The 144,179-nt window shown below is 37.7% G+C and overlaps 1 protein-coding gene across 1 annotated transcript; it reads right to left on the bottom strand.

The window, feature by feature from the left end:
- Positions 1 to 15,923: 15,923 nt before the first annotated feature.
- Positions 15,924 to 88,856, bottom strand: PLPP4 (phospholipid phosphatase 4). The gene is made up of 7 exons (XM_062579984.1): positions 88,801 to 88,856; positions 66,918 to 67,026; positions 60,676 to 60,766; positions 57,243 to 57,306; positions 55,598 to 55,722; positions 29,826 to 29,996; positions 15,924 to 18,962 (listed from the first exon to the last, which is right to left on the bottom strand). Exons 1-7 carry the CDS (start codon positions 88,854 to 88,856, stop codon positions 18,763 to 18,765), a joined length of 816 nt encoding a protein of 271 aa, XP_062435968.1. The 3' UTR covers positions 15,924 to 18,762.
- Positions 88,857 to 144,179: the final 55,323 nt, after the last annotated feature.

A 144,179-nucleotide genomic window follows, 5' to 3' on the forward strand; every position in this document is an offset into this window, starting at 1 on the left:
TTCTCTTTAATGTATGCTGTTCTAATGGGAAGAATGATATGCCAAGTATTATTATTACTAAATTGGAAAGCTAACTGGAGAAGTGGAACATGCTGCATTCTGTCAAATTTAATACACAAGCTAAAAGTAAGTTAGAGAACATAGTGTTTTCTGCCATGCAAAAGTAAGGATCAACATAATTTTTAATCGAGGAGTTCTTATCCCTTTGTGGTAAGGTCAGGATTACAGATAACTTTATTACATAAAGGTCAGAGTGACAGATAGCTTTCCAGAACACCAGTGAACTGGAAGGCTCCCTGAGGATGACAAACTCACTGCCGAATAGGGATGGACTCCTTTGCCTTTACGAAGATGTGCAAGGGCAAAGGCAAGTGCCTTGAACATTGTTTTGGGCCCTGCATACCGGACTGAAGAGAACTGTGATTTTTCTTGGTTGTAATGAGGCATAAACAACCAGCTCAGACTCTTGCAAAACTCCTGGTTCTTGGTTATTTGAGAGCTTGCACTAACTTGAAGCAAAGCTTTGGATTTGAAGCCTGCTACTGCTTGAAGCCATGTCCTTACAAGTGCTTTGTATCTGCAGAGTATAGATCACTCAAAAGCACACCTCTCTGTTAGCACAAATGGCAGGTTGTTTGAAAACCTACTCCAGAGCTGCTTGCAGTTTGGCTAAACTGAAACTGAATTTTGATCTTATAATGGAAGTTTAAGCCAAACATCACCATTACTCTCCATGCTGCACTCCAAGAAAGAACATTACATGCTCTAGGTGACCCTGCTTGAGCAGGGTTTTGGACTAGATGATCTCCAGAAGTTCCTTATAACCTTAGCAATTCTGTGATTCAGGAAGGTGTGCAATTTCACTGACACCCACGAATGGGTCAGAGTCCCCAGGAGTGAGGAAAGCAATACTGTAGACAAATATTAGGGGAAAATATTTGCTGGTATAGGTCATCAAAAGGCCATGTGATAGTGAGGAATTTGACTTACTGTTTCAAAGTAAACTATTCTACAAGGATTCTCCATGATGCTATAAGATTCAACTAATGTATATATAACTATGTAACTAATCTCGTGTTCATCTTCATTCTGCTGAAAGTTAAAAAAGCTGTCTTTAATAAGTCCCTGAAATACTTTCTTTAACAGCATGCATGATAAAACTCAAAGTATTTTTCATTGTTTATTTTTCATATATGTGGAGGTTTTGTTACTTTTACTTGATGATATCATGTAATTTTAGGTGATTTCTATAAAAATAGACACTGACATTTCAAACGAAACCAACATTTTACTGGAACAGATATACTCTGAAAAGTCGTCCATAGACTTCCTGGGGTCTGATTTCTGTTTCTTGTTTTGGGGTTATTTTTTTCTGCCTGTGTCAGGCTTTGGCAAACAGTCTGAATGGTCCAAGATCTGATTTCTTCCTGCAGTCACATTTTATAACTCTGTTTTACTTTACACATTGCTCTGATTTTAATTTTGCCCAACAGCTAGTGATATACAAAAAGAAGTCAGCTTAACTGTTTCCTAAATGGCCTGCAGCTAGGTGCAAGGGAATCATTATAGTACATCTTTCTAAGGATAGACAAATTAATCTGCATATAATGAGTGACCTAAATTCAGATTATATAGTTTGAAGGTTTTAAAAGTTTGGAGAATAAGTTTTTGTTAGTGTCAGTGTCTGCACTTTTCCACATGTTCCTGTCCTGGAACATACATGATGGAGAAGATCCCAAATATACTAATAAAATGGTTTTGAGACATTTTTGCACCACAAGGCACAAAGCTATAAAAATTAAACATGTGCTCCCAAAGCCACCTAAACTAATGAGTCACATTTAATGTAGTCTCACATTGAAAACATAGCTTATGGAATTGCCAGACCCAGCCAGGCAGCCTTTGGAGTTCATTGCAGCTTTCTGGTAGGTCAGTCTTCTCCTTCATTCAGATTCAGAAACAATGAACTATCTGATTTACTAACTTGTAAAACAATTCACTATCATTAATTTTGACTTCCAAAAAATACATTAGCTCATTGCTGCCTGCTTACACTGTAGAAGAAGTGGAGATTTTTTGCTTACTTCTAATATAATATGTACGCTGAAGGACAAGTTCCTTATCTTTGCTCCTTTTTCTCCTGAAAAAGGTCATCTTTTTTGTAGGCCAGATTCTAGGTTTATAGTGCAAAGCACACAATTCTCTTCCACACTTCATGATTTTCCTCAAAAACAGAAAAGCCTGAAAATTGCAAAAATGAGGAACCATAAACCGTCTGTGACAAATAATTACATAGCAAGTGAAGTAAGACCACTAAGATTTCAAAGAAAGGGACAGTCCTCCTTCCACATTAGTGTCTTGTGTCACAACAGCTAGAAGGAACAAAGAAGTTGAAGCAAAGCTTTTCTGCTGTGTTTGGAATAAAATTTGTCTGAGGCCTGAGAGGTCAATGGTATTGATTTCTGTTCCCATCAGGCAGGCTGTTGGAAAAGACTCTTTCTAAGGAATAAAATAGCTCCCCTTGTCGACGAATTTACTGGTGCTCATCCCCACTCTACAGCCTGATAACAACCCACAGGTGACAGTGCACGTGCACATCCTGCATGCTCCCCAGCTGTTCTTCACCTTAACACATTGAGAGACGCACTTGGCGCATCGTGCAAATGATTATTTGTCCATACCAAGAAACTCTAAGCATCGTCACAGCTCACCTGTGGTCCTGGGGGAAAGGATGCTTTGGCTTTACATACATTGAGTAATTGTACTGTCCTACACAAGCAGCTCAAGCAAGATTTAAACGTTTTCATCCAATCTTTAAATTTTAAAGGAGACAAAAGTCTTTTTCTTGAAAGATTGTGTGAATCTCCCTGTGTGCTTGACAATGTAAGTGAGGCAGTTAAAACAAAAGCAATAATTTAAGCAGTCACTACTCTGTCTGCAGACAAGCAAAACTCAGCTGTGAAAGCTCTCAGTCATCTGGGGAATATATTCCTCTAGCGCAGGCCTTTGTTATGGTCCCATTTTGATAAGCTGGGGGAGGTGACTCTGAAGTCAGGTACAATCAAGTAACCAAAGGTCGTGGTTCACAAAGTGACCCTCAGTTGTTCAAAAAGATAATAGCAAACGGTGTGTGTGTGGGGGGAGGGGGGGGAAGCCCAACCAGCCAATCAATAAAGCAATCCCCCAAACAATATGGGCAGTAATCCTATGTTTCATCTCTAGATGTTACATTTCCAGTTAGGATTTTCATATAGCACAAAAACATAAAAAAATACATAGAGAGGAAGAAAACATATTTATGATTAATAATTAACCTAGTTAGTTTTAAGTACCTGAAATAAAAGTTCTTTTTAATACCTAACACTTAATTAAAAAATACTTAAATAATTTTAAGTACAATAAGGCTTTAATACTTAATGAAATGCAATGTTCCAAATTTATAACCCATATGTGAATACAGGGCTCATACAAGCTTCATAGATTTTAATGCTACATCAAAATTATATAATCAGCTCTGCTGATGTTAAAATGTACTTGCATTTACTCTTAAAGTTCACTTGCTCTGTTCAAGCAGTCACTAGCTCAGCTACCAACAAAGATGCATTGAAATCCATCTCTGAGAAGTTGTGGAAAAGATACTTTTAAGCACATTCCTCCCACAGCAGAAGGAAGTTTGATACTGGACAGTGGCTACAATCTTGAAAACTAGGCAAATTTTTTTGATTTAACAGCTTTCAGTACTTGCAGGATCTGTGAGACTGCAAGGTGGGTAAGAGAGAGTCAGATACCAGAGGAAAGAGACACTCAAGCTTCATGCGAGGTTAAACAGGACAGGTTTAATAAAGGACTTATACTCCAAGCTGCACGAGAAGCCCCGGGAACCGTGTCGGGGGGTTACCGACGGGAGGCTGCTGGAGGCGTGGGTCAGACGCTCAGGTGGGACTCAACTTATTGTATCCTAAGGGCCCCTTAAATCTAGTAGAACTGTTTCCTCATCTACGCTGTGCTAATCTTGAGCAGCTACCATCTGGGAAGCAGCTAGATATTGTGGGCAAAATGGAATATGCGTGCCTGGCCCTGATGGCCCTGGCCCCTTTGGTCAGTGTGTAGTCTCACATGCTGGGCCTGCTACCGTGTACTCTGCCAGTCCCTGATTCCCGTCAGTCTGCAACCAAGATGAAGTTTCAGAAAAGAGGCAACAGAGCTGCGTCCTCATAGAAAAGATAATGACACAGAAATGGTGGAAAGGAGGATGTGTATGAGACAACATACTGAATGAGGCTGTAGAAAGAAATGCCAGACATCAAAATAGTGCATCCAGAAGAGTCAGAGTAATGCTTTTTCAGAGTTTCCTGCAGAATAATAGTTACCCTATACATGCTATTACCATCAGTGTAAATAAAGTCCGTGGCATTTCTTTCCATTGATGGTATTGATGCAGCTCTAAATATTGTCTGAATTACTGCCATGCAACTAGTACGACATTTATATTTTCCTTGGAAACATCATGTGAATGAGGAAAGCATTTTCATTGGACTCATTTAATGATAAAGGAAAGGGAAAAATTTCATTGATTTACTTCCTCCTAAGACACTTAAAAAATATCTCTGAGGGCTTGAATGGGTATTTTCCGAAAGGCAACAGCCCTGAACATTAGAAATTATTTTAGTCAGAGACTTAAGCAGTGAATACACTATTGCCACTGATACATGTGGCTTCTAAAAAGAATATTTTAGAAGAACAAACTCTCTCTTGATTAAACTGGGTTTACACTTCATTGAAGAAAATCTGCAAGTCAAAAATAACATAACATAACATACTATATTTCTAATTAATGTTCTGGCAACTGGTTACTGTGACACAGTAAAGGATTAACTGGTGCAATTCATTCTCTTCGGTGATAATGCTACTACAGATGAGAAGTTGAGGCTCCGATATTACAGAGCCATGGGGAGCCTTAGAATTTCAAGAAGGTAACTCCATTTTGTAGCATCAAAGGTCTTTATTCTAACAAACACCGAACAAAAAAAGAGGGAGAAGCTCCTGCCTAGTAGAATTTACAGGCAAGGTACTAAAAGGAAAGATGAGAGCTACTTTTATCCCTGAAGCCCTTTTCTGTCTTTCATTGAATGTTATCAGAAAAAAAAAACAAAATAACCTTTATAGGTGATTAGAAGTGATTCATCCAGTCTACACCTCTGACAACTATCCATCCCTCTATCTGCATTTGGTGTGTAGAAGAGTGAGATATTGTAGCAGAGATTGAGTATCAGTGTGAATAATTGATATTAAGATCTGTTGAAATGAAGCCATCTTGACTGACCCACATTTAGGCTTCAGGGAAATTTTTATTGTGTAAGAAACTAATCTGAATGTTTCACTACTTGTGTAAGCATACCTAACAGCTCACATTATCACAGACAGAGTTTTATAGAAAAATAACACATAGATCCTCCAAGAATAATGCTATTCTTTCTTAACTATGTTTGGCCTCCATTGATTTCAGCAATGATCAATGGAAGTTCTATTTCTTAATGATTAATAATGACCTACAGCATAGTAAAATCTCTTCTCTGTACCAAGTCCATAGGCAGATGTCTGTATTTGTCCAAAACAGAGTCAAGGATTCACTTGTAATAGGTGATTTAAAACCTCCTCTGGAGTAGTCTGAGAACGGAATGATCTGTTTAGAAAGCCTAGAGCCACTTAGGCCATTTAAATGCCTAAATTAGGTGGAATCTGGCTCAGAGTACGTTTATATGAACCAGTTCCAGCTTCTCTGAATAAGATCTGAACTGCTCAGCTGCATGCTTAATAGCACTGAGAGCAAAAAAGAAACTCTCATTTATTTGAAGAAGTAAGAGCCAGTGCTTTGCAAAAGAAGGAGCTCAGTTTCTTAAATAATGGGCTTTGGGAACTGCTGTTTAATAATAGTGAATAATCACTGCAAAGAAAAAATACTGAAAGCCCATTTAAAAAAGAGAGAAAGAAAGAAAGAAAAAAGAAAAAAAGCTGTTAGCTGTTTTTGCTCTATAGTAACATTAGCTCACAAAAATTGCTGAGAGTACTAATGTAAACATTTAGAAATGACCCAAAACATAAACACACAATTTAGCCTGAGGAAAAATGCATTTTGTTTTTACAAAAGCGCATTGCTGGACCATAAAATACCAGTTGTGATGATACACTGAGGGCAGGAGGAAAAAGTATCCATGAATTTTCCTTTACTTACCTGAACACAGCATGATTAGCTTTTCCCTTTGAACCTAACCTTTATTCCTTAACAAGTTTGAAAGAGTAAATTATAGTTCTTGCTCTCCTTTGAAATGAAGTGAAAATTCTGCTTGATGGGGAAGTGACAGAAAAGCTTTTAGCTGAGTTCAGTTGACAACAAGATGCGTTTTTGTCCTGGTCTCTCTGAGCAAGCGCATTGAAATTCAGGTCACAGGATTGTTTTCAGATTGTATTATACCTGTTAGTTCTGGTGTTTAAACAAATTCTTCACAATCTTGATGTACCTAGATAGATGTCAGCAATTATAGCAGCAAAAATTTAACAGAGGTAAAGCAAGCTTCTAGTCCTTAATGTACAATATACTTCACAAGGTTGTGAGGGTATTACATGTCATGTATACTTCTGAACATTATTATTAATTACAGCAGTGAATCTAGTTATTTAGTGGATTATCACATCATAATGAGGCGGTCTTTCTGTGATTTAATCTCTAAGTAGTTTTCATAGCTGCATTTACTAAGCTGTAAATGCTGCATATTCTACTGCCTTTACAAGTGCCATTAAACTGTAACTCAATAAACTGTCCTGTCGGACTGTAATTTTACAAGATGGTGTTAACTAATGCAAGTTTTTTCTTATCCTTTCAGTGAGGACAACATAACACTAATACTTCTAGGAAATATGCTTTACGCATCTAACTGCTTTGTATAACTCCTTAGAAATGGCAAGAAGCATTAAAAATACAAGTTTAGAAAATCTATTGACTTTTTCAGAAAAATCTGTCCAAAAAGTAAAGTTATAGGACATATTAATGCCTTGACTGGTTATAAACAAATGGACTTCAATTTAGAAACCAGACTTTAATGAGTGATAGGAACATGCTTATGAATAAAAACCTTGACGCTTCACAATATATTGAGAATCAGGAAAAAATATAAACCTGAAAAAGTTCACCAGCTGATCAGTTCTGGTTTTCTCCATTGCAGAAACTTTCAAAAAATCAATTCAGGACCATTGTGAAAACAATTAGATTCTTTTGCCCAATTATCCATATAAACTTTCGTACAACTTCACTGCATTGCTGCTTCAACCTTGCAAATTCCCAGCCAAAATGCACTCAGAGTTAACTTTGAGAATTCTCAAAGAGAAAAAAGAGAACAGAGCCTCTCACAAGAAGAGCCTCTCTACTTGTTAATCAAAAGTTCCTCTAACACCTGTTTTTGCACCATAGCTCAGCCCTTTATCCTTTCCCTTAGCTTGTGACTCTTGCTATAATGTTAATGCAGCAGGCTGCTTCTGTCTGTGATTGTCTCTGCTTGTTCTCAGCTGGCCTGAACTGAATGCACAAATCAGCTGTGCTTAGCTCTCTGGGGCTTAGTAGTACGGAAGTTTTCTTTTAATATTAAAAAAAAAGAGGGGATTTTAGGCGGTCCTAAAAATAAAGTGGTCAAAAAATAAAAATGGAACCATTTCCCATCAGAACAATTCATAGGAAAAAAAAATGCTAAACTGTCACTTTGGGGGAGGTTTCTCAGCCCAGGATAGAATTTTTAGTCAAATTAAGAAGGTACAAATCTCGCACTTGAGAATAACTCTATTATGGGCACTTGAATGAATGAATGAAGCAGAAGTCTCAAAATAGCAAGGAATTTTTGTCTCCGTAACCTACTTTAGGGCTCTATCTGTTATTTGGAGATATCATATTCTTTTTCCATTAATATGTTTAAAAAAAAACAAGTTTTATTAACAGGTGGAATTAAAACTATTTTCTAAACAGTAGAATGTTTGTGAAATGGAATTGCTGTTCTTTAAACAAGCCTACTTAAAAACATGATTTTGTATCAGGAAAGGGGAGCTTTCAAAAGAAAGCTGCAATCTGTCATTATCTGTTCTGACCCATTCTGCAAGTCATGTTATCCTCCAGCTTTACAAGATTTGTAACAGATGATCTTTGGATGGTTGGGCAAGGCAGATGTCATCTCCATTTCTTTATGCCTTAACACCTACGTGCATTCAGAGTTCTCCAGATTTACAGCCTTGTGACTGCAATGTTTTCTGTTTCCTCTAAGCCTCACTCCAAGGGGGCTGTGGGGGTAGGTAGCTGACACACTCCTGAGAGCTTCAGGAACCAAATACAGCCCAGGGCTGACCAGGTGCAACTGAGGCTGCAGTGACAGGCATCCTATCATACTCCTAAGAGCACTAACTAAACTTGTTAAAAGGCCATCAAGGGCTCAATGATTTTGTACCCTTTTTAATGAAATTATTTTGAAATTTATTTAAAGAACCAAGGTCTGGCCTTTTTTGCCTTCACTGATATAAAGGCTTTACTTTTGTTTGTTTGGACAATGCTGCAGATATCAATTTCACGATATTCACTGTATAGATTCACTTGCAGTAAGAGCTCCTTGGGTTGAAGAACAACATTGTGGCATCACTGTAATGTTCTTTTTCCCCTCTTTTTTTTTTTTCAGTGTTACACTAGTTTTGTTAAAGACTGGAATCTGAATCTTCTATTGTGGCTCTGATCCATTGGACTGGAAACGAAGATAAAAAGCAGTTGCATGTACACAAATGTTGTGTAATGCTGATAAACTATGATGTGCACAGAATTCAGACTATTACAATAGTACCATTTATTCAGTCTGTAACTATGTAGCCCTGTAATACGGAATTGCCATTGCTAGCAGCAGGCCATAGGCTATGTACTGAATTTGCAAGGCTACAGGACTGAGGCTTATTGAGCCTGCTCTATCTGAAATTTTTTATCCTATCTGTAATTTTGGTTTATCTGGTTTAGGTGTGACAGCAATTTCTCTAACTGACAAGGTGTCTACATCCAATTTGTTTTACTTTTGTGTGGTACAACCATAATTTTATATAAATAGCTGTAACAAGTAGGTGTTATAGGTAGAATGAGATGTTTATGACTCCAATAAAATGACACAGTGTAGAAAAATGCAGGCCTGGTATGATAGAGGCCTTGAGAAGTGGAAACGTAGAATTTGGTGTAGAGGAGCACAGGCTTTGGATGTTAACTGATTGGGCACAGGCTTGGCATAGGACACACCACAACTACAAACAGCTCACTAACGGTCTGTTAAAGAAATGCAGACCTGCACAAGACTGGCTTTAGGAGGTAAAAAAGAACAAAGAAATAGTATCTAATATACAGAAAGGGTACCACAAAATAGTACCTAACATACATAAAAGGTAACATATATAGTAAATTCAGATGTAACCTGGAGCTGCAGACAAGTGAGGAAAGAGGAAGGTGTAAATGTATGTTATTAAACATATAAAAATGACCCACGTGGATCTTGGGGGCAGGAAAAAAAACAACAACAAGAACATCGTATTTTTCCCAATGAAGGACTCAGCAGATGCTGACGTGTCTTTGCAACACGACATTCAGAGAGACCAGGACAGGCTGGAGAGCTGGGCAGAGAGAATCATCATGAGGTTCAACAAGGGCATATGCAGAGTCCTGCACCTAGGGAGAAATAACAACAGGCACCAGTACAAGCTGGGGGCTGACCTGCTGGAGAGCAGCTAGGCAGAGAAGGACCTGGGAGTGCTGGTTCGACAAGTTGACCATGAGCCAGCAATGTGCCCTTGTGGCCAAGAAGGCCAATGGTATCCTGGGGTGCATCAGGAAGAGTGTTGCCAGCAGGTGGAGGGAGGTGATCCTGCCCCTCTACTCAGCCCTGGGGAGGCCTCATCTCAAGTACTGTGTCCAGTTCTGGACACCCCAGGACAAGAGAGACATGGAGCTACTGGAGAGAGTCCAGCGTAGGGCTACGAGGATGATCAGAGGACTGGAGCACCTGCCCTATGAGGAACGCCTGCGAGAGCTGGGCCTCTTCAGCCTGGGGAAGAGAAGGCTGAGGGGGGATCATATCAATGTGTACAAGTACCTGAAGGGAGGGTGTCAAGGGGACGGGGACAAACTCTTTTCAGTTGTCCCATGTGACAGGACAAGAGGCAGTGGGCAGAAACTGAAGCACAGGAAGTTCCGCCTGACCGTGAGAGGGAATTTCTTCCCTGTGAGAGTGATGGAGCACTGGACCAGGTTGCCCAGAGAGGTTGTGGAGTCTCCTTCTCTGGAGATCTTCAAGACCTGCTTGGATGCAGCCCTGTCTAACATGCTCTAGGTGACCCAGCTGAGCAGGGTCACCTAGATGATCTCAAGAGGTCTCTTCCAACCTCAACCATTCTGCAATTCTGTGATTCATCCCAACACCAGAACGGCATCACAAGCCTTAAGACCCAGAGGAGCAGGGGAAGGGTAAGAATAACACCAGAAAGGGGGTTGAAACTAGGATTAACAGCACAATTTTTTACAATTTTAACTGTAGTATTACCATTATTGTGACTTTTTATGTGTAAATTCTCTAACTGCATTGTTATTCTTTCTTTCTCTGTAATAAAAGCCTGTCTCACGTAAAGGAGATAGATAACTGTTTAATATTCTGCTGAATATTAATAAATGATTTGTAAACATTGCCTTAAATAAAGTGGGTACTCCTTTCTTCTACTGGCCCAGTTATTAACAAGGAATTGAACACAAAACTCAAGGGGAAATCTGACAATAATGTGACTCCAAGGGGACTTCATTTGTATCAGTGAGCTTCACATTCTCTGTCCAGCAAGGGACAATGGGCAAAGCTGTTGTTTGGAAAATTACATCAAGCATTGCCTTGTTTAGATCTCTCCCAAGAATTCTGTGATGGGCCTGGACCTTAATGAGCATCTCTTCGTTGTTCATCTTTCTTATGTTGTCAGAAAGTCACTTTCAGAGAGAGAGAGAGATGCTAACTAGAATGGTGGCAAAAATTGGCCTTAGCAGTTGTTCTCATACCAATTTTTCCCATGACAGCAGATTAGTTTCTTTATTTCTCAAATTGTTTCTATTCTGCTACAGTGACCACAAGCAAAAAGCTGGAGGATTTAGAAACAGGCTTTTAACCGCAATAATGCCACATTGTTGGAAAGGCAGACCAAGTGGAATTGGAACAAATTATTTTAGTAAGCTTCTATATTTCTCTGAATAATGTTCATAATGTAATTTCTTTAGACAGATGGCCTGAAGAAGAGCTGTTTTCTTGGGTATAGTCTGTCACCTCTTGAAGTAGCCACACTGGGATTCATGCTAGCTTAAGTGGATAATAAGGCAGTACCTGTGTTGTACTGAGAATGTTTGATGACAGTATAGCCTAAGAGGCGCTTTGTATTTAAGGAGGTTCTTAAAGTGAAATGTCAACCTGCTGGGAGTATAACTTTGTTGATTGACTCACATCTGAAAACATCATGGAAGAATTGAGGACTTTTCTAAATCATTGTCTATGAACTACATTCTTAAGGTGCACTTATCAGTCACTCATAACATAGAGCAGACTGAATGCATGTTTGCTCAAATTAAAATGTCACAAATGTGAAGAATAGGAATCTGGTTCTGCTCCAGCTGCAGTTCAGATAAAATTTCCCCTTAACCTAATAGTGAAAGTTCATTTGAACTCTCTCTTTGCTTATTACTGGTTTTCACTGCAATACTGAGAACTATACAAGCCACTTTTAAAAATGCCCTATGGCTGAAGAGCAAGAGGCACTGTATATCAGTCAGTGGTATCCTAAATTCTCCTTCTGTTTTGACTCTACTGGGCAATTCTGTACTGACACCTGGTCTCTTGAGAGACGAATTATGTGTTGTGGATAAATGTTGTTTAGAACAGACTTTGCAAGGAGTTAAGATGGGGGGGAGGAGGAGGACTAACACATATATATTTAATTTTTAATATTCCAAGCTATTTTCTTTTGGTGGGAATCCATTATTTATTTATGCTTATCTCCAGTACAATTAGTGCTACTTAGAGGTCTCAGTTCCTCCATTTGTTATTCATATGAAGTATATGCACCCCAGCTTTTTCCATTTCTGAGATTTTCAAATGTGCAGATGTAACTATACTGTTTCTTCATATGGGCTTGCTAAGATCTGAATGGTGATTTCTTGGCTTTCTCTGCAGTTTTACTCAAAAGTCCTGGAGCACTCAGCCAATGGCTGGATGTACTAGGCATTTCATGCAGTGTATCAGTTCAGCTTTGTCATTTTAATTGTGTACATGTTCAGTTTGTGTCCTCTATTGAGATTTAATGATGTCCCAGGTTGCCGCACTGGAGCCAACAGAAAAATAGAATGCAAAACACTGTGCTTCCTGTGCCTACATTCTTCAAATTCTAGTTGAGCTTTTAGGACAACATCTTCTGCCTTAAACTGAGCAAAATTTAACTGTATGTTGAAATGATGTTTTTCCCTCTGTTCTGAGCATGTTCTTGAGTACAGAATGTTTTGAACACTTGTAGGAAAGCGCCTACAGGTTATACCTGTGGGTATTAACTATAACTGTCCAAAAATTTAGTCGTGGTTAGCAATTGGGAGATAAATCTTAAATTGGGAGGGGGTGGGAGGAGAAATAAAATAACTGTTCGATTAATCATGCATTTAAAATATAGTCCATTTAATTAAATAATGTGGAATTATTCCCTGATGAATAAGAAGAAGTTCCCTTCTATTAGAAGAATTATTCCCTTCTATGAAAAGATGATCTTTACCTTGTGTCTAATCCATTATCTGTTCTGCTGTCCATACAGTTTTGTTCCTATTGGATGTAAACATAGTAGTGTGGCCTTGAATTTTATTTTATTAGAGATTACCAACAAAATCAAATGCAGATTTACAAATACCTTTTGATCAACATGAGATTATTTTAGTTTTTTTTCCTGCCAAGAACCATCTTCATGAATTCTGATTTAAAAGGTAAGCTATTTTTTTTCTCTTTCATTTATAGAGATTATATTTTCAAAGTGTCTTTAATAAAGGAAGATGCTCAAATGTATGACTGCCTAAAAGAGAATTGTGAAAAAAAAGCGAGAGAAAAAACACTAGAACACCCATAAAGGATGCTTAGACTCTTTGGTCAATTAAATTTCTGGAGAAAAACAACCAGTTTAGCGTTTTCTCTTCCAAGAGAGAGATTCTCAGATAGGAAGATGTAGAGGATTAAGAATAGATGTTCATGCAGCTTTTAAACTTCCCACTTCTGCATTACATAGCTAGACCCTGAAGGTAAGGTCAAACGTTACTAAAATGCAGGTGTTCATTTCATTAACATTAATTTATGGATTTGAGAAATAAATCTTACTTATTGCTGGTAATGTCATGTAGACACTGGAAAGTCTACGGCTTCCCAAATAGATGAGCTGTTACAAATTTTGCCCATGGCACTACTGGAAAAATCTACTTCATTGGTGCCAGTTGTCAGGGAGCAGATGCAGTACAACTTTCCCTGCAGGTACCTTCATACCTAGTCCCTGTATCTCTGCTAGCCAAGTTCATCCTGAGAGTGTGGCTAGTCTTAAATTTCCATCCACGTTTTTGAGCAGTGTGGCAATTCTTTAAAATAAACAGGAGGACTTGAAAAAATCAATTGTATTTCTTATAGACCTCCTCAATCCCTTGAGTTTAACCAAACTGTTGCCATCATGGCCCAGCTAAATCTTTCCCACTTCCTCACACTTTCATGTTGTTTTATTTCTATGTGTGCATACAGGTCCAGTTCTATATGCTATCTTAGAATTGAAAAAAAAAATCAATCACAGGGCCTTTTATAGTTTTCCTTTTGTTTATTTAATATTTTTCTGTGTTGGCTACTACCTCTAGCAGTGGATTCATTGACATTAAGATATTCTCACATCGGTTGCCAATGCTCCCTTTGCCTCTGACTCTCCTCTTCCTCTTTATTCTTTGCCTTACAGGGAGCGTCTTTCTTTTTACTGCCTTCTCAAATCCATTTCATCTTCTTTCATTCCTCGTTTTTTTCCTTGCTCCCTTCCAAACAGCTGGCAATGTTGGCAGCAGCAAGATTATATTCAGATTCTCTTAAAAAATGCATTTTATGTTAGATGATACAATGAGATGCATTGTAATGTTAATCCTCCTGACCCTGCTCCCTAATAAGTTCTCTAATTTACACACTTTTTAAGCATAGATGAACCAAATTTTGCACCTTATATAACTCACTGATTTCAATAAGTTATGTTGGTGGTAAATCACCAAGCAAGAATGGATTGCAAAAGCAGATTTTTTTAACTCTTGTGAAACCAAATTTCAGTGGTCACAACGGTCACTAAATTTCAATAGGACACTGTGGTTTTATTTTGTGTCAGGTCCTCTTTGTTTGCAAAAACATAGATAAACTTTTAGACATGCAAGCCCTGAAGCTTTACCTTGTTTAGACCGCACCCACAACAGCAGGACTGCTGAACAGACACCTATTTCTGAAAGGAAGTCTAGGTCCTCCTTTTTCCATTTACGTTGAGGAGGTTTACTGGAAGTAAGATCCAGCCTACAAAGACAGAAGATCACAATCTTTTTTTTGTTGTTGTGAAGAACAGTATTACTGTGGAGTAACTCTAGTCAACGCAACAGTGTTTAACCTGGTGTCATTAAGAGCAGAATTTCTGTTTTGTTTCTATGAATTAATGTAAGTAAAGAATAACTCTTCAATTCAAGGTTCATACTGTATTTGTCCCAGCAGGCACAGCACTACTGTAAAGTAATAACACTGGTAGGCTTGGTAATATGTAAATGATAGTAATTGTTATCTATTGCTTACAGACCTTTACAGACATTCTGAACACTGAAAGAAGCACATCTAGTCTTTTAATTCCCATTATCGTGATACCACTGTATTCAAGACTGTTCCTCTTGCATTAGGTCAGAGCAACCCAAAGGTTTTCTAACTCATATCAGATATAAGTCAACACAAGGAAAAAAAGAACCTCAGCCAAATTATTTACAATATTTTGCTAACTATATAGCTAAAAATTTTAAAAAATGAGCAGAACCTGGATGCAATCCTAAGGCTTTATTCCACTTACTGTATGTGATGCAATTAGTGATCCAGGCCAGTTCTACTGAAGTTAATGAAATTATACTACCAAAACAAAAGAAAGGTACCTAGTTATTTTATTTTGTTTTATTTTATTTTATTTTATCCATAGTACAACATTCTCTAGCCAGGAAAAGAAAGCACATTTAGGTTCTCTTTCTCCATTAAACAGAAATAACTTGCTGTATGCATGGGGTAAGAATAGAGGGCCAAAGCAGACTAAATTGCACATGAGGAAAGCTGGGAATGAAACAGCATAAACATTTCAGCTTTATTCCTAACATGTTGTCTGAGATTGGTATTCAGGACAGGGACATTTTACTGACTTGTTCACAATCTCATGCTTCTCTTGGTTTAAAAAGTTTTTCACTGTGTTCTATTAGATCTTGTTATCCTGTCCCAGCCAAATTAAATGTTCTACAAAGTATGGCATTCCTAGCATTTTATGATACAGAACTTGATAAGCAAAGAGACTTGTTGCAGTTTATTTGGTTGAATATTTCATAATTTCAGCCTTAAGGACTTAGACTGCACATTTTCCTGGATGAAAGTTGGATAGTGTACTTTGTTTAAATGAGGAAAGCTGTTCCATCCTTCAGTAACAGTAATGACTTTTGGAACTGCCTTTGTTCATAAATGATACAAGTTACTCTAGGCTTGTTTTTGCAACACTCCATGTGATTTACTAATGAAACTATCTTGATAACTTTTATTCTTATCAAAAAAATGATAACACACAGATGTACAAACCCACATTCATGTGTTGTTTTATTGGTGCATTACAATATTACATTTCCTTCACACTGAGAGAGCATGAGATTAAAATACATTGATCCACAAAAATGCCTTCCCCACAGTGACTTTGCACTGGTAATTACAGTGTCTGCAGATGCCACTAAAAGTTTCACTTCATTATGACTTTCACAATTTTAATTACATTTTAATCAAAGCTTTTACATGGTCTACTTTATGACTTTTAATTTAATTATTCCCATTAAAATACATCTTTCTTTACTTTTTTGCAAAGTTCAATTCATCTTGCAGTATAACTGTTTATGCTGCATTACATTTCATATTTCAATCTTTTAAGAGCCAATGCTCAATTAAGGGCTGCACAAGCATTCCCCATCCCAATGAAGATAGCTTATTTGTATCAAAAGCCATTAAAATACAGGAAATGTATACAGCACAGTTAGGAGGCCCTGCTCAATTTTGAGAATAATCCAGATCTATATAAAAACATGCAAAATGCACTATGCATCAGTAATAAACTTCTAATTTTGATTTAAGATTTTTTGACATTTGCATATAACCCGGAAGACTAGGGTTCCTGCTGAAACAAAAAGCTAATGAAAAGGCCTACACAATGTAAAGACATGATACCCTTAGTCTAGGGCTTTTTTAAGCCTCCCATATGAAGTAATAGAAAATGATATCCCTGTTACAGAATTCTGTAGGATGGTTTAAAAACTTTATAGAAAGATTAAACCTCCACTAAAGTGTGTGGATTTCTAGAATAAGACCTCAGTTTCACTAGTAAATGTTCTGTCAAATCCAATGCAAATGCAATGCCTGCATAACTTTGCTTTGCTTATGCTAGTTTCATAAACTAACATGTGCATACCAGCAAAAACACATTTAGGTTTGGGAAACTGACTTTGCTTTAGAGCTCAGAATACTTTAACTATGTCAGCAAAAAATCCTACCTCTGGTATGAATTTCACAAGTAGATCACGCCTAATTTCTGTAGAACCCTACTGGGTTCATGCTTACTGCATTTCGTTCCTTAAAGTCATTTCCTATTTATATTTATTTCCAAATATCATATAGGTTTACACATAGTATGACTGCACTCTCTTATACACAATTATTTCAGTTTATTTTTAAAGGGATCCTAATTTACTTACTCGCTATAAAAATTCAAATTTTGCCAATCAGGAAATAGCTCTTCTCAAAAAAAATCTACAGAGCTTACCTCTGGCGTAAGTAAATGACAAGCATTACTTAAAGACACTGAGCTGTTTGAATCACAAGATGTCTACGAGGCCGATACATACTCCAATAGGAACACATAAATTATAACTATGGCAGCAGTCTCCGCCAGTCTAAAGCACCATATAATGGTTGTTGATCAACACTGTCTTGATCATTTTAATCAGCAGCTCCACCCAAAAATTATTCAACTATCAAGATGTGGTCTAGACCACTTACCTGAACTTTCATAAGATACCTAAGAAAAGAAATTATGGAAACTGACATTCTGCCATCCAAAAGTACATCATTTCACAGGAATGTGATGTATACTGCACAGCGCATATATAACAGAATCCTAACAACAATAAATTCACTAAAGTAGATTGCTCATACACTTAGTAATCTTCTCCATACCAACAGTGTTTTGATTCAGGCAAGTTTTGATACAGGTCCCAGGATAACCTTTGCAAAAGCCACGCTCAAGAAGATGATGAATTGAAAATGTGGGATGGGTCTAACAGAACACTGTTTCCAGCATTCCTCTGGAAATGTTACAGTGCTGTAAAATACCATAAGCATTCATGGTTGTGCGCTCAAAGTCACAAATGAAAATCTTTTGCATTTTGTAAGATCACCAATGCTGCAGTGAGTCACAACACAAGAATGAATGTGGCACACTGAGATTCACAGAAAACATTATGTTTCTTCATGTTCATATTTTTAGGATTTGTTTTTTAATTGTTTTAAAGAATTCGGCTTGTTGAATGTCATGGGTGTTGTCTACTTTCATTTTGTTTTGATGGGAATTACTGCAAGAGCTCTCAAAAAATTACTAACGTTCTAATGCCAGGTTTCTAACCCATCCTAGGAACATACATTATTGCAAACTGATAATTTTAATAGTTTTGAATTTCTTGAATGTCAGCATTATACTGTGGAATTACTAATGTGACTAGCTGTTACAAACTCTTAACCCTAGTATCTTTCAGCTGCTTGACTGTTAGTAGCTCAGAATGATCCTGCCAAAACTTGATGATTAACACAAAGTTCTCATAGTATGTGCAGATTTATTATGTTAGAAGACAACAAAATAAACACAAGGATGCTACCCTTACTTACCAAATTACATAAAGAAATGGCTAGCTATAACAAACGCTGAACATCTGATGAAAAGTGCTGTGGGTACTCACCATGCATCAAAATCAATGAGTGCTGAAGATAACCAGAACTTTCTAGGAGATACTCTATACTTCATAAAATCTGTTTCCAGATCTACTATATCTTCAAACCATAGCCTCCTAAAAATTCTTTTAACCAATTCCAAGTGGAATTTTTTTCTTAATGGTCTTTCCTCTCTCCCAGATAATCCATCTTTTTGCAGCAGATGGAAAACAGACAATTCGGTAAGTCAATATGAACTGAAAATTTAACTTCAAAAGCATGAGGATGTTACAGCATTAAAAATAAAATATTTCATTTTTGTTTGTAAAGGAAAGAAACCAAAGAAAAAGCACAGACCAAATTTATAGTAGGAAACATCATGTTAAAAGATTGGTTTGGAGGAAATGTGAGAAGGCTAAAAGTTCATTCTGCACATTTCTGAAAGTCATACTGGTCCTTCAGTTATTCCCTCTAGAGGCAGGCCAGTAGCATTATCTGCTGTAGGTCTCTCTTCTTTCTTCATTGAATTCTGATCTAGCAGGCTGACATAAGATTTATGACAAGCTGTATTACCCAAAGGAGGGTAGTGTTGTCTGTAGCAAATATAAGCGAAAATGAGACCAATGATCCCTCCAGCGAAAGCATCTAGGTAAGAAAAGCAACAAAATCAGATGCATGTTACCATAGAAAGGACAGCCAGTAGTGAAAACTGTAAGTTAAAGACATATGCTCTACATGGATGTGTTTAACTCAGAAAATATGAACTACAAAGTTTCATAAACAATTTGGATCCATACACTACAATCACTCAGGATACGTAAAATCAGCATTTTAGTTTGGGCCCTCTCCAACATTTTGAATATCCAAAGGTAGATAGTTGTCTATGTTTCAGAAGGAGACGGTGCAGGGAAATCAAGAGGCTTCCAATGGGTGTTGAATATTCATTCATCAAAAAAAAAAAAAAACATATAGCCATGATTGGCTATGGTCACCACTAGATCTTCTATTTATGAACAATATAGCGGAACGGTACTGTTCAGGGGGTCCTGCATTCTCCAGCTGACCACAAACAGTTCAAACTGCTGTACTGACTGCAGTCTGTTCCTTGTATCTGCCCGAGAACCCCCCAGGAATGACGGCAGGTAGGATGCCACCACATGGTAGTTGACGCATTCTACTGTTGGCAGCTCTGTAATCTGGATAGCATTCCCCAAAGCAGACAAGATTGCACACTTCCTTCAGGAAGTGGCCTGTTATAGCTAAATGATTTAACATCTTTTGAATAACTTCGATGCTGTTTACTATCCCATACTATAGATTAGATCAGACTAGTAATAGGAATAGAGCAGGAAAAGGAATAGAACAGAAGCAATTGTATGAGATAGAGTTTCCTAAGCTTTCCTGGTTGCAGAACATCATCAACATTAGAGAGAGACATCATGTATGGCTGCCCTCTATTTTCTACCTCTGCAAGCTTTGGTATAGGAAGAATTACAGAAATTTGGTAGACATTGACAGAAAGGTGGAACAGGGGAATCTTGACAATACTGGTAACGATGAAGAGTCTAATTACACTTGCCAGCTTTCTCTTGTATTTTAAATGACACTATTCAGTGTCTGAGTTAAAGCTCCTGTGCTTTTCTACAGAAAGAACATATTCTTATGCAGCTGTAAGGCTGAAAGTTATGTCTGAAACTCAGTATTGAAGAATGCAGTCCTCAGCAGAGCAACATTACTGAGGATTCCCTATAAACTGAGCACATTCGTTAAAAATGCAGAGAAGGAGATTCTGAACAGCCTTTTAACAGAAAAAGCTACTGCAAGAAGACCTGAGAAATTTAAAATTGAGATGGATATCTTTAAGAATTATGATTCTATGTCACAGTTGTCTGCCAGGGAAGAGGACTAGCCTGAACGACCTAGGAGATCCCTTCCAAACCTATGCTCTCTTCCTATACGCAAAAAGGACATAATAAATTTATGACAAGCAGGAGTTAATAGAAAGAGATACAAGCAAGATTTTAAAAGCTGCCTGTGTGTACACAGTAATGTCAAGCAGAAAGAAACTTATCCTACCTGTACTGAGAGCTGACTAGACATGGGCCAGCTACAGTTCAAAAGCTAGAGTCTACTGCTTACTCTCCTTTGCTACTACATGTTCTTCTCCTGTCAGTTTGAAGCTGACCCACAACTCTCCTCTCTGAGAGGAGAATGAAAGAGTTTGCAGCTGTCAGTAGGTACATACTGAACAGTCTTAGGAGTATAAATTCCATTGCAATTTTCAACAGAGGTGCTTTCTAAAACACAGTGTTTGAGGTCATCAATTTCCTGCTTGCAGTTCCTTGGCAGAAGGGGGATGTTACTGCCAACTCCATACATCTAGAACAGATTTCTGAATTATTGTCCAGAAGAATTCCTTACCCTGTTGACCTCTGTGGGCATGCATTCTGAGTAAAGCACCTGAATCACCAAGGTTTGATAGATTAGACGCTTGAAAAACTTGCAAAATCATAAAAGTTTACTGTGAAAATAGTCACACGGTCCCTGTTAGCCAAATTTTAAAATTGGCTTTCATTGTTAAATTAAAAAGGATCATTTAAAATAAAATTAAATGCAGTACATTAATGTGAAACAAGCTTTTTTCTTTCAAATAGAGATGAATTCAGTTCTCCTTGAAGTTAGTAAGAGCTAGAGATGCCCACTGGATCACGAGAAATAATTTCCATGAACGGAGGCACTGGACAGAGGCTTGGCAATTACTCTTCCCCATGTTCTAACCCACACCATCAGACTAGAACCCCAGGAAATGTGCCTCAATAAAATGGAAGCTCTCTCTCCAAAAGAAATGCATCATACTTTGATTCAAAGCATACAGAGTTAGTAAGAGGCATTTATTAAAATGTAAAGACATTTTAATGTCTGACAAAATTACATTTAATGTAATGACAAAAACACTTCCTCTTCTTAACTGGAACAAACTAGATTTATTTCAGGTCAAAGATATTGCACTTTGCAGTTTTATGTTAGTCTGTCAACAATTTTACGTTTATGTCTCCTACAGTTGTGAGGCATTTGAAGCTCATTGCTTGTGTGCCTTACACACCATACTGGCTCAGAGGAGCACCAGAAGCAGGAGGTGACAAATGAGAGGCGGATGTATGTTTTACGAATCATTAGCAAATTCTATGCAGTGCTGACTCTTATACTCCTATGTCACAAATATTATCAGCCAACTCTACAGTATAGAACAAGTACATGGGACAACATAAATGACATCATGCAATTCCAAACAATGTCATGAACTAATGAGGAAGTCATCATTTGCATATGTTTAATCTTCTCCCCTGAAAATATTCCTAGAGTATTTCAAGACATTTTTGTCTCCAAATTTTTTTCTTACTGTATTATACTAGTATTACCCACACCTAAACATTGTAATCGCTTCCTATATTAGTTGCTACCTGAATGCAGCAACACATTTTTAGGTTAGTGTTCCTCAATGAAACTGGGATCAAATATTTGTTATATAGCTATTTTTGAAGGTCTGCTATAAGGGGGTTTAGGCTTCACTATCGTTTTAAATTATAGTACAATTATTTAGAATAATGATTCTGTAATATTTGTCAGTTTCTAAATATAAGTAGGGATACAATTCAAGTTAATTAACAGGTAAGACTTATACAATTAAAACTATTTAATTTGAAATAAATTCTGGCATCTTGAACTCAAGAGGTTTACCAAGAAAATAAGATGATTTGTATTTACATACTTATAAATGTATATACATCTATATAAATGACTTCTAAATGTCTGTATTAGTTTTAAAAACAGTCTTTTATTTATTGAAGATAATTTGCTGGATTTTTTTTTTTTGGGGGGGGGGGACCTTTTCCAATCTGACAATACAAAACAGCACTAAATATAGGATATCCAACTCTCCTGATTTTATGACTAAAGTAAGAAAACACCGATATTGCTTAGAGCCTAAATGACTTAACACAAAGACTGGAGAGCTGAAAGAAAAAAAAAAAAAAAGCTTACATGAAATAAGTGTTCAGTGGAGTGGGGTTCAAAGACAATCTACTGCTGTTGGCTTTAGCAACCCTGTGTGGTTTCTTCCTTCCACAGCCAAGGACAGAGATTATACCATCAATCCCTATACCACTCCCAGTCCCTAAAAAGTCCCAGACAGGTATGCAAGCTGTGTTTGAACTATGAAGAGCAACATATATTTGCAAATCCACCACTTAGCTACTAGAATAGTCTGGTATGTTGAGTAGCTCCATTGACTTTACTAGAGCTACTCTAACAAACATCCACTGAAGATCTAGCCAGAGGTAAGATTATATTTTATTCTCCTTCTTTTGTATATAAGTGCTTGTGCTGACAGCAAAAACAAAGGTACTGATCTGAGGGCATGAACAAGTTTGATGTTGCATGCTGTACTGTCTCTCTAAATTTAGTTCCCCCTAACATAACAACTCCCAGAGAAACCAGTTCTGAAAACGTACTGTGAATCATGTCAGGTCCCTTCCACTCTATTCAATACACATAGCTTCAATATAGTTAACATCTTGACTCACATGTCTCTTGCTATTCTTTGGAACTGACTTACAGGTCATGCACCCATATTTATGCTTTGTTCCAGGCTGTGCAGATATGAGCCCTTGGGAAGCTCATGATCATTTCTATATAGCTAGAATATGATGGATAAATCAGAGCATCCTTCTTCTAGTACAACTAGGTTACTAGCACCCTATGAGATGAAATTTGTTCTACCTGAAATCCTTATCAGATACACAATTTAAGAAAACAAGTCAATACAGGTCTGAATTCACTTTGTTGAAATATTGGGCTGAGTAAAATATTCTCCATGCCAAACCTAAATAATACATCCAATACTTGAGGTCAGAGTCATATCACTTTTTTTCCAGCTTGATGTGTGGGCAGAATGGTCTATTTAGTTCCTGCCAAAATGCAGAAATCTACACAGACCAATTCTGGACCCAAGTTAATGTTTCCATTAATAATATTTAATTCACTGGGCAATGAAATAGGAGCTGCACTGTAAAATCTACAGATGAAGGAAAGGAAAGTAAAAAAAAAAAAAAAAAAAAAAGTTACAAACAGAAAGTCAAGACACAAATCAGAGTTAAAAATATAGGTACAATATTGATACAATGGTAATAGTGCTAACGAGCCAGTCAACAAAATTTAAACTAGGTAGGAGGGGGAAGAGGGGGTGTCATACAGACAGGGTAGACAATGAACACAAGTTGGGTTGGGGGACCTCCAACAGGTGTATGCAGCTGGGGAAGTGCGTTTGGGACATGGCTATGGGGGACCCCAGTACAGCCTTCCTGGGAAACCTGTAGGCCTGACCACCTTTTGAAATGCCTGTACACCAATGCACACAGCATGGGGAAGAAACAGGAGGAGCTGGAGATATGTGTGCGGTCGCAAGGCCATGATCTCATTGCAATCACAGAGACATGGTGGGATAGCTCACGTGACTGCAACGCTGCCATGGGTGGATATGGGCTTTTTAGGAGAGACAGGCCAGGAAGGTGAGGTGGTGGAGTCGCTCTTTATGTGAGAGAGCAACTGCAATGCATCAAGCTCTGCCTAGGTGGGGGGGAGGAGGAGGCTGTTGAGAGCTTATCAAAGCGCAGGCCAACATGGGGGATACTGTTGTGGGTGTCTACTACAGGCCACCTGACCAGGAAGAGAAAGTTGATGAGGCCTTCTATAGACAGCTGGAGGTAGCCTCATGATCACAGGCCCTGGTTCTCATGGGGGACTTCAACCACCCCAACATCTGCTGGAGGGACTACACAGCAAGGCACAAGCAGTCCAGGAGGCTCCTGCAACGCATTGATGGTAACTGCTTGTCACAAATGGTGGAGGAGCCTACGAGGAAGGGTGTCCTGCTGCACCTTGTCCTTACCAACACAGAGGGACTGGTTAGAGATGTGAAGGTTGGGGGCAGCCTTGGCTGCAGTGACCACGAGGTGGTGGAGTTCAGGATCCTGCAGGAAAGATCTAGGGCAACAAGCAGGATTGCAACCCTGGGCTTCAGGAGAGCAGACTTTGGGCACTTCAGAGACCTGCTTGGAGGAATCTCGTGGGTTAGGGCCCTAGAGGGAAGGGGGGTCCAGGAGAGCTGGCTAGTATTCAAACATCACTTCCTCCAAGCTCAAGAGCGGTGCATCCCCATGAGTGAGAAGTGCAGCAAAAGGGGCAGGAGGCCTGCATGGGTGAGCAAGGAGCTCTTGGCCAAATTCAGACGAAAGAAGAAAGTACACAGACTGTGGAAGAGGGGACAGGCTACTTGGGAGAATTATAGGAATGCAGTCAGAGTACATAGACATGCGGCAAGGAAGGCTAAAGCCCAGCTGGAATTGAGTCTGGCAAGGGATGTCAAGGACAACAGGAAGGGCTTCTTCAAATACATCAGCAGCAAGAGGAGGACTAGGGAAAATGTGGGCCCCTGAATGGGGCGGGGACCCTGGTGACAAGGGATACAGGGAAGGCAGAATTATTGAGTGTCGCCTTTGCTTCAGTCTTCACTGCTAAGGGCAGCCCTTGTGAATCCTGCAGCCTGGACGTGAGGGAGAAAGTCTGGAGAAGGGAAGACTTCCCTTTGGTTGAGGAGGATAGGACTAGAGACCTTCTGGGCAGGCTAGACATCCACAAATCCATGGGCCCGGATGGGATGCACCCACGGGTACTGAGGGAGCTGGCGGATGTTGTTGCCAGGCCGCTCTCCATCATCTTTGAAAGATCCTGGAGAACTGGAGAGGTGCCTGAGGACAGTGAGCCAGTGTCACTACAGTCTTCAAAAAGGGCAAGGAGGACCCAGGCCACTATAGGCTGGTCAGCCTCACCTCCATCCCTGGAAAGGGGATGGAACAGCTCATTCTGCATGTCATCTCCAGGCATATGGAGGAGGAGAAGGTGGTGATCAGGAGCAGCCAGCATGGATTCACCAAGGGGAAATCCTGCTTAACCAATCTGATCGCCTTCTAGGATGGAATGACTGGCTAGGTAGATGAGGGCAGAGCAGTGGACATTGTGTACCTTAACTTCAGCAAGGCTTTGGACACTGTCTCCCATAACATCCTCCTAGAGAAGCTCAGCAAGTGTGGGTTAGACAAGTGGACAATGAGGTGGATTGAGAACTGGCTGAAAGGCAGAGCTCAGAGGGTTGTAATCAGTGGTGTGGAGTCTAGCTGGAGGCCTGTGGCTAGTGGCATCCCCCAGGGCTCAGTACTGGGCCCCATCCTGTTCAACTTCTTCATCAATGACCTGGATGAGGGGACAGAGTGCCTCCTCAGCAAGTTTGCTGATGATACCAAGCTGGAGGAGTGGCTGACACACCTGAGGGCTGTGCTGCCATTCAGAGAGACCTGGACAGGCTGGAGAGCTGGGCAGAGAAGAACCTGCTGAGGTTCAACAAGGGCAAGTGCAGGGTCCTGCACCTAGGGAAAAATAACAACAGGCACCAGTACAAGCTGGGGGCTGACCTGCTGGAGAGCAGCTCTGCAGAGAAGGACCTGGGAGTGCTGGTGGGTGACAGACTGACCGTGAGCCAGCAATGTGCCCTTGTGGCCAAGAAAGCCAATGGTCTCCTGGGGTGCATTAGGAAGACTGCTGCCAGCAGGTGGAGGGAGGTAATCCTGCCCCTCTACTCAGCCCAGGGGAGGCCTCATCTCGAGTCCTGTGTCCAGTCCTGGGCTCCCCAGTACAAGAAAGACCTGGAACTAATGGAAAGAGTCCAGCGTAGGGCTACAAGGATGATCAGAGGGCTGGAGCATCTGCTCTACGAGGAACAGCTGTGAGAGCTGGGCCTCTTCAGCCTGGGGAAGAGATCTTATCAATATGTACAAGTACCTGAGGGGAGGGTGTCAAGGGGACAGGGACAAACTCTTTTCAGTTGTCCCATGTGACAGGACAAGAGGCAATGGGCAGAAACTGAAGCACAGGAAGTTCCACCTGACCGTGAGGGGGAATTTCTTCCCTGTGAGAGTGACGGAGCCCTGGACCAGGTTGCCCAGAGAGGTTGTGGAGTCTCCTTCTCTGGAGATCTTCAAGACCCGCCTGGATGCAGCCCTGTCTAACATGCTCTAGGTGACCCAGCTGAGCAGGGGAGTTGGACTAGATGATCTCCAGAGGTCCCTTGCAACCTCACTGATTCTATGATTCTATCAAAATGAAATTTGATAAAGAGATGTGCAAGGTATTGCACTTATGGGGAACAAATACACACACACGAAATGTAGAATAATTGTTTAGACAGAAATACTGTAGGATTTATGTTTGAGTTATGGTGGCTCATTAACTATAATGTTTGGCTACCACAGAAATGAAAAATTCTATTCTGCAATGTTTTAACAGGGGTGAAGTACGCATGAGATGGTAGGTAACTATTCCTTTCTACCTGGCTACAGTAAAGCCTCAGCTGAAGAACTTGGTTCAATTTTGGACATACCTTAAGAGAAATCCAGATGAACTGGAAAGAGCATAAAGAAGAGAAGCAATAATACACAAAATTTTTAGAGATCATAACCAGTAAGAAATGTTTTAAGGAATACACAGAACTTGAGGGGATGATGCCAGGATATAGTATGATGTTATGAAGAGAATGGTGTTCAATTATTCAATGTTCCCTTTGGTAAGGACATACATAAAATCAACTTCGCTGTCAGTAAAGAAAATTTAGGTTAGATACGAATTAAAAAATTTATAATTATGAATGCAGTTAAATAATGGACCGGATTTTCTTGGGAGACTCCAAAATCTTCTTCACTTTTTTTTTTTTTCTTTTTAAGGATAGACTAGAAAAACATTGATGCTCTTTCAGACTTGCTATTTGAATTTAATTTTCTACTTACTTAGAAAACTAATACTTTCAGAACTAGAAACCTATATGGAGGACTAGAAACTTAGAAACAGTCAATGTTTTCAGGATCCATAATATAATGCAGTAAAATTCACTAATATCAACACTAAGACTTTGAATACTACATCTTCCAACCAAACCAAAGGGAGCTCATAAAATACCCATAATATTAATGCACTGAGTCCATTCTATGGCTTTTTAATGTAAGGTCACTCCACTTCATCTCTCACTCCCCGTACACTAAATCCTGTACGTTATATTGATGATCCTCGTTCATTCCCAACAGCGTAGTTAAGACTGTATCACAAAGGCACCATAAGTAATTTAAAACAATTGGCTGACTCTGCTGAGCATAAAAGACAAGGCCTGAGCATCTGTGCTGTATTTTACAGGATGAACTAGTCTTTCCCTTGAGAATGGAGTTCTTTCAGGCAAAAGCTAAGGTCACCTGCAAGATAATGTCTGCCAGCACCGTGCTTAGCTTGGGAAGAACTATCTGAGTTCTCAGCTCCATCTCCTTAAACTTTAAAGACAAAAATATGAGCAGCTGTAATGGATGCAACCAAACCCCTTGGGTGTAGTTTGCCTCTATCATATATAAAATACACTGTAATTATCTGCCTCATAGCACATGTTTCAGTCCATAAATAATTCATACTCTTGGCAAGATATACTACACACTACAAATATGCATTCAGAAAACCAGAGAGTAAACTCTTACATTCTCTCACATTCACATTCATTCATTCTTCTCTGTTGCACACACACATGTGCACACTCACACACACAGACTTCAGACAAGCCTAGGCTTACATACTGAGTGTGAGATTCGTAACACTGCCTTCTGTTCTGCCTACCAGCTTGACAAGGCAAGCGTCTCACGTTCAGTAACTTTGTGCTGGATGCTCTCTCCAACTCAGTGTGTCTGTGAGCAAGAGCAGCACCGAGCCCAGTAACAACACAAGGACTCTGTAAGAAGCCAGGAAACTGTTTAAAGAACATGTCAAGGCTAATGGTTTGTGAATAAGTAGCTATGGGAGAACAGGATGCTGTCTGAGCACAAAAAAGAAAAACCATGTCACAGGGTGAGCCTTGCTCTGGTATATGGACTGCCTGTGTATAAGATCAGAAAGTGCTCAGTGGGACAGAGGTACAGTGTACTTAGCTGAAAATAGATAGAGGAACCAAGACTAGTGTAGAATAACACATCTTAGAAAATATGTCAAGTAAGCAATATATAATGCTGCCTCATTTACATGAGAGTGTTCATGTAATATGGAAGATCCAAAACTTCCAACAGAAGCACCAAGAAGTAACTCAAGAAGAGGTAAGGACTAAACATTCTTCAATCTAACTACGCTTCACTTCAGAATATCTCCTTTTTGCATTATAGATAGACATTTGAGGATGCAGGGTCATCCAAGGACATATTTTATACAACTCAACTATGCATAAAATGCTGCTGTCACAGTTTTACAAACCATCTTCCATTCTGTCAATAATTGTCATTTGCCTCACAAACATAAGTTTTAAAATTGTGTAATATGTTTCTTTAGCTCTGTGATGTGCTTTGGGATCAAGAAGCACTGCACGGTGCTTCAGTAAACTACTAATCAATATTGAATACATTCAGCATTTATTCATTTGCAGTTACAAATTATACATTGATACCACATGTATGGTACATACCGAATCAAACTAATATCTAGTTAGTATTTCCCAAATACCAGCCTCAAAACATTTGCAGCCCAAAACTATGGAAAATCATTTTAGGATGTAACAAGAACATGAAATATATCTCTTCCTTAAGTAGAAGCTGTTTTCAAAAACTGGGGGATTGACTCCTTGAGAGCAATTATAATGTTGGCCAAAAGAAAAGAAAAGAATAGAAAACCTCAAACTTTGCAGCAAGGTTTTCATTGTGGGCAGAATCTGTCAAAATATATACTATGTAGTTGTAATGTCTGATGCTTCAGCAGTTCCCAAAGAGAGGGCCTGCACCCATCTCATAGTCAGTATAGTTCTACCTGTGCTTTGATCTGAATGACACATAGCCTATCATGTGCATCAAATAACCAGAATATAGATATACAACTGAATGCATCTTTGCAATGACTAGCTATGCACAGATGCTCCAGCCTAGCCTAATGCACATATAACCACATATTACTCAATCAAGCACATATATTAACATGTAATTTACAGGTAACTTGAAAAAAAGAAGGTAAAGAGTAGGTTACAGACCAGACTTACTCTGATGGGCTAGATCCAGCTCACAAAAGATAGCTGTGGCACTTCAATTCAATGCATTGTAGCATACATACTAAACTTGAACAAACTAAGTGGTGTCTTCCCTGAAATGCTCCAAAAGACTTTGATGTACACTGATATATAAAAATACAGAGCTGTACAGGACCACTGCTTTATCTGCAAACACTGAAACCCTCAGCATCAACCCAACAGCAAGGAAAATCTGCTCTAACATGACGTAATGTTGTAATTCACAAGAATTCAGTGAAAAAAGTTAACCAAAGAAATACAAGGCTAATTTAAAAAGACAACCGAGAAACAAAGCAAAACAGTAAAAAGGTATTTTCGTGGCTCACCTTGCCAGTGATGTTTGTAATCACACATACGTGACAGGGCAATCATCATGGCACAATAGAGAGGCAGAATTGCTGCACAAAGCCGCCAGCTCTTCCCCCGGCCATTTTCAGTGAAGCAGTGCAACTTTCCAGCTAAGTAGAAGGTGGTAAATCCAAGGCCTGAAAATGCAACTGATAAAGAAAAACTTAGAATTACTGTGCTTTGTCATTAATGCCCTGTATGGTACTATCCCTTTAGTCTGGACAACAGGATCCCTCTACTGCAGAAAAGTCCTGATCTTTACAGAGTGATTTTGGGAGCTAGGTTAAACTGGTAAGTCCTATGCACAAAATTTGATGGAGTTTCATAACTTGAATGATGATTCCCATTTAACCAGATAAATCATGCTGTTATAACTTACTACTTTAAAGGGATATAATATACTTCCTAGACAGAGAGAGGTTTCCCCCCCCCCCTTTTTTTTAAGCAATCACGTTCTTACAAACCTTAAAAATACCCACAATATTCTGGAGTCTGATTGAGAAAAGGTAATCTCCCACCAGAGCCATGGTGTGTATATGTTCTCCTCATCAGTGGCATTAACTGTGTAACAATACAAGTAATCCAGGCAAGTAAAGCAAAGCATATCTATTTCCTTCTCGCAGATACTCAGCTTTCATCTACCATATCTGCAAATACAGTGGTATCCCTAGATGTTCTGTCTTTTCAATAGGAATTGAATTTTCTCTTTTGCCTTTAACAATTGACTTTTTTCCTCTTAGGTGGGGGGGGGGGGGAGTGGAAGTGGCTGCAGAAAGAATGCCTGATATTCTTTTCACATTTTCACATCAAAATAAACAGAAAAAATTTTACCTTGAGGCACATAAGCCTTTTCATGCTTAACCTTCAGCATGTCTTTCCTGCTTTGAGATCTATTCTAAAACCTTCAACATGGAAAAAGATTCAGTCCATATTACTACTGCATTACATTTAAATGATATTTTTAGGTTCCATTAACCTGTTTAGACTGCACTTGCTGAACTGGCAGTGATGACAGAACCCAGACACTAAATTTTTGTACTGAATCTTTTTTCACTTGCAGCTGTTCACATTTCAGACAAATTTTTTTAAACATGAATTTTTTCAACATTTAAACACTTCTTTTCCTGTAAGAAAATTAGTGCTGATGCTATCGCTCTGTGAAAGACATCTTCCATTTTCTCCACAAAATTCTCATATTCAGTTCTGCTGTGGACTGTCGAGACCAAAATGGAACATAAATCACAGACAGCAAAATCGCAAATACTTATCCCAATATTTGAAATCCTTTACCTGACTACCTTTATACTTTTAACCTTTGTAATAAATAGGCACTTCTATGAAAGGTAATAGGTCACATTCATAAAACCAAAATTCTCTAGTCCTGCTATCAGTGCATCTAATGGTAAAATTGCCATCAGTGCAGGGCCAGACACGCAACTTTTTTCTAATCTCATGCCAAGGCCTTCAAATGCCCTTCTCCTCATACTCCAAAACACTAAATGTGATAAAGTAATTACTTTGTGTTCTGCAGAAGAATCTGTGGGATGGTCTATTTTAGCTGACAGCACAGTAGAGTAGTTTTTTAAGTTTATACTATACCGCTATTTGAAGGCAATTGCTGAAGATCTGCATTTCACCTTTAAACGTACAAATAAATTACTTCTTTTGATTGGATGCGGCACAGCAAGATAGACGGCATCAAACTGGTATAGCAGGTATTTTCTTTCCTAGTAGCTTTTCAAGCAGTGTTGATTCTCTATTTTTTTTTATTGTCAGAAGACAGTGGGAGGCAGATGTTAAAACATAGGTGGCTCAAACAATCCTAAGTAAAGATTTCTTGCAGACTGAGTTACTTCTCTTGTGTACAGATCTTTGAGAGTCATATAAAATTGCTTTGCCTTTCAGACAGTCTATCGGACAAAAAAAAAATATTTTCTTCTGCATTTCTATGTCATGATATTCTGGAAATGAGTATACTTTCCTAAAAGTAGCATCTCTAATATAGAGACAGGCTGTGAGATGTACCTTCAGAGCACTAAGCTATAATCACCATGGAAAAGATTCCTGATATGTCAGGATACAATCCTGACAACATACCTCAGAAACTTGGAATACCTCCCCTCACCCCCTTTCAAATATTCTTTACAATTCTTATGACCTAGCATAGACTGATAAACTTAAAACAACAAACGAATATCTCTTCCACCTTCTAGTGGAGATTTTCTCTTATGCATCTTGTGTTTGTTAGTTTAGCCGCTGGAATATAATAAAAGATGACACTGTTCTCTTTTGCACTTTTCATGTTGCGCTGGGTAATTTTTGTGCTCATCTTTTGTATCAGAGAGAGGCAAGTCATTAAACAGCTAATTTGTGGCTCACAACACACACTCACTTCTGTGTGAGCCGATGTACAGTTGACATTCTGCAGGCCTTTGGAACTAGAAACACATATAAAGTTATCTGAGATTGCAGGAGCAGGACTCGTACCATGCCATCTTCCAGCCGTGAAACTGGAGTGAGCAAAACCAAGTTTGTCATGGATACCCAATATCAAGCCCAATCCTAAACTGAATCCTTTCAATACATCCCCTCAAAATATTAGTTCTCTTTTCACACTTCCATCTTCTCTCCTAGGTACCTTTTTTTTTAATCTTTACAAAAAGATAAACTGAAATCTGACCATAATATTTCCAAACAGAAGCACAAAGCACTTTGTGACTTCATTCTCACAAGACTTACAATGTCTAGCCAGAAACATTTAAATCTGATACTGACTTTCCTAAATCAACTATCTGAACTGTCCAGTGTTATCCTCCTATATTAACACACTTTCATGTTGCTGATATACAATGTGCCTAGACCGTAGTGAAGTCTTCAGCTCACATATGCCCTTATTTAGAATTATTACCAATTCCAATGCAGAACTTTCACACTCTTTCCCCTTCCTCCTCTCCCACCAACCCCCCCCCCCAGAAAAACAGAAAACATAATTTGCATATCATTCTGAATAGTAACATGTTTTATCTGAGCAAAAACATGCAAGAGAAATTCATGAGCTTCTTACAGGATGAGGTCCTAAAAACAATAATTGAAATACATTCCTATGTTAATGTTCATAGCTTTATATTTTATATATGCTATGGGAATATAAAACTCCTCTGATATACAGAAAAACAGAATTTTTTGTTAATATATCAATATTTGCATGTTACATGAAATGCAAGAAAATCTTTTCTTCATGCATCTGTACAAGTGCTTGTTCCTTAAATTCTTTAATCTTCAAAACTGAGCTTTCATATTCACAGTTCAAGTACAGCAAAGCTGAACTGCAAAAGCAGTGAAACGTATATAACAACAGTACCCAGTGAAATAAAAACATACTGCATTGCATTGCAATGCCATAATTTAGCTCCTAATTAACAAAAGACAAACTTTTTTTTTTTTAAGATAACATCATCACTTTTTTTTGAGGTGGGGCTTTGGGCTGAGCTCTTCCTCGATATTTATCACTTACAAAAGATTCTGTTGTCACTGGAGGATTCTCTGACTAGATAGATCAGCAATTAAAAAATTTGCTTTAATGTAGCTTTCTTAAAAAGGCCTCTCATTGGTAAGAGACATTTTAAATTTTTAAATGTAAACAGACCTTCAAGTTGAACTGAAATAACTTATTCTGGATTTGAACAGGCAAAGTGCACAAATTATATGAAACAATTGCTGCATATTCAAATTGCTGACTGGTAACTTTTTTTTCCTCCACACTGATCTACACTATAAACACAGTCTGTCAAAACAGATACTTTAAAGATATAAAACAGCCTACAAGGATACTATTAGCCAAGGTAGCTATGCTGAACTGGTAAAAATCTTTAGATTTTCATGATTTCTGGACTTGTTGCTAAGTGTCTATGGAGGTTTTTAAAAACTTTATTTTTAATTATAAAAATCCTCTTTGTGGACCTGGATTTTTTAGAAGACTTACCTGCATGGTAATCAATTGGTAAAACAGTTAGAGATGTAACTGGACCGATTCCATAAATTGACAGAGTTAAAAATTACTGGCTCTGGCATGCTAAAAGCGAGATGGGGGATAAAAGTATAGAGTAAAACCAATTTACATCACTGGACAAAGTTCAAGATGTATCTAACTTAAATAACATAAGCAAGTCCACATTCCAGTTCAGGAACTTTGCCTTCTATCTTCAATTCTGTTCTATCCCATTAAGGCAAAACCTCCAGAACCACATCTGTATTGTCCTGGAGATAGATGGCAGAAGCCTACAGATAAAGGATCACTTATTCAAATGTATGGTGGGCAATGGCAGCAGATCTAGCTAACTGGGTCTAATATGTAAACCTTACATATTTTAAAAAAATTACTTCTCCATAATTTTGTTTTTTTCAGAATCTGCAACTTTTCCAGGAAAAGGTGCTCATGAAAGAATACAGAGAGTTCAGCAGGATCTATATTTGCAGAAGACACAAAGGCAGCTTTTGTCTTAGATGGTTGGTGTGTACCTGGAAACTGAAGGTGAGGAAGAAAAGATTTACTCGTAAGCACCATTCCAGCGGGAATTACACCTCATGCACAATGGAAAAGTAATATAATGATGCTCTAGCTTTCGGCTATGAAACTAATATTCTGCAGAGTGGCTTTCATTGCAATATTGCAAGACTGATTTTCCTCAGCCTGGATTGTGCACATCCAGAACAGAGCTCTTTGCCCCACAGTCCCAGTGTGCGCACAACCAGCAGCAGAGAAGAACATGAAATTAAGAGCTGAATGCTCTGGGTTGTGGTAATACACATTACAAACGTAACTATGTATTCTGAAACAACTCAACTGCTGTGCACTCCATGTAGGCTACTTCTTTGCTTGATGACTATACGTTGAAGATACAGTCAGTAAGTAACATTAAGAAAATCATTTCACTCTGCAAGAAAGCCTGGGCCTATAGGTGATACTTACATTCAAGAATTAGCCAGTCAGTACAATATACTTCAGTAGACTTTTTTTTTTTTTTTTTTTTTCTGGCCTAAGCTAGAGTCAATAGCTTATTGAATCACAGAGAAAATGTACACATGCACAGGCAGGTCACATGCTCTAATATATTACATATGTAGCTAAAACTGCTTAATGTCATAATAAAATAGCTAATGTTCTGCATAAGAGGACAGATTCCAATCAATCAGTAAAAGCAATGTCCTTCACCTATACAAATACTCCTACTAAGCTGGTTTGTTCCCAGATCATAAGAAATTAATATTCTGATTATATAAAGAAGACAAGGAGCAAAATGAAATCCCAACCAACTCTCGTAAGAAACACTGGCACAAACAAAAATGAAAAAAATCAGCCTCCTTTGAAGAGCCACATGTTCTGTAAGGACTTGATAAAACATTGTAGATTTTGTGTACCTATTGAAATACAGAATATGGAATATTGGCATTGTAGCAGCTCTGAGAGCCTTAGCTGAGATAGGGTTGCCATCATGCTAACTTTTATGCAAATACACAGACAGAACACTATCTCACAAAGCTTAGAAATTAAAAATAAAAAGAGTGGGGAGACAAAGTGGAGTTGCAGAGAGCTAAAGGGATTTGCCCAACCAAGGATGAAACCCAGCTTGTGGGAGGCCAGGATCAGGGCCCTAACTCGAGGCTCATGCTGCCTCAGCGTTCTCCCTCGGCACTCAGAAAGGTATCACTGAACTGTTTATCAAATACCTGCTTATCAGATGAATTCCCTATTCGCATTTGCAGAATGAAACTTGAATAGCAGTTGCGCACAGGATCAATTGATTTTAAGTCACTCCTTTAAGCTGGCCCAGATCACAAAGCATACCGGGATTTCACTGCACATAACACTGCTTGTTTTGTTTGCTGGATAAAGACTGTTCAAAAGTTCACAGAGCTGGCAGCCAGAAGGGACCTTTTAGTCTGTCCTTCAATATATCGTAGCATTAAGTAACATCCAGTTAGCACCAGAATGCGTGTTTGAATAAAGCACACTTTTCAGAGAAATAACCTAAGATGCTTAAAGGAAGAGAATTCCACTATGTGCTTTCCTTTAATATCTCAGATATATGAAGGTTTGTAACACCAACCAGTTAGAAATTCTAATTGACAAAAACAAATTTAAAGAGTAAACCACCCTCACCATGGACCACCTTCACCTGAGGTTCTGATTTGGTAAAACATTTACTACAGGAGGAGAAAGATAAACATGAGCGCTTGGGCAGAAATTCAAACGGCCTTCACAGAACAGGTCTTGCTCCTGCTTCACAATAATCATATAGGTGAAGAACTGATGCAAACATTGCTACAAGCATTTTGTCTATTTGCTGAATTTTGGATACAGAGTAACCATACAGCCCCTTTAAAAAAATATGGCATGACTGAGCTCCTGGAAGAACATGTCAAACATACAAACAAGCCAATCCAAACCAAATATTCTCCTCGCAGTTTTCTGATTTAGATTGTTCTGTTTTTCTCTCTATTCAGTAAACTAGAGACAGGAATTTAATTTGAAATGACTGTGTATGGCTCTGCAACACGCATTTCTGTTAGGGACAAAGTGGATAACGGAAGAGAGTGAGAGCAAGTCTGTCACACTCTTGCAGGCTTCTACTCTGCCATAAAACACTAAAGTGCACCTAAAATGACAGCTAAACACAGATGTTGTGTTTCAGCCTAACAGTGCAAGAAAAAACATATTTACCTCTTGTTAGTTGTATAGGAGGGTGATCATCTGTTGCTGCAACTAGCTTCTTTGCTGGCACAATGAAAGCAAGGTGTAAAAAAAAATGCCAAAGGTGACAAAATGTCTATGATTTGATCAATGTCACCAGCCAAACAATGATTTGTCATTCAAAATTGATGTTTTCAAGGCAGTAAGAAATACTGCTAGTAGAATATCATTCTTTAAAGGCCATCACTTAGGAATGTTTAATATTTAGCATTCAGGGCTAACATTCATATGTCTTCTAGATGTTGCTGGCTATCATGGCTGGAGGTGAGAGGTTACAGACATTAAGTGTTGATAAATAACTATGAACCCCAGACGTGTTGCCAAAAAAAACCTCAAAATGAGAAGATTTCCTCTAGAATTTTGTATCAATTGATGTCAGTACATACAACAAAAACAGAGGAATAATTAAAAATGTAGTGACAATTTTAAGAGACCATGATCATCTTTTGAATTTCCATAGGTAAGCTGCAAAGATCTATGCACAGGTGAAACTGAAAGGAAGTATCTGAGTATGTTTGTTTAATGTCACAGCAATGCCACAAGCGAAGCCCTTCAGAGAAAAAGAAAGTCTGGGTGAATTCTTCCCCAAAAGTTCATGTTCCAAGTTCTCATCCTGCAACTGGATCAAAGCACGCAGAACCTTGCCTCCACAGAGCACTCCAGTGGGGTGATGGCATTCTGTAAGCCTTGCAGATCTGGGTCTTGGTAACCCATAGACCGTAGAAGATGAGAGAGTGGGAAAAAAGCAACTGAACAGGTTTTCTCTATTTAATTGGATGCTTGTAGACTTCTGTGTCTACAAAATGCTGTTTTGATCTGTAAATCCTAATGTTTTAGAAACTATCAACATGAGTGCCTTTCACCTTGTTTTGTGTACGTGGGGTATCTGGAACTGCTAATTGGAAGGCACATTTTTAAACTACATCATAATGGTATTTAAGGCATATCAGAAAGAGCTCCTTTTAGACATTATTGGAATATAAAAAGTCCTATTAGACTTAATCTTTCAATCTATCATTCTCCTAAGAGAAAATGTTCATGGAAGAAGTAAAGAAGATGACAGTGTCTAAAAATGCTGTAGACTCCATCTTGACATCTGATTCTCCCTGACTGGAAGTTCTAGGTGGGTTTGAAAAGCTACCTGTATGGACCAAACCTATTACCAAATTAAAATGCATGAAGTGAGAAACTAAAGCCCCCAAAATATTCATTTTCAAATGTAACTGCCTTTGCAAGTGCTTTCTGAAAATCAAACTACCCTATAAGGATCATCATCTAAAGTTTTAATGGATGCTTGGTAAGCATGGTAATACACTAAGACATTTAAGACTCTCTTACACTAAGCAGTTTTTAAGCTGAAAAAAAAAACCCTCAACATATCTAAGTGGCAACACATTATGAAACTGCAAAACAACCATTTACAAATGGTCTGTGTAACAATCAGAGAAAATGATCTATCTCTTCATCTGTAATGCTTTATACGCACAATGATTGCTGTATATTTTCCAAATTCAAACAGCTACTATTCATCACTGGAACTGCACGCAGCCTACTGCAATTTTAGCTGGTGCGACTGGTGAATGTTTTCGGTTTCACAATGTTCAAAGACTGAAATATTTATCTTTCCTGAAGGAAAAAGTGTGACACCAAATAGTTACATAAATTTTAATGCTGAAATGCAATTCAGAGAGTATTTTATAGAAATACAATTCCCAGAGAATGTTTTGAGCTTATTATCACAGGCAAAAGATTTTTCATTTTTTCATTTTTTCTTTTTTCCTCCAAGTGTGATAGTCAACCATATTCCCTTTGGCTTAGCTTTATTTACTTGTTTTCACAAAAAACAAAGACAGACAATTCAGCAGAGGTGATATTAGAAGAAATCAGAAAATACACCTGTATGCAAGTATTTGGGAAACAAAAAGAAGGTATCAGACACAGGATTATGTCAAGACAAGTACAGATCTGTATTATCAGAAAGATAAGTAATCAGAATATCTAGTCATTAGGTTGCTTTTGCAGGACAGTTATAATTAATTCATGTGAATCCCTTTTGTTTCATTTGCCATACTTCAAGCACCTTACAAAACACCTCATTACACCAAAAATATCTAATATGGTCTCATGGAGTGTCTCACTGCAACTGAAAAAAGGAGAACTAATTACTTTTGAATTGTTCGGTTAACAATGTCTTTTACAAGAAATCCCAAAGGTGAATTTGTTCCATGGCCTGCTTTGCCACTGCAGATCACAGAAACCTAGGAGAAATCCCCTTTCTCTGAGAATCCAGTAAAGACAAGCCTAAAGTGTCTCAGATTCCAGAGTTACTGTGGAGTGAAAGGGATAAGCACGTGGGCATTAATCAAAGAAGCCTTAGCATTAATATAAGTTATGACAGACCATCTTGTAAACTCAGCCCTGATTATGCAACTAGATCAGACTAAAAAGACATCTCTCTCTATAACGTATGTCTTTTACTCTCACTCACTGTCAAAATCTCCATGCTTCACAATTACATTTGGTGAAATTAAGTGCAAACAATTAATCTATATCAGGTTTAAATGCAGAACAGAAAGACATTAGAATGCAACTAGTCCTTGAACAACCCCATAGTGCGGCTACTCTGGTGTAACTCCCGACTAATGCAGTATGCTCGCTACGGCACCAGGAATAGCAAGTGTTGGCTCAATATTTCTGTTAGATTGTATCTGCATCCCTTTGCCAAATAAAAATCTGATAATATGTCTCTAGTTTCTCAAGAAAAAAGTCTAGTAATACTGAGATCAAGAATTGCCAGATTAATTCAAACAGGCCAATACTAATTAAACAGCTATTACCTTGTCAATTATCTATAGCCAGAGAGTAATTTTCTCTTTCTGTTCGACTTTAGCACAAACACAGTACCTATATAAAGATTTAGATCAGTTCTCCAAATCTAGTATAACTGGCAGTAATCCAGTGCAAGTGGCAGTACAGATTTTGTGATGTTTTAAATCACCTGAGGAGCCACCTTGAAGCAGTGCCCAGCTACAGCAGTATGGATTATGTAGATCTTTGCTTCCTATTCATGCAGGGAGACCTAGCATGAAGAAAAACATTAATTATTCCCGTTGCCCTGCAAAGTGCAAAGAAATAAAGACTGCCCTATGCACTACAAAACCATTTGGAGGAGGCACTTACCACCAGGGATTTTGTGTGAAGGAAAAGGGTGTGGGTAAAATAGGTAAGTGATCTGAAGCCTTCTTCAATCCCACCTTATGTGACAAAGTGACCTGGGAAAACACCAAGAGGAAAGCAGCTGCCCAGCTACACTACACTTTCACTGAATTCAGCCCTGAGCTTCATACACAGAAAATCTTAAATAACTCTCTTGAGATGATCAGGGACTGGCAAGTGGATATGTTAATTTCAGATTAATTCCAGATCCTCTGAAGACAGGAAAAGCAAAGTTGCCATCCATTCTGGAGTACACTGTAGAACTGAGAAAAATATCTTTAACAATGTAAAAACCACACACTTTTTTTTTTTTTTTTTTTTTTTTTGAGTAGAAAAAAACAGAAAGGCTTTCAGAAGTTTCCTTGAGATTTATATACATAATCTGAATCTCAAACAGACTAGCAGGAGGAGATTTACTAGTAGTTTTGGAACACTTTATATAACTCATCTCCTAAGCCCTTCAATAATTCAGACAGACTTTGTTACTGAGTATTGAGGTAAATGTGTCCATGAAGAGGTAAAATGTACAACACAAACACTCCTGCATATCCTTACTGAGTTGGTAAGCCATAAAAACCACACAGGATACTTTTTTCCTGCATATCTAAGAAATCTATTCCTTGTTTCCTTGGATTCCTCTTTAACAGGATTAAATATTTCAGACAGACATTGCAATACAGCTGTTAATTACAAGATTTATCTTGAAAACAGGAAAGTAGCAGCAATTACAGTCGAAAACCTGTAGCTTGTAGTTCCTCTGTTACTTAAAGTGTTCATTCTGAGTTGAAGGAAATACGATTATCCTCCATGAAATTAAACTAGCTAAAGATAATTAACAGTTCAAATTTGGATAGCCAACTATAATTACATGTACTGCAGCAATATTTTATATAAATTATTTCAAGATAGCAAACAATTCTATTGAAATTCAATAATTTCTTCACCCTGAAACACACAAATCATTTTAATTTTTCAAACAAATGAATGGCTTTTAAAATGTAAAAAGATTTATTTCCTACGACTAAATTCAATTACTTAGTGAAAGGGGGACGCAGAACTAGCTGTCCTTTCACTCCAAAAATATAATATTTTCCAGACTCATTTTTCCTTTTGAGTGGCACAGCAAGACATATCACAAATCCTACATTCATACAATTAGAGTTTCATCAAGCAAATCTAGTGTAAGCTTGCACCGCATAATCAGCTTCCATATCATCAGAGGAAGCAACTCCTCAGGGGTAATACAGTGGTAATACACTATGCAAAGACAAACATTAACACTTTGAGCGATTGTTAATTGCAGAGAAAAAAAGAGGAAATAAAATATTAAGCCATTAGCCAGTTGACAGAAAAGCTGCTATATATTTTGAGAACCATGGTGTTAGTCACCACCTGTCCAAGATGACAAATTCATACGATGGAGATACTTGGTCTGAATACCTGGCATTTTTAACTGCTTTAGAGAGAGGAAGAAGTTATAGCTTTTTCTCTACCTTCCCAAAATTCAAGCAATGGACTAGACAGGCAACTAATTTAGGAGCAATCTTGAAAAATCCTCACTACCAAAATAAGCAGAGTTCAGCCAGGAAGCATAGGTCACGTCTGAACAAATGCAGGTATTAGTTTGTGAACCAGTCATCTAGACTATAATTGATAGGGAAAAAACAGGCATTTCCAAGGTGTGATTTATCTCACTCTAAAAGAGACATTTAGAATAGGTCAGACAAACCGTGCTTCCTAGTACTCCCTTGAATAGCAAGGAGCCCTTCTGTGAATGTTTCAGATAAAGATGCATAGTCAAGAGAGTCGAATCCCACCTTCAAGGAAGAAATGAAGGAATACAGCCCAGGGAGGAAGACAGGTAAGACAGCCTAACAGCATGAAAAACAGAATGACTAATCATGTAAGAGAGAACTTCTTGCATCACTGAACACCTCTCAGCGGTCCACATTGTATCTAGTCCCTAGTGTCTACAAAGTTCTCTTACAACAAAAGCATCTGGTCAACCATTCCAATTTCCTTTCCCTAATTCCTTCAATAAAATCATCCATGGAATTACCCCTCACCCTGAAAAACTGAAAAAAAAAAAAAGAATGAGGTTTCTAAAATACTATGCTGTGATTACAGTTTAATCCATGAGTCCAAATTACATTACCTTCCCACATCAGAAACTCCCAGCATGATCATTTTTCCAAAGTTTCTAGTTGATCAAACAGAACACAGGAATCCCAGTCATAAAGAGCTCTAAAAACACTAAGTTCAGACTGAAAGAAGCAAAAAGTAAAAGCTGAAGAGAAAATTATCGGACAAATACAGGAAATCAGATGGATTGCAGCAGAGTAGTACTGTTAGTTTTAAAAATATTTTGTATGAATGTTTTATACATAGATTTTGTTAGATAAAACCTGACTTCATTATTTCCCTCTCTGTACAAGGGGAAAAAATTATTATCTACTTACTTTTCTGTAATATCTAGTACTTTCTATGCAGAACTGACAGTACTATCAAAATCCCAATGAGGCTTTTTGCAAATGCTCTGGACTTTTCTCTTTCTGGAATAAATAACATGCTTGATTTCCTACATTTATCTCATAGCTTTTATCTCAAGAGATTTTTAATATTCCCTTGTTTTCATCAGCACTAAATCAATGTATTCAGAAATCTTTTTGACTGAGACTTCTGCAATCTGATAAATCAGCCAGACATCTCTAAAGATGGGTGCCTAGTATTTTAATTTTATGATTCAAATCTGAAGGTTTTACTGATTTCTTTTACTTATAACTGCAGTTGACACTCGTTTTACTGAAATATTTCTAGATTGGCTCAGAGTATTACAAAAACATATACTTCTGTCAGTCAGTTCTATCCCCCTTGCTGCTCAAAAGGACTCTGAGTCACCCACTGTCACTTAGAGACTGGTTTTAACTAGCTCTTGTAGAAGAACTGAAAATACACATCCCACCTCACAGAGGTGACCCACACCACACCACTCTGTAAATAGGTTTACCGCTGCATGGAAACAGTAGGACCTATTTTACTTCCAAATAGCTCTATCTAGGCCAAACAGTCTAATACACATTCTGGTTTAATTTTATGCAAAGGGAATCCAGTCTTTGGGCTCCAAGACCATGTGAACCATTCAGCAGCAAAAGAGGACTGTCTTAAAACTATCTTCAACAGGTCACTACTGATCAGAACAAAAATGCTGCCATTGAAAGCCTTACATTTAGTACCAAGGGATTTAGAAATTTACTCCATCCTAAGATAAAGATCACGGACTACTTCTGCCAATCATGCCTGATCAGACCTGACCACAGTGTTTCACATCTGATGGGCCTGGAGCCAAACTCACAAAGTCCACAAAGTATATTAGATTCTAGTTATCAAAATAGGAGCCCTGGCTGGGTGTAAGATTCCTTATTTTCTTCTTTGTAGAAAAGAATAAAGGAATATCCTTCATGAAACTGTAGGTTGACCTGAGATTAAAAACAGCCCCTGCAGAAAGGGAAAAAATACTTTAATGAAATGAATACAATGAATATGCAGCCAAGCCATGATTTTACTTCAGCTATTTGCCTTTTTCTCACATACAATGCAGTAGCTCAGTTTCTCTTACCTGACAGTTGTCTAAAGCAGTCCACTAGTGAGCTTAACTAGCCTTACTGAACACTCCACATTACCAAATATATAACTTGCAAAGAGCTAACAACATACCTGCTTTAGTAATATCTCTACACTTGGTTTGTTCTTACAGAAAAATGCTACACAAATGAATGGATTTCAGAGCAGGATGTCAGGACTACACCACAATGGCAATTTCACAGAATCACACTATTTGCCAGTTTTGACAAATAGAATAGCATTATGGTGAAGTTTCTCATTTTTATATATTTATTTTAGAAGAAGATTTTATTCTATTTCTTTCCTAAAGATAGTTAGAAACTGATTTACCAGTTTACTCTGTCTACAGACCTAAGTTGAGAGTCATCCATTTTCAAATTAATTTGGGGATTTCTGACTTGCTTTGCTTCACAGGAGAAGAGCTGTCACAACAGTTCATAGACTCAATCTCCTTTCAGTTAGAAGTGTGATCAGAAGAACTACAGTCTTAGCTTTGCATACACCTTAAGCCTACCTCAGTAGGTAACGGCTAAATAACAAAGTCTTCTTCAAGCTGTGAAATCAAGTATATACCTCAACTTTACTTGAACAGTTCAAACTTTACTTGAAAAGTTGAAAGAAAAGGGAGCAGTAGATTTAAACTTCTAATCTAGCTGGTGATGCAAGATACAACATGATTCCATGTTTTCTCTTATTCTCCTCTGGAAGTCTCACTCCACTCCTGAGAGTTCCCTGCATGGTAAGTTCCACAGGTTGGCTAGGGGGAGGCAACCCCACCAGCTCTTTGGTATCCTACGTAAAACCACAAATTACATGAACTGCAAGTCACAGTGCTGAGATCAGTGAAGAAACAGGCTTATCTGATAGAATTTGATTTCATTTCTGATTTTTAATGCAGTAAGACTGCTAAGTAACATATGCCGCTGTGAAGAATCACACTAGTTTCATCTTCATTTTTGAATAGAATCTGCTAAGTTGTGCTAGATAGCAAAGAGATATAACATCTCATAATTCAGATCCTTCAGTCATTTTAATACAAAAGACTAGGTGCTGGTGAAAAGCAAAGACCCCTTACATGGCTTCGAAGCAAGTTTACTGTTTACAGAAAAAATGATGGAAAGATACAGACACGTCCTTTCACCTTAAGACTCACTGTATCTTCAGACAGATAAGCAGTGAACAATGACAAATAGCATACCTGCATGGCTACATATTTTCATAAATAAAATAAGCAGGTAAATAGTCACCTCATTTACCACAATAACATGCATCATGGTCACTTAATAAACTGGCATCTGGATGATTTAATATACCCAAACTCTTAAAAGCTTGTGAAAATTACTTATTTTCTTTCTAGCAAAACACAGGAGCAGAAACTTGCAGTATTTGCTTTCCACTTTCTGGATAGAAGAACTACGTCCTGAGCACTGTTTCTGAAATAATGTTTATTGCTATTCCCACACAAGAAGGGATGCTCTGTAGGGATGAGGGTGGCAATGCACATGGTCAGTGTCCCTACCACCACCTGCACTCAGTGGCAATGGTCAAATGCAAACACTGATAGTAATATTAGCTTTTTAGTAGGTCCTTTAATTCTGTAAGGAAATGTCTTACAGGGCAGCTCAAAGAAGCTAATACAGGTAGGAAGTATGGCAGGGTTAAAGGGAAAGGCATGCATATTGCTCAAATTTACAGAATACAGAAGTTGACTTCCTCACAAAGGAAAAGATGGAAATGCAATGAAAAGAGGAAACTGGGATTACTCTCCTTATTCTCATCTGCAGATAGTGCTGGGAGATCTCTACAGAATTCTTCTTACACGACCTTAAGCTTTTAACAGAGATGAACAATTACTGCTGTCATAATAGAATCTGGCTATTTAAAGTAGGAAATTACTGTTCAGGATTGGTCTGAAGATGTAATCTAATTTATTATGCCAGTAGAAAAGAGTAACTTATTAATTTTTCCTATTGCTGTTTGCACTTCCTTTCTTAGAGACACTGCTGTTTCTCTCCATAAATGAGCACGGATAACCTCATGTTCAGTACTCATATAGCATGCATATCCTAATTTTGACATATATGGAATTGACAATGTGCAATATGCTCCACCTGCAAAGTTTTCTTAAAGACATGGTTATGCTGAAGTGCACAGTAGGTATTAAGATCCTAATTCTTTGGTCACTGTTCCCATTAACCCTTTTAGCTGATGGCTTTAGATGTAGCAGTAATGCTTATTAATAGACAAGAATTCTCCAGCTACTTCAGTTTTAGCATTTTGGTCAGATCAAGGTTTCCTCCTATTTTGCAAATAGGCATTAACTCAATTTATGATGAATTTGTCTCCGCAAAGGCTCATTGTGAAAAATAAGGTTGTGAAAAAATCAGCTCCGCACAGTATCAGGACCTGAAATGTCAAATCCTTGCAAATCTGGCCACAGCAAATTTGGGGCTTTAGTACTGACATATAACTGTGTGGGGCAATTTTGTCTGAAAAGTACATGTCATCAAAATATATATTGAAAGGAACTGTTCTTAAAAAAAAAATTCCTATGTAAAGAGGGTCAATCAAGACATAAAAAGGAGTATTTGCATGTGGTTTGCCACCTTGTCTGAGAAGACTCTGAGGCAACTATATGCTATATCTTGAAAGAGAGAGAAAATCATTTTCTTTTTCCACTTCTAAAGGATCATTATTTTTTCAAATATTAAGGGTCTTTTATTTGTCAATGGAGTAATTCAGAAACATAATCACTGCTACTGCCCCTACAACCAAATACACTAACTACATGCTTCATCTCAGTTTTCTAGTGAAGTTCTCTGATTTCTTCATCTGTGTCCAACAGTAATTGCCCCAACTCTTTTTCAACCAATGAAATACGAAAGGAAAAACAGAGAAGAGCTCATCTATAATCCAATGTCAACAATCATGCTGGAAGTGGCTCAGATCAAATAGAGAAGTTACTAAAACATAGCTTCTTTAAAGTTTGATCTTTCCTCGAATAAAAGGAACCCCTGGAATCAATGAAAGACCTCTATTAAAAATCAGCCAAACACCAATCACAATTTAGCCATAAGTCAACCTTTTAAATTAACATTAAGATTCCAGCTACAAAAATAAAATCACAGAAGTATTTAATGGAAAAAATGCATAAGGTCATTTCACTCACATTATTGCTCCTACAGCAATATTCACTATTCAACATTTCTTTTAAACAGAAAATGTTATTTTTATTGAATTTATTAACATAAATCTATCAAACACAAAATTGTAAACTTAATATCTCTTCAGCTACTCTAATATTCAGTTGATTTTTTTTAATCAAGTTTGTCTTCCAGTTAGAAAGTTATATTAAATCTACTTGCATCTTATTATTTGAGATCAATGGGTAACAGAAGTCTCATAAAATTAAATACAAGGAAATGTACAGTCCTGCACCTGGTCAAGAATAACCCCATGCACTAGTATACACTGGTGGCTAACCAACTGGAAAGTAGTTTTGCAGAGAAGGATCTGTGGATTGTAGAGGGCTGAACATGAACCAGCAATGCACCCTTGTGGCAATGAAGACCAGCAGCAACCAGGGCTGCATTGGGCAGAACACTGCCAGCAGATCAAAGTAGACGATCTTCCCCCTCTACCCAGCACTGGTGAGGCCACATGTGGAGTGCTGGGTCCAGTGCTGGGCTCCCCAGTACAAGAGACATGGACACACTGGAGCAAGTCTAGTGAAGGGTCAGGAAGATGATTAAAGGACTGGAGCATGTGACGTACAAGCAGAGGCTGAGAGAGCAGGGATTGTCCAGCATCAAGAAGATAAGGGTCTGGGTGCGTGTCATCAATGTGTATGAATTAAGGAAGTAAGGAAGGCAATAAGGAAGATTGGAGCCAGGCTCCTCTCAGTGATATTCAGTGAAAGGATAAGAAGCAATGTCCCCAAACTGAAATACAAGAAATTCTATTCAAACCTTAGAAAAAACATTTTTACTGTGAAGTTCATCAGGTACTGGAACAGGTTTCACAGAGAAGTTGTGGAATCTCCATCCAAGATATCCAAAACCAAACTGGATATGGTCCTCAGACACCTGCCCTAGCTAACCCTGCTCAAAGCAAGGAGGGTGGTCTAGATGATCTCCAGAGGCCCCTTCCAATTTCAACGATTTTGTAATTCTGTGACTTAAACTATAAGCTGGTACAAACCAGACTAACAAACCATTATTCATTTATTCATGACACCAATTTCAAGCTGCATGTGTGGGTATTCATGACAATCATGAGCTTGATTCACAACGGACTACTGATATTAAACAGATATTAAAAAAATACAGCTTGAATAGTAAATATTGCTGACAATCCATAAATAAAACATTCACAGTCACTAGGTAAACTTGAGTTTATAAACTCTGAGAACTGCAATCTGCTTGCACATATTTTTGAGTAGAATATGAGAATAGCTACTCATGATGAAATAATCACTTCCTCTAATAAAGCAAATAGTGTCAAGAAGTTAGCATTTCCTCCACAGGAATTTTAGTGTTTTTGAATAAAATGTGTTGCATCACTATTATTTACCCATATTTGCTCCTTCAAAGACTTCACTAGTACAATAATGTCAACACATTCTAAGATGTCTAACTGCCTAGGATTTTTTTTTTAACAAATAAACAATATGTTTGACTAAACAAATATTTGAAGCAAGTCTGTATTGCTGAACTGTTATTTTTTTCTAGGAAAGCTTCAGAGATTAATCCATTCAGAAATCATTTACATGGCAAGCAGCTCAGAATATAATACTGTGGGTTTTACTGCTATCCCAAAGCAGTATTTACATCAAAATGGTCTATTGCTTCCTGAGCTGAGATCTGAACTAAGTCTCTAGACTTTTCTGTACTTTTTCTGTACAAAATACGGCTTTGAAAAGTCTTTCAGCAGTTTGATGCTCCCCAAAACATTTTATTCAGCACTTATGACTACCCAATAAACAGCTAATAAATGTGAAAGAGAATGTAGGCTCTGACAGTAAAAGCCCCACACTTTTGAGATCATTATGCTCTGCTGCCCTCAACTTTCCATTTTCCCTTCATAGTTCACAACTACCGTTACCAGAAGCAAGAACACAAGACTGGTCTGCAGCTGTATGTAGAACCATGATACTTCCGACTGCCAGCTGTGTGTCTATTTTACTCTGTTTAACTATCCATTGCTCTGATAAGCGACATGCAAACATAAGCAAAACTTTGAGGTCAGATCAACAAGTTCACCTAGTTTTGGCAACAAGTCAAGAAGCACTCATATATTCTACTACCATAAGTAAAAGCACACATTTTGCAGCACACCTGTGCTTGCTTTTGGTGATCTACCCTCATTTATATAGATGAATTCTGGGTTAAGGACTCAAATTCTTGTCACGGATCTTCCTCCCTTTGACTCAGAACTCTGTACCAAAACCTGTTATCAACAACTTGGGAATACAATCTGAATCTATATTTTTAAGCCTGAATCTTCACAGCTGAAATCTCTGGGAAATTAATTATGAACAGCTTGTTCTGTGATGGATAGCAAGATTTGGATTCCTATGAATCTGTGTTTCTAAAACATGCTTTCCTTGATAGCTGTATTTTTTCCTATCTTCTGAATTATCTCTGTTTCCACTCTTCATTCCAAAAACTGCCTACCATCTTCTTTCATAAAATACACAAATTATGCCTACCTCCTCCTCTGAAATCTATTTGTAGTCCCGGCAAATGCTGCTATTCTTAGTTTTAATCAATTTCCAGCCAATATGTAACTGTGTAAAAACATCCAGTAAACTAGGCAAGTATGCATTCTTGTATCTTACCCAGATTTGGTCAGAGCTCTATCACTTCTTCCCAAAACTCTAGCTTTTTTTATAAAGATACTTTGAAGGATCTTACATAAAATTGTTTCTTGACAGCATTAATTAAACTATTCATAAGTGATATTCTATTTTGCTAAAAGGAATCAGGAAAATTAAAACTCTACTGGATAGTAAAGCCAGCTTTCAAATGTTTCAGATGGAAGGAATGGAAATATGTTTCAGCTGATTTGCTCCAGCTTCTAAAATGCTAAATTTTAAATGCATCCTAAAGTTTATTTAGGCAGTATCTTAAAAAAAAAAAAAAAAAAAAAAAAAAAAAAAAAAAAAAAAAAACACTGCTAGTAGAATACATGGGAAAAAAGCATAAAGACTGATATTGAAAAGAACTGTTCTGATTACATTTCCAGTCTTTATCACTGAATATCTGGGCTGCCTGAAATTGCTTTGTTGTATGTAAAATTGGTATTAAAAAGGTCTATTTTATCATGCACTTTCTCTACATTTTAATGTATAAGGCAACAATTAAACTTAACAAAAGGCTTCTGTGTGATAGTAACTTTTCAACAATAAACATTAAAATAGATATCACCAATTTTCAGATAAATAATGCTACAGGACTCTAGGTTCACATGTTGTTTGTGCAAAGATCTTGACATCAGTCATAAGATAAAAAGGAAGAAATTAATCACAAACAGTCTTCCATCCATCCTATTATTACACTATAGGCCTGCAAATTCAGTGGTTTTTTTTCAGCTGTCAGCAGTGCATGTGGTTTATCCAATTAACTGTCCTGTATTTTCACTGTATTCACTATATAACTTTACTATATTTTTCTCTAATAAGTCTTCATATGTCACATTCCATTAAATATTCTCTATTCATGCATTCCGTTTTCTCCATTGGTATGCTGCATAATCATTACATGTATTATTAATTTCAGACAACAATAACTTTATTCTTTTCAGTATAATATGTGCTGTTTGTTTCTTTAATATGCCAAATCATTCTGTCTGTATGTCCATCCACTTTGTTGCTCATGTTTTGTTTTATATCTGTTGTTTCATCCTGCTGTTTGAATTGTGCCACAAGGAGAGGAAAATGGTGAAGAGTCTTGAATCAGCCCATCATCAGCTGCATTATGTACTTTCCAGCACTGCAAGGTGTGATCTGAGGAAAGGGTATGTTCTTGTTTCTGCTGCATATTGGGATGGATGAACTAGGAGAAAATTAGCACAGAACTACCAAAAACATCTAGCAAAGTGCAATTCCTACCATGCTTCACTCAGGAGAAATACTGTCTTCAGAAGCCCATCACAGGGATGTCAGTGCTTGTTCCAATCAGCCCTTCCAGACAGTGTAAGTTATCATCAAATGTTCAGTAACTTCCACCATTTTCAGGGCCACTTTTGAGATACACTTCCTTGTTTTTTGGACAGCAAGCTTGCAAAGTACAACCAGAACGCACCCTGAAGAGTAAGCACGCTTACTCCACGTACCTTGAGAAATTAGGATGCCATCATGTATCTCCAGGCAGGCTGTTTGTAGACTCTCTGCAAGAAACTGCATAGAAGACATGCAGGAGGAGGAACATGCTGCCTTTATGATCTCTATAAATATTATTTGTTTTAGTGAAGTATGCACATACAGGCTGCACAGCATTTTCATAGACACCAACTTTAATAGTCAACAGTTATAATGCCAATAGCATTAAACAGTCAGTGAATTACAGAGCCACAGAAATACTAAATATGGAAGAGCAGATCTACACTTTGGAAGGGCTTTAGTCAGAATAGCTATGTCTGAACACAGCACTCAAACACCTCTGAGCTGCTTGGACCCAGACAGGAGTTTTGGTCCCCCACCCCCACACATTAGTTCCCTCAAACAAGATATTCTGGCAGTTCAACTGGTAAAGAGGCAAAACATGCTTCAAACAGACAAGATCCAGAGACTTCGTAGATCCAGTGCAACATGCACTACTGCATAAATTTAGATGCAGTCATTGAATACTGGGGTAGTGTATCTGTAGATTCTAAACTAAAATTGCAGTGGTTAAAAGTTAAACAAAGAAGGATTTGAATAATCTCAGCAGTCTTTCCAGGAAAGAATAGCAAAGGACACAGCTAGGAGAAAGCAGCCTTGAACATGGTATGCCAATTCAAAGTATGCTTTCAGCAACCCCTACAGGTAAAGTTTTCCCCTTGTTCAGAGAGGGTGGTAACAACAACGTTGTCTGCACTTAGGTCAACCTCCTTTTCTGATGTGGTACATGCCTTAATTGTTTCAAGCAACTATAGTTCACCTCTACCTGCAAGTCCCCTTTCCAAAACATTGTGCTCCGAACATTTTCATATTTGTATTGCATATACTGCTTGGCACAGGGAAAGACATGGGAATTTAAGCCAATAAAATTATGTGTGCGCCTAATAAAGGGAATGCATTCTCCTTTGTGGCATAAGATGATCCTCAGAGTGGAAGAAAGGCAGTTCACAATGTTTTTATTGAGCATACAAGTTCAGGTCATGCCATATGAGGATGTCCATATTATCACTGTTGTTAGACATGAAAGCAGGAAAAATCAGGAAAAACATAAGCTTTTTTGGTGCTGCTTCACATAACAATAACACAGGGCAACCTCACAAATTATGTGACATGCCACAAAACTTGCGAGGAGAAAGGTTAAGTGAGCTGATATAACAATTTGTTCTCACATGCAGTTGGGTAAGTATAGCACTGAAAAATGCACTGGAAACAATAAAGTCACTACAGATTTACAGTAGTATAAGGTAGAACGCAATTTGTTCTGAAAAGTCCAGTTTACATTTAAACCCTGTGAGCTGGTGCTGGGTCTCAAAAAGGAGCTCTATATTTATTATTAGGTTCCCAATACAAGAGAAACATGGAGCCACTGGAGCAAGTCCAGCGAAAGGCTACTAAGATGAATAAGGGACTGAAGCATCTCTCATATGAGGAAAGCCTGAGAGAGCTGGGACTCTTCAGTTCAGAGAAGAGAATATGGAGAGGGAGGGGGAAAATCTTATCAATGCATATAAATATCTCAGGGGAGGATGTCAAGAGGATGGGGCCAGACTCTTTAGAGGTGCCCAGCAATAGGATGAGAGGCAACAGGCACAAACTGAAACACAGAAAGTTCTGTCTGAATATAAGGAAAAACTTCTTTATTGTGAGGGTAACAGAACACTAGAACAGGTTGCCCGAAGAGGTCGTGCAGTCTCCTTTTCTGGAGATACTAAAAAGCCACCTGGACAAGATCCCAGGCAATGTGCTTTCGGTGACACTGCTTGAGCAGGAGTGTTAGACTAGATGATCTCCAGAGGTCCCTTCCGACATCAAATGTTCTGTGACTCTGTGATATTGCTAACCTAGCAGAGTTCTTCTGGCTCACTGAATTCCACACTGAACTGATAGAGAGGATAAGAGAAGCCTGAAGAATCAAACACCCTTATTTTATCTAGAGGTAATTGCATACTGGAAGAAGAGAGAAAGGAGTCAAAAAAACTGAGTTTATGGAACAAATATTGAAGTTACCTATCTTTATGTCAAGAATGCAGGAAAGACAGTTTTTTAAATCTGAGACAGGAAGATTATTTTTCACAGGGAGTAGCAAGAGAGTGACTGTCTACAATATTACACACAAGAAAAAGTTGAAAATTTCTGAAGGTAAAGTATCATAACTTTAACATCCTCATTACTTCAAAGGTTCAAGGAGGCAGTTTAATATCAATGTTTCCTATAATACTTTTTTTTTTTTTTTTAGCTCTTCAGTCTAGTTTGTGTATGGGTGAAGTGGCAACAAGAACATTAATTTCTTATCATGACTATAAACTATTTTTTATAAAATAATATTGACAACCCTAGTAATTTCAATTTTGCTACATAAAATGAGTGGAGGGTAGCACTATAAGAACATCAACTTAGAATGATTCCGTTCTCCATTATGAGACTAAAGTAAGTATCGATTTTAAGGCTTCAGAACGCACATTCTTGTCAGAGACTTGATATCATAACATCAGGCTTCAAAGAGTTAAGAATTTTTAGCAACTGCAGGGTTGCCTCACTCTAGCATAGGTTTATGAACAGATAAAAACTATTGTATACATAATATCTTTTCTTTCTTATCACATGCTAATAAAAGGCTTTGTAGTGGGAAATATAGTCAACATGCTAATATTGCACAGTCAGTGAAGGTAAAAGCTATTCTTATAATTTTGATCTAAACCCACTGAGCCATCACTCTACTCCTACTGAATTTTGTAGGAGTTGTCGTAAAATTATTCAGAGCTTATAAAACCCATACCAGTTAAAATTAAAACTCCAGTGTGCATTCTGAGGCTGAGGCCACCCCACTGGCACAGAGACAATGCACTTCACTATGCAACAGGTAATTGAGGTACGGGCCAGTGCTAAGCAGAGCATGCCACATATAGTGTTTGTGGTGTAGGCAAAAATGAAAGCTCAGAGTATGTCCTCCATAACTCACATTGCAGCCACAGATTAAACTGCTGTGTTTCAATGAAAAGAACTGACCAACTGTATCTTGTCACACTTAGCACACTGAGTAGATTGAGTACTAATCTATAAATTCTCAGTACAACAAGGCTCAGTGGATTTATTGATTAGGACTACAAAGCTTGCAACATATCTACAAACATATACTACACCTCCATCTCTTCTGGGGACACTGTAAGCAAGATCAACCCAGAATTTCATTAATCTCTTCATCTGATTTGTTTGCAACATATAACTCTGTACAATTAGCCAGTTGGAAGCCATTATTAAAAAAAAAAAAAAAAAGAAGAAGAAGAAGAAGAAGAAGAAGAAATAAAGAAAGAATCAGGAAAACAAATTCCAGAGATATTCCAGAGATAAGACTTACTAGTACTCATCTGGCAGTTCTCAGAAACCAAACAGCACATAATAAATCATACCCAAAAAATAAAAACTCACAGTAATCACCATTACAGATTTTACAGATCACAAGAAATTTGATTAGACCTTCTGAAAAAAAAGAAAACACTCTAGAAGCCAGCTCCTCAAAACAGAGAGGAACACTCATAAACACGTAACTTAATGAATTAAAGTAGGCATACTAGTTTTTGTAAAACCACCCAAATGTCTGTCAGGACATAGCATTAGTTGGGATAGCCTCTGATACAGTTGGGGCTTCCCTCTGATCAGTCCATCAGAGCTAGATTGTGGACCACTTCAAAACCAAATGGAGTGATGAGTGAATGACTGTTTTGTCTTAGGAGCAGAAAAGAACTAATAAAACCCCAAACTGAGCACAATTTACTTGTTTTCCACCTGCTCCCCTAAATAAGGTATTACTAATACTCTTGTTACCCATTACCTGCTATCTCAGTGCTGTCACGTAGGCAGAAAAGTCAGGGCTTTCTATATGTTTCCTATACTTGCTTGAACTGGGAACAGAGCTACCATTTACTCCTGCATGCACCCAGGAAAAGCAGTTCAATGGCAGTAGACACCTGAATGTGAAAGTTTAACAACTGTTCAGAACAAAGTCCCACATGGTCAAGGATCCCATCCTTAGCCATGCCCAGTAGTGGATGCCATCAGTGACTAAGAGAACAGGGAATGAAAGAATCATCCTTCTACTAGCATATGGTGACAGCTTCAAGTAGCATGAGCATTTCTTAAACTTGACCTTGTACCCAGATCATTAAGATGAATAATGTGATGCAATATGATCTCTGTGTATTCCTTTCTACCCATTCCACCTCCAAACAGATAACTTCCCAGGAAGAAAAACTTAAGTTTTGTTTTGTTTTTTGTTTTTTTTTTTTCCAAAACCCTATAAGAACAGCTAAACTATCTTTGTGACCTGAGTATCGGTTCAGTAAAACTGGTGCTTTAAAGATATTAACAAATAGATCTTATCAAAACTATGGCAAGTCAGACATATGGTATGATATGTTCTGCCATATTTCATTGGAATATAAGTATTTACACTATGGATAAAGGTTGCATACAAAGGTGTCCTTTAGGAAGCAGATATCCCCTGGGTATCATGTTGTTTTCTTTAACCTTGAGGAGTGCTTTACTCTACTGATAGTCTTGCTGTGGCTGTCAGTGGATACACGTGGTTCTCAAGATAAGGAAGAGTCATGGGCTCACAACTTCACTTCCAAGAGAAAATTTCTGGCTGTTGATGACCTAAGACAGAAGCACAGGCCCCTCCAGCAAAAAAATCAGGTACATGATTTAACCAAAGAAAAGAGCAATTCTGAAACACAGATTACCAACGCTTTTGTCAAAGAGGTACTACATTTGAATAAACTTACAGGAAGAATGGATACTCGGAAAGCTTTTTCTGCCTTCAGACACCAGATCTGGATCACCTGTGCAGTGCATTTCAGAGTTCATTACTCCATCTGGAAAGCAGCGGTAAAAGAAATCGGGACGCGGTCTACAAAAAACACCATGGATATTAAAAATACAAAAGCTGTAGTAACAAATAAACCTCAAAGTGATTACTATATTTATTGCCTAATATGTATAGATTTCATTCCCTCCTGCTTGAACACCACACCAGTAAATGAAATTCTTCACTTCCCTTGCATAATCAATTCAAGGAAAGTTTTTTGCAGGCAGGCAGGCTCTCTTGGGGAAGCTTCCAGCACTGCATACTACAGGCAGTCGGAGCCTGACTCTCCTCACAGTGTGCATAATTCCTAAGAATACACAGCAGCTCAGTTCTGATAATGAATCTGCAGGGCTACTCTTGCACAGCACTTCCAGTGATGGAGCAAGTTAGCACAATTACCCCACAACATTGCACAAATCTTGCTGATACACTTAGCTGAGAACAAGCCTGCATTTACACTAAGAGATTAGGTTCAAAAAACCTGCCAAATTCTAATCGCAGTCTTGAAGGTGATTCTTTAATTGCATTGAACAAACCTCTCAGTTTCTTCTGACCATGCTTTGAGTTGAAGCATGTAGGCCTGAGTGGTGTCAGACTGAGCCTGAGCTCATACGCCCCCTCTACAAAAGCAAGGTGAAGGACCACAGATTCAGACATGCTAACAGAGCAACCAGTTGGCTTGGAGTGCAGGCAGAATGAGCTCATGTCTGCCTGCAAAGGATGACATAGACATCCTTAATTATATTACAAAAGCATTTTAAAATAAAATTGCCAAGTACTACAACTGTCAAGGAAGCAGTACTGTGGCAGAGACCATCAGAAAAAAAGCATAAATTACAGCAGAACACGTGAAGGTGAAAAACAAATGCCGTGTTGAACTAAGTGGTATATGAATTTAAGTCAATTATGTACTTCTTAGCTGAAGTTATAGCTATTCAAAATCTGGATAAAGAATCCCAAAAATTGCTAAAATATTTTTTTCCAGGGAGTTCTGATTGCTAGTGTTTTGTTGAGCCCTTCATGCAAATTTATGCTTCCCTAAAAATGGTCTCTGGTAGACCACTCACTACTTAGCACCAAGGTTTGTTCTACTATAAACTTGATATTACTTAGAAATACCACATTCAGTAATATACTTCACAAAATGCAGATACTGTGTTAAATAAAGATTGAATTTATTTCTATTTAATCAGACTAGCGGCAATTGGCATATAAACCCTCCCATGCTGTGACTCTTCCCCCTTTGGTGCTGCCAATGAAATGAACTGATTTCAATCCACACCCTTCCTTTTAAGCTTCATTTATTTGCCTGGTCTGCTAACCACTCAAGCAAAAAACAAAATGCAAGAGCACAGATTCCTGCCACAGTCAGATGTCATAAAATAAAGCTATACAACACCTGAACCAGCGAGAAGACAGCATTACAGAGGCCCTTGCTAACCCAATGTGTTTTGCAGAAGTGGTTTCTTTTTTTTTTAATCAAGAAGCACAGTAATTGTCAACTCTGTCGTCTTCATTTCTCTAACAGTTAAAGCCATCATTTATAATATGACAAGACTTACCTTCCCACTATTAATTTAATAGTGTTTGTGCAGACTCCATTCAGAGCTAGAGCCAGGGAAACAGCTACAAAACAGAATGAACAAACAGAACAATAATAACCTAACTACCAAGTTACAAATTGCAGCATTAATGTTTGATTTACAGACTGAAACCTTTACTGAACTGAAAACGAATCTTTCAGTACAACAGAATGATCTTTGTAGTCTTTTTTTATTATTATTATTATTATCCAGACTGAGTGCAAACTCTGAAGTATCATAATAATCATATGATGGATTTTGTTCTGCTTTTACTCTTGAGAAATTTCATTTCCTTACACAAAATGGATTTTCCTATCATATCATTTGCAGAGACATAAATAATCAGAAGGCAAAAAGCATTACAGAATCAAGTTCTGTAATTACCAGTTTTGCAATTTGCTACATAGAAATCTTACAGTGTTTGGGTCAAGGGGAATTTCTCTATAGACATATATGTAAGATACACACACATATATATGTATGTATACAGTATATTACATATACACACACACACACACACACTTGATTAAACTGTCCGATTTCAGGCAGAAGAATTGTCCTTTAGCTAAAATTAGGATTGGATTTGTTTCTATTTCATTTTCAAATGGACATAGATGCTTTGAGTAAAAATCTTGGCATTTGCCCCTACATTTTCTCCCAGGTGTTGACCGATCTTCATAATAAAATTGGAGAAATAAATAGGAGCTGTCATACTGGGTATGATTGCATCACCCTCATTATTTGTACTTAGATCCCTTAGACTTCCCAAAGGACTTCATCTACAGACCATGGAGATTTCTGCTTTGATTTCAGTGGGATTCCAATCCGGTGGATACATAGTTTTTAGACTGAAATTGATGTAATGATGTAGTCCAGATTGCTGTTCCCTAAAACAATGCAAGAACCATTGCATTTTAATTTTTAACTGAAAAAACTATCAGGTAATTCTCTGATTTCCAGCAGAACAGTTACAGTAATATAACTTTAGAATATGACAGCTACACTGGCTATTTTCTCATTGGATTGCTGCCCTTAACGTTGCGCTTTAGGAGCACTTATGCTGTCTCCATAAAATTTTTGCTTGAGGATATTATAGATCATAAAAATCTGTGCGTGTCACAGGATACATTTTTCTTTATGTTAAAATAAAGAAGGAGGTCCTACAACAAAGCAAGACCAAGGGTTTTCTCAGATTTTACAATAGCTGCCAGCAAGAATAATGGAACAAATCAATCCTAGAGACATTAATATTGTTCATACAAATCATGTATTCCACTTTCAATACCTGCGTTCACAATGAGCACTCATGTGCATGCTCTCTTTCTCTGCTCGTTTGTTTTCTCTCAGTTATTTATGGTGATTTCGTGTTATGAATAGAAATTTTCTATAAGATAAAATGTGTATGACCAGCCATGTCACAGCATGAAATTCTCTTTGTTAAGAAATGCAGAGACATTTCCTTTCTGAAATGTGCTGTAAAGTTTACTCTCTTCATCAAGCTTTACCTTGATTGTTCACTGCAGGTCTGACTGAACCATGTTTTGGCTTACATTGCATACTCCTTACTCAAATGTTCAAGCCAAAAATGTCAGTGTGAATGTAAGCCAGTGAATAAAGTATTCACTTTAGGGAAGATTCACAGTGCCCAACCCAAGACACACAACCTAGTCAACAGAGAGAGGTAAGCTCTTCCAGGGGAAGGTTTCAGGGCACCTAATTTAGGAAGGTAACTACTGCTTATTCTACAAACACTGAACCATCATCTTTAAATTAATGGCCATATGAGGAGCAATGCAGACACAGAATTTTCACCTCCTTTTTATCTTTGATCCCTTTTACCTATGAGTGTGTAAAGAAATTCACTTTTAGGCGGTTTTCCTGATCATTCATTACAAACTTTATTTGCCAGATCATAGTGGAAATCAGCAAAGCTTCATCACTGCTAATGAATCTTCACACCAGCTTCACATTAATATGATTCAGTATGTTAATGTGTCTTGTAATGTACAGTATACTTGAGCAGGACTAAGTCATTAGAAGTTCCACACTTATGCACATATTGAACAAAAGGGGCATAAGGATACCCTGCAGAACAGGACATCAAGATTGGGGTTTCCTTAAAGTTTGAGTGGCAGAGAAGCTCGCAAGGACCTGAAAACAGAGTTTCTTCCTGGGCAATATAGAGTGAATCATAACAGAAGGTAAAAACAGCAGGAACCATGAATGTCTCCTTAGAACAGGTGATGGGGAAACTAATCCAAAGCTCCTTTCTTTCTGAAAGGACAGAAAGTGAAACTCAGCACTGTGACTGTATGCATTTCATTAACCCAAGTTATCTATACTGAATAGACTTGTCAATAAATATCACTCATGAGACATTTCAGAATTCTATAAAAATAATTAGCAGCAACCAAATCAAAATCAACAATTTTTCATACTTGTGTTAGTGCAACTGGAGAAAGAACAAGCTGTAAGAACTCAGTCCTGTCTTAAAAAATTTCAAAGGCAGATACGTAGCAAAATTTATATCCAATCTAGCTAAGGCAAAGTTGGGTATCACTTTGATTTTATGATCTGAGGACCAATAAATTCAACTGCAAATTAGCCAGTAAAACATAGAAAATTCCAGAGAAAGGCATTTTCAAATATACTGCCAAAAAAGCCATTGCAATTCCCAGTGCTTGAAAAGTTCTCTCTGTTAATAAAAGAGCTTCAGTCAATTTTGGATTCTGACAATGCTGACAGAATAAGGATTCAGTCCATACATCACCAATAAAGATTTCAAAAGATACACACAGTCAAAATCAGCTAGGACAGTTTAAGACTTACCATCCCTATCGTCTACCTTGTTCCCTTGCTGAAGGTTGCTGCCTATCACTGTGATAAGAGCTCACCCTTAACTCAGCCACAGCCTTTCACAGGCCAGGATTAAGTGCACATCCAACTCCAATGCAACATCAGACTGCAGCTAGAAAAGCTGAGCCATAAGCACAGGCTTTACAATTGGGAATCTCCAGGAGAAGGTCAGAGAAAACTGCAAGAGAAACAATTTCCAAAGCAAGGTGCTAAATCTCTCAGGGCTCTCCCATCCAGTTAGGATAGCTGCACTGTAAACAAGAAGTAACGGACTCACTGTGACAGAAAAATGTTTCGAGACAGTCTATCTCAGCTGGTCTTGGCTTTACTAACCAAATTCTGACCCTTGCTAGTTAGATTGTGGAATCAAGGTACAAAACTTGCACATTTAAAACAAACAAGAAAGAAAGGTTTTTGTGAGATTGTGAAATTATAGCTACACTGAAACCTACTGTACTGAAATATATTGGAGAAATACTTTGTTCAAGACTTAGACTAAAATTTGAATCAAAAAACTATGACACATTTTTCCATCTTAAAATATGACATATATTACCTAAGAAAGCCTCTTTAATTTCAGTCTTGTCTGTTCGCCGGATTATTTTCACCACAAAAATGACAGCGAGTGGTGTAAGGAATGAAATTGCCTGTAAGAGAGAACAAATTTCATGTGAAAGCATCAATTCCTTTTCAATCCAACTGATTAATAATTAGTTCCAGTTAGCCCCATTTAAACTGGAAGGCTGAACAATCTTTATCAAACTCCTGACCTCAAACAAAGTGGGATGATTCGTATTTGTAACTACAGAGCAATGAAAATTGCAACATAATTGTGGGTTATAATTGATTTGTAATTGTCTGGAGTTGCATTTAAAGTGTCAGCTTCAAAAATGAAAAAAAAGCAATAGTTTATAAATATCCTGAGTCATTTATTGCCAATTCCCCTTTACAAAGTTTTCTAGCAGCATTTATCCCTTCTCTCTCTCTCTCTCTCTCATCAAAGAGGTAGAGAATAGTGGCAGCACGATATTCAACATTGTGAAGTATATTGGTTTGTGAATCCTGTAATAAGGATAATTTTACTCATTTTGTAAAATTTCACATGGACAGTGTTGGATGAAGCCCTTTCTTTGTAAGCCAAACATCACAGAAAACAGTGCTGAAAAATTACTTTTCCAATCAAATACATCCTCCTATCCTCAGGAAAATCAGTTTGGCCACTCAAACAATAAGGTGCCATTCAGTCAGGAAAAGGAAGTCATACTAACACCCATTATTACTGTAATTTAACTGGAATTATCCTGCCTGAAAAATCACTGGTGAATTAAGAATCACTATGTCAGGCTGAAGTCATAAGCAACAAACCACTCTGGAAGAGAATGGAACTGCATGGAAGAGCGGGTATGCAAGGCAAATGACCAAGTTCCTATTTCACTGTTGTTATTTTTTTCCCCCATAGATATTTTTGACAAGAAAAGAAATATTTCTAACTGGACTCTCAGTGCTGCCTTATTGCACCTATCTATCTGTCATCTTCCGGCTGCCATAAGCCAAGGGACCATAGGTCAGTTCGCAGTCTAGGGAACCAAATAATCAGAAACATATTGATGTTGCTATGAAACAATCACCTCTGCAACCATTATACCTAATTTCCCTTGGACTGAAATTCAGCTCCCTGTTCTACTAGTACTTATGCACCGCACTAAATTGTAAAGAACCAGCAACTAGCTGGCAGATTATTTCAGAGCTGATACTGATACTGACCTGAGACACAAGATTCCTGCCCTGATCCAAAGAGATTTTCTACATTTTCTCACACTAAGCAGTGCTCCAGAAAGCAGCCCAACTGGGCTGTGCTCTCAATAGGACCCATAACATAGCAAACTAGCACTAACTTTCTCACATTTCTGAAAAACTTTTTATTTTACTTTTTTTTTCTTTTCAACTGCCACTCTTGACTGGGCTTTAGATGGAGCTTTAGAAGATCAGGGCTTTATGACTCTTATTTACAGACAAGGATTTGGGAGTGAAGCCAGCTGCTTTACCTTGTTCAAAAACAGATAGAAAAATAACACTTGAACTTGTACAAGCAAACTTATTGGTTAAGCAGAACCATATTCTTGTATTTTAAGAGCTGTATGATAGTACTCCTCTTTCAAGAATCCTGAAATTACATTTTCACACAAACATATACATTTGACTTTTATGCAGAACAGCTGTGTTAGCACAGAGTAATTTAGATTACAGTTGACAATTCACTGGAAACATACCAGTTATCCTAAAAGCACCCTACCTAGTGAAGTATCTATATACTATAGCCTATCCTCCCAAAGCAGACCCCTATCATCTCTCTCCACACAAGCCTATCAGTTTCTCCTAAGCACCACACTGGGGAATTTCTCACTAGTAGCTTCCCATAGAAGCTTATTCATAGAACTGGTCCTTCTATCATCCCATTTTTCCCCTCTCATGACTTCAGCTGCAGATGTAGTCTACATATGCTTCTTCCTGGCTCTGGTCTAGAGTTAATGAATTCCTTCCTGAAATCTATAAACTACTTCACAACCACGATTGCTCCAAAGCAAATCAAGGTCCTTCAGAAGCATCTTAGGCTCTTGAAGAAGTCTTTTTAAACAAGGTGAAAGTCAAATTGCATATGGCACTAGGAGAAGGGGGCACTGTACCTGGATTTGCTATCTTTGAATCAGGTTCCGTTCAGCCTCAGCAGAGAGACTGATTCAGAACAAAGGTGTTATGACAAAGCCCTTGTAACTCCTTTCTTCTTTTTGTAAAAACAGAATAATCCCAGTCCTCATTTTATGCTTTCAGAATACCTAAGAATGCAACAACATGAAAATGTAACATATATCTAAGTATTATCTCAGTAATATACTTTGGATCAGATCCACTTGCACCTGCAAAAGATTATCTAAGTAAGTGAGCCATGGAGGTTAGTGTCTGCTCCCCGTTTTTATATATAGAAAGAAAACCATCAGGTTGTTTACAAAAAAGGTACCATTTCCACTTCAATCTCACATGGACCAGAAACAGAAGTACCATGTTACTACTCTAGAAATGTTAATTTCTCTCCATTCTCAGCAATAGTTTAATTTCTGGTTTTAGAGATTCAGACAGTAAAATAAAAGTGGTTAAAACAAAACCTAGAATTACTATCATCATTCTAAAAAGTAGGCATTGCTACCAGGAAAGAAAAGAAGAAAGATCTGCATTTCATTCCTGAAGAATGTGAAGAAATAGAGCTAGGCTCTATTAGAAATAGAGCTGGCAGGCTTATAGAGGTGGTTTAATGGAGCTAGAAATCTTTTGAACAGGCAGAAGCAGCAGAAAATATCAAGAATGGAACAGAATTCAGGTGGCAACTTGTGCCAAATTGCTTCACAACCAGTCCTCAGAAAGCTGTTAAAACTGCAGACTCCCTTGTATTTCACAAGCATATGCACTTTTGAGAGATATGAAGAACAATTCATGTTTGCCGTACATTGGCTGCAATTCCTTATACAAAAACTTTAGCTGGAAAGTGGTTTTTTATTCTGTAACAAAATGCAAATATAAAGTAAGTCTGGCTTGTAAAAAACTTTTTTATTCCGTAAAAAGATTCTGTATGGCTCACATCCGTAACAGAATTTGGCAATACTCTCCTCAGACACATCCCAGTAACATTTTCTTTTTCCGTAGTGAAATATTCCAGCATTGTCTTGCTTTGGTGACAGAAGTCTACCTCTTTCATTATTAATCCTGGCAAGCCAGAGATACACTGAAGTTACACGCATCCCTTAGAGAAGCACTTTCTGCTGCATCCATCTACTTTGGTAAAAATCTATTTCCAAACACAATATAATTTATATAGGGAATAATACCAACTTTCAGTTCTTTTTTACTTCAGAATTTCATAGTATTATTTAATGGCTTAGAGCTAAGCTGTGCCTTTTCTCTGAGCCTCAGAGTGGTGTGGAAGAAGGAATCCTGCTGTCCCCTTACTCCAGGAAAGTAATGGCAATTACTTTCCGCATGCCCTGCATAAACACTGTTCTTTGATGCTCCACCCTTGCCAAATTGGATTGACAGTTGCAGTAAGTCTTACCCCAATCCTGCCCCCCAGGGCACACAGAGGTGTGATGCAAGCCACACTATATTAGAATTCCAGTGTGATCCTCCCCTGCTAGGATTATTGCAATGCAATAAGGATAAAAGAGCAATGCACTAATACCACAGTCATCTGGGGATACACTGTACCAAAAGAAAGCAAAATTATAAGGCACAGGCACTTGTCACACTGCCCACGACGTTAGTCTCAGACCTACTTTTCCACTCAGTTCTGTTGTGCATCTTCTTCTGTTCCTCTCTCCTTCCCCTTATCAGCACTGGAGCCAAGCTATCTGCACAGCCTGTCACATCAAAGGATGGGAAGAAAGAGGAATAAGAGGAGGCAGATCAACCTGTTTTTTCTGTGTTTGTTGGTGGCACCTGGTGGCAAGCTGCTGGAATGCATTGGAGCTGATGCAAAGACAGGGTCTGGAAGAATCTGGATGGAGGTGAATGACACAGAAGGTTCCTAGCACTGTAGGTAGTCCTATATCCCAAGACAGTGGGGAAAAAGGAAATACTCCCTACCATCCCCAACACAGCATCGTGCTGCAGCTTTTAGTTTGGGGTAAAATCCTTCAGAGGAAGGCCTCCGATTCCATCAAGGTTGGATTGAGAGCAGAGAGGGGCTGTGAAAAAACAGAGAGACCATAAACCTTAGTGAAATCCACAGTGTCAAGGCACTGTGAAGTCTGCAAGCATGCTGAAATTGTGTGAGCAACACTGATGCCCAGAAAGTATGGATGTATCACCAGCAACAAGACTATGTCTTTCTATATGCTGAAGCAAACTCCCAAATGACTGTACTTGCCCCTTCCAGGTAGTCCCGTTGCCATCACACTTCAGGAGGAGGGAGGTCATTTGCACACAGCACTTGGCACACTCTTGGCCCCATTTGGAAGACCATGGAGTGATGTGTACACAGAAAAATGCCCCCCAGATTGTAATCTATCATTTGATTTTTATTTCTTAGCTATGATATCTGTTGCATAGACACTGTCAAATAATTGGAATGGGGTAAGAAAGCATAAGCACTTAATTCCACGTGCCTGAGCATTTTCTGGGACAGGGACTCCCACAGACCTCCACGTGTTCAAGAGAAGATGACAGTTCCCTGCCCTTCCTAAAATGAGGAATATCTGCTGTTAGAGAGACAGAACAAGGCTAAGATCTTTCCAGTCCTCACGGTTTGCTTACTACCCAAGTGTAGATCAGCTTTGTCTAATCTGGATCAGAATCAGGAATATTCAGTGTAAATAAATCCAGCAGTTCATAAAAAAAAATCCCAGAGACTCCCTTTTGGTAAGTCATAGCTGTATGTTTTAATATTGCTTTAATATTGGAGTACAATGCTAGTGGCAAGTAACTGTTTAGATGACGAGAGCTAGTCATCGGTGCTAGGCTTGGATTTTTCTTGTTTTTTCTCATTTAATCAAAGAAATAAAAACAAACCATTTACAAATGATCTATGTTTCTTAAATTAAGAAGTTGTTTGTTAAGTTACTGAAATGTTGTGGTCTGAGCCAAAAAGAGAACACACATTATAGAAAGCTATAGACTCACAGCTGCCTGGAGCACACCAAAAGCTCGCTCTGTGGGAAGTGGATAACAAGGAAATGTACTATATTTACATCTCAGATTTCTGCTTGCCAGTGAATAGTGCCTAGAGTACAGAGGAAGGACTAGTGAGTTACCCTTTTCAGTTTTCCCAACCTGTTTTAAAAATATTTTCATCACTGCAGCAAACTCGTATACAATGAATCACTACCGGTTTGTGAACTCATCAGTTATAAACACTGATCGGACAACCTGCATAGAAAGGTACATCCCAGCATTAGGAAAAATGGCAGAATTAAACCCAGAGTTTTACATAGCACAATGATTTAATGCTTTTTTTTTTTAAAAAAAAAAAAAACAGCTGTCTTCCATTTCAGGAAAAAAAATAAATATTTTTCATCCATATAGGCTGAAAAAAATTCAGCCAAGCTTCCTCTTAGAGCAATAAAAACAGTATGCTGATAAATTTAAAACCAGGCCTTAAGTCTCTATCTTAGAAAGCTGATATATGTTGCTGTCTTATAAATACGAGGTATTCTCAAATTGTTCCTTATTTAATTAAAAACTTTCCTGACTTGGAAGATTTGAGCCTTTTAACAAAACAGTGAAGACAAACTACATAGGCTAATTTGCAGTTATTCTGAATTCGATCTCTTCATTTAAAATTAAAACCCTGGTTCCACTGAAGACACTGTAAACATGTTTTGATGTAAAGGTACTGGGACCTGACCTCATCTGCCACACCTATTCCTGAAAAGCCTCCACTTTGATGAAGCTTTTGCAAAGACTGACTAGTTTGAGTACCCTGAACTATAGCTGCTAAATTCTTAACATTTCTGTACTAGTTTAAATTATTGCACTCTTGCTGTTTTATGTGGAGTATTAATAATCATTCCTGTTACTAAAAGTTATAAAATCCCTGAGTTTTAGGATAGTCAGTCTGCATGTCAACGTGAGCCGAGCTGTGGGAAGTCAGAAGAAAGGCAACAGCAGAGCAGCTCTATGATAGATTCAATATGCTCACGATGACCTCAGGATTGTTGGCTGAACCTAAGACAAAGGTTTTGTCTACCTGAAAGAACAAATTGGAAAGTCTTCTACTGCTTATCAAATGAAGACCAAACTTCTAATACTTACAAACATAAGACGCGTAGGTATGTTGTCTGACTGCACCAAAGGATTTTTATAGAGCCAGATCTCTTCTGGCTGGATAACCCGCTGGAATGGATCCAAAAATTCTGTAAAGCTAAAAATAACAATTAAAAATGTATTTTATTTTTCCATTTTGAAAAGATGATCAAAAAACCCACAAGAATCCAGCAGATGAACCTCCCACAAACTTAATAATGGTATTGTCTGCATTAATTATCCATATACATTGCTATCCTACATCACTGCTTTTTAGTACTACAATCTTCATAAATATTCACTTATGAAAATTATTTTAAAAATTCTATGCTACAACTTCGTAAAAATTCCATAAGTTTCATTCTAGAGAAAAAAATGGTCATTATATGCTTATTCTTGTGGAAAAAGTGCTCAAATGATATTGTGGGATGAAAAGATCACATTTAGCAGATGCTTTACATTACAAAAATTATACATCAAGTTGTCAAATACAAAATCTGTCTTTCAAATTTCAAGATCCAGAGTTTGAAGTTAGTATTTGCAGGATCACAAAGCACGGAGAAAGACATAGTCCAGACAATTCTTTCTGCTTATAGGAAAGATAACTTTAGAGAGCATCTCCAAAAGGTACTTGGCTCCTAAACTGAATTGTGCCAGAAACAGAATCCAGCTCTACCAGAAATGTTTTATTAAACCAAAACTGAGAGTTTTAACTTCATTCTCATGTTATCTAGCCCTCTCAGAGGGCCAATTTTGCAACTATGTTATTTTGAAATGAATAGCATCAAAATAAAATGGAAGTTGATCAAGACAATCATTAAGAACATATACAGGTCCTGATTTGTCTGAAACCTCCTTTTTAACCCAACTAATCCCCAAAGCCCTTTTGTTTTTTAAAGCTTGCATGAAAATCAGGAATATTTAAAATCTGTGGCATGCATTTGAATAGCTCTACTTACAATAATCATGAATTAAGAAACAGAATCAAAGTAAAGCCACAATCTTTCTGAAAGGGACTGCAAACAATATGCTACGTAAGTGAATCATAGGAATGCGTTTCAGACTTCTGTCATGTCTTTTATTAAGCTGGATTACCCTCAAGGACATTAAGAAGTTTGGACATTCCGAGCAGCCCCCAGTGAAATTTACTCTCTTTCAATGAAATCCACTCTATTAAAAAAAAAAAAGTTATAACTATTAAATCCATTTTATTTTCGCATACGTGAAATGTGAAATTCACAAACGCAAAGTCACTGGAATACAAAGATCATCTCAAGAAACAAAGAAATTTATAGGAAAATAATCATTGTTAAAGGAAATGTAAATTCTTTCTTTGTGCAGGGATCCTCTTCTGCTCAACATTAAAAGAGGAAGCTGGATGTGATGTGATTCTTGCCAGAAGTTCCAAAAGTCTTTTTAGGACTACATAAATTACTTCTCTCCTTTTAAAACCATATTCCTCCTCCTCCCACATAGTCCTTCCCTATCCTTTAGCTCTTCTTAGCTTTGGAATCCTACCAAACAAACTTCCTAGGAAGAGAAACATTAAACAAGTCTTTCCACGGTTGAGCATTTACCTCAGTGAAGCGGGGCTTGCTCTGCACTCTCCCTGCATTACTCACTTCAGAACTAGTTTACTTGAAGTCAGTGCACTCAGGGATGGCCGCTCCAAGATCATATACAGCGAGCAGCCTTCTGCACATTGGGCTTCCCTAAGGTTGCTGAGCCAGGGCAGAGATTTTAAAAAGCTTTTCTTGCTGTAAATTTCCCAAAGCCAAGGACTTTAAACCCTCCAAAGCAGGTTTTATACAAGTAAAAAATATACAATTAACTACTAAATAGAACATGCTCAAAGCAATTTGTAAGACAGAGTAAAATTAAAACCATGCATGCGCTACTCCATTCATATACAGACAGGTCCTCCAAGCCAGCCACGTCAGGGATTTACTCAGCAACAGCAAGCCTTATCCAGTCTCCTCAGTCTTGAGAAAATTCTTCTTTCTGTCCTCTCTGAAGACTCACTAGTTGTCTGCTTTCTCACAGCAGTCTGTGATCTCTGCTCATCAGCTTCAGGCTCCCACCACCCAGCCCACGCTCCCAGTGACGCTCTCTATGTGAGCACACACAGCCTCCCACTTGGCAGAAGACGCAGCAATTTTCTGTCTATCCCAACAGCCCTTATGATTACTTCTTTCTAAAAGAGAAGGACACAGTCTGAGGACCAAACTAAACACACTATCTTGTCACATGTGCCAATAGTTATACTTCCATTGCTGACCCATAGGGACAATCAGATTCTTGTGGAAACTTACAGACTCTAGTATTGGGGAAAGAGATCTATTTGCTTATATATCCAGCTTCTTCAAATCCAGACTTCTTCGACACTGTTCTTTCAAGAAGGTGGGAGATGAATTTCAGAAATATCAAAACATTTTGTTTCAGCATTTTCAAAATGAAAACTTGTATTTTTCCTTTAAAAACAATAGGCATAAAAGAGTGAAAAACATCTGAAAAAAACATTTCAAGGAAACAAAACATCTCATAAATGAAAAATTAATTTTACAAATTTTTGCTTAGGCCAAAAAAAATAAAGGCTGATTACCAGACAAACGAAGGAATTTAGTTTCCAAATTTCAAGTAAGAGTCCTGAATTTCAGAGTCTGTATGACCTACCTTTAAAGATATGCATGACAGCTAGAAGTAACAAACTGCTGGTTGAAAGGGTTCTGTTGCCAAGTAAAGCCACAGGCCTGGGCAAACGTCACACGAGAGGGCTGACTATCAGAGACCACAAGTATACTGTCCAGGACTTAAAGATTATTATATAAATGTGTAAAGAATCTGCGATTAGGATGTACTTTACCACTCTTATCTAAAGACAAAAAGCTAAGTAGAAGCACATCTAGACAGTCAATAAATTAAAGAATTTGGTAGAGTTTCAACGACTCCATCTTGCAGAATGCCGCATCTTCTCTGACACCCTCCCTGGTACCTGCTGACTGAACGACTCAAGACTTTGAGGCAGTTCTCAAACCACTGGAACTTGGCTATGGCAAGGAATGACTCGGAGCAGAGCCCCACTCTCTAACATACCTAGGCTGTGATGCATTTCTTCAGACTACAAAGAACAAACAATACAGGCTCCTTTACGCTTCAAGGTGACCAGGTGACCACGCTGCAGTCTTTCAAGTGTTGGTGCCCATTTGGAAAACGTGTCACATTAGAGCAGACATTTAAGTAATTTGACATTATGACATTTGACATCATGAGCAAATGCCAACAGAGTTAAAGGTTTGGGGCTTCTCTCCTTTGTCTTTTGTTCCCTGTCTCCTGTTTATGTGAGGAAAATGAGATTAAAGTATGTTTGCTAAAACTTGTCTGAGGAAGTGAACAAAAAGAAAATTCAAACTCATAGGTCTCGTGGATCACAATGTGACACTGCAAATGTGTTAGGCCATAAAATTTAACTCCTTTAAAGATCGAATAATATACGTGCTAAAAGATGACATTATAATAAATAACAAATATCTAATTCCAGCTGAAGACTGCAATTCTGAATTTTCTGATTATTCTACAATTGTTATCTCAGAAATTTCTAAGGAGAGATTCATTTCAAAGCTATCAATGACCATAATTATTATTTTATTTAATAGCATTTTGTATCCACTATCTATTAAATCTGATTGTTTATCTTATTGCTTCCTCTTACTGGTGTTCTGAATGTCTTCCAAGAAAACTATTCAAACACCATGCTGGGACATAATACGTACACAAGAAAAAGCTGCTGAAACTGAGTAATAATCATTTTAATATCACTACTAAAGGAGAAAAAGTAGATCACAGAATCACAGAATCAATGAGGTTGGAAGGGACCTCTGGAGATCATCTAGTCCAACCTCCCTGCTCAGCTGGGTCACCTAGAGCATGGTAGACAGGGTTGCATCCAGGCGGGCCTTGAAGATCTCCAGAGAAGGAGACTCCACAACCTCTCTGGGCAACCTGGTCCAAGGCTCCGTCACTCTCATAGGGAAGAAATTCCCCCTCACGCTCAGGCGGAACTTCCTGTGCTTCAATTTCTGCCCATTGCCTCTTGTTCTGTCACACGGGGCAACTGAAAAGAGTTTGTCCCTGTCGCCTTGGCACCCTCCCTTCAGGTACTTGTACACATTGATGAGATCCCCCCTAACCGTTCTCCTTCCCAGGCTGAAGAGGCCCAGCTCTTGCAGCCGTTTCTCATAGCGCAGATGCTCCAGCCCTTTGATCATCCTCATAGCCCTGTGCTGGATGTAGAATAAAGTAAATCTTATCTATGTTAATAATACAGAAAAAATAAAGAAAAGTTATTGTACCAAAAAAAAATCATTTTTTTCTTCCACAGAAAGAGCTCATCTACCAATTAAATTTTTATGTCAAGACTCAGAACAATTCCTCTTTTTTAAAACATCACAAACAGGCAACTGGGTAAGAGATCTCACTATCTTGAAGGCAATTCCCTTTGTACTCTATTAAACAATCACGAAGACGTACTGGTTTCTAAACTACCTGACACTTAGTGATTTATGTTCCTTTGTCCTATCCAAGAGTACAGTCTATTACTATTTATAAGCTTGTTTAAAAGACTCGGTGTTATTAGTAATAAATGTAGTCCTATGATAAAGGAAAATGTTTCTAGACATTTTCCAGCAGGCTGAAAATTATGGTTACCCTGCTTGAGCAGGGGGGTCGGACTAGATGATCTCCAGAGGTCCCTTCCAATCTTGACCATTCTATGATTCTATGAAAATACAAGCTCACTGCTGAAAATACAAGCATAATCATACTTGACTAACACCCACAACAGCAGGTAGACAGATTAGAAAGCTTATTTCATATCAGCGCATGAAAATTTTGTATGAGCTTATTTTTTTTATTGTTTTACTGTTTGTTTTACTTTTTCCTGTATGTTTACATATTTATCCAACATTTTTAACAGTTTAACAGGCAAGATTTTAAAACACCTGCCTGATAACAAGTTTCTAAAGCATAAAAAGACTCACTAGCTTCAGTGGTCTTTGGCTCTAGCCCTTCAACTGTTATTTTCAGAGCAACTTAAGAGAAACAGGAGCCCTAATCCCATTAAAAACCTCAGTGAGAAACAGGTGCCTGAGGTTGCTTTGGAGATCCTGACATTAAGGCCTACAGATCCTCTCCTAAATAAGAACTATCATCTTTTCCAAGGACACAAACACTTTCAGGTCATATTACCTTCACTTCCATTTAACAGAATGTAGCACTTTAAGATAATTTCTGTGCAAGCACCACGTCACTGATTGACCAAGATAAAAGTAGGCAGCAGTTTTGTGAAAATATGGTCTATATGTTATTTATGAAATCATTCACAGGTAGTGAATGAACTAAACATTGCATAAACACCCTCACAGAATCTACGACCTGTGCTTGCACCATAATCTCCAACTTCCGTAAGTAACGGCAGGGTATTAGTTAGCACCTCAACCTGTTGTTTCAAACACTGCTTACAGTATCTACCATTCACTGGCATTCACGGGCATGAAATCAAGAAGGAGTAACATTTGGCAGTTGCTAAGATCAGTGGAAGAGGAGAAAAAGTAGTACAGCAAGTAAGGAAACCAATGGATGGGAGCGATGGAAAACCAACAGCAGCACATACTGCAAAGAGATCAGAAAACGCATGTAATCTAGCGCCCTTCTAATACTCCCTAAATATTCAAGCATGGAAGAGAGTCTGTCGTAAGGTTTCTTGACAATAACTCCTGGGCAAGGTTCCGTTTCATCTCTTTTCTGTGTTAAACTTTTCTTAGACTGTTGGTAATTTGTTCCCTGAAAAGCCCTAGTTTCCGTGGAGCACTTGTGTGAATGCAACAGTCTACTCCGCCATTTTCACACTGTGACTCAAGGTCTATCACCTGGTTTCTCATGGAACAGTATTTGCTGCTTTAATTCCCTATCTCATAGTTTTTGAATATACTTGTTATGAACTTCTCAAAATTGTCCAAGTGACTTAGAAGTGCACTGAAGTCCCACTGGGAGTCAAATTTCAAAGTCTATGCATTTTGTTTTTGTTCTTTCATTAGATGAACTAAGCTTTATAAATGAAATAAACTCCCATTTTTATTTGTAAATTAACTAGAGTCTCATCAAGAGTTTGAGGCATCACTTTATAATTCTGTATGCTTGTTCACTGTGATGAATATATGTATATACACAATTTCCAAATGCTTCTCCTCTGGAAATTTCTTGACGGTTATGAAAAATTCATGTTATAGAAACACTTTCATCTCCAAGAGTCATCTAAGAGCCAAAACTAATTCACTATAATTAACAAAGCAAAAAATAAAAATATTTCTCCAACATAATAATAATGAACCTGGACAGAAAAGCATTGGTAATGCTTCTGATTTGAAAATGTTTGCCAATATAATTTTTATGACATAGACAGTTGAAGTCTCAGATGTACGAATATTGTTTCCCAAAACTGTTTAGTGTTCTTTTCAATATGCTCAGTATCTTTAATTACTCCAGTGGCACTCAAAACTGAATGATTAGCCCTTGCGTGACTACATACCCGCCCAAAAGAAACTTCTTAAGAACTGAAGTAGGAGATGACAGCTGGATTAAGGTAGGGCATACAGCAATGTAAACAAACTAAACTGAGCAAGAAAAATAGGCAGAAACTAAAAAAGACATGCCATGCTAGCCCACCTTCCATTCATAGGAATTTTTGTATTCCATGCAATTTTTTTTTATTCGTGCAAATATTTTTATTCCATGGACACTTCAGTTTCCATGGAATAAAAGGTGGCTACTGTTATGGTTCATGAGATGAAGCCGATATTCTCAGTGCAATTCTTAACTGCAAATTAAGTGTAAGTTGATAATCATAAGTCACCATCTTCAGAAGAGGACAGCAGCTGCCAGCCTTATGGAGATGTCAACAATTTGCTGTTCTTTATTAAAAGTAGTAATGTTTGATCACAGACTTGCTGACAAAATAAAACACCAAAAAGATTTCCCTTTACAAGGGAGCTTGTTTGGGAACACACCTGCCTTCTGACAAGCTACTGATTTCACTGCCCAAGACCACATGGCATCATGGAACAGTACAACATCTAAAACACATTACAGAAAGGCATCTACTTCACCTCAGTCCTGGCAATTTTGGGGACCTAAATGTCTACCCCATCAGAAGCATCCATAGCACATTAGAGGATTAGAGGTTGTTCCTGGGTTTCCAGCATCAATATTTTTTTTTGTCTCATTTCTACATCGTGAGGATTCATTTATTTTGTGAGAATTTATCTTCTTTCTAGATGTAAATAGTGGCTGTGCCACATAAGTGACAACATGTAAGAAACAAGAGGAAAGGTTCAGCACCATATGGCACAACAAAGTATCAGAAAGAGTACAATGAGGAGGAACTAGTGTTTGCAGCGCTGAGTCTTTTATACTAGATACCTACTGATTGAAATTCCTCGTTTCTAAGCATCATCTGTTGAAAAGCAGATCTGAGCCTGATACGACTTTATATGTAATTCCTCCTCTGAATAAGTAATAAAGAGATAGCTGCAAACCCACAGGTGTTTATGAACCTCTCATAAATCACCACCAATGGCTCGCTAGAAGAGTTTGGCTCTGCCTACCATTCTCTGACTGCAGAACTTTGTGGGAGCAAACTCATCAATACCTCTCCCAGTGAAACAGATTAGTGATGACTGTGCTATTAGTACTACACTGTGAGCTTTCTTACATGGGTATTTCTCTCTTTAAATATTTCCAAAACCACCATAGCTTTCATGTCATAAATCTAGCAGTAAAAGCTTTTATAGTGTATCTGCCATGTTAAATTGTGCAATCAGTTGTCCTGACACTAAAACTACATAGTTGTGAGCAGCATCAGTGAAGCCCAAGTTGGCAGGGCTCTCTGCAGGTTGGCCTAACTACAGAAGCATATCTACAATACATAACTCAGGAAAAGATTTCACACAATTGATTTGCAGCACCTAACTTTTAAAAGAAGAGTCAAGAAGCAGAACACAGCACAGGGCACAACAGCTGAAGAAATAAGAAAATGACATTCTGAAAGTAAGAATTTGCTTGAGGGATTTCAAACAAGTGACCTAGACTAATTAGAAAGATGTCAGTTTGCACTGGCTAGTTACACTGCACTGAACACTCCCTATTTATGTTGTCTTTGCTCAGATTTGAACCCAAGACCTGCAACTGATCCAGGCTATCTGCAACGTACTAATAGCTGGAAAAGCATTCATGTCATGTTACTTGTGGAAATACTTGGAAAATAATTTATTTTGATGCCATGAAAAACATACTTTTTCCTTCCACCTAGGCAGCAATATTAAAGAAAAATCATAATTTTTTGTGGTTATTTTAGGGATAAAAATTTTGTCTCTCTGGCAAAGAGAGACAAAATGTGAAGAGTTGAAATGGTGTGCCTTGGAATGCAAAAATTCACTTAAGAGAACTGAAGCTGACAGGATAGTGATAAGGAAACTGTGGTTTATCACTCCCTTTCTGCTCACTTCATAGATGTTGGAGGAGTTCAATTTCTAAAAAGCTGCTGTCCATTTATATTAGTGTGATGACATAGCTTTGTGTTAGCTCAGAGGTTAACATGAGAAGAGATCTGACTCTCAATTTCTATAATCACTTGGGAAATCCACAGTCCCTCAGCTATTAAGAAGGGAGTTGCATATTGGAGTACAGACGCGTGACCAAGGCCTGATTTGTTAATAATGAACTGCCATTTCATCAAGGAAGAGGTTGACACTAAAACTAACTTCAGTAACAAAGTTTAATTCTGTTGAAAAGAGAAATTTTACTATGGCTAAGGCACAATGCTGGATATTATGAGATCTTCTGTTATTTGCACTGTTTTCCAACACAAGCTGGGGCAAATCATTCCAGCCAGAAGTGCCTATTTCTGGCACTTAATGTGAGATACTTAATACAATAGTTAGCTCATTAATTGGACTAGTATTCACATATGCTAGGTATCCACATATGCCAGGTATCCACTGCTAACAAGCATTCAAGCAGGAAAGCAATGGCTTTAGCTTTCCCATAGAGACAAAAAGTTCAGTTAAAAGTTAAATTATAAAATATATCAAAAGTTATATTGCAGTAGATAGTGATTTTGCAAGAAGCATGTTCATAAGATCAGAAATTAATTTTTTATGTGGCCTTCATATGATTTGATAGAAATCTGTTATTATGACCATCATGTTGTAGCTGCACTGAAATCAATTTGTTAAGGTTGCACTTGCACTGATTTTCACTTGCACTGAGAAGAGATATACAAGCAGCTGTATCAATAAAAGGAAAGTTTTATCCCCATCAGTTTAATAACTAAGGTGCTGCATTATGTACTTCTGAATCCAATGCCATGCAGTATATATACCTATCACTTTTGATTAACAAGCTATAATCCTAATATGGAGCTTTATTAGTTTTGACTTTCCTGCAGCAAACAGGGTAGTTAATATTCACCAGAAACACCATACACAGATAATTCAGAAGCTGTTTTATTGCTGCAGAAATGAGAGGATCTGGTGCTCTTTTTATTTGCAGTAAGCCTCTGTTTAGAGGTAAGTATTTATGAAGACTGAGGGTGTACTGGCAGAAAGAAATGCTACAAGATGCTTCCTTCATTCAGTCCTGATCCAGAGCCCAGTATGGCTCTGGGAGCAGCACAAGCTGATAGCATTTTTAGATTTCTGTATTTTCTGAGAAGATATAAACAAAGGCTTCATACCACCTACTGAAAACACTTGCAGTTCTAATCTCAGTGTATGCAGCCTTCCCCAAACATAGTTTTGGGAGTATATTTTTTATGTAGGAAGCAGCCAGAAGTCATGGGAATTAAATCCTGGGACTGCTGGGGGAGGGAGAAGAGTGGTGGGGATGCAGAGAAGAGAGAATTTAGAATTCAAGCTGGAGTAATGGTGCAAAAACATATGGACACTAAGCAGTGCCTAACTCTCATGGAGCCTTTTACATTTTGTATTCCCTTGTTTAATCTTTCATTGTCTACATGAGCACAGGCATTTCTAGACAGCATTCTCCTTGCAGCATGGACCAGGACTTCCTCCATTCTCAGAAAACACTAAGATTGTGAAAGCTGATGCAACTAGCATAATATATCATAGAAAAAGAGTTGCTAAAATAATGTAGGAGAGGTATAATATGCTGGAGCTTAACTCATAGATTAGGATAGATGCTGCTAAGATTAGAAAACTTCTCCAGCAGTGGCCATAGCCTTGCCAACAGGTAATCTATTCCTGCTCCTGAAAAATTGTCTTTAATACCTATACTTCCAACAAAACATTAATATGCAATCCTAATATTCTCATTGCTATCCTGAATGAAGAAGCAATGCAAGAGCATTTCTAGAAAACTAAGAATTTTTCTTCAGTGAGGCACGTGAAAGCTTTGCTTCATAAAAAGTTCAGCAAGTTGGTCCTGCCCACAAATAAAGGAAACCAATGAAAGCATAAATTATGAAGTAAATGAAGTGAACTGCAAGAGTAAGGAGAAGGATGGAGAAGCTACTTGTCCTTTTATCAATCAGGGAAAAATAGGGAGACGGAAATGTAAGAGAGATCAGAGAAACATTGGAACAGGTTGCCCACAGAGGTTGTGGAGATATTCAGAACCCGCCTGGATGTGATCCTGTCTAACATGTTCTAAGTCCCTGCTTGAGCAGAGAGGTTGGACTAGATGATCTCCAGAAGTCCCTTCCAACCTCAACCATTCTGCAATTCTGTAAGTGATGGCAACTGGGCCAACTAGTGCTTCTGAAAGATTGTCTAGCCACTGGACCCTTCCCTAATGTGGTATCTAGAGCTATATTTATACAGTTTTCATCAGTTGTGCCAAGGACTAAATTTTAAGTCTGCTGCAGCAAAAGGCTTGGGCTATATGTGTCCCTATTGCCTGCAAGGACAAAATGGGTAAAAACAAGACTCAACCCACACAACACTTATACTCACATTTTCCCTTCCTGACTTGGTCCAGATTCAAGAAACAATATGAATCAATGAGGAGACAACAGGTGGAGAGTCTGGGCTAAGTTAAAAGCTCAAGTCCCGAACATGACAATACACATTCACAACAGGAGTCCTGCTGCTTATGAGATAATGACCTAAGTGTCCTCAGAATACCTAACGTGGTATAAGGAACCAGCAGTCCTTTCACAAAACTGGGGGAAAAAAATAACAGCCTAATGTTTAAAAATTTCCCATCAAATTCCTTAGTCCCTATATTATCTGTCAACTGCTTTCTCAGGGCCAAGTATATAAATTTTCTCTGGGAAAGTGATTTCTGTTACATTATTTTGGTATTATGAGACCTAAAAGGAAATGGCAAGAGTTATCTAAACAGTCATGAATAGTTGTTTTTGTGCACCAAAAAAGAATTCAAGAGCTTCCAAACTGGAAATGCTTCTTATTAATGAGCTAAGCAGGTGGAATGCAAGTAGCTCCTGAATATTGCTAAGTATCATTATTGCCAGTATGAAATTTGACTGAACCTATAAAACTTCAACTCAATGGGGGGAAAAAAATGCTTATCCAGGAATTAAACTACTTAACTACAACCTATTCATGATAATTTCTTCCTTACAGAAGTGGAATACTTGGAAACAAGCAATATGAAAAGAAGAAGCAGGGAGTTGTTGATCATGCTGCATTGCAGCTTTGAACAAAAGAGCAGAAGACAGTGTGGCTAGAGCAAAACAGGATATAAAAATATACTGCAAAATAAGTACAATTGTTATATCTTGGCTGTTGTTATATTTTCAAAACTTTTTGACCTAGTACTGAAAGTGATCTTTACATCTTTTGCTTCCTGCTCAGCAGAATGTGTAATAAGTAGTTCTGAAACAAAAGCATCCTTATTCCGGTGTTTAGCTGCTCCTGAGGTGAAAAAGCAGTTCAGTTCTCGTGATTGCTGCTCACATGGAGCAATGGTGTTAGTAGTTAAAGTGGGCCAGAGCTGCTGCTTATTATGTCCATGTACAGTACCGAAGGTGATGCAGTGTATCTGTGCTACTTTAATAGAAACAATCAATAATGGTAGTCTTACACTAATACAGATACTAACAAAGTGAAAACTACTGGCTGCTGGCTTTTTGTTGCCTTACCTCTCATTTTAATTAATAAAAGTATGATTTATGCGATTGTTGCCTCTACATTCTATTTTTATTAAATATACCTTCCAAGCTATTTAACAAAAGCCATCTTAATAGGGGGAGATGGGAAGGGGAGGAAGTACAAAGAAAGGAAACTCAGAGTAATACAAACGCTGACACAGCCATAGAAAGTTTCAAAGCAGGTAATTGTACATTATTTCCAATAAGTGGAAAATAGAATTCCTGTTATAGGCTTAAATCACTTAAGTGTATGAATAATGAATCAAAACACACTGCAGATAGCAAAATTTTGCTTTTGAGGCTTATTAATTATTTCTTCAATTTCCACAAATTTCTATCTGAGGCTTATTTATTATATCTCAAACTGTTTTCACCCAAACTACTCTCAGAAATTCCTTGGACATTTCTTCTAACTTCACAGTAACTTGCTAAAACCGAGTAGACTAAAAGCTTCTGTTCATCATTTCTGTGCACCATACCATCTATAGGTTTGCACCTGAAAGGAGAAACATGCAAAGATGCTGAGTTTCTCTTACTGACCAAAGCTTTTCCTCTCAGTTCTTTATCCTTCAATCCCTCAGTTTTTCTCTGAAAGTCCCTTCATAGCTCACGGTGACCACAACACTTCTCTCTTGTCCCTCTTATGATAGCTCTTTAAGATCTTGCTTGAGCAAGGTTTAAATATTTGGAGGTGACTGCTTAGCCCTAGCAGCTAATTCAGGAGCAGTCTCTGAAGTACATTAATAGATTTCTTCCATGCCAAGGGATCTCCTCTCCATTCAGCCACTGCCCTACCCCTTCATCTCTTCAAAAGCTCCTTATCAAAAACCTTCCATTTCTACAGAAGTTCTTTCACGTTCTTCCTTATTCATCCAGCTTTTCCTCAGAGCTGGACTTTTATTAATATAAACACAGCTTGGTATTTGTTGTCAGGCTATTTTTAGTCTACAGTACATTCAATATGGATGCTCAGCATTTGTATCACATTCACTATGCACTGCTATTTGCCTTAAATATATCATGACTGCAGAGAGATATGACCGTTTAAAAATGTTTTAAAATGACCTGTATGGCAGTGAAGCCTTCCCCTCCCCCCTTTTATCATGTCTCAGAAAGCTTGAGTCATATCAAGAGGTACAAGCAGAAGAAAAGTGAGGATGTAAAATTATTAGATTAAAAAAAAAAAAAAAAAAAAAGCAAATGAGAACACTCATTTTTGGTCAATCAGAAAATTGACCAACCTGAAATATTCTATTTGGCTATTAAGCCCTTTTTAAATAAAAAAAAAAAAACTTAAAAATGAAATTTCAAATAAATCATTTCAGTAATAAAAGACTTTGGGGAAAATTATTCATAAAATGTAACAAGAAATCACAAAGAACTTTATTCTAGTTCTTCCTCCCTCATTGCATTATGCAATGAATTTATTTTTTTCTGGGGGAAAAAATATCTATGTTCACAAACAAGTTCAAATATATTAAAATCACTCAGTCCCAAAACACTGGTATGAGTAATTACACATTCCAAAGACAAGCTTTAGAATCACAGAATCACCACAGAATCACCACAGAATCACCAAGGTTGGGAAGGGACCTCTGGAGATCATCTAGTCCAACCTCCCCACTCAGCAGGGTCACCTAGAGTGTGTTAGACAGGGTTGCATCCAGGCGGGCCTTGAAGATCTCCAGAGAAGGAGACTCTGTGATCAAGAAAATTTTATATATGTAAAAATAAAAATCATGGGAAGAATGAGCATCACTTTTACCATTCTGCGGTAATCACCAACATTTTGTAATAATCAAAGTCCGACAGCAAGAGTTACACTCCTACAAGTATCTCGGACAGTAGATGAATGGAATTATTAGTACGTGTCTCAGCGGGCTGCGAGAGCATGGTTAGGCTATTAGACATATTCTCCCCTTAGTGAAAATTGGCAGCTAATGTAAATATAACAACTGTTATCGAAAACAACAGAGGAGAATGTCGTTTGTTATGGAAAGCTTCATAACACTTGGCACAGTCTCACAAGCGTCTTTCAAAAACGAGGTACTTCTGACCTGACAGTTACACCTCCACTGTAAATTCTAAGGACAGTGGCAAAACTCCTTCACTCAAAATACCGAATTACAAAATACTGAATCACAAGATTGCTGAGTGAAAAGTTTCACCTAATCTAGGATTTCATTTTCCCCACAATCTCCTCAATGCAGAATATTTAGAAGATGATATCTGATGCGGCAATGCTCTCCAGCCAAAAGAGCTTATGACCAGGTGCTCGGTCTTTGACCCTGCCAAAGCATTCTCCAAGTAAGTTTATATGAGTAAATGCTGTTGTCTTTTCTGCCCAAAAATATGAACTTATTCTTCTACAAGAAATTTTGCTGTAATGTGTTCCATCTTTTCTCACACGCTGGGACAGATTCTCAAGCAGTAGAAACATCATCCCGCTAAGGCTGGTTCATGTCAGCTTACAAGGCCACCTTAGTCTACCTCCTTGCTGCAAGGTAGATTCCACTTTCAATACTCCCAAAATACATTAGTATGACCTGTTTTTAAAAACTTCCAGAGGTGGAGATTCTACATCTGCCTCAGGCAATCTATTCCAATGCTCAAATAACCTTACCATTAGGTTGAATTTCCTCACATTCAGCTAAAATTTCCCCTGCTACAGTTAAAAATCATTGCTTCTTGTACAGGCGCAAAGGACATTAAGAATAGTTTACCCCCTTTATCCTTCTTTATGGTAGTCATTCACACATGTGTGAATGTCTCCTCAGATTTCTAGATTAAAACAACTCTATTTCCATCTTTTCTCAGAAATCATGTTTTTTATACCCCTCCTACCATCCTTCCCAATACTCCTCAATTCTTTCCAATTCACCTGCGTAAATAATCTTAATCTGCCACTTACTATGAAACCAGCAGTTTCTCTACCCTGTTACTCTACTAGATTTTAATAGAGCAATTCACACTTACTCCATTTTCCCCATATGCAATTTTCTTTTAATTAAAGCTCAGTGATATTTAACACAGAGACTTCTAGCCACTTGGATAGCAAGAAGCTAATAGTGTTTTGTAAAGCAGAGAAATAATCAAATACAATATATAATGACTATAAAGTCTGGTTTACAACTAAGAAATACTCCTAAGGTAGTTTTCCATAGAATCATCTAGATCAGTCACAATTTCTTGCATAACAATGATTAGTGGTCTAACAATCACAAATTTACTAGGCAGAGATAAAAACAGGAATGGAAAGTACCTTAAAAACCTGACCAATTATGAAAAGCTATTTCACCTCCTACAAAAGACCTGATGACAACTTTTTGTATTCTATGAAGACAAACTAATTGAATCATCTGTGAAGCAGTTATTCCAATTTAAAACCGACTGAAGCTTTCCTTAATCATTCAAGTACTAAATCTCTGATGTTCATTAGTGGATCACAACCAATACTCTAAGAAGAGATGCATGCATTGATTTTAGCTTTGTCTCTGTCCACTGATCCTTGCTAGCATAGATGCTGCCCTCAGACTTCTCCTGTTCAATATTAGTACTGTGTCCACTATAGAAAAAATATGAAACACTAATTCTGCCAAATATTTCTGAGTACTCACTTTTCAAAGTCTTCAACAGATTGGGAGATTATAAAGATTTAGGATTATTGAGCTAGGTGTTGGGCACAAGTGCATTCTCAGCAACAAGACTGTACTTTTTATGAAGAACCTTGCAGTAAGAAACATAGTTGTACCACAGGCTGACTGTGCTTTGATCAAAATATAAAACTCTTTTTTTTCCTTACAGTAACTAGGTCAGTTCTGTACAAAAAGTTTTCAATCAGGGCTGAGAAAAAATAAATCCACAGTGCCAAAGTTAATAAGTAAATAAGATCCAATGATCACAGAGTGATCATTTATTCTTCACAAAGATGGAGCAGATGCTTTGGTATTTGCAAAAATATCCCCTTTAGCTTTATCCCACATTCAGCTGGGAGTTCAGCTTTGGACATCAACTGTAAATCCTACCCTATTAACAGGATAATTAGAATCCATGCCATTAAATCCTTTTCTATCTGGAATTCAGGGAAGACAAATGAAATGAAACTTAGTTCCACAATCTGAAACTATTGATACAATAGACTACAAAAAAAGGCTATCTTCTGCATGTAGAAAAGTATTTGGGGGGCTGGGGAAAAAAAATCTTTTCCTGAATAACTTTAAAAATAATAATAATAAATAAAAGTCAGTAAAATTCTACCCTAGTTTTAATAAATAAAATGTGAAAGCAATGAAAACAGAAGCTTCAGCTCCATGGAACTGTAAGTACTTTACTGAGTGTCTCTACTACCTTGATGATATTTCATAGATATTAAGACAGGCACACAGTCATTTTATCGTGTACTTCATATTACACTAGGTATAATGTGTATTTATGGCCTTTTGTTTTTACAGTAACCTTTCAAGGAGAGGGAACTGAACAAAGTTAACATTCGTGTTACTTTGTGATATATCAGCTGCAATCAGCAAGTTCCAGCAGCTCTATGGCGTCCTAAGTCTTTCATCACTTCAAAGGTGTAAAAGACTCTGACAAGCCCTGGAACAAGTCTATGGCTTGCCTCTGGAGCTCAATATGCAGCCTCTGATATATGCTTTCAGCTCCCAAGCAGCAGAAAGGCAAGACAGTCTTTCGTGTAGCAAGTTATTTCCAGAACTGTGCATTAACCCCACTCAGTGAACTAGACTTGAAACAGGGCTGCTAAGCTAAATCTTTTCCTCACTTAAGAGCTGATCTCATTTACAGTGAGTGCAGTACCTATTTTTAAAAGGGTTAGTAATCAACTACTTTGATGTTCCCATTATTTATCATTACTTTTTTTGTGAAACTTTGAAAACTCCAACCAAGTTCAATTTTCAGTGGACCAGACTATTGTCTGCATACTCTAGTACAAAGCATTTACCATTTGAATGAACAACAGCTGGGAAAAATAGTTATTACCCTCCATTACCTAACTCTTGTACACAAGAAATTACAGTACAGAAAAATCAAGTCTAAGGCATTTAAGACCAAAGCCAAATATCTGGTTCCAGAACAAAGTCAGGCACAGTTACAGGATTCTCAAGTCTAGAAAATAAAGACAGAAAACCACAAAGAATTTCAGGTGCCCAGATAAAACACCACACACACACACATATATATGCCTGCAAATAAACATTTACCCCCAATAGAAGTTATTAATGAGACCGTGCTGTAGGGAAGATACTCAATTACCCTGAATGACATTTATATTTTAATCACATCACACTCACTGATGAGCTCGAGGTTTGATGAAGCAATCCTTGAAAGACTGTCTTTTTAATCAATTAGACAGCTCCACAAACATCAGGGATATGTTGTTGACACTAAAAGTCATCTTACTATACCACAATGCACACCAATTCTTCCATCTTCCTACTAAGACAATGCTGTGATCTTCTAAAATGTCTGAAACAGCTGAGAATTTTCTTTGCAGGACATATCTAAAGCAGAACATCATGTATTTTACTAACAAACTATGGCATTTCTACTGGCAATTACAGGTACACGCAGAGCTGCCACTCAATGCATCTCTTCTTTTTAGGACAGAGGAAGGATTTTAAGGACATCACCATTCCTGTGAAAAATATCAGAGCTGCTCAGAAGTCTTTGTACAGTTGCCTTAACCTAATAAAAACAATTCAGTCAAAATAATTTTGGATGTATCAAGCATTCCATAATCGACAAATGCCGCTATTCACATGGAACAGATGAACAACTGATTACATTTAACATCAATCAGGCATCATAAAATGCTACAAGTCATGGGAATAACTGGAAAACGAAGGGAACAGATATGCAAGATCATAGTCCAATCATTCTTCAAATTTTTATTATTTTTTAAAAAAGTACACATTCACAATTGTTACATTAAACAATAAACCTTTTCTACTTTTGAAACCTTACATGAAATGTCTCGCTTTTAAAAAATTCACTTCCGTATGCACAGATACTTTATTAAAAAGTATCTAACAAACTAAACAAAAAGATGAAATGAGAATTGATTTTTAGTTAAATTGAGGTTTAACTGTAGAGATATTTGACACAGTGTAATGTTTTATGATACACAAAACATCTTCACTTAAAGCACATAACAGGTCAAATTGTACAGTTAGAGGTATCTGCCTAGTAAGTAGCATACCACCTGTGCTCATAACAATCAAAATGTCTAAGACTGAACATTTTGAAAATGTAGATGATTTTGTTAATCTAAAGCAACTGGGAAAAACACAGAACAAAAATATCGCTATTCTCTCTATAGTCTACAACTCATGGTTCTAGGGCTGTTTTGCTAAAGGTACTCAAAGAAAAACTATTTACCATGTCAGTAAAGTGGACATCAAGCATGTTTTTCACTACAACCATTTTTTAATTAGTGCTTCTCAATTTCACACAGCTGTAGGTCTTCAAACAAATCTCCCCTAATCTTTCCTTCAATAGCAGTAAATCCTGAGGCCTAAAATAACCTTCTGTACTTTTGATCTTTGTAAATGTGCAAAAGCTCAAGCTGCTTACTTTAAATACATAAACCTATCTTTAACTGCTAACTGAACACTTAGCAATTGCTAAAAACAAAGAATCTCCTTATTGTTATTTAAAGTCTGTTCAAGTATTATTCATCCAAACCAATACAGGACCATCAAAAACATCAAATTTGTAATAGTCTATATTTGCATGACAAAGGAGAACTTAAAAAAAAAAAAAAAAAAAAAAAAAAAAAAGTACAGCTTTTGCCTTCAGTGGAATGATTAAAGTTCACAGTCACGGCCACAGGGGAAAGAAGAAAGTTGCCAGAGAGAAGGTGGTTGTTGCTGTAGAATACCTGGCAATACAGTCAATTTCAATAACCAAAGTACACTGTCACACTATCATTTTTATGAAATGACATTTATCACCACAACATAGAAAACTACAACCTAGAATATGAATCTTTCCCTTTTGCATCTTAAGATACAAAATACGTATATTACTCTGAGTTATATTAATCAGTAGAAGGAAGCTAAAAAGACATCTGGGAGGCACAGATGGTTCATCTGACTGGCAATGAGCTACGGAACCATTCCCTTCAAGGTCAGACTTCTAATATTGTAAATGTTGGTAGTGACCCAAAGTCATCATCATCTTTGCAGAATTAAGTAATGTCCATCAGTCCCGTTCCTAGTGGACAAATATCTATGCCACAGTTGTCATCTCAAAAAAGAAGATTTCAGACCTAGCCTCAGATGTGTTAATGGTGTGCCTTTCCAAGGGGGTGGGGAACTACACTGCCTTTTCATTCCTAGAAATACCTTCTGCAGCAGAGTTTATATTGCTGCTGCCTGGATTCTGATTCCAAGGCTTCCCAATTTACCAGTAATCATTCACTCTTCAAAAGATACAATCATCTCACAACTCCTTAAAAATGGATGCTCTTGCTGTCTGCAGAACCCCAGAAAGCACAACTAATATGTAAACTGCTATAACATAAAGAGGTTTCAAAAGATGAATAAGTACCTCTTAGGAAAATTGGAGGAAAATACTGAATACTATTTCAGAAGCAAAAAAAATACTTTGGTGTGAGGTTATTGAAATATAAAAGTAATTATTTTGGTCTACCCAGAGATTATTTGTTTGTAATGATTGCAAGAATATGAAGTACAGGTCTTCAAGAAACTAAATACCTACCTGCATATGAATTAAGAACGACACGTATTTGGTACTTTTAGATATCACAACCTCTACATTGTCAATGAATGCTTTAAATGACCTATTATAATGTTGGAGTTATTTTCCAGAATTCCAAGAAGGCAGGTCCTGAGCTACATTAAAATGTGAAAATTATTTGCTTAGTCATTTGCCATTTGGCATTATGGTGACTCTACTGAAAGCATTTCCTTTAGCCACCCAGGGCTTTCAGTTAATTTCAGAACCGCTGCATAAAGTACAAAAAAGGGAAACACTCCCCCAAAAAAACACAGAATCTTTTAGAGAGGAAATGGGACATCCATTTCTAGAAATTACTACTTATCTACTTACAATTGGGCATGATTTTTTATCCTGTGGAAAAGAAGCTATATTAAAAGATCTCTTATTGATGGTATAGGGAATGAATTACACCAGCAATCACAGTGGAAGACAAGGTTTTGATGTAACACTACATTCTGAAGTCAGCCTCTTTTCCCATTTATTCTAGAAAAGAGTGCTGTTAAAAGGAACAGGACTACTTTCAAAATAAGGTGCAACTTGGTAGAAAGGTATCAAAGGTATCTTACAAGTTTTTGAACATATGAAAGTCTATCCTAAAATGAAGAGTATGACACTTTCATCAAACACATTGCATTTTTCATAAGAGATATGCAAGAGAAATGAGCTCTGAGGAAATATTCAAGTATCAGGAAATTCAGCAAATAATTCATTAGCCATGAGAGATTCAGACAGAAATCAAATCAAAGCGTACCAACACAACTACCTGTAACTCAGTAGCATGACTTAACAGATACCCTAGACTACTATTGCGGGCACCTGTAACAAATACAATCCATTGCTAAGCAGGCAAACAAGTAACCAGTGACAGCAATCTATATTTGATCAAAGAATATAATCCAGCCTCTATAGCACTTTAGAGATGAATATTCTCAATCTTTGTGATCCCTCTAAATATTAAGAAACTGAAATGCAAACTTATGTAGGGCAGAGCTTTTCTTTGTTCAAATTCATAGAGAATGAGAACTGACCAAAAAAAAACAAAAAAAAAACAACAAAAAAAAAAAAACAACAACAAAAAAAAAAACAACAAAAAAAAAAAAAACGGATGCAGCCCTGAAAGGGAAGGGGGAAGCCTCCCTGAAGTATATAGAGCAAATTAATGTGCAACTGCTTCCTGGTAAAGAAGCAAAAAGAGTGTGCCTGCGGTGAAGGCTGTACTTCTTTCAGCATCTAAAGAAATCAGATTTTCATCGCTTTTCGTCCTACATACCAATGTGTGGATATGCCTTCCGAGGCCAGCTGCAACACGCTGTATTTTATATTCAGCCTGCTGCCCTTCCCCAGCGGCCAGCACGGCGCTGAGGCTCTGCCACGGCGCGCCCGCCCCGGAGCGCCCCCGCGCTGCAGCAGGTCCTGCGCGCTGCAAGCCAGCTACAGTTGCATTTACAGCCTTGGTAGCTCAGACCTCGCACTAAAATCAATACTCGTCCAAACGGGGAGGGGGGGGGGGAAGGGAGCAGCTAGATATTTTGCACATTTCTCTCACGAACAGCAGTTTCTCTGAGAGCTCTCAGCGGTCCTCGGCGAACCCCCAGCGTCCCGGGACGGAGAGGGCTCCCCGCGCTCCCGGAGCGACCCGAGCCCCGGGAGAGTGGAAGGGGAAGAAAAAAAAGGGGCGGGGGGGGAACAGCCAGGGCAGGGACGGGCCACCTCTCTCGCGCCACGGCGCCCCCCGGCCCGGGGCGCTCGCCCCGCGGGAGCCCCCCTCCCTGCGCCGCCGCCGCCCTCCCCGCATCCCCGGGGGCGGACTCGGCCGCCGGAGGGGAAGCGGGGCCGACCGCGGCGGCGGCGGGCGGCGAAGGGAAGTTGAGGCAGTCTCGGAGGCGGCCGGCGGCGCTGCCCCGGCGGCGCTGCCCCCTCGCCCCCGCGCGCTCCCGGCGCCGCACTCACACGAAGACCCCGAAGAGCAGCACCCGTATGCCGATCTCGATCGCCAGCTCCCGCATGGTGCGTCCCGGCGGGCTCCGGCAGCGCCGCGGCGCCGCCTCTCATTCCCCGCGCCCAGGGCGGGCGGCTCGGCCGCCTCACGCCGCCCGCGGGCGCCCAGGGCAGGCGGCCGCCGCGCAGAGCCGCGGGAGGCGCGGCCCGCGCCCCGCCATGCCGGGCGGGGCGGGGCGGGCGGCGGCGCGGGGGCGGCTCCCGGTGCCGGCGCGGCCGGGGGATCCTGGGGATTTCCACCCCGCGCCCGCCCCCGCGCCCGCGCGCGCTGCGGGGAGCCGGGGGCGCGGCGGTGCCTGCGGCCGCCGGCAGCGCTCCTTCTGCCTCCGCTGCCGCCCCCGGCCCGACCGCCGCGCCCCCGGGGAGCTTCCTCGGGGCGCAGCAGCCTGCTCGATTTCAAACCTCAGCCCGGTGCGGCTCGATGAGGCCGGGCTGGCGCTGCTGCGTGCTGTGTGCGGTCCGCAAGGAAGGACGGCGCTCCCGAAAAGATGGAGCCAAACACGGGCGGGAGGAGGGACGGGGGGAAGCAGCAGCAGCACTAGGCAAAGATACAGTGGCCGCTCGTTAAGGGCTTTAACTGCCGGTACTTTGTGCGAAGGGCAATTACATGCCGGACAACCCGTGCTGACGCTGAGCCTGGAGCCGTTATGTAATCTTTGCATTAGGATTAACAGTGTTTGAATAGTTTCTGCAGTGTATCAGATACATATCACTGGCTTTCCACTCACTTAGACATTCATATCTTTTTAAACCATACTTCCCCTTGTTAATGCAAACAACCCAGGATGTCACTCCTGCTTCACTTGGTCAGTATGCAAGATTATAGCCTAAATGGCTGTTTTGAGTCAATGTGTGTTCATAGAGCCAGGTCCAGCTCTATAAATAGATGGAAGAGATCATTATGTGGGGCTGAAGAGGTGGCAAAACAATCATAGCCTTGGTTTTCCCCTGCAACACTTCCAGTCCACCTCAACCCTTTTCCGTTCTTCCCAGTGGCAACCTCTGAGCCACCCTAAGCCTTGCATTGCCATAGCCTAGTTTTGCAGGCAGTTCGTTTAACTCCGTATGGGAGAAATTGAGTTCTGAACATTTTAATTGTAAGAAAAGTTCAAGCTTAAGTCACTGCATGCAGCATACTAATTCATATTTAAAAGCATTTAATTATCTGCTTTTTACTGCACTTTGAAGACATGTTCTTCAGGAAAGTGTTCATAGCTGTTAGTAGTGCACATAGTTACAAAGCAACCATCAGCAGTGCATTAGCAAACCAGCTTACTTTACTACATGATTATTGCTGGAGGATTAATGCTAGAGAGGTTTAAACCTGTCTGCTTAATCTATCTACTCTATAACAAATGAAGGCTTTGAACTCTGAATTAACTACCATGTAGTAAAACTTTTATTGACCATGCTTGTGGAAGAACAGAGAGGCACAAGCTTCCCTGCTAACATCATCTAAACAATACAAGCTGTTTGAACCAGTTAACTACATGACTGCTAGATTTGTTGCAAGGAGAGTGACTGAAGCTCAGAAAACACAAGTATGTGACTGGCATTTGGAGAGAGCACTTAAACTAATGTTACTTAAATGAGATCTGCCTCCTGTATATATCTTGTTTCTCTGATTTTCAAGATGAAGCTTGGTCTATTCTTTACATTATTAATTTAAAAATAAATATGATTCTGGTTCAGGAAACATAAAGCTGAACTGTGAAATCAGTGTATTTAAGCTGCTCTTGCTGCTAAAGGATATGTCTCCTTCCTTTTAAAATTCTCATCTGGCTTGTCTTCTACTATCAAATTTTTGTATTTTCTCCAGTTTCTACTCCAAGTGACTAGTGAATGTATATGTACATTGTTGATAGAGGTGCACAAGAAAAATCTTTGTTTTCATGAATAGTCCTTAGTTATGGGATTCATAGTTCTTGTGAATCAAGCCAATTGTATGAACTAAGAGCTGCAGGCAATTTTGGCAATCTGTACTGAAGTTACCAGTTCCACACAGGCTGTGGAGGTAACAGGTGACAGAAATGGGTAAGCTGCATTTGCCCTGCTTGAGCATCTAGACACCATGTATATAGAGTATTTATCATTCATCTTTTCTCTTTTCATCTTTGTCACGGAATTGAAAGTCTGTTGCCTTAGCCTCTGGATCCTGCAGCTCCTCAGACTTTGGTACATGCTTACTATACTAGTACAGAAGAGGAGATTTTCCTCTCTGTTCCCTATTATTGTTTGAAATCATTTAACTCTTAGCAGCAGAGCTAATACATAATACCAGTTACAGATTTAAAATTTTTTTTAAAAAAAAAAAAAAGTCCTGCTGTACCTATCTGCTTGCAGTGTTCTGATTCTCTACTCTAGTATGTATTAGCTGATGGTGATTTATGAAGCATAAATACCCCAGATTGATTTTTTTGAAGCCAGACTGAGCTTGCAGCTGGCAGCTGAACAAAATCTGTTTTGACTTTTAAACCAAACAAATGAGATATCCAGATAACTGGCAGGGAATAGATGTAAGGCTACATTGTGACATTAAGCTAGACCCCTGCAGTGGGAGCAGTGCGGAGTCAGTGCACTGCAGCAGATTCTCGGAGCAAAGCACGATGCCCCTGGGATTTCCTCGCTTTGCGGTTCATGCTACCCCTACAGTAGGTACGGCCTGTGCCTATCTATAAATATAGAAATGCTATCCCATTTTCTTAGGTGTCACTGTGAACAGAAGAGAGCCAATCCCACTCCTCTGGAGGTAGCTATGAAATAGTTTTCTCTCAGGAAGTCTAGAGTCTCTAGACTAGTCTTGGACTGACTCCAGCTTGGAGGCGGAAAGGAGAAAGCTTCTTCTATCCTTTTCTCAACTGTGCACTTATATCAGCCACCTGCAGCCTACTTTTAGTCTACGAACAGATGTTCACAGGCAGAAACAGCTGCATAACAGATCCTGTCCCTATGTTGTTTGTCATCACCCCTTTGCAGAGGTTACAGATCTTTGTCAATGCGGTAGGATGTATGAGTGCTTCTTACCTGCCTAAGGGCAAAGTCTTGCAGCTCATGGTAAACTGGGTTTAAAAAAGACTGATTTTACACCAAACTTGCAGCAGAAGGGACATGACAAAAACCTAAGGACGAGTAACAATTGATACTGCAGAAGTTGTTTTTTCTAACCCTTTCCTAAGGGCTTGTAACTCTTCTGTAATCTGAAGGACAAAGAAACTCACCAGAAATACAGTTGTCTGGCTTATTCTTAGGACTTGTAAGTTGTGGAATCTTGTACGTCCATAAAGTTTTCATGGGCTGATAGACCTATAGCTAAGACTTATATTTATGCCCAATATATATTCAACATACATTTCACTATCTTCTATCACATATTTATTATTTCTTGTCCATAATACTGTCACATGTTCACAGCTAAACTTTATTATTCTTTCTCTGTCCCGTATAACTGAGTTTGCTCTGTAGCACTGTGGCCCAAGCCAGAATCAAATTAGTGTTTTTCATCTTCTGGATTCCTAGTTCAATAGCTCAAACTCAAATTAAAAGTAAAGGACCAGAAAAATGTAAGATTCTTTCAGAATTGTCAGCTAGTTGAGAATATATGCTTTCCCTTTTCTCTTCCCTTTCTCTTTGCCATCTCTTTCCCTTCCCCTTAATACTTACGAGTTAAAATAATGTGATTAATACAATTATTTTGTTTGCTCATCCCTGAGTCATTTAAAGTAATTCAATCTCTTCAATCTATTTTTAGACTTTCTAGACTTTATTTTTCTTTTTTATTCTTTCAGTGCATAGTGTTAGTGTTTGATCTATGAATATAAATACAAATACTTTGTTATAATTGCTATAAAATGGCATAAAGAAAATTATGATATTAGAAATTAACATAAATTTCAAAAGAAATAGCCATTTATAACCCAAATGTGTGCCTGTTGATTGAAAAAATACCAAAATGCACCATCTCCTCTATTTTAAATTTCTTCACATTTTTTCCCCCCAAAAGAAGAATGCATGACATAGGCACTCCTCAGAAGTCCAGGTTTTCAGTGTGCATACATGAAGGTCAGCACTTGCAAGCCTGGGTCCCATTTGTGCAGTGAAACAAGCCTATTTCTTGTGCAAAGGTTTTTTTGGCTATTTAGGTTAGGAGCATCCAGTGAATGATGCAGCCATGATTGGATTGCACCTTGAGCATTCCTTACTCACGGGTTTAGGTGGCATATATGTACAGTCAGCCTATATGCAAATGAGATAGATTGGCATTGACTATATACATTTCCGTCTGCTACTCAAACAATATACTAGAATTGTTGTCACTATGGGCAAGAGGGGTGTAAGAGGAATGTCATAGCCCTGCTCAGGGCTTGAAACTGTGGGAAGTAGATAACCTGAGGACACGGGTACACTTGTATTCATCCTGGGCAGACAAGCCCTTTTCTGTGCCTGAATACCAAACAAAAAACAGAGAGCTCTGTATATATGTACACCTGTGTCAGTCTCACTGATTCTGAGACAATATTATTAGCCATGTGAAACTCTTCCTTTAAGGTGAACCAATATTACCAGTTCACATAAATCAATGAACAAGAGCTACAGGTTATCTTCTTCTCCTCTGAATTTTCTCCAGACTGTGTAGTTCCATAGCCCTCTTCTCTCTGTCATTCACTGTTTTACATGAATTAACCTAAAACAAAATTATGAAGAATAAAAAGAATAAGAAATTTGGAATAGGCCTATAATTTATTTCTGAGTAAATGTCTATGCATATTTATACATATTCCCTCACGGGAAACTCTTAAACCTGCATGTCATTTCTTAATTACTAGAATTCATTGCAGAAACAGCTAGCCTATATTTTTTGTTGTAAATTTGTATGGCAGAAAGTACATCTACAGAATGCTTTAAGTGGTTGCCTAGAGAAAAAATATGTAACAGGTTTGTACTACTTCAGGTGAGTGAGATGTTCACAAATACTTGTGTTAAGTAAGAAGAAAGAGCCATTGCATGTAGCAATGTGCAAGTATTACCACTGATACTGTGATTCCCTGAGGTCTAAGATTACACAGAAAAGGGAAAGCCAAACCTAGAATTTTAAGATACCTTACTGAGAAATTTGACTATAATATCCAAAACAATGATGCTATGGGCCAAACACAATCTTTTGCACCTCTTTTAATTTACTGAGACTTATTATTGAACAAATGTCTTGTTGAATCCATTAAATCACAGGTTATAATTACATCGCATATAATAAGGGGGAGTGACTGAGAACAGAAAACTTTCTTTACGCTTCCTGACAGGAGGTCCACTACTGTTGAAGTCAGTAGGAACTATACTTTCAAAAAGAGCCTTTCCTTTCAGAAAGGAAGAATTATGCCTCCAACTTATAGTAATATCTTACACAGATACTTAATAGGTCTTATTATATAGCTCAGATCTGCTGCTACCTGTATGTGATCCAGGTTCTTCATGAGGCAAATAAGACAAATGGGTTTGTAAACCTGTGAAAGGAGTTTGGGATGAGCCTTGAAACCAGGCAAGAATCTCACCCCAACTCAAAGATGTCAAATAACTGTGTATATTTAAGAAAAATTTAAGTAATGTTGAGTAAAGCTTGACAGTTTTGCCAAATGTTCATAGCTCTGTTGAAAATCAGGTGCAGTTTGCCTGTCAAGTTTTGTTTTTGGTGTTAATTTAATTATTTGATATAAAAACTGACGTGGTTTAAAATTCTTACAGATCAGACACTAAGAAATGTCCAGATGAACAAAATTTGCAGTTTCCAGTTGCTTAAGTCTGTAGACAGCCAGATGATTAAGCAAAAACAGTAGGTCAAAGAATCACTAAAATCAAGCCTGGGTTGAGAGCAGGGTGGCTTTATATTCTACAGCAAGTACAATATATTTTTTAAACTTCATTTATTCTTTCAAACAAGGAAACAAAAGTCTAATTTAGTGCTTTTCTTGTACTATCTTTATTTCTGTTGGGGGGTTTATATATGTGTATATATATATATATATTACTGTATTACTGTTTCTGTTATTCTTCTTCATGGCTGCTTGACTAATTAAATCCATTTCACCATGGAGAAAAGCTCTCAGTTTTTCTTCCAGTGTTCTGCACACCACATATCCAGATTCCCTGAGCATACTCACAAAGTCGCCTTGATGTAACTCTGCTTTGTGCTAATTGGCATTGGGGACAATCAAGACAGAAGTACATGCAGGGCTCTATTCAGGGGCAGTGGCAGCCAAGAACTGGAACTTTAAACTGTTTTTTCCTGTTTTTTGTTAGTTGAGGATTTTAGCTTTCTGAATTAGTCAATTTTTTGTAGTATTGTAGAACATTAGCAGCACAAAATAGTTTAAATAGTTTAATTAAGGAGATTTTGTCTATTACACACAGGTCATCTTGCTAGTTTTGGTAAATTAATCTTGTATCAGATGTAAATGTATAAGATGTTTAATTTTCACCAACAAATGTTATTTCTACACCTTAACAGTAATCTTTACCTAGTATAGGACAAACGTCATAGCATGCAAAGGATTCTGAGATCAGTATATGTCAAAGAAAAGACAGCCTTCATTCTATCTCTAAATCTACAACCACCTTGCCAGGAGACATTAGAGTTCTTGCCTTTAGAGACACCAAAGTACCACTGCTGTTCTTTGGAGAGTTGGATCTGTACTGCACCCCGAGATGCAGTGCACAGCCCTCAGCTGTAGATTTATCATTAGACTAACTCTAAAGTCATGGTGGATTTTTCAAGGAAGCCAGTTAAGATTGAAAATGTTTTACCTGTTGTGTACATGTCCAAACAGGTGCATATAGTAGCTGGAATGATCCCACCACAAGGGAAGTGTCTGCTGTTCTATGTACACAGCAGATGATTTCTCTCTGAAGTTGGTACTCTAATAAGTGAAAAAAGTGAGAGAAGCAAGCTCAAAGGAATTACAAACCTCAATCAACTTGAAGTCATCATGCACATCTTAATTGCCTTGGATATTTAAACATTTATGAAAGTAAATTGTTACATTTCTGTTTAGTTAGTATACAGTTCTCTACAATTGGCAGGTGATTGTGCCTAATTAAACAGTTCTTCTAAACGTTAAAATATCTGTTTTTCAGTAGTTGCCATTTAATAAAATTGTGTCAAATGCAGTCTGAAAATTTATTAGGCTTCAGGTATGGGCTTGGAGCCATCTTGTGGCCCAGAACTACACTGCAGTGTGTGCTACTACTACAGGACATGGGCAGAATTTGCTGGTACCCTCAGCACCCCGTGCATCCTCCCCTACCAAGAAAGCAAGCCCTCAGCATGCCACTACAGCTGTTTTCAATGGAATCTGTCTACCAAATTGTGGCTTAGCCCTTTCAGGTTAGGTTATTTCTTGCTGTACTTTCTGGATTACTTACCTGTGAGAGGTATTTTCAGCCTGTACACTGTTGCACCTAATAATAAGCATCACAGTGAAATTTGCTAAGTCTCAAGAGTGGATTTCATATATATTAATGAACCAATCGGTGTTTGCAGCACTGAAGTTTTAGTACTCATTATCTAGTGTATTTTGTTGCGGAATTACAGTTGGCAAAAACATTAATGCTTCCATAATAAATTGTGATAAATTCGAGTGTATAACATTTACAATATGTAGTATTCTTGTGCTGTATTTAATAGGAAACTGTGACTTAAAGTAGATTTCTACTGTCTTTAGTTACAGGTAACACCTTATGTTAATGGTCAAGCCCAGGGCGGCCCATTAATCTTTAAAATCCGTGGTGTTGCAAGATCTGGTACATTCCCCCACACTGCAGCAAAAGAAGCAATGCACCTCTTCCTCCCCTGCGAGTGTTACCTTACTGAACACCGAACTGGGCAGCCCAAATCTGCAGAAGTGGAAGAGATGCTATGGCTGATCAGGACATATTGACAATGTTTTGCAACATACAGCACAGGTCAGAGGAGGGCAGAAGCATCCTGATTTAGTGTCAATTTCCATGAATGCCACTGGGTATCAACGGCAGTTAATGTGAACGGTTTGTGCTACGTGTAGCTTGTGACTGAGGTGGCAAAAACTTGTCTCAGAGTTCCCCAGCTTGAACCCTGGAATCCATGCTTCGTATCACTCACTTAATCATAATTTATGTGCTTGTTTAAATACAAATGCGTATGCTTGTTTAAATACAGAAGTCAGTGCTGTTTGGCCCATATTGCAAGGTGTAGATTTCTGTCAAGTGAAGATATATGATTTAATTTATATCATTTCTAAAATATATTATAAAGGACATATTTTGCCAGGAGACAAGAAGAGGAAGGACAGGGTAGGGATCAAGGGATATTACTTTTTAGATGCCTAGAAATGTATTAAAAATTTTATGATTTCCTGCAAGGTAGCCTGGGAAAGCCTGAGAGACCGTGATGCTTATTTTTATCCAAGGAGCTTGTAAGAGCATTAGAATTTTACTTGTTTTTATTTGCCTTCCATGTTATCCGCATTTTAAACAGCTGCAGCTTTTTAAGTAGGTAAGGAGTTGAGTGTGTGTGTGTGTGTGTGTGTGTGTGTGTGTACTACTGCTAATTTTGCTGTAGTTCCTCAAAGTGAAGGCTGCTTATTAATCAAACACAGTGGATGAATCCAGCTTACAATATTAGGCAGACTGAAATGCAAGCTAGATTTATTAGCCAATTTGATCAGCAGCCATTACTGTTCCTAGCAGGGGATGTGTACACCATTTATACAATAATTCTATAGTTTGGGGCATCAGCAACTACGTGATTTGGCAAATCTAAGTGCTCCTTTACAGAAATTGATTGCTGTGCACTAGTAGAAAGTAGCACCCATTGCGGAAAATGATGAGGTAAAATGATAGGCAGCTGATTTAAACGGCACCTCTGAGCTTGGTACCATCCCAGGCTACAGCAACACGTGTGCTGGACACTCTGGGTACATAATCAATATTGAGGTTTCATTTTATGAGACAAGTGTGTCTCCTCATAGAAGCAGAAATAAGCAATTCTGTTGTTGCTGGACAGTTTTTTGTTTTTGTTTTTGTTTTTGTTTTTTTTTTTTTTTTTTTCCTGAGAAAGCCTAAGGCAAAAATTTATTTATTTATATTTATTAAATATTTATTTGGCTTTTAAAAAATATTATGAAATTTTATGTACTGGTTTGTAAATAATAGAATAAATGAGCAAACTAGAGCAAAATTGGTTTATACGTGTTTTGGTTTCTACAACTGTAAACAGATTTTACTCAATTAGTTTTAGAGATTAAACTTATATACTGTTTGATGGTAGAGATAAAGCTGTTTAAAATTATGCTATTCCAATATTGTATGTGAAAGTATTGTACTACAAAACTATTATTGACAAAGAAATCTCTTTTTCCTACACAAGTACATTCAAAAGGATTCTATTTTGCATTCAACCACAAATTATACAGTTTTTAAAAGTGTATCAATTAAAATTAAGTGAAACTGGGGGACTCCTACAGAATTCTGTATTCATTAAAATTAATTCTATGCATTCACCCTAATTATTGTTTTACCACAGGAGTAACAATGATTAGTTACTTATTGCTGAGTTTGAGGAAAGAACCTAGTATTACTCTGAATGTTTAGTCCTTGTGAACAAAACAGAACAGAGTATCTGTGAGAGCAGTTCAGCCCAGGAATACAAGACACTTTCTGTTAAATTTCTCAAGGCTTTTAGTGGAGGGCTTGACAAGTCTTATACTTGAATTTTGTTCTAGAGGGAATATTTAACTGAACTTTGTTGGAACTGGGTACAAGAAAGCAGTAGGTTCTTATCAGAGTTAAGTTAGAGGTTCTTTCACTGGGCTGTCTCTGTAAAGTTGCAAAGATATACAATATTTAAAATGCTTTAGAATATTCTTTGGAAATGCATTTAATTAGACACACTGGAGAATTCCTGCATCAGCAATAAAGCTCTATTTTTCTTCCATTAGGTTGACTTTACTGTCTATTCTGAGATGGATTTTTTTTCCTTTCATACTGAAATTTTTATTTAAAATAGTAGTACGAAAAAAGAGAGAGAATTGCTACTTTTAAAGAAAGGTCACATATATGAAAAAACAATGTCTTCAAATGTCTATTTATAAAGATTTCATTTGAATAATACATCCCTCTGTGGTCCCCAGTGTTGTTAAAGATAATGTATGAATGTGGTATGTAATCAGTTAGGCCAGATTTGTGTTTTATATAGCAAAAAAAAAGAATACATCAGACTAAGATTCTGATTAAGATTCTTGTAAGAGTTTAAGGTTCTTAAAAGAGTCCTTTCTCAGGATCCTCAGTCTTAACGTTTCTTCTTCCAGTCTTGGAATTTTCTTACTTAGTACACATTAGAACTCATATTGACTCATCTTGTATTCTGCTGGTATCAGATACTGAGTATTTTCTAAAAACTGAGCATGAAATATTAATTATTTATAAATATCAAAATAAAAGACAACAATAATAATATAATAATAAAAATAAAATACACATCAAAGCTTTTTAGGTGCTTGCAAAATTATAGATCCTCATTTTGTCCAACTGTCCAGAAATTTGGATCTAGTTTTTTTTTTACATACTGACTTTTCATACAAATTTCCTGTACTCTGATGCAATAAACTGAATAAGTGAATTCTTGGAGTCAAGTCACAATCTGAGTCACCCTTACTTCTTCATCGTTTATGATTTCCTGATTCTCCTCTTCCTTGTCTCTTCTGATTTTTGTCGTCTTCTTACTCAATCTTTTTAGTTTCTCCTCCTCTTTCAATGAGTTATTCTTCTTCTCAGACCCATTTTATTGCTACAGAGAATCAAAATACACTTACTGGACTGCAGTATAGATCTTGATGGAGGAAGAAGATAAATTACCAGCTGATGTTTTAATAATATCACTAACATAGTTTTCTTCTGTAAATAGGAGTGATTCTTTTCATGCTTAAGAATTGGAATTAAGAAAAAATTATATTTACAGTGGTACAAAGGTATCAAATCATTCTAACATCCAAAATCCCCAAATAGCCTTAATTTTTCATTACTTCTGTAAAAATCTATAATTTTTCCTCTTTTGTGATTGTTTGCAACTGTAAGAAACAGTTGAAATGCTATGTTTTTAATTCCTGCTAGAGGCAGTGAAAAAGTTCTTTAGACCTACAGTAGCAAACAAAGAACTCAGCAGCATAGTGGAGGAAATCTCTTCTGACCGAGAGAACCAGATCATGATTTGTTTTAGTGGTTTTTCTTAAGTCCACGAATTTGGGCTGAAAATTCACATCATTCCTTTAGGTATTAGATACTCTAGCTCCTAGCTTAGAAAACAGTATTTTAGTTCATTATTTACTTGCTTTTAAAGGAAGTATCTGAATCTACCATGAGATTAATATTTCATGGTATTTGTAAGTGGTCATGGTACAGAGGTGTAGATTTTTTTTTTTAAAGAAAAGACATCAGCTGCAGTTTGACAAGCTGTTCATTGGCATACCAGTGAATCTTCAGCAGTCTCTGAAGTGCTAGCAATGTTTCACTTATTTATTTATTGTTGTGTATTACAGTGTGTATTTTATGATGTGTATTTTAAGCATTGTGATAATCTGATTAGTGACTCTTTGAGAAGGGCATTAAATTCTATGTTTACTAGGCTTAATACTTAAATTTATACAGCTAGACTGATAATCAAAGCATAACTTCAGTTTACTGTGAACTGGGAAAACATTAAAGGGAAGGTGTAGCAAATACTGTAGAACAAAGACAACAATTTTTTTAGCTGTAAAAGGTGTAGTTTTTCATCTTCAAATACCAAATGCTCACTCTAGATTTGAAAATCAGACTATCTTGTTAAGATTCGTAGGTCATCAGTATTGGATGTTAGCACACCATTTTGCTTTCAATGAGGGCACAACAGCTTTCTGCAGCTATATTAGCTTTTAGACCTGGCAGAAAGAAGAATTTGTAACTTTGGTCTATTGGGAATAATTTGAGCGGGAAGTGCTGAGCTGGAGTACTTTGAAAATCTGAGAACTATGCTATTCCATCAGCAATGTCTGGACAGGCACTGTAGCAATGGTACTCCAAATTAGCTGAGTTTCGATTTATATCCAATGCACTTTCAAAAAGTTACACACAGCAGGGCTTTTTGAAAGAAAGTAACAGTTCACTGGTTTCACTGCAAAAGGTATCAGTGGGGGAGCTGAGTCTTCCCTTTGTCCTCGAAGAGCAGGTCACAAGGCAGGCATACATCTTTGCGTCAGATAAGTGATGGAAAAAGGTTTACAGTACAAGTTTCTGCCAGGGAGAAATTCGTGTTTCCTAACTGTGGTATGGAGCCACAGCTTCTTTTAAGTTTTCCATGTCTTTCAAGCTCTCCACAGAGTCAGAGTTTGATTTATTGACATCAGGTATGAAATTTCTGCACATGTTTATAATTGTTTCCTGCATTTCTTTTGGACAGAATTTTCCCTTTAGTATCGCTTCAGAAAGGGACTTCCATCAAGAAAGAGGAATTGTTGTAGCTCTTCTTGGAGTGCAGTCATCGAATCACAGAAACAGGTTACTCAAAGCTTTTGTGAGACTTTCAAAATGTTTCAAAATTCTCTACTAAGGAAGCAGGGAAAAAATCAATAGTAAACACTGTTTGTAAACTTGCAGTAGTTCAAAAGAGAAAAAAAAATAGACCAAGGGTACGTGAGTGTAACTGCACTGACTTAGTGGAACTTGCTGATTCAGACAAGCCAAGGATTAGGTTTGTTATTTATACTTTGATGAACTGTGCTTGCATGAAGATAGCTTCACACGTACACTTCTTAATCTGTGCCCAACTGCTTATGTGTCACAGGCTGTTTTCATGCCCATTAAACTGCCAGTCTTAACTCGTGGTTCGCAAAAGTTTATTCTGAGCAGCACCAAAAAGCACCCTCGTTGTGCATCTGACATAGCTTCTTGATTTTTTTATAGTTAGAAACTCCTTTAAGACAGATCTGAAGGCTGGCCCAGTTAGAAGAATTACAGAGATTATAAAATTGTGATTAAAGAGTTTCTCATCAAGTAGCTGCCATCTCAATAAATCAAAGCACTCGTAGAGACAGTTCAAGGCTGACAAAATCCTGAGGGAATTTGCCTAGCTTCTTCCATTTACCAGTTCAGTTTCTTATCAGCTGCCTGGGGTGGAGAGTCAGGGATCCACTGTTTAGCAACATCCAGAGGCCTGGGACGACTTTTGAAGACTGCCTCAGAATGTAGTGATGGTTTTTGTCTACTTCAGAGGGAAGAACACATTTCAAATTGTCAGCATTCTCCACATAGAAGAATTACTTTTTTCGGTGAACACAGTGAAGACTACAACAAACCACATCTCAGTGTGCAGATTTCAGGGCAGTAGAGAGAATCAGAATTACTGCATGTCAGCTCACAGGCCCAGAGCACAGGAAATAAATAACGCAGCTAGATGAGGGCTGTAGTGAGACACCTCATTGACTGCCTTAAAGTGAGATGATTTTTATCTCTCCTCCCTGTCACTGCCTCAGTAATGTTATTGTACACACAAGCTATTATAATGGCCTCAGGCAAGATGAGCAATAGCACTGGAAGCTTCACAAATGAGAATTGCTTAGAGGATTTCTTTTCAAGATATGATTTTCATTTTAAATTGTAAGAATCAGTGCTGCACCATGCAAGATCCACCAGTAACAACAGTGAAGTGTTTACATAACAAATGTGAAATACAAAATGTGCCCTCTTTTGTATGTGATTAGACACAGGAAAGTAAAACTAAGCATCCTTTCTGCCAGGCAGAGACTGTGCCTCCCACGGCGTGGGAACAGCTGGCAGACCACAGAGGGCTGCCGTCCCCAGAGCGGGAGCACAACCCATGCGCGTTCCCTGGGAGCGTGCAGCCATACCTTGGAGGTTTACAGCAACGAAGCACATATGGGGCCAAGATCTACAAAAGTTTACAAAAATCGGGTATTTCTTCAGAAAACTGTAGCTTTGTGTAGATGATGATGATACATGTAGATAGAATGAGTAACAGAGAAAGAAGACTTAATTTCAGCTTACAAGATCTCATTGTCTATTGCCATTTTGCGTTAAAAATTTTAACTGAGAGATCCGACCTTCTTTTATAAAGCCTGTTCCACAACAATCTGAATTTTGAGGTGTTTAATAGATCAGACACAAACAAAAAAACAGTCTTGTGTGCAGTGGGGAACCTGTTTTACACTGACATGGTGCAGTGTTTACGTTAACATTTAAAAATTCAGAACCCTCTCTTTACCCAAAATTGAGTTCATGTCAAAACTCTAAACTGAAAGAGAGGAAAAGACTTTTAAAGCATTTCTTTTTCCTTTGAAGAGCATATCAATTTCAAAGACAGACAAAGCCATCACAATCTCAATTGAGGTGAAGCTACCAGTTCCTAAGCAAAGCACCACAGGCTTTGGGGTTCTTAGTGTTTTAAGATGTATTTGTAAGCTTTACAAGAATTGCATAAGTATGTAATAGCATTTTTTGTACTATACTGGATATATCATATATAGTACTTTGCATATATACTTACCATTAAACTAAAAGCTCAGATAGCTGAATAAACTAAACCTTGCCTTGCCTTATAGGAAAGATATCTATTATTTCATTTTTTGTTCTTTATTGCACAATTTTAAATACATTTCCTGCATGGTATCTGAAGTAAAATAAATTTTGACATACTGACTGCCACAGTAGACACTGTAATAGCTACCTCAAAAGTATAATTTTCTATCAACATCAATAGGACCAAGATTTTGTCTAAAATGAGCTGTGATGACATGCAGTGTTATTTTAACTTATGATTAAAAACCTGGGTTCTTTGTTCTCTCCCACAGATCCCAAAGATCTGAATTCTCTCCCCAGTAAGCTGTGTGTGTTTTCAAGCAAATCACTTACCTTTAGTGAAAAAAACTATAGTGATGCGGAGTCCTGGGTGACCTTCTCCAGCTAGAAGTTTGAATTATACAACACAAAAATATCACCATATTTCCAAGGTGTTTACATATGGTATCTTGTTACAAGTTAACATGATGATTAACATATCATAGGGTACATTTAATAGATATATAAAAATGTAAAGCACTCTCTATGTAAAATGTACATAGGTTGGGAGACTAGTTGCCCTTTATAAGTCTTTAGAATGTCACTGTTATAAACACTAATGTTCTGTTTTATAAATTCCTGTACATTTCAGAAAGATAGTTGAAATCAGTAGGTTTCCAAAAACTGGAAAATGTAGCTTTTAGATCAATTACTTTACTGAAAGGATCTCATTTCTGGGAAGCCGATTTCTATTTTTTTTCCAAGGCCAAACAGTGGGAAAATTTTGCTTTTCAGGAAAAAAATAAATAAATTATTTTCCAAAGAAACAGAGTGTCTGATCAGTTTTATTAAAACAAAGACTTCTCTATGAGCTGCCAGCTTCTTCCCAAGTTGGCACATCTTGGCCTGCATGCAGAGAATAGAGAGAGTTTTGCTGCTTGCCCAGCAAGTGACCTCACATCCAATGAAAGGGACATTCTAGTTAAACATTCAGCTTTCCTCTCCTTTTTCAAAATCCCCTTGACTTTGCTTCTGGAGTAAGTTGACTTTGCCTGCCAATAGCAAAGCATATAGGAGGCTGCCCCTGCAACAAATATGTTTAAGTCAAGAAGCAGTGGTAAAAACACTGAAGACTATCATCAAATGAAGTGAATAATGCCCCATAGAGAGATGGAGCTAAACAGTCTTCAGCAAGAGTGTGCAGTCAAATGTAGGGAATCTCCTCGAAAATAAGATGGGGAATGAGAACTTAATGAGATGCTCTAAGATTTCCTGAGCAAAAAGAGAAGTTTAGAAAACTTGAAAGTATTCCTTTCAGACTTGGGTAGAATTGGAAAATCTTAGAGATTAGATGCTGTGCTTTCAACTCTAATTATAGCAGTGGAGCCTCTGAAAAAGAAAAGCAACTGATGTGATAAACAAAAGGGATCCTGGCAGGGGATCCTAGAACAAAATTTTATTGTACCCTCTGTGTTTATTTTCAGCTGTTTTATTGAAGGGTTTTCTTCATGATGAACACCTGGTGAAAAATTCTAAAAATAAGGCATTAGTCTAATCTTTACTAGTATATGTTACCTATATATATATAATTTGATAGGCAGCATAGTCTTCTAGGATCGCAGTTATAGAGTGGAACTGTTGGTGCTGAGCACTTGATATCTATACTACGTATATTTGGGGAGTTGCTTCAGACTAGCTCTAGTCTAGTCCCCTGAACTGAGTGCCTGTTATGGGCTGGAACACATTAGGTGAGTTTCCAGTTTGGTTCCAGGTCAGATGGACCTTCCAGTTTAGCTTTGTCCAAATAAAAGTCATTTTCTCTACTCTGAGACACACTGTGACATCGTGTCCTGTTTGGTAAATAGGAATGATCAGGAGATTCCCTCCAAAAGCACATTACTGATTATAATACACTAATGAAGACACTTCGTCAGACAGCAACTGCAGTCCTGAGGCCCATAAATGTTTATATATTGATTCAGGCTTTCAGATTCCCAGACCACAGAAATGATTCATTAGTCCACTGAAGCGCCTAGCAGGTTTTTCACTGGAGGTGACTTGGATGCACTTCAGACCCTTTTGCTTTGTCACAGGCTGAATCCATCCATCCTTTCACAAAAGCCATGCAAAGTACCAGAGAGAGGGGTCCTTGACAGTCCAACAGAGCTGTTAGTCTAGTCACCAGGCTAATAGCTATTTTTCATTCATGTTGTGTGTCCCTGCATCCCTTTCCAGTTCCTCTATTTATCTGTTGACCACATGAGAGAGTGTGAATACCAAAATAGGTGCCTGAGACGGCTGGAGGGACTCTCTGAAAACTACAAAAAGAAAAACTTTCTCCAATTTTACATTTGTGCTTCTGGTGCTCTGTTTTCAGAATGGTTCATTTTTGAAAGAAAAATGTCTTTACTAGTGAAGAAGAGCCAAGAATTGAGCCAGGAAATAGATTCTAGTGCTATATATAGATTAATTCTCATTTCCCATCTAAAATTACACAAACATCTTGATTACTCTATACCAATGTAATCACACCAAAAAAACTGAGCTGAGTAACAAAAGAGGAAGAAGTTCAAAAGTTCATTTAGAGCTCCTGTTGATAAACAAATATCTATCCCACTCAGAATTCAACTGCGATGAGCAGGAACTACACAATCTAAGAAAAGCAAAGGAAATCCAGGCATACAGAATATAATGCCCCTGGCTGAAATGATGAACCAGTTTCGATATGGTGCAGGAATTCGCAATACACATGCTGGCAAGAGTTCATCAACTTAAGGGAAACCAATCTGGGCGCGTTACTGTAGAACCAGTGGTATAGCAGCAAATCACCGGCTCTTGAGTCTAGAAGGGAAGTAAATATGCTGTATGCAAGCAATTACACAGGCCAAAACTGCCACTGAATTGGGAAGAGAATGCAGTATAACTCTCTAGCATGAAAAACTTGAACAAGCAGTGCTGGATTTCAGTACCTTACCTCCTGTCAACTTTGCGATCTCTCATTGACTACATACTGACACAGGCTTCTCAGGAGCTTTCTGAAGTATAGGAGATCTCAAAGAGACAATAAACATCACATACAAGTGGACTTCAACAGGACAGGGCTGAGGTTTTTGGTCATCTAGTAATCCAGAAAGTACTAGGAATCTCGGCTTTATGACACATAGGCTCTCTTGCAGAATGAAATATGCAGTACCTAACAGGGTTCTCTATTTCACAGAAGACCTCTTGTCCGTGGAGAGGTAAAAGTGACAAATAAAAAGTAGCTAAGAAGACAAGAGGGAATCTTCTTGAGAGCCTTAACTAGATCATAATTCAGAATCCAAATTCCTGAGAGAAGATAGGAGCAAATGCTGCACTAATGAGTTCTATGTCCATAGGGAATAACATCAGCTATTGTGTCATGAAATTGCATGGTACAAACAATAGCTTGGGTTTTTAAGCTAGGTGGATATGATCACAGAGTTTCATAAAATCACAAATATTATTGCTTTTTTATTGGATTGTATTGGATCTACCCCCCGTGCCTTATGATTAATGATAATGATAAATAATGATAAAATGTAGTCCATCATGGCTACAATAATCTAGCACAAAAATATTACTCTGCTGCTTTATATCTAGTGTTGCTGCAAAAGTGAGTAAGCTTAGGAAATGTCTTTTCCTTGCCCTGTTAGAAGCTACAGATTCTAGGAAGCACAGTTTCAATATTCATCCTGTGCATCTTGGCTCATGGCTGTTAGCATTTTTACAATAAGGCTTCTTGCATACATTCATAACTTGATTCCTTGCTGAGACTTCTCAGATCTAGGTCCATGAAAGAGTTCTTAAGATGTTGTTACCAACATCTTAAGATGTTGTTAAGATGTTGTATTATCCAAATAATAAGAAAATTAAAAAAAAAAAAAGAATAATACACAGAAGAATTCTTTCTTTTCATGTTCCTGGGACTCAGTGAGAAGGGAGGACAGAGGTTATGTTGACATTTTCTCTATAATATTCTTAACCTTTATTGTGTTTGAAAATACACCAGTAAATAAAGCAGCCTAGCTAAAGTGCTTTAACAACTGCTAAAACGTTTCTACTTTCTATTCCTTCCTATGCTAACTCACACTCATTTTAATGATCTTCATCAAAAAGTCAGGTGACATATAACAGAAGATGATGGTGGTTTTATACCACTTTATAACAACAGTTGCACAGGAAATTCTATGGAGTCATAATTTTTCTGTAGCATATTTTACTGCTTTATAGAACAACCTTTATACATACCTATTATATTCTACGCTACACAAGTCCATATTAAAATGGGTTTTAAGTCTTCATTCATGTTTTTGCACATCCATCCTGTGGCAGATTGGAGATTGTACAGCAGCTTATTTAAGCTAATAAATACAACATGAAAATACATATTTTATTGCTAGCACTATTTATCAATTGTATTACAAAAAGTTCCTAGAGAATAAAAAATAAATTAGAGTTTTGCTATTTTATGTACTGTTCATAGCAATAACAAGGAACAGTTCTGGTCCAGGAAATTTACATCTGCCTTGGCAGATCAGAGAAAAAAATGGGAAGAAGCATTGATTATACTGATTTCAGGTATAAAGGTGCAGATCTGAAAAGCATTTTTCATTTAAACCCTGTCAACTTTCAGAGAATCTGAGCACCTACAAAAAAACTAGCTCTGAATGTTTACCCAAAAATCTGAGTCATTAATCTGAGGGATTATTTATTATTATTATATCTTGTAGAAAATGAAATCCATATCCCAAAACTTTAAAACTTTGATGGCACTTATGATGGTGTTCATATCACCTCAGTGTGTCATCTCAGATGTTGTTGTATAATATATGCTGCCTTTTACACTTCCTTTATAATCAGTGAATAGACAGCAGCATTTTCGGAGGGGAAGTCAGTCATTCTGTCACAGATTTTGTGATGATTTAAATTGCTTTATAAGGTGACTACCTCTATGATACGGATTAATATGACTCTATTCCAGAATATAAAAAAAAAGGCAGATGAACAGAAGCTAATTTGAATGCTTTAAGACTTAAGTTCTCATGAAGGTTCAAGGGCTGAGTAAATTCTGATCATTTTGCCATTTTTTTGTAATTTTACCTATGCTTTCTTTAAGCTAGTTTGACAGCATTGTTAGTAATGCTTAAAAATACTTCCATTAGGAAATATATTTAAACATATACATAGTTTATTCGGTGAAATGCAAGTCATCCAAATCATAAGATCATGCAACTCTAATCACCTGTTTCTGATACAAGACATCGTAAGTTACTCAGTTCCCTGAACGTGGCATTCAGAGTGACATTGCATTCGGAAGATGTATTTCAAGCTGACCTACAACCTCTTAAGTGAGAATGAAGTTAAGCCTACAGGCTTCTGCTGTAGCACAGATCTTAACTTTTTTAAATTCATAATGCATGACAGATGTCAGGTATTATTAGCTAGTGTACAAGTAGATTAGTTCACAAATTAAAGGTCAATGGCAAGGCAAGAGAATAGAGATACAGGTAAGTCGCTTAAAGGATTTGAGAATCTTTTTTCAAAAGCTGGATGCTACCGAATCTAAGAACACCTTTGCACAGTAAAGGAGACAGGATTTAAAAAGAGAACTAAAATTCTTTTTTAAAGCATGTGCTTTTTGGCATCAGCTAACCACTCCTCCGGTAAGGGCACCATTGCAGTTTTAGACCGTAGGTAATCACCGTTTCTCAGAATTGACTGCTAAATTCACAGCCCTGCTTCTCACCAGGACCCCCAGATTGCCTCAGAAGAGCATAAACCTCTATTTAGAAACTCCCTCTGTTGAAATCAGTACAACACAAATGTGCAATGATATTAGACAGACCTTTCTAGGCAATGTACCATTTATTACTCATTTGGAATATGTTATTTTAGGATCCTTAAACCAGGAGGGAAAACAAAAGGTAAAAACATGTCTCTCTTTCTAATACTCCCTTCCTTCTTGTTCTCTTCTCCAAGAATTTCAACCTCCTCTCAGGAAAGTCCAGAAAGTTTATAACCCAGTTTCCTGAAATATTAATTCTTTCATTTTGAATTGCCGTCGTCCTGCTTTCTGAGCATGCTGTTTTCCTTGGCTGATAAAGGCTAAAAATTATCTGGTCCCTGGCTTTCCACCAGTGCATCCAAAGTTCACACGCTGATGGTCCTTGAGAGGCCCTTCATTCCAACCTGGCAATGGCTAGAGATTATTACCTAATTCCCTTCAATTCTGCTGTTCTGAAATAGAAATTTTTCGTTAGTCCTGACAGCGTCAAAGTAAATGGATAAAATGAGCCAATGTAGCACCTGACAATGCAAAGGCAAATGGGTAAAGTGAACCATACCCATTTTTCACAAGAGTAATACAGAAATTTACCACGCTACTCAAAACAATGCCACTGGTTTAAAACTAATACTACTTTTACCATAGCAGCTTGGATTCTTTTCTATCCTCACCGCAGGCATCCTTAGTTACAAATAAGGGTTACAGAGCCCGCACAGGTCTGGAGTAGTGCAGTGCGGTCCAGGCAGCGTAGGGAGGGACAAGAGCTCTGGAGGAGGACAAGAGAAAGGAAAGTTATCTTGATCCTGGAATATTAATTCCCGAGCCCTCATACTCACTAACAGGCCATTAATAAAAGCGAAAATTTCCTGGTGACACGTGTGGGGGCCCTGAGCATCCCCTGCCCACTCCTGGGGCTCAGGGCCAGCCCCGGGACAGGGCAGCGGAGGGCTGGCCCTTCGCGCTGGTGGCCGTGGGGAGCACCCCCAGACAGCAGCGCTGCATCAGCCCCTGCCCCGCAGAGCTGCCTTGGGCCAAGGCTCTGCTGTGGGACCTGGCCCACACCATGGGCCTGCTGCTTCTGACCCAGAGCCCCACCTGCAGGCTGACTGCCTGGCCTTGGCCCCCCACGGCTGCCTACTGCCCCCCCGGGGCTGCCCCCGACCTGCCCTGCTCCCTTGCTAGGCACTCACTGCACCCTGACAACACGTATTTCCGTAGTCAAAAATAGCTTGGCTTGCTCAAGACAAGAATATAGTGTGTAAAAACATGATTAAGACTATAGCTCTAAAAAATAATAGTTGTACTCCACCCCTAACTATTATCTTTTAGATCTGATAAATCGTTATGGAAATTGCATTAAACAATTGTCCAGTGTTACCAGAATTACATACTGAGCTGTCTAAATATGATGCTCAGACTGACTCTTTCCTGAAGCACTAGCTCCTCTCAGATTCTCTTCGCTAGCAGCTCCTCACATTTACCACGTTACAAAAATCAGTTGTCCTCCACATAAGAGTTTCTGTTGTGTTCATCCCTGCCTCACCAAGGAGAGAGACAGTGTCAGAAATATTGGGATCCAACAAAGATGAACATAGGTCATGAATTACTGAAAACAAGTATTAATATCCACAGATTGAAATATATGTGTCAAGGCTAAGTCTCATTATTATTAAAGCACTCTCTTTTGTGGCTTGACTCATTGCTCTTGCATGTGAATTATACTCATGTAATCTACATTACAATTGACCAATATTATTTTGGCAAATCTAAATGTTAACTCACTTTTTTTGATGCTTCAGTTTAGCTTGACAGAATCCACTCTAGCAGGCATTGTTATTTTTCCTGGTGCTCCACAGATGGGTTTTGAGCATCCCTAAGGTTTTGGATGATTTAAATTTGAAAGGTAAAAAGAAATGAAAGATTAGTCACACAAGCATGACAGTCACTCTAAATTCTTCTTTTAGAGTGCAGTAAGTGCTACCGTAGTGATAGGCACCTAAGGACAGTGAGAAGATAAAAGAAAGTTAGAAAGGGGGAGTCATAGGATGTCAGGAGGTAGTAAGGCTGAGTGATAGCACGGTTGTTAATAGTGACATTAAAGCTTTTTGCTTCGTCATATACAGTTCTGCAGCAAGACTTTGTGACAGCTTCCCAAGGCAGTCTTTCTGGCCCTTCATGCTCAGAAAAACGACCATGACTCTTGATTTATACTTTTGGCAGAGATGCCAAAAAATATATATATTTTTTAAGGGTAGGTGTGTAGGCATATGTAGCTATTTCATCAAAAGATATAAAAATACATTTTTAGTACCATATGTACTGGTACAGCAGAAGAGGGAAGTTGTATATGAATATACATTAGTATCAGACTCTGATCTTCAAATGACATCGTAACCTCTATTTTGAAGAATGTGTCCTATATTATATGTGAAAATGCTGTTTCCTAGATTTTTAAATAATAGACAATGAGCAAATTATTCCACACACAACATCTCCTAGAACAACAGTTTTGTTACAGAAAGGGTTGGGATGGAAGATGATGTTTATCCTGGAGTGTGGAACTCAGATTCCTCAACTTAACAGAGGCTGGATCCAGTTACAACAGATGTTTCTAGAGTGTAATCATCTGAAAACAGGAAATGAGTAGTTACATTTTTCAACAAAATGTAGAAATGTAAACATTTTTATTCAAACAAAGACTTTTCAAATGTCAGAGTTAAGAGGGGCTTTTTGTTTGCTGTGTTTTGAAAATGAAGGTTCATATGAGATCTGCAGCTGAAATTTTCCTATTCCATGGCTGGTGTCCAGAACTCAGATCTGAATGGCACTTCCTGTACAGATTTAGACTGAAAGCCCTAAGAAATGCTAAGATTTTCAAGTTCCTGCCTTCCAAAAAGTCTAGAAATCCTTCTAAATTGTTTTCTCATACTCAGATCCAAAGAAGGCCACATGACATGGCCACCACACACCTATGAACCACAAGTCCACTTTTCTAAACTATCAGCATAGAAAGGATGTTCCAGACCTGTCTCAGAAGACAATGGCAGGACTGCACTGTTACCAGCTGGGACCATGTCATCCTTCCTCTTGATCCTAGTTCCACATAACTACATGTTCAGTCATTTAACTATTCAAATTTAATTTTTGGAGTTACATTTTCAGTCTAATGATTCATTGTAGAACTGCATGAATATTAATTTTTGCTCAGAGAAGCAGGATGGAGGTCACAGCTGGAGGAAGGGAAGAAGTTAGATAACCCTTTAAAATGGTGAAGTTGGTTATGAAACTGTACCCTAATATTCTCAAAAAACCCTTTATTCTGTAAAGCTTTGAAGTATTATGCATTATACATAGCAATTTCATATCCACAGAAAATTTAAGCTAAATAATTTTTTTATAAGTGATGGTAAGATAGTCTGCCTTGTAATTTAGCTCACATTTGAACACACAGCTGCATATTCCAATTCAGGAAACATTTGAATTTTTATGTAGTTTGGATACTGTAAGAAAATGGAATGGATTATGAAATGGATAATGTTTAATGGACATATTGGATGAACATCTTGTTCAGTTTGCACAACTGTGTAGTTTCTTTTTTGGATGATCAAAATAAATACATACAATAAAACAATAATTTGTTGAGGTGTAGTCAAAAAGTAGAAATAATATTTGAATCTGACTTTAGTCTTCTTATATTGCCACAGTATAATATCAACAAAAAAGATAATCAAAAAGGTGAATAAAGGTTCTTTTGATGTCTTCATACGGGAGCTCCTTGTAATCTTTTGACAAAAGCAGACAAATTATCCTAACATTTTGTTTAGAGTTTAGCCAGGTCCTTGAAATATGTGATCCATATTAATTATCCCAACATTTATCTATTCCTGTTTTGAAGAATTCTTCTAAACTTTCTTATGCTTTCTGTGGAAACTAATGAGCTAGCTCTGTGAATATTTTCCTGTAATATGCACTAGGACACTAGATACAGATCTTCTGGGATCATAAATGTTTTATAGAATCTGTTTCTAAGTTGCAGATTGTTTTGAGAAGTGTCAGGAATGTGGAACTTCTGAGTGTCAAAGCAGGGTGAAAAGACTCCCTTACCACTGAAATCAAACTTTATTGTATGCAGTTTCAGGTACACATATAAAAAGGATATTAGAATAACCAGAGCAGGTAGGAATGGAGAGACAGATAATAACCAATATACCGTTAAGCACATAAGCTTTTTAGCCTGATGCTAATAGCGGGTAGATGCAAATTCTTATCCTTTTTCATAGGATGTAGTGGAAGAGCTTTTACCTCAGATAAAGTTTTTCGAGGCCTAGAATTTCCTTGTGCTGATATTTCACCAATATGATTTGTGTATTCCCATGTACATACTACCTAAGGTAATCCCAACCTTATGTTCCCAAGAACCACAGCTTTGCTAGGAACTGTGCACCTGTAACTGAGAGCAGAGGTTGTCCTATTCATCAGTTCTGTTATTTCCTCAGACTTCCCTGGCAATTCCTTCAGCTCTTCATTGCATCTTTCTTAGTACCTTTCCCTCTTTGATTTCCATTCTCGATCAGTAGTTGTCAATTTGCCAGGAAAATTTTAACTTAGCTTCTCATAGAACAAATCAATTTTTCAAAATCGGACATCTCTCTTGATTCTTCACTTATTCACTCATGACTTCTTCCTATCTCGGTTTCCATTAATCTGACAATAGCTCTTGATATATTCCTTTGCTAGTTCTTGTACTTTCTCATTTCAGAGACCGTACACTGATTTGGCATGTACTCTCTGTTTTTCTTCAGAAACAGTCTAGTCATCGTTGTTTATTCATTCAGATGTTTGTCTTGATGATTCTAATTTCTTGCATGCTGTTTTGTTTTGCCAAATTCCTTTCTAGAGGATCCCAGCTTACAGTGTGAATTTTAAGATGTGAAAATACTGACAACTATTCCTTCTTCATCTATCCCAGTATCTTCCATCTGATCCTTATGCTTTGCAACTCAGTAGAAATCTGCATTTAAAAATATCTCTTAATGCACTTTGATGCCTTGGAGTAAACTTTACAGCCTTTTCTTTCTTTTTTTTTTGGGGGGGGAGGGGGGGAGGGGGGTAATTTCAGACTGACTTGTCAGTTCAGCCGCTGAGGCTGTCGGCAGCAGCATAAAGTAAATGCATTTAGTGAATTAATATTTATGCAGACAGTGGGATATGCATTTTCATGAAAGGGGTCTCTTGCTAAATACAAAGTAGTATGTCTCTCACCTATTTGTGTGTTAAATTTTCCCTCAACAAAATAAATAATGCCTCAAAGAATGACCTTTACTTGCCCATCTGTGCTCATCAGTCTTAATTAAGACACCCAGCAATACTCTTCAACAGGATTATTATGTAGCTAGCCTCACATATCAATCTACAGTGTAAAAATTAGGCATATGGAGTGAATGATATTGTAGGTGTCAGTTTCCATCCTACAGCATTTTGTTAGACTAACAAGAAGAAACAGAAGGATAGTTTGCAATTCAGGAGGTGTCATCCTGAATTCTAGCTTGAATTCAAATCAAGGCCAATGCAAAAATCTGTGACAGTAATATCTCATATTACTTGCTTACCTTGTAAAGATCTGAATATCGGACTAGAGTGAGCCCACAAATGCTGTCTGTTCTTGGACTGTAAAGAGCCTGGGATTGAAGTGTCATGGCAGCATGCGAGTCTCAGCTCCGCTCTCCCAGTGCATATTTTGGGGGACATGGATCAATCTTTAATGAAAGAAGGCTGAGTATGCTTTCCTAGGGAAACACACTTCCCTCATAAAAGGGAGCTAGAAGCAAATGTGCCTCCTTAAAGCAATGTAGAAATATTGAAGGCCTCTAATATTCAATGTTTCTACCGGGCAATAATTAGACTTGCTTGTAGGAGGCATCTTGAAATATACATTACTGCTTCTCAACATGCAGTCCACCGAGGTCATTGTGAATGAGCTAAAGCACAGGCTGTGCAGTCAAGGAGTCACTAGATTCATAAATGCTATCAGTTTGAGAACTATTACTTTCTCAATGTCTTATTCAGGTTTATGACAGTAAAACAGACATTCTTTAGTAGATGACAAGTTGCTGTCCCATACCATCATGATTGATGACATATTCAGAAAAGCTAGGAAGGTGCAAAAGTAGCTTTAAATCATATCTGTTTTCCAACTCTAGATCTGGTCAGGAACCTATTTGATTTTTTTTTTTTTTTTTTTTTTTTTTTTTTTTTTGTTATTTAAAATAAGTTTTAAAAAGTTTAAAAATTCACTTTAAAACTGGCTGACAACTGTTTTTCCTGAAAGGCTACTCTGTCAGCCAGGGCCTAGCAGAATGCAAGGTAAATAGATCAGGCAGAACAAAATCATAGGAGCTACTACCATGAGAAGATTCTCCCACCTTTCAAAGTATGTCTGGATAATCTTCTTCTTCTGCCTAGTATTCATTTAGTGATTTCCACATCTGTGTCTGTGCCTTTCCTTCTTCTCTGAAGTGACTTGCCCATCCTTTGCAAAGTTTGGAAATCATTTCAGAGGTGGTGTTCCCAATTACAGGCAACCTATTTTCAACTGAATTGATTGCTGCAACCATTTTTTCCATTAGCCCTTCTTCCTAGGTAGACTGTGAGGTATTTAGTCTTCACTTATAAATTCTTAGTGACTTAGCTGTTGAATAAATTTTAGCTCCAGAGTGATTCAAAGCTGATGCCCATTTTAATTGCTTTTCCCAGTAGAAATAATTAAACTTTCTCATTTGATCCTGGAAGCAGAGTAGCACTCTTCCTTCCCTAGTTGAACTACTCAAATCAATGCAATCATAATTTTATTGATTAACATGTTCTTCTCACGTTCCACAGAATGCAGCCTTTCATAAATAGTGATGCAATGTAGAGAACTCCTAGAGTATGAGATTGCTTGTTTTTACATAAATATACACAAACACAAGCACCATTTATCTCATTCAAGGTAAGTTGCACTGGATTCTACAGGGAACTTGGGCATCACTTGCAAATGCAGTTCATTGATTGTGCTTTGCTCATGTAGATCTGCTAAATGCTACTTTCAGACAGTAGACTTAATCAGGAAAAAGAAATTACTCTGGAATTAGCTTCACAGGAAAAGCTGGGTAAAGATTTGATCAATTTTATTGTTTCAGAAGGCTCATAAATGTATAATTTTTTGCCACCTGACATATCTCTCAAAGACATATTAACAGTAATGTTGCAGGTTAAATTATTATTACCTTTATAAGATGCATAAGCTTATTGCAATACAAAATCAGTAAAATAAGTCAGCTATGGTCATATATCATAATGTAGTAGTTAACCTTCAGATACAAACCCAAGCATCTTTGATTAAGAGCTTTTCTGTTCTTTTGAAGAATGCTGGGGTGTTAATATCCACAAGCTTGTTATTGAAAAGAACATATTCCAAAACAGGAGTTGGATGACAGCTAGAGGAAGAAAACTTTAAGGTTTCAGAAAGAAAATAATTATTTGTCCACAATGGAGAAGTAAAAAGAGTAAATTGTGGTAATCCCCTCATAAAAGGATTTTAAATGTAGAGTAAGAAAAAAAAGTGCATTCGAGGCCTACTAAATTAAGCAAAGAATGTAAGACGAAAATGGATTTCATATTTGAAATTTGGAGAGTTCCAGCAGCCCATGATATAAATAGAGACCTAATTTATTAAAAAAGATCCTATTACAGCTAGGACATTTCTTCACTATGATTTTCTGTAGTAAGTGTATGTAGCATTAATTATTGCAACAGCATGTTGTTTGCCAAAGATTCATACTCTTTTAAACAGGTCCCTCTAGGCACATTTGGAAAAATTCCACAAACTGATAGCTGATTTCTCCTTTTATTCCAGAAATAATCTCAATACTGACAATCACTGAACTTGGAAAGTGAGTTGATAAAGGAAAAAAAAGGGGGGCAAAGAAAAAAGAAGGCGTGAGAGAGAGTGAGCCTGCAGGCAAGCAAGGTTTGGGGACCTGGAATGATGCCCAAACAAAGTGTTCACAAAGCTTTATATTCCAAAACTACTCTACTCAGTCATCTATATATGCCTTTGCATTTTTTATGGATAGCAGCTAGGGAATAAAGATTGCTATGAACACCTACATTTTCATGCAAATTTAAGCTTTAGAAGCTGACAAAAGAATTAGCTATTTCTCGTTTCCTACTATTTTGTTTATAACTTAAAAAGTTTCAGTAAATCAGTTAGATATCAAAAAGAAATGATGTGATATAGGTTATCAATTATTCATTATAATTGATAGGAATGAATAGCACATGGGCTATAAACTGCTTTTCCAAGATATTCAGCTTTTGTTCATGGGAAAATGAATTAGCTTTTCAAAATTTTAAACTGTTTTTTGAATGATTGAATGAAAAAAATACGAATTAAATTTAATGAGACTGATCAAGAAAATGTGAATATTTTATTGTGGAGTAAAATTAATTCTGCAGAACTTACAGGCGGTATGTAAAGCCCCACCAAACCAAATATAAGAAACATTTGCAAACTAGTAGCTGAATACTTGCAAAGCCTTCAGCTCCATCCCTTGCCCTGTGTTCTGTACTTTTTAATCATCACGGTAGTCGAGATAACCTGATTACAGTAGCTGTTTGCATCCTGGTGTTAAGTGCTCTGACATCATCCCAAGCAACTGCGATAAATTGAAATAATAATTGAGATCATCTCAGCCATTCACTCACTAAAAATCAGACTCCATTCATTTCTTGATTAAAACATATATCATTTCTTTTTTGATGGGCTTTGATGGTTCTTGTGTTACTTTTTCAGTTGCTAACCTCCTTTTCAATTCCTGTACAAGCAGTGGGTGTTTTGCATTTTGAATCACCATTGCTCTTCCACCAGTGCAAAGCATATTATTGCTTTTCCACCAGCTTCACTTGGCCTTACAGATCTTTTCTCCTGAGACTTACAGAAATCCGAGGCAAGATTTCAAATGCCAATTCATTCCATATGTATTTTATGTTCGACCTGTGATATGCATGCTTCCCAAGGTCAGAGGGGACCTGTTCTGCTAGAGTCTCATGTAGAGACTAATGACACCAGTGGAATGATTTCTTCTGATGTTGACAGGTGCTGTACTGGGTCCCCTAGGTCTCTGTAGAGACATCTCATCTTCCTTCTCTGGCAGATAGTCGCTTAAGAAACAGCTTCAATGCTACTATTTTTTAAATATCAAGGAAAACTACTTTCACATAAGTTCCAAAATTTGGAACTTATGCCTCCAAAATAAACTCATGACTAACTTTCTAGTACCATTTCAAACTGCTGGGTCTTCTATAATCCAGTTAGGTTTCTCTTTTCCTGTCATTGTAATGGCATTTACTTTTCTTTTTATTTTCAGTTCATTTTGTATTTATTGTTTAGCAGATCACACTTTAATCTTTTATTTCCCTCATTTCCAACTGTTCAGTCATGCTTATCTGCTACAAGCTTGATTTAATTTCTTAGCAGGGGCCATAGGGAAATTGAGGAGGTGCCCTTTATTAGTCTCTTTTGTAATTATGTTCTAACTCTGCTTTCTGAAAGAGCTTTTAGATGCCTTCATTTCTGGGGCTGTTTTGAATCTAATCAGTGTCTCGTTATCTGACATTTTTGGAACAGTATTGAAACAGATAAAATAGCCTAACTTGGAGACTACTACAATGTGTGATAACCTTAAGTAGAAAAAGGTGCAAGGAAATGAATTCAGTCATGTACTCAGCAGTGTATTTACTTTCTCTGAACTTTGCAGTATTACTGTTAGTGGATAATAAGCCATCCAGATTCCATCTGCTGTAATAACAATGCTAATCCATTGCAGCCATCATAAAGACACTACAGCCTTGTTTGCATAGGCAGAGCAATGAATAAATTTGCTAATATCTGGAATACTTAATATGCTCCTTGAAGTGACTGATTATTTTTGCACAAATCTCCAACCTATTAAACTCTCAATTCATTCTTTCCCTTTCATTCCTATATCTTCCCTTTGAACATGACCCTTAGAAAAGGGTGTCTCCTTGATCAGCAAATGCAGTTTAGTTGGGAGAGAAAATCAAGGAGGACATTCCTAAAAACTACATGGCTACACAGGAGACACCTCTGAGAATGCAAGTTCATGGCTACCCAGATAAAATCCTTAACTGTAGAAAAGGGATGAGAAAATAATCCTCAAAAGAGAAAAAACTTCACCTCTCAAACTTCCTTCTCATGGATTGATAATCTTGGCCAATGCCAGGAAGATCCTCAGGACTGCACGAAACTTCCATCCTTCAAGTCTCCATTTAGCCAGGATACAGATTGTATCACTACAAGCTTTTCTGTCCTCACTAGGCTTTGTACAAAATCCAGCTCCATGAGCAAGCCTGAGTGTTAATGGCTGGCAGTTTTTAATAAATGCACAGTACAGCACTGAGACAGCATCTGCTAGGATTTTCAGAGATTTTATCTTTGCTGCTGCTGTAGTAGTAAACAAGTAGTGTAGTCTCGCTCATTTTCATTCCTTTACCTGATCTGGTTCCAATTCTCTGACCTCAAGAAATTGTGAGTGAAAGAGTCGTTCAGGTATCTCCCAGTCTTTTCCTCTGAAACTATTCCACAGTGTACCTGATTTGTTACTCACTACATCTTTGAGATACATCTCAGACTCAAGTATCTGCCATGCCCTCAGAGCACTCCAGTCTGCAGGCTGTAAACTCAGTCGTGGATATCTTTATTTCATTCCAATTCAATTAGCACTTAATTAAAACAAAACCCAGCAACTCTGGCAGATTAAACCCTCTGCAAAGATTACCTATAGCCCTCTGAAAACACTTTGCTGGCTAGTAAGGAATGCACTTTAAACCTTAGCTTCAGATGTGTCAGAGGAAAACTTCTCACACTTCAAAGAGGTGTTTTAATAAATATGCAGCATGTGCAAAGGCAAAGGGCCTGATACAGCTTTACAATACCTCCTGAATAAACTGCACAGAAAAAAAAATGACTGAAGTGTTTACAGCCATGAATTCTAAACAAGGGAGACTTATGAAGATGCTAAACAGCAATGATGGTCCCTAAGTTATTGACCACACCAGCTAGATATTGGCAGCTCCCCATTCACATTGCTGGCTTTTATGTTTTCCTTATGCACTTCCAGCCATTGCCTAGGGATCCTAGCAACCTAGTCAGGGCTATGTCTTTTATGAAGCAGCAAGTGACTAAGAATAAGGAATTAAAAATGGTAGTGTTACAGTTAGCTAGCTTAAATCTATTCACTGAGGTGGAAATATTTTTTTCACCTCAAGAGAGTACTAAATTCAGAGAGACCTTGGTGGTTACACAGGTGGCAAGGTAAAGACATCACTTCTGCACTTTTCTCCTCATGTTCTGATCCGTTATTCCCATGCCACAAGCTTTACTTAACAATGCAGAGTTGTTTACACCTTTTACACGCTTAGGATCAGCAAGTCTCTGTGAAGAAGCAATTGAATTTATATTCATCAAGGAAAGCAATTAACAGAAGTAAAAGTAAAGCATAAGTAAGGACAAAAAGCAAAATGCTAAGAGAGAAGGGGCAGAAGAAGAAATAATGCTAATACCCCTATTCTCTCCCTCAGGTCCACCAGCCCACAGCTATCCCTCATCTCTTTTTTATTTGGCACTATAGTTGGTCTCCTATTTTTGGCATATACTTATGATTTCATCCTAATGCTTCTATATTAGAATTGAACTCCAAGAGCAATATAATATGGCAATATATAAGCATTACATGGAACAATACCAAATTAATTAGTCATGCTAGAAAACATAAAATAATATCCTTTTATTTTTCCTTTTCTATGAGTTTGCCATTTAATTTCATCTTTCATCTTGTGCAGTGCATTTCTTCTATGCCTATCTGGTGTATTGCTATTTTCACAGCCAGAAAAACCACAACACTGATTGCTCTCTTATTTTTCTGCTTGCTTGTTAACTTTGTCTAAATAATCAAAAGGAATTCTACTGTAATATCAGTTCAACATAAGAAGCAAAGCTGATAAAAAGTAGAATTTTTCATCTTTAGGGAAAAATAGAATAAAGCTTACATTTTTTGCAGAATCCAAACCAAAGATTTAAGCTAGAAACTTCTGAGAATCTACAGCTTCTCAGTGAATCTGACATTTGAGAGCATTAATTTAATTGGGAACATGCAATGGGTTTTCAGGCATATGTGCAAAACACTCCCATTGCAAACTAACTTAAAACTTTGTGCCCTCATACAGTCTACAAGGAATCCCAGCCAGGCTCTTTTTGACCCTGCTTTGAATTCAGGAAGAATATGTTTTGAATAAATATTTCATCCTCTTTCATGTGAATAGTTTCCAAAAGGTTTTATTTAGGTGGAAAAACCTGCTAACTGCTCTAAGGAGACGTACTGCAGCTGGAAATTGATGGCATTCATTTATACACAGCTTCTTTAGAGCAAGGAGGAAAGAGATATTGTCTATGAATTTCACCAGTGTTTTCTAATCGGTTGGGAATGTTGCATCATAAGCATTAAAGCATGTACATGAAAAAGCAAACAAAGCAGGAAGAAAGGTTTGCTACTTCATGCCAGAAAAATAGAGATCTTTTGTGGGAAAATTGAAACTTGCATTAATGCTGAAATATTAATAAACCCGCTTTTCAGTAGAAATATTTTGTGCACTGAAAATCATGAGGTTTTTATGATGACAATTCAATGACAATTTTGAAAACTTCATAAAGTCAATAAAATATTGATTAAACATTACAAAAGATTTAATAGAAAAGAAAAAAATTGAGTTATTTTGATTTCCCCTAAATAGAGACAACTTCAAAACGCTTTTCAGATTTATCTTCTTTTGTTTGTTTGCTTTCCGTACTCCAGCAGCCTATAAACAAAGTGAAATAATTCATTACAATTGATTTTGCATGCTGCTTTTCCACAAAAGTAGGTCGCATTCAAAGTGAAATTCAAGTGCAAATATACTATAAATACTTTTTTTTTCATGGAGAGGCTTACACTGACCTTTGATACCCTGGTTTTAGGTCTGTTATCGCTGCTTGGGGCTGCACACACACTAGGGTAGAGGACAGATGATGTCTACTCAGTTATATCAAATACTGTCTGCAGACTTTACCCATATCTACACTGCAGCTGGATCTGGCCTTGCTGTAGTTCTTGCTCAGATGGCTCTCATTAATAATAACTTATATAGATTATCAATAGAAAAAAAATCTTTTTGTTCTAAGTGTTTCTAGAAGACACTTAACACTGTGTAACTTCAACCCAGAGACATATAGGGTTCATATAGGCTAGAAAAAACTATTTAGAAAAACAAAGTCTTCTCCTTATCTAACATCTTTAGCTGTCTAGCCAGTAGCAGTGGAAAGAGAGATTGTATCTTCTTGTTGTCAAATCCACTGTGCAAGTACCAGTCCCAGTTTTGCTGAGCACACTAGTATCACTTTGTGCAAAGTGAATTTAAACAAAATTAGTTTTCAGGCAAGTCTTCTCAGAGCTGCTCTGAAGCAGTGTTTAGCACCAGTGCTGCAGGCATCAGGACTGCTAATTTGTGTCCTTCGCCTGTTAGGTGCAGCACTGGAATAAAAGATACTGAAATGACCTCAGACAGGACTTCCCAACTGAAAATAATGTTCAGAAAGATTATGTGAAGTTGTGATATCAATTCCTGCAGTTAATTCTAAATAAAAGAAGGACCAGGATTTTGGACATCAGCTGGACATCAAAAAGGAATTCACAATTATTTTGTATACTAGAAACTAAGCAAAACTGTTGTCTTTTTCTCTAACAAGCAGTCATACATCCAGCAAGAATATAAACTCTGCTAACTTCTTCCTATACAACCTATTCAAAAATATATTATTGCATAGGTCCGGTGTCTCCAAATGAGGGTTAATTTGTCAGTATTAAGTACATTCAGATCAAACTTGCAAAGTCTGCAGCTCTAGCATCTGCAGAAAGCCTCAGTGGATTCTGCAAGTAAGTCTTAAGCATGAGGAGGGTCCATGCATAGGAAGAGCCCTGAAGGCTGGAGATCCTCACCAGGACTTCCATCTGACTTGACACGTGCCAGAATCTGGGAACATCTTTCATTGGCAGCTCTTTGGGATCATGAGTATCCTTATTTGTTATTACTCTTGATTCAAAATCTTCTAAACAAAGTCATCAAAATGTAGCTCTGATTTTTATTTCTTGGTAGCTTCTATCACATGCATGGATGCTACAGTTTTTAAAATTATAGTTTTCAAAATTTTAGTAAAGTTCAATTGCCATTAAAATAAACAGAAGAGAGTTGCAAAATCACATAGGAAACATCACTTAAGTAAGTTTGGAGAGGTACGGGCTTGAATCTGCCAGCACATGTAGCTGCATTTTGTTGTACAGTGTTTTGAGAGAGCAATGAAAAAAATATATGATGGAACAGCTTCAAGATGAAGCAGTATAGTATAGTCATTAGTTTTTTAACTATTGTATTGATTTCAGAAATTAAAAGAATTTCCAGTTGAGAAAATTTAAAAAACTTCCATATGCATATGAAAGACTGCCAGGAAATAACCTTCCTCTAATTATTTAAAATAGCCTCCACACAGCATCAGAGGGCTAGGTTCTGCACTATATTAGTAAGTTCTCATTTTCTCCACATCCAGTAAGAACGGAAAGCTTCTCCCCAAGTTTGAGTGGGCAACAGAAAGCTCAGCATATACTCATTACGAATAGAGCAAAACAATATAAAATCTGTCTGTGGCTAATACCAGAACGAAGTGTTGGAGGCTATTCTGTCATACCACACCACTGAATAATGAAACTTGTTAATCAGTACTTCTTGCCTGGAGGAACATGAGATAAGAACATCCTGGCATTTTAAAAAGACTTAATGTTCTCTTTAACGTTTTACATATTTATCAAACAAATAAGCTATTTGTCAAATATCTTGTAATAACAGTGATAATACAACAGAAGGATTCAGGTAATGAGAGTCATGTGTTGCCAAGAAAGGTTTGACTTGGTGAAATTTGATAAACTATGGATTAAGGCTCTGGAATTCTCTCAATGCAAAAACACTGACAGTTCTGAAATTTGTGTCCTAACAATGACGAAATGGGAACAGTAGTCTTTAAACTCTTATTTCAAAACTATCATTTTTCCTCTGTTTCTCAGAAAGTCACCTTCATATTTTAGGTGTTAGCCACATTCTATAAGCTCTACATAGTTCCTGTTTCTTTAGTGAAAGGTATGAACATCCAGATCAGAATGTTATTTGATTATGCTTTCAGCCAGCAATATATATTTTTTGACTAATTGCTGTGCTTGATGTAATGGTACGTCAGATACAGCAGATGTTCTAAAGAGGAGGAGACACCTTCAAAACAAAGATCTAACAAAGCTCCTTTGAGAAAATCTGGCAGGATTATGGGCCCCCCTCAAGTCAGGGCATCATTCAATATCAGTGCTGAAAGAGTTTCCAGAGGATCAGATGTGTTGTCCTTGATGGCAGTTTACGTAACCTACCCTGTAGCATGTCTTTATAATGACCAAATATAAACTGTGATGAAATATGTCTTTATGTTAGTTCTAGATAATGTTTTTCCCTTCCAGTAATAGAACAAGTCTTCCTACTAACAATGCCTTTAGAGCAATTTCTTGTCATCCTGAGATTTCTTTGTGGTTTTGTCTCATTTTGTGCCTCAGTCTTTCAGATGTTTGTCTCTGTTGACACGCTTCATTTGATCATTCTTTGACCTTGAACCCTTCTGGAGCCAGCTGGGAGTTACCGTAACCACGAGCCAGGGTGAGGGAAGGAGTGAAGCAGCGTATACCCCAGTGACAGATACTCTGCTCCAGGGTCCTGTGTACCAGTGGTAATCCTTCGCGGGACTCCTGTTAAAAGGGGTCAGCAGCCTTAAAGCAGCTTTTCAGTTTGACGAATCACAGACAATACTGTTTAATCAATGTCAGGTACAAAAGGTAGCACCAGAACTGAATGAGCTCAGGTGCTTCTAAATAAAACTAAACTTACTGCAGCAAAACTAGGATAAAACTGCTGAATACCTCTCAGTGACTGGAAAAAATATTTGCCTGAATATGATTTAGCTGATGGGAGAGGAGAGAGTGACTCCATGCAAAGAGAGTTGATTAAAAGGCATTCACAACAGACGATGAGGAACTGAATTTACATACCATTACCTGCAGTGTGTATCAGTGAGCTGTTAACATAATTTTAAAGAGCGACATCAAGAAGAGAGCGTACAAAAAATGATAATATACATATATTAATGTATAATAAAATATTCATAAACATACAGAAAACTAAAATCAAATAACATCTAATTATTCTTTGTTTAACCTCTAAATGACTAATTAATCTCATTAATATAGTCTACATTTGCTGATAGATAGCCAAAATTAACGGCAGTTATTTCCTATTCTATGTTTAAGGATAGTTTGAAATCTTGGCTTTCAACATACAAGGAATTTTTAATAGATATGCTTTTCCATGTGTTTGTAAATGGATATTTCTAAGATGCTTTCATGAAGAAGCAAAGAGCAGAAAAAGAAAGAGCCCAGCTGAACAACAGGAGAGATGTAGCAAGTTCAGTTTTTGTATGGATTTAAGAGGTCTGGAGCCAAAGATGTGACTTAGTTCTTACAAAAGCAGAGTGGTTTTCATACTTTCCTACCTCAATATATTTAACAGTGATTGTTTTTCTGTCTATTTCATTATGATCTTTTCCCATGATCTTTTAGCATAGTCCAGTACAAAAAGTAACATTAGGATTATTTAGACTAAATTTATTCCTGCTGTTTTTTGTTAGTGATTAGGAATATATATATATATATATATATATATATATATATATTTGAACCCCATTATAATATTGTTTAGTCAGGAATTTAAAAATCAACTATAAGACGCAGTTGGTATTGAAACAGCATATCACAACTCAGTTTAATGCAGTTTCATAAATATTTAGTTACTGTGTAAAGACAGCTACCCAGTTCTTTTTTGAGTAGCAGCTCTGGCTATCTTGTAGACTAAGATCTTTGTAGAGGAACTGTTGAAGCCAAGGATGATTTGAAAACTAGATACAGTACCAAATTTTAAAAGAATTCTTACACAGTGATAATTTCACATATCTCTTTCCATTTTTCCATTAACTTGAGTCATTATAGGAAAAGGACCACCCTAGACCAGAAAATTTAAAATAAAGCATTTTCACTGCTTTTAAATATTTCTTCCTCCTCAAAAGTGTTGATTTGACAAAACAGACAAAAAATTCACAACCAAAATACTTTGACTATTCCTGTCTTTACAAATGTCCCTGAATTGCTTAGGGTTCATCGCATGTCTTCAGGTAGCACTTGTTAAAGTTTATGTACTTTTTTTTTCTTAGGCAGTAAACAGAGAAGCAAATTCTACCAGATGAAATGCAAAACTAATGCAAAAATTCCTCTCATTTACTCTGATGTAAATACACTAGTGATATAAGTAATATCATAGTTTTTTCTAGATGAATTAATTCCCTTCATACAGTCTGGGAAGTGATTTGAGAATTTTGAACACAAAGCATTAAAGATATTTCACTGCATAATGACACTATGCCAGTTGCAAAAGGAAAAGGAAAATGTCATTGTGTCCCATAAGAATCAAAAGATAAGGAAATATTCATGTTCCACCAAAATGTTTTTCTTCTGTTGCAAAAAAAGTTACTGCAAGATTAAGCTCCTGATATACCAACCCTTTCAATACCAACAGAACTTCAAAAGCAGGTAATTTGTATGATTGATTTCAGTGGAACTCTCAGTTGCCTCGGGTAGTCTACAAGTTTATACGCGTTTATGTGCATAGTCCAACAGATTTTGACGTACATCTTTCTCCACATGAAGAAAAACTGGATTAATGTACCCATGTTCTACTTAAACATCCATCACAACATTTAAATTAAACATGAATGATCAGCTCCAATTTAAACACCAGTATCTCTAGAGTTTTAATTACAATACAGTATGAGAAACTCTCATACAAGCTTTGTTAAAGATGCAGTTTTGTCCAAAATTTTTCTTGCAAGAAAGCTAAGTGTAATGTTTTTCTCTCCTTGTGTAAATATCCCAGAAATTTAAAATAATAACTTTGATTAAATAAAAAGAATTGTCTCAGTATTGATGTCTCTCATTATTAAAAAAAAAAAAAAAAAAAGGAATCTTTCTTAGTAGCAAATCTGCCCTGCTTTTACCAGAAGGGTATTTCTGCATCTAGTTCTAAAATAGCATCAATTCCAAAGATGAAACTCAGTCAGCTCTAGAAAAGCTAAAGAAAATAGGTGCCTCTTACAACCATCTGTTGTATTTTTACAAAAACTTACCACACATTTCATTTTCATGTAGGAAGCAATTATTAACACATCATAGCAAGCTGTTTAACAGCAGTAACACAATGAGCTATCAACAGGTGAAAAACCAAGACTTATCTATTGCATCATTTGCTATCCAGAAATTATGTGAAAAAAACTCAAACACACAAGACAAAGCTCTTAGATCTATTATTTCTAATGGGAAGTAAAACAACAGAAATAATAAGAAATAACAAAAAGTCCTTAATTTGGGAGCATCGTTATGGGCTACCAACCCTCACACTGCTTTAAGGCAACGGGCTGAGACAGACAGATTCTCAGGTAGACAATGGCTGGAGATATGTCTCCTACACAAGCACATGAACTGTAATTATTTTCTGTCTTCCAAAGTTAGAGTTGTAATTAGCTGGTTTCAAAGGAATTTATTAAAACTGTAGGGAAAGTCTAAGATTCAAGCAAGTGGAAAAAAAGCAGAACAGGCAGCTTTTTCAAAACTTTTCTGTGCGCACAGTGTGCCTTTGCCTGAATTGACTTGTTTGCAAGTTTGCTTTTTGAAGTCGTTTTAATAAGCAGTTTCTACAGCTTTCTAAAAGCAGGATAATCATACATGCCTAATGCAACTGGGTTATTGCTTTAACACAGAGAAGAGAGGAAATGTAGTCTAGCTATCCAGTCTGAGGGGAGTTGTTATAATGAGGCTTTTCCACAAAGAGAAGCATTCCACAGGGCCTAAACATGCAACAAGAGCGTTCTTTACTTAAAAGCCACTGCGCTATATTCCTTCCCACAGCAAGGAATCAGTTTTATGCGAGTGGATATCACTTCATTAAATTCACTGCCCCTAATTTCTGTGGAACAAGAGCTCCTCAGCACTCTAAGGTGGACCTCACCGTGAGGATCCCACAGTTAGAGCACGTTTTGTCATTTGCCCTATGCACCTTTCAAAGAGTGCGCCGCATCTACACAAAAAGAAAAGAAAATTCTAGCACTCTCCTGCCTGACAAGAACAAATAGTAATTTAACCTTGCCAGCATGATCTATTGTATCTCTGCTTCTATTATGTCCTGGTTTCCAAACCAGCCAAAGTGCAGACTGAGCGGAGCCAAAACATTGAGGAACAATAAGAGGCTTCATATTCACTCGTTTCACACTGACATAACTCCACCGACATTAATGTGATTACCTCTCATTTACTGGAGTGAAAAAAAAAAAACAACAGGTATTCCATAGAATGACGCAGCCATTTCAAATTGAGCAAAAGGCAGCTGAAGTTCCTTACTCTTTTTACACTGTACACTTTAATATCACCTTATAAATATTTATGAAGTTCATTTACAGACAGCTAATATTTAAGTTTTAATTGCTTAAGGATGTTAAAACTCCATTTTAATAGATGTCATATAACTTCTGAATTCTTCGCATATCTACCAGCTCCAGACTCTGCAAAGATGATCAGAGGGCTGGAGCATCTGCCCTACAAGGAACGGCTGCGAGAGCTGGGCCTCTTCAGCCTGGGGAAGAGAAGACTGAGGGGGGATCTTATCAATGTGTACAAGTACCTGAAGGGAGGGTGTCAAGGGGACGGGGACAAACTCTTTTCAGTTGCCCCGTGTGACAGGACAAGAGGCAATGGGCAGAAATTGAAGCACAGGAAGTTCCGCCTGAACGTGAGAGGGAATTTATTCCCTGTGAGAGTGACACAGGTTGCCCAGAGAGGTTGTGGAGTCTCCTTCTCTGGAGATCTTCAAGGTCTGCCTGGATGCAACCCTGTCTACCATGCTCTAGGTGACCCTGCTGAGCAATATTTTTTTCATTTTATGTTTATATTAATGCCCAATTTACTAGGAGGTACAGAGCCTGAAAGGACTTTTTCAATTCTTCATGAGAGAATAGGTCTAATCTGGTTTATTTCTCTGGCTAGAGACAAGGAAAGAAATTTTGACAGGCTTACTCTCTTTTCTTTGTACCAGCAGTTGAAGAAATACATTCACTGACTGCTTTGGTAAACCTTTCCAGCCCCTGTTTCAAAGGGTCTGTTACCACAAAATGTTGTTCCCACAGTGCTAAAACAAAATATATTACCTTCTCCCTTTCTTGCTTTTATTTTTCGGCTCAAAGAGGAACACAATTTATCAAAGTCTTATTTCAGTCAACAGTTTCACTGAATAAACCCATTCTAGGGATTCCCTTTGCCCTTAAAAAAAGTCAACAGACATATTTATTACACAGCATTTCAGCCACGTTCCACAGTTCCACAGCATTCTACAGAAGCTGGGAGCATACCTTTTCTATTACAGCCAAATTTTAAAAATCAATTTATGGTACTACTGGAGAGCAAAAGCTGTGTTTCTTTCTAAGGCAGCTCCTTTACTGTCCTTAGCAGCATTTCTTTTTTTCTGGATAAATTCATATTCTAGTAATCTACATTCTCTTAGAACATCCTGTGGGCATAAAAAAAATAGATCTAAAAACTTAAAATCCAAAAACTTCCTAAGATGACAAAGATAGATGTAACTGGATAACCTCAATGACAGAAATGGTGCTAGCAATAAGATTATGAATTCTGATGGATAGCTATATATTATCATATAGATGCTGAGACTGACTATTTTAGTAAAATAAACTGAAAAAGGTAGAGAAAACTTGTGAGCAGGCCATATATGGAAGAATCTGGCAGAGATTGCCTCTGTGGAGGAATCTAGCTTTCAAGGGAATGAAATGCACTGTGTGAAAGTTACACAGTAGATATTGTTACTTTTAAGATCGTAGAAATATTGATTGGAGGGGACTTTTGGAGATCATCTCCTCCTATCTCCTGTCAGAAGCAGGACCATCTCAAACAGTAGCTCAGGTCAACCATGGCTTTGCCTTCCCAGGTCTTAAAATACTCCATGGACCTTTCTAGAAAATGTTGTTGCAGTACCGGATACACGGTGATTACTGTCTTCCTAATCTGTAACTTGTTACCGTTGGCCCCTGCTGCACTGTCTGCCGCAGACGTTTGGGTCCCCTGTCTGTCTGGCACAGCTGAAGGCTGCCATTAGTTTGCATAGTCTCCTCTTCAGGTTAATCAACTTGCTATAGGCCCCGACCATCCTTTAGCTCTCTCCTGCACTGTCTTTGGCTTCCTAAAATCATTCATGAGCTGGACACTGTATTTCACAGGTAGGCTCACCAGTGTCGTGATGAGGGATAACAACTTCCCTCAGTTTTCTTGCCATACTCAACCCAACATAGTTACCCATGCAGTTTGTATTAGTTGCAATGAGAGCACACTGTTGGCTCATCCTCAGTTGGACATCCACCATAAACCCCAGGCCCTTTGCAGCAGGGCTGTTCCTGTCTTGCACTGATTTATGGGATTTTTCTACCCCAGATGCAGAACTTTGCACTGTTAACTTCATGATGTTGTATTACTCTAGTCCTCAAGGCTCCTTTGGAATGAAGCTCAACCACTTGACTTGTCAACCCTACCCTTCCAATTAGCATAATTCAAACATCTGTTGAGGGTGCACTATATTTTTCTAAGTATGTTTTTATAAACATATTGTAGTACATGATTCTGAATAAACAATGGTTTGCTTTCAGGAAAGGTCATGCTTATTATTTACCCTTGTCATTGCTACAGAGGAAATTGTCTTACAGTCAGAATCCAAGTCACACCTGCAAGGGTGATCACAGCTGAGTCAAGATTGCCTCAGTATCCAGCCTCTAGGCATGATAAACGCTAAACCCAAGAGGTGACAGCGCTGAGTGACAGTTTTAGAATACCTTTATTTAGCATTTTTCAGTTTAAAAAGTAGACTTAGTAAAATTAAAAGTGAAACTAAAATTTTCAGGGAATTATTTTAGTTTCAGAAGAAAATTCCTTCAAAAGGTAATAAAACCTTCTTAAAAAATAAAATCTCTGTTTTAGTATTTTCCAAGAGAAATATCTTAATTTTCATTCTAAAAAGTGATGGAAGGAAAATAGTCAAAATTTAAGAATGTCTTTTCATTTGACAACCCATTTCTTGCCTTTTTAAAGGAAAAGTATTATCTGAAAACCGATGAATCTGCTATTAATTCAGACGCAGTCATGGTCCAAGACTGAAACACTATCAAAGTTCATTTCAAGGTTCCAAGAGATGTCTAAGACTCAAAAGAGTCTTTAATAATCATGGAGCATCCTATACCATCTCTTACTTCATCACTTTCTGTATGATTTTATATGTCTAAATAGAATAGACAAAACAATGGCATTTTTTTTTCTCTAAACTATAACAATCTTTTTCAAATTCATTGTGGATTTCTATTACAAATTTATTCATTCTGTACAGGTATTGTACTGTGTATTTTCAGATGCTCCTTGCATAAGAATCTGAAAGTAACTGGTACTTGGGAAGCATATGAACAAGAATCCTCAAAAAGTAGTAGTAAAGGCTCAAAAAACAATTGTGGTGTATTACCTGTAAGCATTGGAGCTTTATGTCAGAGATCCAAATTTCACAGATATCCCTTTTATTTCTTCATACAGCCTATACTTGGTGGGCCATAGGAATTATCTGTTTTACAGAACTGTAAGTAAACTTCATCCTACTTCTAGATGTCATAACAACAGCTTTGCCTTTCCATACTGAAGGGATGGTCTGATTTAGAGTAAGGTTTGGCCCACAGATAACAAAAAAAAACAGAAACAGTTCAGAAGAGTAACAACCATGATTACTTTAATGGAGCAACTCCAATAAACATATTCAGTGGTTGCATTTAATTGAGCTCTTACAAATGATTATAATACTAGACTCTAATTCATCTATAAAAGTGTCTTTTTCCTATTTAGTATAACGTACACTGAAACTATGCCCAAAGAGCTGTTTTAGAAGATTCCTGAGTGTAGGGAAATACTTATACTTGTGAAAAAGGCACACTATGCCATACTCAAGGACCAAGCAATTAACATTCTGCCTAGGAAATACTTCAAATCTGTTTTTATCTATCTCAAAATAATGAGTCAAATACCACAAAAGTTATGCACAATCAATTATGAGTTAAAACTTAGAAACGGCATCTCACTTAATCTCAGGTCTTTCTACATGTTCTTATAACTCCTGAGCTTTGGCTTAATTACACTTACAAAAATAACAGGGGCTGGCCTATATTCAGGTGAGAGCCTTAGAACAGAGGCACATATATATATGTACTTACCTAGGATTGTTGTGCTCTTGGCTAGCATTCACAAGTCAAACTGGGCAAAAAAAAAAGCATAGTCATGTTAGATTAAGAGAAAGCTCAAAGGGATTCAGGTCCACAAAGTGCTTGGAATGGAAGCATAGGCCTTCAACGTTCTTTTCTACCATCGGAACACCATCGGAAAAAAACACCGGCTGCACAAGAGCGTGTTTCGGGAAAAACAAGTGCCCATGTCTTTAGAGAACAGTGCCTAATAACCAAAGAATGCTTAACGCTGGTAAAGCAACTGAGGGAAACAGTTTCAGAGCATTTTAGTTTTGCTTTTGTTTAAATTTCTTTTAACAGTGTTCAGAAACCTTAGCAAACTGAAGCTGAGAAGTCACTAATTTCCCCATTGAAATGAATTATAAATACAACGTCCAAAGGCCGACAGACTGTGCTCAAACCCCAAAGCAATCTTGCATATCAAGAAAAGGTCCCAACATAGCTGGGATAAGTATAGGCATGGAAGTCTAAAGAAGGGCAGGGGATGGATGGGACAAACCTAAAGGCAGTGACAGGAACCTAGTATGTCTTAGGGAAACTGCAAGGTAATTCAGCGTAGCTCTGCAGATTTATGGTCTGATTGTGCATCACTCATAAGGCTCAAATAATTTATGAGTAGATCAAGTTCATTTCAGCTAGTCCAAACGCTAAATTTTTTGGCTTTTGTTCATGGCTAACTGTGTATGAAGACTCCAAAGGTGCTTCATTCTCTTCTCTCTTTGGAGATCAGGGCTTTGCAAAAAAACAGCTTCGAAAAGGAAGCAACAGAATTGGACAGCCAAAGCACTGAAAATCCTACAGTTGAGTGAAAAATGATAAGCATCCAGAAGCTATTTTAAGAAACAATTAGGAACTGCATCATTCTATAAATATTTTGAGCAATGCTGTCACTTATTTTTATTAACACCTTTTATGATTTTATTAAGTTATAAAGGAGTAGAGAAAATGATACATTGCTCACTGCATCAGTTCAGGGCAATAACACACTCTGGCTTTAGTAATCTAATTACATTTGACTTAACTGCAGTAAAACAGATCCTGTTGTGACACGTTGCCTACCATTATACACACAGTTGAGTTTGATGCTTGGGAGGGGGCTAACTAATGCAGTTTTACAAGAAGGTAAATGGATTAATTTAGTGTGGTTTACAATATGAAGCCTGGATGTACGTGCCCCCTTTTCTTATGGATAATCGCCAGGATACGCAGAGCTGCAGGAGTCTGAATATATGAGATCCATTTTGGAAAAGAGCAGTAACAGTAAAGAAGGCCAAGCAAATGCTGCCTAATTTCTTCTATTAGTCCATTAACATTCTGAAATGAGACATAATAAATTCCTTTATTTTTGTACCTATGTTTTCCACTTTTCCTTGGGAAAAATCAAGTCCTGTCAGCCAGCCAAAATAAGAAAGAAGCTTAGGAACTATGGCACTAATTTGCTGTAGTGAGGATCAACATTTGCTAAGTGCCCGTAGCCCCGGAATGCTGCCCCATTTGTAAAATGAATATCAGTTTCTGCACCTCAGTGCATTCCAAAGCAGTGCAATAATGCAATGTGTTACATCTTTGATAAAACTGTAAATAAGCCTTGGCTTCTTTTTATTTTTTCTTTTTTAGTAGCTAGTTCAATGAAACCATGCAGTAACAATTCTGACAATGTAAGGGAAGTATTCTCAGCTAGCATAAATCACAGTTATTTCACAAAAAGCAATGGACTGAAGCTAGTTTATGGCAGCTGGAGATGTGGATCAAAAGAGTATTAATGCAAATCCTGCTGCATGGAACTATTTAAAATTATTTGTGAAGTAACTAATCCCCAGAAATTTCTTTTCTGGTTATTAATCAAAACATGTTTGTTATCCTGACATGCTAATAGAGCAGTTGGGGAAAAACCTGCATTCCTAGCACAAAATTCTGCCTCATCTTTTCATACTGTACATAGTTTTATTATTTTGACTGACAGTAGAACAAAACAGCCTACCTTTCTATCCCCCCAAATGAAATCAAACAAACCCCACAGTACTCAAGTATTTTATCAAGGTAAAATGTGACTTTGGAAATCCTATGGCCCGTCATAGTTCTAATCAATCATTCTTTGTACACTTACAAAAGTATGACTGTAGATGTTTGGCTTATTGTCACCAGTTTTGAACACTATAGTATCCACACCCAAATACATGAGGAAGTTCCAATTCTTCAACTTTCTCTTTTTTAAAAAAAGTCTAGGTCTTTTGGGAAACGTTATCAGAAAACTTGTAATTCTTGGAGCTATTCCTGTTTATAAAATGCCAGATCCCCACAAGCCATAATGATGAATATGAGATCTATTTGAAAAAATAATTGAAAAAAAATCATTTTGCAGACTATGTAGTTGGTAGAAATCTCCGATGCATGTGCTGTGGAAAATGCACTCTTCAGAAATTTCAGTTTCATCACAAGATACTGTACATTCTGGGACTGCCTACTGCTAATAATCACTGCCAGGCAAATATGTTCTCAAATACTGGAAAGGAGCATATTTTCTCTGGCAGCTGAAGTGAAGAAAATGCTTTGTGAAGTGCAAGCATCTTTCATCTTTCTCAGTGTTACTGGAGAAGTCAGATTACTTGAAAATTCTTTCTAAGTGGGCTGCTGTTTTTATAGCTGAAAGAGAGTCTGAGGATCCAGAATGATAGCTGTTCCCATAACAGAGAAAGTAAACTAAAGATATTACAGTATAACAAGATCCTAAAACAGACTCCCAATTAACTTGAAAATGATACTAAAGGAACAGAAGCTATAGTCTTAAATGCTTTCCTTGCTACTAATTTTTTCCCTTCCTGGCTTGCCTTTATTCCAGAGCTGATTTAGAAGCAATATATTAAGAGTATTATTTAATTCTTGCATAAAGCTTATTATATAACATTAGAAAATTTTAATAGGTCATGATTATGGCATGATCGTAATCTATGCCTGTCTGCAAAGATTTTTACATGAGTCATAAGATGTAACACAATGTAAATCAATAAAATTATGACTAATGTTTTGCTCTAAGCATATTTTGCTTAATAAATAATCTCAAATTCACATCTACATTTGTGATTCAGCCGTTATAGATAACTACTCAGTAAAGAACGATCCATGGCTTATACTAGGCAGTAAGATAAGTTCAGCTAATACAGGAGTTCAGTGTCTTTTCTCCTCTATATTTCACAGTTTCACAGGTGTACTTTCAAATATTTCTTGTCTCTATTGAGAGAAGAAAAGTGAATCCCAGCATTTGCAAAGCAAGAACAAAGTAATAAACTCTAAGACTAGTTGTTGGAATGTGTTAACTTTGACCACATGTATTGCTTCCTCACATATTTTCATAATTTAATTTGAGAACCTGCTTCTAAGACTCAAATTAGGGTTACAACAACTATTTTCCAACTGATATATCTTGCCTGATGTTTTAGCAAGGACTTTGGTAATGGATGTCGGAGTAAACAATACTTTAAGTTGTAGCCTAAATAGTGCAGCTTATACAATGCTCTTACTCACTGAATAACATATCATAATATCACTGAGCCTTCTTGAGCTATTCTGGATGTATTATCTCACCTTTGCAGATAGGGTACAAGCAGAGCAGCTAAATGGTTTGTTTAAAGACACAGTGCAAGTCAGTGGTGAAATAAGAATTAAGAAGAAGGAAGTTATTATATTCAGTCCAGAGTAAATTCATTAGCATGTGCTGCCTCCAAATGAATTTTTCAAGTCCAGTTATGAAAACAGTATTTTCAACTTGACAAAAAAAATGTATTGCTAATATAAGAGTCATGGAAATGGGAGAGAAATGGAAAAATCACTAATCATCATCACAATCAGATTACACATCCTAATAAGAAAAGAAAAGAAAGCTGCATTATATTCACTTTAGAAGGGAATCACAAATTTTATAGGTGTGCACAGAATGATTGTTTGATATTGCCACATGGTATACAAACAAGATATAGGTATGGGAGTACGACATCATCTAAAATTTTGGAGGGTCAGGTAAACCTAGAATATCAAGGAATTTTACATGTTAGCTTCTTGCTCTTTTCTTTTCTTTCTTTTTTTTTTTTTAAACAAACCAGATGACATAGACCAAACTACGTTACCAGTCTCATTTTCAAAAATATTTCAATCTTGTACATTGTTTGGTCTGTTTGGAAAATGAAAAAATTTCTGGTGGTTGGTTTATTCTTCTTTCTGTTAAGTATTTGTATTTAGTCCTTGAAATCTTTTATGCCTATATAATAACAATGTCAAAAACACAAGGCTCACATTTGAAATGTATATACGACCTTGTAGTTGTTTCTCCATGGTACCCTGAGCCTCACCTTTTTACGTAGTAAAAGCTTTGTGCATTTTGCAGCTTTATCACACTCAAGCAAAGTAACATCAGCCCCTTAATTAGGTTTTACTGACCATAGAATATTAAGGAACTACAGAGGATAAGACGAACATCTTATGATTTTATTCTATAAGTATTTTTCATACCATCTGAGGGTTAAGAATTGGTTTTCCAGCTGCCAAACTAAACTCCTAAAGAATCTACATGCAACGCAGCTTTCTTACGGAATTGAGCTTTCCGGCTGATGGTTTCATCTGGAACAACACAGTACTAGAATGAGCCATTTTTCATTTTGACAAGAGGAAAGGCAAAGGAATATGATAAATGAAAAACATTCATCTAACACAAATCTTTAAATGCAATCATAGACATGCGCAGTTGGCAAAAACCTTAAGAGATCACAGAGGTCATGCCCCTGCACCAAGATAGGATCAGTTGTAACTGTCATTAGTGAAAAATGCTTCTGCAACTCACCTTTAAAGACCTATAAACACCAACAACACCATACCTTAAGCATGTGTAGTTTAATACAAAAGCTGCCCTATCATCTCTATTAGAACTGATGTTTTTCTTAATATCCAATTTCAACCTTTCTTGCTACAATTTCAATTCTATTAGCCATGACCAAAGGAAATAGACTATTTCCATCCACCTTGCAATGATCTTGTTCTGCCTACCATGGAGATGAAGACTGTGCGAGTTCTTCTTTTTTTTTTTTTTCCCAAATGATTTTTGTATTTAGAGATGTATCAGTTCTGTTGAAGTTTTCCCATCCTCAGGCTCAACTAACACAGTTCTTTTTTTGCTCACAGATCACAGTTTCCACACTACTGATCACCATCCTCACTTTTCTGTTGACTTTCTCTACCTTTCTCATACAATCGTGGCCAAAACCAGACCAGGTAAATCTTGTTTGTGATTAAGAGAGTGGGAGGAGAGCCACCAGCAAGCTGTTCTCTTGTTCATGCATCCCAGTCTGAGTGATTCCCTTTGCAGCAGTATGATATTATTAATTCATATTCAGTCTGTGACTTGTTCTTACTCTATGACCTCTCAGTATTTCCCATTCTGTTTACACAGTTGGTTCTGCTCCTGTTCTCTAACACGCTATCAGTCCATGCTTCTCTGACATCTGCAAATTCGGTAAGCATGCTATCTATTCCGTAATGTGGATCATTAATGAAAGCTCTGAAAGATGACTTCTGCAGAATGCTCCTTGGTACACTTTGACCCTGTACTATCAATAGACCCTCTCAAGGGAGGGTTCTTTAGCCTCTTTTATACTGATCCATTAGTCTGATACATTAGTAGACCGACATTTCCTTTATTTAGGAATATATCATGTAAGATATTGTCAAATTATTAAGTCAAAATACTTGATATCTCCTGATTCTGCTTTGCTCTATTTCCTTATCAGAGAAAGACACTAGATTAGCTGATATGATTTTTCTTGAAAAATTCACAGTGTATGACACACATCTATTGTCTGCCACATACTTTGCAAAGAACATATGATCATTTATTTCAAAACTGTATAGAAATTGAAGTTTATCATATATCTTTAATTTATCAAAATCTATTACTTTTCTCATGCTTTTTTTTTTTTTCATTTTTAAAGATAGAAATTATATTTGGCTTTTTCCTCTCCTGAAAAAAACTGCTATCTTCCAGAACTTTTCAAGTATAATCTAAATTGTTTACAGTTAATTTTCTTAACTATAACTGACGCAGAAAAAGTGTTAAAATACTGCCCCTTCTGGTGTGTATACTGAGAGCTTTCATTCTTTGCTGATGGTCATCCATTTACTCTTAAAGCGCATATAAAGTGATTCCTTAATCTTTCCTGGTAGTTGCATCTTTCTTCGCAACTCAACCTATATGATCTTTATAAGTGTGCTGTTCTTTATGTATTTACTCTTAATAAACCTGGACTGATTTTCCTTCGCCTGTTTTTTTCCACATTATTACAGGCCAATAAAAACCTTATTAGTATATTCCTATTTCTTTTCCAAGAAGTCAAAGAAAATTCATTGCAGAAACCAGCTAACAGTCTTACCTTTATTCCAGTGCTTTCCTTTTCAACACGGCCCGTTGCTCATTCTTCACGGCCACTTACTTACCATATTCATGTTTGTACTAAATTCTATCCTACCCAAATTAACACAATTTTACAAGTGACACTGTATTAAATACTAGAGTGAAAATAAGTTAAATTTACTACAGTATTTTTAAGGTGATCAATGTTATCAAAAAAAAAAAAAAAAAAAGGAGGTGATTCTGATAATCTACTTTTGGTAGAGCTGCAGTGCATTCCCCCCCCTTTTACATCTATGCTTGAAGTATCCTCTTTTACATATGCGTTTCTAAATCCTTGCCTTCAATACAATTCAAGCCAAAGGGCTGGTTTTGGCCAATTTCCTTAATAATACATGCATTGCATTTTTCAGTCTCCAGCTCCAATATGCACTCCCAAACAGACTATACAATACAGTATATCTTATTGTTAATGCATTGTCATGCTCCAGAGTTTTGTTTTCAGAATATCAAGGTGGAAATTAACTACGTCTCCCACCCCCTTCTACTTCTGTAAGAAAATAGAAATTTCTTGGGCCTGAAGGCAGCTGAAGTAACATAATTTCATGCATAGTCTCAATTGTCCTTAAATCAAAGTCCCATATTGAGTTCTTTCTCTTATATCTGCCATTTGATGTCAGACACTTGATTATTTTTGATAATATAGTGTAAACAGCTAGTTACATAAAAATTTAAAATGAAGATGCATTCAATACTGCCAGCATATGAGACAAAGCATCACAGACAGAATTTTATGAGGGAAGTTCATAAAGAAACCTACTTTTACCCTAGTCTCTCTACAAGACATTTACATTTAATTAACTGGATGTTAATAATATTGTAATTCCTAAGCAAAAATCCAATGAAAACATCTTCCAGCAAGATAAGTTTTTTTTAAAAAAAATACTGTGCAGTCTATAGGAATCTCCCTCTCTTATAACTGAAGGCTAGTGGGTGAGGTGATAAACAAAAAGCTATTTGTCCATCTGTAATTTCTATGTCTTGCTACTATTTTATTTAACCTATAAGAATATCTATATGCAAATACATAAAACCAGAACAAGTTGGGATTTTTCCTTACTGTTACAGCCCGTAATTTTGATTGTAGCCACCCAATTTTCATTATAATAAGTTCTTTGCATTTTTCTCCAGGATAGTTTATGATTCCCCCTCATTCCCATCACACACCTTTTTGCAAATATGCTCCATGTCACTGTTTTTACTGAGGTACCAATGTGCTCAGAACTGAGGCACACTGTTAAGAATGATCTGTATTTCTTCCCCGCACCAGAGCAGTCCCCCTTTCCTCTCTTTACTACCTATTTACTTTAGAAAGATTTCCAGTGTTTTCCATAGTTTTCACAAGGTCTGTCTCAGCTTGACATTTGGTAATTCTTTCTTTAGCCCTAAGCACTTTTGCCCATAACATATCCGTGCATGACTCAAATACATTGACTAAAAACTTTACCCCACACAATTTCAAACGTATTTTACTAGTTACAGTAAAATTCATTTCTTCTTTCACAGCCTCCAGTCTTGACTATGGATTTTTTTTTAAAAAAAAAGAATGAATAAGAATGTGTGGTATGCATTAACAATTTTGTAGATGCCTGGGGGATATTAACCAGAGAAAGCATTCTTCTTGATAGAAATATATTTAATGTCAGACAAAATGGATTTGTTCCTAACTGCTATATTGGTAGAAAGGCTTTAGAACAGCTAAGCCCGAACAACTCATTAAGCAGTTGTGTTAACATCTCTCTGACAGGAACAAGGGTCAGAGTTTCCCGGGACTGAGAGTAGCCTGGGAAATTTCACACAACACAAAGTCACTGTTTCAAGAAAGCGTTGTTTTTTCCACAATAAATGCTTTATTTGTGTTAATTTGTTTTAGGAGTGTAAGCAGTGCATTATGCATATGCATATGAACAATTCACATTTCAACATCTAGTATTCAGCTTAAATTATTGTCCTTTTCAAGGACGGAGCTTTCCTTTTAATGCATACCAACAGACATGTTTAAAAATACAAAAGCTACCTACGTTCAAGGGGCACTGGTAGAATCTACTGCAGAATATTTTTGTCACACTTACTAACACTTAGCAAGGTGATTAACAACAAGAATGTGACTCAGTGATGGTTTGCTTACAGGGCTCTGTTTCCCTGAGCAATCACAATGGCACGTACTATTTTACAACCAGGCTCTATTTTGGAAAAAAGCAACTGGTTTCTTATAGTGAGGTCAGGTTTAGCTCAGCTGGTTAGAGCATGGTGCTGCTAAATGCCAAGGTCATGGGTTCAATCCCTGTATGGGACTGTACTGAGGGTTGGACTAGATGATCTCCAGAGATCTCTCCCAACCTCACCATTCTATGATTCCCAAAGGAAAGCCAGCCACAGCTGACATGATATGTCACCTGAGGTGTGCAAATAACCTCAGGAACAAAAGTTGCACTAAGTGGCTCCAAAGCAGTGGAGACTTTGTGTTCTCAAATATCCTACTGTCACATCTCCTCTGAGCACTGCATCATCACTCACCTGTGGTCATCTCAAGCTAGTCAATATTGTTATTGACTAATATCAATATTCTATTTCTCTCATCAAAAATGCCAAAATATTTCAGATCTTAAAATCTACCAGTACATAAGAAACTGAAAAAAAAAAAGACCAGAACAATTTAGCCAATTATCACTCTATTTCTGTGCTAAGATTCAGAGAGATGGCAAAGATGGGCCAATAAATCATTTTTAAGGTATTGAATTTTTTGATTAATGTAGAAAAAATTTCCTTCAAATTTGTAACTTGTCTTCAGTCCTTACACTGAGAACTGCAGTACTAGATACAGAACTGTATCTAAAGTTGTGTAAATCTTAACACAACTATAGCTATTGAATGGAAGGCTTTCCTTGCAGCAGAGATTGGCAATAATCACACGTTGCTAAGTACACAACTTAAAGTGTGCCCACAACAGCAACAGTACATTTCAGTTCTTCTCACAAATGGATATATGGACCATGGGTCAGTCAGCCAGAGTTTAGAGCTGTTATTATTTTGGGCTATTATTACAGCTAATCACACCATATTGGGAAACTTGGAGCCATCAGTTATACGACAAATCTGAGAGAAATCAAACTGTTACCAACTTGCAAGAAGCTACTAATCCAGCTACTAATCCAGAACATACAGCTGATCTTTCACCTGTAAAACTTTGCAATTAACCTGAAAGCCAGAATGGTAAATAGATATTGTGAAAGCATATTCAAATCTGAGCATTCATCCTGTGCTTCGTGAAGTGTAACTGCTCCCACATCTGCAACACCTCCTTGCTCATATTAAAGCCACATCCTGAAGCCTACATACGAGAAGAGTCAGATAACGACCCAGCTATGGTGCTGACTGAAACTTTAAAGTGGTTGCTTTCTTGCTTATCTGCGAGGTTCTGTTTGATGTTGCTGACTTATTTGTGAGGTCTCATTTGAGGTTACCAGGTTAGTTCGAGTATGTCGTACATAAATTTTTGAGTGGCAAACCTGTCCTAGAAATATCAGTAATGTAACAGCTAGAGTAAAAAACAGTATATTATTTTTGCAGTACTTATAAAGCAGACACAAATAATTTTTATATGCTAGAGTCTGAATATAAATTATACATAAAAATATCCTTTTCATTTACAGGAATATATACAAGAAACAAACACTGCACTGAGCACAGGAAACGTTTCAGCCATTCTCTTTTAATAAAAATTATTCTTTGCAGTACATTTTTCTGTGATTTGCCCAGCCTGTAGGTAGATACCTCAAATGATATGGTTCCCTTTTAGAGATCAATAGGCTTTACTAGTGAGAAATCTCTATTGATAGCCAGCCAGATTCTTCCTTTCTCCAATTAATCATATTATCCTTGATCTATCTTATAGCTCAGAGTGAAAACTGCAGTGCCACAAGTTGCCTGGCACTCTTTTTATTAAGTGCACTGTCAGTCATACTTTCAGTTTGCAGGATGATAATTTTCCCTTAATAAGTTCAGCTTTAGTAGGTAATATGCAAAAACCATGCAGGGACTCTGTTTTGTGTGAACATTTCTCTGAGAGAATATATTATTTAGGAATATCATTGTGGAATGAGATACCTACCGATTACTATTATCGGCAAAAGCAAGCAGTGCTTCAACCTAATGAGACTTTTTTTGCTTGGCACTGCATAACTACATATCAAGAGATAGTCCTTACTGCAATTAATATTATTTATCATTCGCAGGGAGACCTGGGGATCCCAGCTATAGACTAAACAGTACAAAACACTGCATAGACAACAAAACAGAATCATTTAACAGTTTAAAGAGACAAGTAGGAGTAGGAGTAGAACACAAGGGTTGAAATTGTTTATGTAGCATCATGCAGCAAGTAAACAAGCAGTAACGAACAGGTAGTTAAATTACTTTTAGAACAGCAAGTCTGGAACTTGGGGGCCCCCAGGGAGTCCCCAGACTTATGCTAGCTAACAGTCTTGCCCCACCAAGCATTTCAGATTTGTGAGTTATGTATAATGCCAGATCAATTAAGACTTCACTGAATCACTGGGCTGGCAAGAAACGAAGATCCATCTTTCCTTCCAGCTCTTTGTCAGATCACTTAAACTTGGACAAGTCTTTGCCAATGCGCGTCTAACTTGTTCTTAGAGAGCAGTCTGTTTTAACAAACGCAGCAGCTTCCCTGGGCAATTTATTCCAAAGTTTAACTAACCTTAGTGTTGAAAAGTGTTGTGAACACAAAGCTATCACTAACTGCCTAGGACATGGAAACTGTAACAGAGGTTTTAATTTCCCCTGTGAGTCATGAGTATAGGACCCTAGAAATCTTATAACAAATGCTGATAAGTGGCATCCTTAGTCTACTGAGAGAGAAGATAGCAAAA

This window comes from Rhea pennata, chromosome 7 (assembly GCF_028389875.1).
Source record: "Rhea pennata isolate bPtePen1 chromosome 7, bPtePen1.pri, whole genome shotgun sequence".
NCBI lineage: Eukaryota > Metazoa > Chordata > Aves > Rheiformes > Rheidae > Rhea > Rhea pennata.

What these genes read in the sequence shown, in the direction of transcription:
- PLPP4 (XM_062579984.1), bottom strand. Translation starts at nt 88,856, where the DNA reads ATGCGGGAGCTGGCGATCGAGATCGGCATACGGGTGCTGCTCTTCGGG. An exon ending in AATTAAAGAGGCTTTCTTAG is followed by an intron (nt 57,307 to 60,675) that starts GTAATATATGTC and finishes TCTGTTTTGTAG; the next exon opens with CTGTTTCCCTGGCTCTAGCT. An exon ending in ATTAAATTAATAGTGGGAAG is followed by an intron (nt 55,723 to 57,242) that starts GTAAGTCTTGTC and finishes TGTTTTTTGTAG; the next exon opens with ACCGCGTCCCGATTTCTTTT.